General features: G+C 28.6%; 12 protein-coding genes across 26 annotated transcripts; 5 read left to right on the top strand and 7 right to left on the bottom strand.

Moving 5' to 3' along the window:
* Window positions 1-9,645: 9,645 nt before the first annotated feature.
* VAChT (Vesicular acetylcholine transporter) lies at window positions 9,646-13,580 on the bottom strand. The gene is made up of 2 exons (XM_035080942.1): window positions 13,443-13,580; window positions 9,646-12,829 (listed from the first exon to the last, which is right to left on the bottom strand). Exon 2 carries the CDS (start codon window positions 12,648-12,650, stop codon window positions 10,875-10,877), a length of 1,776 nt encoding a protein of 591 aa, XP_034936833.1. The 5' UTR covers window positions 12,651-12,829; window positions 13,443-13,580; the 3' UTR covers window positions 9,646-10,874.
* A 17,620-nt stretch (window positions 13,581-31,200) lies between these two features.
* On the top strand, window positions 31,201-34,858 carry LOC118065599 (pro-resilin-like). Its single transcript, XM_035080984.1, has 5 exons — window positions 31,201-31,450; window positions 32,870-33,019; window positions 33,117-33,635; window positions 33,727-34,339; window positions 34,451-34,858. Exons 1-5 carry the CDS (start codon window positions 31,369-31,371, stop codon window positions 34,602-34,604), a joined length of 1,518 nt encoding a protein of 505 aa, XP_034936875.1. The 5' UTR covers window positions 31,201-31,368; the 3' UTR covers window positions 34,605-34,858.
* A 1,395-nt stretch (window positions 34,859-36,253) lies between these two features.
* On the bottom strand, window positions 36,254-44,916 carry ChT (choline transporter). 3 transcript variants are annotated; one of them, XM_035080970.1, is made up of 7 exons: window positions 44,541-44,916; window positions 43,947-44,284; window positions 42,424-42,794; window positions 42,022-42,326; window positions 41,420-41,699; window positions 39,723-39,940; window positions 36,254-39,662 (listed from the first exon to the last, which is right to left on the bottom strand). In XM_035080970.1, the coding sequence occupies exons 3-7, from the start codon at window positions 42,695-42,697 to the stop codon at window positions 38,940-38,942; spliced, it is 1,800 nt and encodes a 599-aa protein (XP_034936861.1). In that variant the 5' UTR covers window positions 42,698-42,794; window positions 43,947-44,284; window positions 44,541-44,916; the 3' UTR covers window positions 36,254-38,939. The 3 variants fall into 3 exon arrangements, with proteins under 3 accessions (XP_034936861.1, XP_034936860.1, XP_034936863.1); XM_035080969.1 differs by having other exon boundaries at window positions 43,947-44,270; XM_035080972.1 differs by having other exon boundaries at window positions 43,947-44,270; window positions 44,794-44,904.
* Window positions 44,917-50,094: 5,178 nt separating this feature from the next.
* On the bottom strand, window positions 50,095-56,049 carry rin (ras GTPase-activating protein-binding protein 2). 2 transcript variants are annotated; one of them, XM_035080927.1, is made up of 8 exons: window positions 55,775-56,049; window positions 54,850-55,125; window positions 54,595-54,778; window positions 54,067-54,411; window positions 53,409-53,957; window positions 52,610-53,017; window positions 52,363-52,522; window positions 50,095-52,279 (listed from the first exon to the last, which is right to left on the bottom strand). In XM_035080927.1, exons 2-8 carry the CDS (start codon window positions 54,945-54,947, stop codon window positions 52,152-52,154), a joined length of 1,872 nt encoding a protein of 623 aa, XP_034936818.1. In that variant the 5' UTR covers window positions 54,948-55,125; window positions 55,775-56,049; the 3' UTR covers window positions 50,095-52,151. The 2 variants fall into 2 exon arrangements, with proteins under 2 accessions (XP_034936818.1, XP_034936819.1); XM_035080928.1 differs by lacking the exon at window positions 55,775-56,049 and adding an exon at window positions 55,444-55,551.
* Window positions 56,050-56,610: 561 nt separating this feature from the next.
* Window positions 56,611-60,296, bottom strand: LOC118065575 (serine/threonine-protein phosphatase 6 regulatory ankyrin repeat subunit B-like). Its single transcript, XM_035080945.1, has 2 exons — window positions 60,168-60,296; window positions 56,611-60,100 (listed from the first exon to the last, which is right to left on the bottom strand). The coding sequence occupies exons 1-2, from the start codon at window positions 60,172-60,174 to the stop codon at window positions 56,712-56,714; spliced, it is 3,396 nt and encodes a 1,131-aa protein (XP_034936836.1). The 5' UTR covers window positions 60,175-60,296; the 3' UTR covers window positions 56,611-56,711.
* A 1,785-nt stretch (window positions 60,297-62,081) lies between these two features.
* On the bottom strand, window positions 62,082-71,207 carry sqd (RNA-binding protein squid). 8 transcript variants are annotated; one of them, XM_035080885.1, is made up of 10 exons: window positions 70,865-71,002; window positions 68,384-68,478; window positions 66,933-66,971; window positions 66,765-66,805; window positions 66,204-66,331; window positions 65,859-66,005; window positions 65,642-65,773; window positions 65,281-65,548; window positions 64,022-64,093; window positions 62,082-62,311 (listed from the first exon to the last, which is right to left on the bottom strand). In XM_035080885.1, exons 6-10 carry the CDS (start codon window positions 66,000-66,002, stop codon window positions 62,130-62,132), a joined length of 798 nt encoding a protein of 265 aa, XP_034936776.1. In that variant the 5' UTR covers window positions 66,003-66,005; window positions 66,204-66,331; window positions 66,765-66,805; window positions 66,933-66,971; window positions 68,384-68,478; window positions 70,865-71,002; the 3' UTR covers window positions 62,082-62,129. The 8 variants fall into 8 exon arrangements, with proteins under 8 accessions (XP_034936776.1, XP_034936768.1, XP_034936769.1 ...); XM_035080881.1 differs by lacking the exon at window positions 68,384-68,478 and adding an exon at window positions 62,729-62,844 and having other exon boundaries at window positions 62,173-62,311; window positions 70,865-71,207; XM_035080877.1 differs by lacking the exon at window positions 68,384-68,478 and having other exon boundaries at window positions 70,865-71,206.
* Window positions 71,208-74,031: 2,824 nt separating this feature from the next.
* Window positions 74,032-77,292, top strand: SPARC (secreted protein, acidic, cysteine-rich). 4 transcript variants are annotated; one of them, XM_035080912.1, is made up of 6 exons: window positions 74,032-74,189; window positions 75,206-75,311; window positions 76,044-76,217; window positions 76,299-76,517; window positions 76,602-76,952; window positions 77,036-77,292. In XM_035080912.1, the coding sequence occupies exons 2-6, from the start codon at window positions 75,216-75,218 to the stop codon at window positions 77,084-77,086; spliced, it is 891 nt and encodes a 296-aa protein (XP_034936803.1). In that variant the 5' UTR covers window positions 74,032-74,189; window positions 75,206-75,215; the 3' UTR covers window positions 77,087-77,292. The 4 variants fall into 4 exon arrangements, with proteins under 4 accessions (XP_034936803.1, XP_034936804.1, XP_034936806.1 ...); XM_035080913.1 differs by having other exon boundaries at window positions 74,062-74,189; window positions 75,190-75,311; XM_035080915.1 differs by lacking the exon at window positions 74,032-74,189 and adding an exon at window positions 74,866-74,889.
* A 1,383-nt stretch (window positions 77,293-78,675) lies between these two features.
* His2Av (Histone H2A variant) lies at window positions 78,676-82,292 on the top strand. The gene is made up of 5 exons (XM_035080916.1): window positions 78,676-78,796; window positions 78,942-79,019; window positions 80,355-80,468; window positions 80,874-81,003; window positions 81,090-82,292. The coding sequence occupies exons 1-5, from the start codon at window positions 78,794-78,796 to the stop codon at window positions 81,149-81,151; spliced, it is 387 nt and encodes a 128-aa protein (XP_034936807.1). The 5' UTR covers window positions 78,676-78,793; the 3' UTR covers window positions 81,152-82,292.
* Window positions 82,293-83,085: 793 nt separating this feature from the next.
* Cad87A (cadherin-87A) lies at window positions 83,086-108,070 on the top strand. The gene is made up of 17 exons (XM_035080873.1): window positions 83,086-83,501; window positions 92,181-92,233; window positions 92,897-93,114; window positions 96,935-97,192; window positions 98,331-98,465; window positions 98,591-98,783; window positions 99,169-99,479; window positions 99,567-99,722; window positions 99,880-100,230; window positions 100,636-101,080; window positions 101,174-102,192; window positions 102,563-103,180; window positions 103,249-104,217; window positions 104,305-104,616; window positions 104,690-104,916; window positions 105,184-105,403; window positions 105,498-108,070. Exons 1-17 carry the CDS (start codon window positions 83,473-83,475, stop codon window positions 105,612-105,614), a joined length of 5,631 nt encoding a protein of 1,876 aa, XP_034936764.1. The 5' UTR covers window positions 83,086-83,472; the 3' UTR covers window positions 105,615-108,070.
* On the top strand, window positions 89,230-90,036 carry LOC118065531 (uncharacterized). The gene has a single exon (NM_001414604.1). It carries the CDS (start codon window positions 89,290-89,292, stop codon window positions 89,905-89,907), a length of 618 nt encoding a protein of 205 aa, NP_001401533.1. The 5' UTR covers window positions 89,230-89,289; the 3' UTR covers window positions 89,908-90,036.
* Rpp21 (ribonuclease P protein subunit Rpp21) lies at window positions 107,851-110,344 on the bottom strand. 2 transcript variants are annotated; one of them, XM_035080876.1, is made up of 7 exons: window positions 110,052-110,344; window positions 109,818-109,981; window positions 109,199-109,726; window positions 109,032-109,093; window positions 108,864-108,955; window positions 108,518-108,781; window positions 107,851-107,964 (listed from the first exon to the last, which is right to left on the bottom strand). In XM_035080876.1, exons 3-7 carry the CDS (start codon window positions 109,200-109,202, stop codon window positions 107,955-107,957), a joined length of 432 nt encoding a protein of 143 aa, XP_034936767.1. In that variant the 5' UTR covers window positions 109,203-109,726; window positions 109,818-109,981; window positions 110,052-110,344; the 3' UTR covers window positions 107,851-107,954. The 2 variants fall into 2 exon arrangements, with proteins under 2 accessions (XP_034936767.1, XP_034936766.1); XM_035080875.1 differs by lacking the exons at window positions 107,851-107,964; window positions 108,518-108,781; window positions 108,864-108,955; window positions 109,032-109,093 and having other exon boundaries at window positions 109,420-109,726.
* A 10,818-nt stretch (window positions 110,345-121,162) lies between these two features.
* Window positions 121,163-123,587, bottom strand: LOC118065619 (golgin subfamily A member 6-like protein 6). Its single transcript, XM_035081031.1, has 8 exons — window positions 123,454-123,587; window positions 123,001-123,369; window positions 122,748-122,932; window positions 122,559-122,679; window positions 122,251-122,458; window positions 121,844-122,172; window positions 121,578-121,745; window positions 121,163-121,297 (listed from the first exon to the last, which is right to left on the bottom strand). The coding sequence occupies exons 1-8, from the start codon at window positions 123,502-123,504 to the stop codon at window positions 121,163-121,165; spliced, it is 1,566 nt and encodes a 521-aa protein (XP_034936922.1). The 5' UTR covers window positions 123,505-123,587.
* Window positions 123,588-126,741: the final 3,154 nt, after the last annotated feature.

Raw genomic sequence — 126,741 nt, 5'->3', positions numbered from 1 at the left:
TTATGGGTATCCAGTAAAATTAGCAATTCGGCATTGATGATACGCTTTCCGTTATTTCTATTCCTCGAGCATTCCATGCATCCGACTTTTACTACTGCAGGACGTTGTTTAGTTCCTGCTACTACCTGCTCTAGAAACATTGGTCAGACTGTTCCAAAGCACAACTAGCTTGAACCTATTTGAAAACACCTGGGCTTTTGAGGTTTATCAATATTATCGTGCTCCGAGAAAGTTACATACACATATTTATCCCTTCAAGTTCATCAACCATGACATGTTCAATATATTGAACTACTTTCCAAGGCTGGTTTGTTTGTATAGAAATATGGTAGAATTCCAATCAGCAGTTAAGAAAGGTCAGATTTTATTGAACATTATGATGACGTGTAAAAGCTCAATTCATCTTAGAAAAAGTCTGTATTGATAATCTTGAAGATTAGAAAAAAGACCTGAATTAGCTGATAGTTTTGATAAAAAAAAGTAATTTTCAAGTATGTATTATAAGAAAAAAAATTCCACTTCTGATTTTATCAACTTGGAGTTGGACGTTTGATTGCAGAGTAGACTTTCCAGTTTTCAGGGTGACAAATTTTCTACAATTAATTATGCTAATGATCTTAATAACTTTAATAAAGAAGCTAAAAATACAACATATCAGAGATCTTAAAGATGATTCTAAATAATCAGTTACGAATCTATCTCTATCTTCTCCTGAATTTGTTTGTTAATCATTACTACAGATGACCTGAAATTCTTTGACAGTACAAGGCATTCATTACCAACCAATTATTGCGATTGATGGATGTCAGACCCATTAATTAATTATTATATTGTGCTTTACCAGACTTCTATCATCAATAGAATCTAATTATTCCATTAATTTACTCTAGAATACTTCGAAATCGAGATTAAATTACAGAAAATTTTCTTTGATACTCATACTTCAGTTTTATGATAGCAATTAATTTAATTTATCACACTTTGTTATTTTCAATTTATAAAAAAAAAGAAATCAATAAAAGAAAATCATCAAACATATTTTGTATGTTTCAATTGGACCCTGACAAATATTGTGATGGTAGTGATCAAACATTGTCAGAGCTGTTTGCTAAAGGGAAAAAAATAAATATGAGAATATTCAGTCATCAAGTAATTAGAAGAATATACATAGAATTTAGGTTTGTGAAAACAAAGATTCATTGAAAAGTATAGAAAAACCTTCGATCTTTCGTAAAATAAATATAATCAAAGTTAATTAATTAATTAACAGTATTTTATAAATAAAATTTATTTCAAACTTCAATATGACTGCTTATATTATTTAATGGTAAAGTGTTTGTTCAATTTTATAATTAATTTTGTGGTTTACTTCACAATATACATGAACATGAGTAAATAATTAAATAATAAATGGTCAAATAAATGCTCTACTTGTCAATTCTCTTCTGGGAAAAACAATATTACTCAACTGAATAAATAATGAAGTATTTTTTTTATTACTTCCTAGTATTAGCTAATAATTATATCAAGTGGATTATATTCTAATCAAAATTCAAGTTGTCAAAGCTAAAGTATTCTTCGTTGATGAATTTCATAAATGTAGAGTAGACATAAGGGTGAATGATGTATTGTGATCCCATCATATTTTCAGTAAGTCGTAAATACTAAGAATAGATTATTGCTATGTTATAACTATGATTACAATGAAATTAAGTGTACTTCAGGAAACGTTGGTAAGCACTAGTATTGTTAATTATTCATGACAGACCGAGTGGGTTTAATCAGATCTTATCGAACAAAGGCGATTTTGTCATATTTCACTTGTCAGGCATTAAATCATTTATGGTGAACTCGTGTTATAATGAATTATAAAATAAGGTGAAAACTTCATTAAATCAATTATTTGTTATATTGTATGTCGTTTATTCACTGAAACATGTTTGTTCCAGAAAATTTGTCATAGAATTAATTAAATCCATAAATTAACAGCAATCACAAAACAATTTCTTTTCGGAATTGTTTTATTGATCAGCTTTTGTCACATGAATAAAATTATTATATTAAAAACATTAATTACATTCAATCACTCACAACAATTAGTTTATTTCTTTTTTTTTGAATATTTTAAAGGAAGATATTCCAATTTAACATAGCACATAAATTTTTTGTAGATAAAAATGGTTATTGAGAGAATACGTTTTGCTGATGCAAAGTTGGATGATAAATTGGAGATGATGGCTTGTGAAAGAATAATATCGGTGATTAAATAATATTATTCAACCTCAACAAAAAAGTCTCATCACAGAGAAATGGCAAAAAATTGGTTCAAATGTTGGTGGCAGCTTTTGAATTCAAATGTCTAGTTTTTTTGTTGACAAAGAACCATTTCCGTATTTGCATTCAGGCGACCGAAGTCACTAAAGTTTCGGTTTGCGCTTATGTGGAGCATGACGTGCAACTCAAACCAAGTAGTGAACATAAAGGATAAGGATTTCTTGAAAGAAATTAGAGCTTTGTGTCTGATACTTGTTAGAAAGTTTTGTCTATGATTAATAAAAGATTATCCAATATCTACTGAACCTGACAAAACTATTGATTTTAAATCAAATATTTTTTGCAATTCAAATAAAATTACTTCTTTTATTTAATATTCATTATAATTTAAAATGGTTTCTGTTTTATTTTGTCAACAAATGTCGGAATTATAAGGCATTGAAAACAATCTAGTCTCTATTCATTATGTGATATTACATTGTATTTGAAAATTATTATTCAAATTTGAAAATAACTTCTGAATTTAGAAAGTCATTTGTTAAAAATAAACAAATATTTTTTTAATATTTTAGCAAGATGGTGAAAAGTGAAATGATAAATGGATGAAGTAGAAAAATGTTTTCACGTTATCTAGCATTGAATATGTAATTTAATACTCTTACATAATATTAGTACTCTAATGGAAGTGTAAAACTTTTTCATTTAGCCTAAGTATACATGACAGCCATAACAATCCATCATCATTTATTACATACATTCATGTGTATCAGAGTACACGAATTTTTTCCAATTTAAAAGTTTAGTTTATTGAAAAAAAAAAAATAATTCCTATGATATTTGTTCCATGTCATTCGACATTAAAAAGTTGAAAACTCCGAATATTACTTCTAAATCTAATACCATCAATTAATTCAATAAAGCGATATATTATAAACAATTTGATGAAACAAATTAATTAAAATATAAATAATTAATGAAGTCCATTTAATGAAAAAAAATATTTATTTGAAAAACTATTTCGTATCATTTTTTTTGAAGTTGGTGATGAAATTAATGATTTATAACTAAATTGAATCAACCTGACATTTTTAATTACTCTAGATTAAGGGATTAGCAATAAAAATGAATAATACGGTAGATTGGCATTATCATTAAATATCTGTGTCGTCCGGTTAGGTACGATTGGATGTGACGAATTTTCCGGTGGCAAAAGCATGTCCGGAGGGTTGTATTGTATCACACAGGGGGGATAAAAGAAAGCAGTCTAACCCTAAAGGACAGGATCCACTTATAATCCGGTGACACACGTGGCCCCTTCTTCTAACCACTACAATTCGCGTGCTCTATCTCGGTTAAGTCTTGTCGAGGTTGGCTACTACTCCTTCAGGCGATACTGCTGCATAATACTGAACAAGAAACTAAAAGGTACAGTAACGAAGGAGAGAAAATGTACGAGAGGGTGAGAGGTAGAAGATGATGTTGAAGACTGAACATTAGTTGGGGTTGAGGTGAAGCAAACGTGGATCGTGTAAGGGGTCGAGAGATAAACCAAGATCATGTAAAAGAATGGATCCGTGTAAGAGAATAAAAGAGGAAAAAATTGGATGGAAATGCAGGAAATTGACATGTCATCATTGAGGAAAAATAAAAATCATATGACTAAAAAGAATTAAATGAGTTTGAATGAAAAAATCTATCCATTTTTATAGGATTAAATGGGATTTAATATTCTATATTACATTAGATAGTGCACAGGTAATTGAAGTTAAGTTGAAATTGAACAGGAAAATTGAGCTCGATAAGATTGTTTGAATTTCTTTTTTTAATAAAAGATTTTATGTGAATGCAAAATTACTTCTAACATTTTTCCAATTGGATTTTATATTTTATTAGTACATGGAAAAAATTTTCTAGAAATTTTTATTAGTCTATTTAGAGTTAAATTTACTAGCTAAAAAAATTCAAGATTAATAATTTGTGTATAAAAATTTATAAATTCAGAAATTTACTTTCTATTCAATATTCAATGTACTGAAATTGTATAAGTATTTTTAATGGATTTACTTTTCCCTAAGATTGTTAGTTATTTTTACTGAAAAAAAACTAGTAATTTTTAATTTTTTTAGCCAATAAATTTGACTCTAATTTAACTAGTAAAAATTCCTAGACAATCTTTTCCGTGTAATATTGATAATGAAAATAAAAAATCTCTATCTTGTTTTATTTTCCAAAATAATCTAATGATATTTATTGAGTTGAGTTTTTCTACATCATTAGTCACCTCTAGTCTACGTGAGAATAGTTTCATGTGTGACAAGTTTCTGATAAATTATCCTTTAGAAATGATCCACATTATTCATCGTCAATGTAGAACCACCATCTCTGACAAAAAAAAAGAATAAAGGAAACCACAAGTGACGTTGGTTTAGAAAAACTGAAATAATGAAGCTTTAATAAAGAAAAATAATATTTTTAGAATGATCAAAGGTGTGTCCTGTCGATTGCACACCTCGGGTTCTGCGTTTGAAAGCCTTCAAGGTCTCAGCGGGGGTGTTAGAGGGTGCGTATGATCACAACATAGTTAGTTAAAGAGTAAGACAGGAATATAGAGCGCTTCGGGATAAGGTTGTCATGACGACGCGCCCCGAAATAGTTATTTATTCACGTATTCGCCCCTGGTCTATGATCAACCCTCTCGGCCTTATTCAGCCCTCGCTTCACCTCTTCATACCTCGACGGGAAAAACTATAAAATGAAACCGAAATAAAAGATAAAAAAAATGCCGAATTTCCAATTGGAATAATGACTAAAATGAACTTACGAAAACTACCCCCTATTGTTAATCCCCTATTTCCACTCCCTTGAGATTGACCGCGATTAATTGATGGCAGTGCCTTCGAGACTTCTCGAACGTGATTCAAAGTGACAGACCATGCGGATTTCATGTATACAGGGTGCGAAGAAATTCCAGGGGGTGATCTGAGAGGGTAGAATTTATCTCACACAACTACATCCGTATTTGGGGAATTTGTCGAGATTGTCAGTTGCGACTGATATCTGCCACAAGATAAGCTCCATTGGAATATCACCCTCGAGATCTTACCTATCCCTCTTTAACAAAAAAAGTTATCTTTTATCTTAACATTGTTTCAGTCATCATTTTTGATGATGGAGAATATTATTATCGTTATTGTTATTATGGATATCTTTTTTAAATGATCGTATGTATTTTCGAATAGATATTTTTTTTTTTGGGATGAGTAGAAAAGAGAAGAAGGAGAAGCAAGTGTTGAACACGAGTTCATTAAAGGAAAGGAAGGAAAAAAAATTGATAGAGCAGTAAAGGGGCGCTCGTGGATGCTGTCGATGGCCAATGAGGCACATAATTGGATTTGAGGATTATCAAGCTCTTCACACTATCCACAACATTCTCCAAATAATTTCTGCATTGGTTACCATATTGACTGTAGTATCACTGTAGTGCTCCCTAGAAATCACCCAAGCAATTACTAGCCCTGAACTTTTGACAAGTAATTAACTCATTGAGAGTTTGTCTGGTGGATGTGAGAATCGTTGGCCAATTTTAAGCTTTCAGTTCAATTCATTTTAAATCCAAAAAAGTATTGTTTACTTTCAAAACTATCCAATTAAAGTTAAAGAACAAAAAAACTTTTTGTAAAAATTAATAAGAAGACTAATTAACAGCATAAAAAAAATCTGCGACTATTATCCACATACCAATCAAATTTACTTAATTGTACTACCATTTTTTTCTATGTATTAATTAATATACCACACATATTTTTATTTTCTATAGCACAAAAATTGTTAATGACTTGCATTCTATTTCATAAATTTATATGCAATTTTATTTTGTAATTTTAAGAGTTGAGAGAAAAATTAAAAAAAAATACTCTCCAATTTGCTATGCATTGTGATCTTTGCCAGTAAAAATATTTTTATCAATTTTCTGGCCTTGTTTTATAAGAAATCATAATACTTTATTTTCCTTTGTTTTCTTACTTTATAAAATTATTATTAAAAATTATTCAAAAATAAATATTGATGAAAAAAGTTACCACTTAATACTTGAAATATTCCAAGCCTTGAAAATAAATGAGAAAATAAATTAAATTGTATCCATAATATTTTAGTTAACATTATTAATCATAAAATTATCAACTTTCAATAATCATTATGACGTTAATAAAACACCCGGTATGTTAGTTGGCACTGTCCTGTCACCCTAGCCCAACGCTATCACCCTACAAAGTTACCCTCCTTGTACCGTTCCCTAATATAAATATTATTACAGTTTGATGGGGTTAGGTAGACACTAACTGTCCATGCCGGCTTTTGGTGTACTTCTTTTTTTTTCATTACAATCAAATTCTACTCTTGTCCTTTTGAACTCTTGAACAACAATGACTGGAGTTCATGAATTTACGTCCCAAGCTCATCATACTTTTATTATTCAACTGCTAACAGTCACTTCAAAGTTCAAAGTTGATGATCCGAAATTTCCTTTGGTATCTTTGCTTCATCCAATTATATCACAAGTAGGATTATATGCTTTTATTATTTCTATTTTTTTAATCAACATTTTATATCATTGATGCCATTCCAAAATACAAGTTCAAGAGATCTGTCGAGTGTTTTTTAATCTTCATAACGTTAAAGCAACCATCCAGTTGCTCATCCATGAAGTGACATCACTGGGGTAATTTAATTTTCTATTAGATTTGTTTCAGAATTCTCATTAGACTAATTTATTCCTTGACAAAACAAATGTGTAGATAAAGGCATGTTTTTGTAGAAGAAAAAGAATGCACAATTGAGATAAATGAACATTAATGTGATCATGTTTTTGTAAGAAGGTCATACGTTGCTCATGATAAGAACTAAATGTAATTACGTTCTTACCATAGATATTTGAATATTAATTCAATTTACTAAAGTAACTTTACATTCTGAAGCTGTAATTTAATTATCTCTTATTGAAATGATTTTAGCACTAAGATCCTAGTATCTTGAGATATATTTGACGAATCTATTTCAGTCTTGTCACTGATTCTTTTTTTTCATGATTCTTTCAAGAATCTTATCTACTTATTCTTCTATCAAAACCCTGCAAATTCAGTGAAAGATTTATTTATGATAAAATATTTTTTGTTTTTATGATTCTTCATGATTATGAAAAATATAAGTAGATTTTAATTTAATTTTGGTCTATATATTATAAAATCTCTTAAATAAAAAAAAAATGTCTGTTGTTAAAGAAAGAAGATATTTGCAAAGAGGGTAGATGAAAGTTGAATAAATAAAAACTTCGTCCTAAATAGGTAACAATGACATTTTTAATAATCATTTTAACAACATTACAATGTTCATTCAGTTTCCAATTACATTAGTGAATTTGGGTCTTTCTTCTCATTTTCGCAAACAAGACCGCATTTTTATCAAATATACATACATACACGTGATATAGATGACCATAAAGGTGCTTTTCTGCATGATGTCTCATATTGCAAAGGCGATTGACAAGTCATTCAATCATAAATAATTACTCTTAATTATTGATATAATTTTTTATTTTTCATTTTTTCCAATTTTTACTTGCAATACATTACTACTAGCAGAATTAATTTAGACATCATTTATTATATTAGATTATTGCATACACAATTATATTAGCGGATATATATATATATATATACTTTCATTTTTCTCTGATATGGATCAAGCTGAATATTATGTATATGTATGATATTGAAGTCTTTTTTTTTAGTATAATCATTACCATTGTTTTTCTTATTACTTTTTTCAGTTATTATTTGAATTAAATGTAACTCATATTTAATCTTAATTACTTTTCCTAAATAGTAATGTTTTTTTTGTAGTACAACTCTCAAGAATTTACATATTAATTATAAAGCAATGATAATATTAACAAGATTTTTATTTTCAATTTTTTTCATTGAAGCTAATAATAATGGAACTCAAGTATATAAACATGTATATTGTATTTTTAAATATACTATATAATAATTATTATCATTTACTTTGTCTCTTCTATACCACTGATAATAAACATCAATATATATATTTATACTTATTCATATATTTTTATATTTTTTTTCCTCTATTTATTATTTTACATTAAGCGTATAAGGAAACGCCCTTGATAATAAAATTTAAAAAAAATGATCATACTCATACTTAATATAGTCCAAATTTTTTTTATATGCTTATATACAGAAAATTTTTAGAAGTGTCGAGTTTTAGATACATAATTAAATGGAAATCTTATTATTTATTGAAATGTTTTGTTAAAATTGGTAACATAATTTTCTAATAATGGATATATACATAAAAAAATTCATTAACAATGATAGTAGTCGTTTTAATAATACACTGAAAAAAATTTATAATTGTATAATCAATATCGTACCACTTAAATTAACTAACTTTTAAAATTAATAGCATTGCTACTTTAGCAATATTTTAATTGCTAATACAGTTTAGGATAGTTGTGACAGCTATCCGAATAATTAGAGTAGGCATAAGGATTGCTGCAGCAACAATCAATAAATTTTTTTCAGTGTAACAATAACAATAATTGGTATAATTTCTTATGCTGTTATGATTATTGTTATTATTATTATTATTAGAATTTAACTGTCATTTTTAAAAATTTACAGTTCACCAATTGATAAGGATAGCTAATATCAGTTGACAAAAAAATATTTATAATCAAATAATTTAAACTCAATTTATTTCCTACTTACTAGAATATTTAGTAAGATTTATTGATTTGTCTATTTGTTATACAGACATTGGAGGCAAATCATGCAAAAAAATAAATTTTTCTTAGCATGAAAATTAATCAGGATGTTCTATTTTTTTATTAAATATTTTTTCATTAATAAATTAGTTTTTTATATTAATACTTTAAATGATATCTAACTCTTCAGAGTAACAAATTGTTTATTTAATAAATATTTATCATTCTACATTTTGTACAAGGTACGTAAAAAAACTGAAATAATTATTTTTACATGAAAAATAATAGTAAAAATTATTATTAATTAGATAGTAGATGTTTTTTATATCATAAATAAAATCAATTTTAGGTAAAAATTTAGTTTACATTTAAAAATGCAACACAGAAAGAAAATCTGTAGTGAGAACAGTTGATTTTATTATGATTAAATAAATATTTAGGTATTTTAAATACCAAATTAGTTTAATTAATTTAACTTATTCACAAAATTTACTAGAATAATATATTTAAATTTACTAATCAAATTATTTAACATCTGACGATATGTTAATACTATTTTTCAGAAGGCAAAATATTCTCTTCACAAGAAGAATTTATATTTTTATTAATAATTAACTAAAAAAATCTATAAAATAACTGTACTATTTTGCAATTTGATACAAAGCAATTTTGTTGAAGATATGTAATTTTCTCAAAACTATGAATACTGAAACATACGATTTCTAAAGTTCTTAGAAGATGTTTCAAGTTATTATCGAGTTATACAGAGTAAATATCGAAAAATCGTAATTCAAAAGTGTCACTGAAAAATTAAGAATAAGTATAAATAGATTTATAATATTATTTATACACATTGCTATCATCTCTGTTACCATTTGTTCTCATTATTCTCGAGGCACTACAAACTCGAAGTACATAATATACATATACTCTTTATTATTAATTTATTTTTGTATTGTTTAAATTTATTTATATATGACTCGCAACTTTAACGAGTATTGACGAGTAGGTAAGGATTTTTCGCGACGTACAAAACGTCAATATCCTTTCTAATGAATTGAAATAATCAAAACGAAATAAATACATTAATGAATTAAAACTAAATTTGAATTTGCTTTATTACTTGACTATTCTTTTATTTGAAGTCACTTAATAATAAATTAGTTTATTTAATTTGAAAAATGTCATAAAAATACGGATATGTTATTTATTAAACTCTTGAATATAAACTCAAGAGTATTTAATAATATTAATGATATATTTGCACTAACACTCCCGACCTAATGCACTGAGACGTAAAGCTCAGGATCTGTTAATTAAGATATATTTATTTATGTATATATGATGATCCTTAATTAACTTTAGCGAATCTTAGTCTCACCCACTCGGAAAATCTCTAACTAATCTATTATTCTATATGTATATTAACGACTTACTTGCTAACTTGTTTGGGCACCCGATGACCAAATACAACTAATGATCATAGTCTGATTGGCATCGGGTCCCTGATATGTTATCCTGGTTCAGCAGCAAACAACAAAAACAATGATAATTGAATCAACCAAAAATTAACGATTGGGTCTAGATTTCCTTGCTGATTGGTATTCTTAGACCGTCTCTGATATAATAACTAACTGATGAATTATTAGAAAATTTATTTTTAATCTCAATTGACCACAAGTCAAAACATTCTTGATTAACCACCACAAATCACAGCACTTATGCACACGACCTCAATTGATATGTTACTGGAAGCCTGCCACGAAGACTGGGGGGGCCTTACTATCATCCTAAATAGATCTGCATTGCTACCACACTAATACATTCCTTGTCGGAAAGGGTTGCTATCACCTGCAGGTCTTTGTTCTGCTTCCGTAGGCCTTCTGAAAGGATTAGCATCTCCAGGGGCTGGTCCTACAGACCTAGGATCTTGACTCATATTGCTTTGACCATAATTTTGACCATAAGAATTCTGTTGGACATATCCTTGATTGTACTGTTGGTCATAGGCGGGTTGTTCATAATTTGGCTGTTCTCCATAGTTCTGCTGTTGTTCATAGTTTCCAACATCGTTCTGAACATATCCAGATTGATAGTTAGATTCCATGCTTTGATCTATGTTCGTTTCCATCCTTCCTTGCGTCAAATGGTTTCCTACATCACCAGAAACCGGTCGCTGTTCTTGTAACACGTAAGTCTGATACTCTTTATCAGGTGGATCTTGCATGAGAACGTTGGCTTCGTCTTGGAATGGTTTAAAGTCATAAATATGTCGAAGGTAATAAAGAACTGGTGCATAAAGTAAATTCGAGAAAGCAATGCCGATGTTCAATGCAGTGAATCCAATTGCTTCAACAACTCCACCAGCTATAATTGGCCCAACTGCATAGGCAACACTATAGGATATATCAGCTATTGCATAAATACTTCCATAAACAGATACATAACGAACGTCTACCAAATAACCCAAAGTAGGAAGTAGAGCAGTATCGATCAATGCTATTCCAAAGCAAATGCCACAGATAGGTATCATCAAAACTTTGTACGATGATGAGAAAGGAATTATGAAACAACAGAGTCCTTCAAGCGCCAAACCTCCGGCAGCCATAAGCCACTGATGTTGTGGATATTGTTTAGCCATTTTTACTGTAATCATCACACCAAAGACGTGGGGGAAAAATGCAGGTAACCAAATCATTCCCATTTTCCAATTGTCTGTTGTTATATTTTCTTCCATCCATAATGAAATAGTTGGCTCCAAAAAAGCTAATGCTACATTGGACATCATCAAAGCACCAGCACACACTGCAATGTATGGATCCATGAAGAGCCGCCAGATGGGAACAGTGCTTCCATGAGGATGAGCTCTGCTTTCTTTAAGTTGTTCTTTCGCTGGTTTCATGACCAATAATAACATAAATCCATCAGCTAAACTGATAAAAGCCAGGATTAAAAATGGCACTTCTTTACCAGCAAACTGATAGAGTGCACCACCGAATGGTGGAGCTACAAGACATCCGAAACTGATAAATGCCAGAGCAATACCAAGTGCTTTTGATCGTTCAGACTCTTCAGTAAAACGATCTGCAATCATAGCTAATCCTGATGTATCAGCAAACGCTGATCCGACGCCTTGTAAACTTCTAGCAAAGAATAGAACACTGTAGCTACGACCGCAGGCAAACACTGCTGTTGATAGAAACATGATACACAATCCAATCATCATTGGAATGTCATATCCTATTCTGTCAATTAATGCTCCAGAAAATGGATTCACCATCAGTTGAACGATGGCTTTCGATGCAAAGAGAATTCCAGTGGCCGAATCCTGACCATGATGACCTTTTGGAGTGAGAGTTCCATTTGGAGATGGATCTGGATTACTAAAGGCTTCAATATCTTTCAAGTAGTCAGGAATTATAGGCACGATCACCATGTATAACATGTTGTCCAATAATAATGCCACTGATACAATAACTAGAATTAGTTTGCGTTGTGATTTTGGTTCCTGGAGCTTTTCCCATACTATATCTTTGACTTCTCCCACCTCCAAGTTGATGACAGGTATCTTGAATGAACTCACCGAACTCATGATGATTGATAATTAATGAAGTTGGTACAATAATTATCAGTTGTCACAAAAACACCAACACTTTACTTGGCAAAGGATCGTTGAGTCTTTTGTTTAAAATGGACTCAGTGAGTCCGAAATGAGATTTAGTTGAGCTGTGCTTGCAATCACTGTGCGCATCAGGCCGGGCCGGGGATAACCTACAACAAACCACCGTGATACGGTTAAAAGTTATTTAAATAATTTATTTCTTCTCTTTTTATAAAGGAGATATTGATTGATACAAAAAGCTCTTGCTGGGGAGAGCCCTGGCCCGGCCTGCTCGATATAATCGGTTTGTCAATATTTTAATGTATTTTCTACAGCTTATTTTTTTCTTGTAAACTGATCTTAAAACAATTTCGTGTAAACCGAATTTGGTTCATAAAGAGCTGCTAAACTCAAGGTGCTTCAAGCTGCAAATTTATTTTAGCCAACCGACGCAACGCCGAGTGAAGGCTCCCCTCTTGATCAGGCGCCCTCGAGGTCGACCCGGAGGATCGATACTCACGTGTCAAATTACAGGGGTAGGTTTTGTTTTATTTTTATGAACTTTTGAACCTATTCATGGTTCAAGTGGTGACACTTAATTCTCGGTATAGAATATATTTCTAACATGTCATTATATTCGTGATCGATTTTATCAGTATAAGTAGAATAAATTTTTCATTTTAAGTTAGATTTCATTATATAATTTTATAAGAATTATTTTTTTTTTAGAATGATTATATAACACATAGTAATTTTAGAATAACAATAAAATATAAAACTTACCAGAATTGGTGTTAAATTTCTGTCTGAACGTATTAGCGAAACGTTGGGGCCCCGGCAACGCCGGAAGTCCTGCTAGCAAACCACTCAGGGTGGATGTTATATCGCTATTGCCTTCGTTATCCCTTGAGTCGTTTGCCGACTCCGTGGCTTCTTGAGTCCCCGGGCCCTCCACCTTTTCAACGAGTCCTCTACCGAGTCTGCAAAAAAATATCAATCAATCTTAAGAATAAACTTTAATTAATAATAACATAAATTTCTCATCCACACATTAATTATCTCCAAAAATCGATAAGTAATTAATTTTGCTCCTATATCAATCAAAAATTAATTACTTCTGTCTCTCTTATACCTAACGAGCAACTGACAGATAGAAAACACCCAAATACATCACCAATACCAAATAATTTCTAATAAAAATATTTTTTTAATAAAAGCAAAACTTGATAAAGTGAATTTGATCTTGAAGGACCATAAAATGGACTGAATTTTCACACAATTAAATGTTAAAATGCAAACAGTGGAGTGAAATGAGAAAAGAGTGATGTTACTTACATAGATCGATGGGCTCCCGATAGCAGGGACGTCCCGGTATGTCTCTCCGTCGGGTAGCTTTGAGACGTCTGCCAACGAAGTTCTCCCCGCCACCATTACCATCACCACCACCACCGCTACCCCTCGTTCTTGACGTCAGCTAACCCTGTCGAGATACCCCTTACTCGGTTGTCAGAATTTACACAAACGATAATAATTGCGCAAGCTCCGATTTAACTCAGAGGATTGGTCGAGTATCCAGCATACGTCAGCCCCCGCACCAACCCTCGAAATACGCCTCTTAGTTATTCTCACCCTCTTCCACCCACTGATGTATTTTCCAGGGAGCTAACGTACCAGGTATAGTCTGCAGACGGTCGATGCTGCACAGTATTTCTAGCCCCTGGTCGATATCACCTGTAACTCGTCACACACGAACTCTCGTGAGGATGCAGCCCCCAATTGCGCAAGCCTCATACTTGTGTCCTTCAAGCTCTAGTATTACTTGGACAAAAAAGCTAGTAATAATTTTTTTTAATTGTATGAGAACTCTTTGCTGTATCGTTTATTTCTTAAGTAATTGTTAAAAATACCTCAGTATTATTTTAGGGGTGTTTAGTTTATGGTATTTCTGGAAATGCTTTATTTTAATTAACGGATTATCTAATGCAGTCCGTCGGATTGAGAGTGTTGGGATTGAAAAAAATGATGAAATTTTCACGAAAAAGTTAACTGTTTTTGTATATTAAAAATTATTCAGAAGGCGGAAATTAAATTAATTTCATTTAAAATATTTATTATAATTATTTTATAATATCTTGTCTAGTTTTTATCATAAGTAACTGTGTTAAATATCGTTGTGATTATTAATTTTCATTTGTTTAAAAAAATGCATATAAAGAAAAATAAATATAAATCATTCTGCAACCATGAAAAATGTATTGTTTGTTATTATACTAATATTTATATGATGAAATAATTGAAAATAATGCTTTAAAAAATTATTTATTATTTCTAGTTTATGTATCGGTGAATTATAATATTAAAATTTATTCATAATGCAGCAAAAAATGTTATAAAATGTTGATAAAAAGTTGTTGCTAACTCAACAATTTATACATCCATGAAAATGTCAATAAATAATATGAGTAATTAAAATAAAAATGTTTCTTGTAATTCATTACTTTCGATTAGTAATTAGTCAATCAATCACAAATTTATTAACTAGAAAGTAATTTTTCAAACAATTGTTTCTCATTAAGTACTTTTTTCATAATGAAGGTATTTTTTTTTAATTAAATATTTTATAAAATGTTGATTTAATCAATATTCGAAGGATAAAAAACACAAAAACTATATTGATTTTGCTGCTAAGTAAATTTAATTTTGACTTGAGTTAGGTTAATTGCATCAGAATAAAGATAAAACAAAAAGTATACTATTTATTATTAAAGACTCTCAGTGATTTGAGGTCCGAAAGGTACTAGTTGCTGGAAGTGAAAACATAATTACAAGCTGTCCAGAGCACACATTTAAAGATACTTATGAAATTCGAATTGCATTGTGAAATAGGTTTCAATTTTATTAATAAACGAGAATTAAATTTAATAAATCTTAAAAGCCTCAATCTTCTGTAATAATTAACACTATAGAGCAGTCACTTAATAGATAGCATTATTTCATCAAATTAAATATAATTCTCTACTTTACAAAGTTTTTAAAGGTTTGAAAATTCTTTTTTCTCATGTATTTTAGCAGAAACGATTCTTTAAAAATTATAAACTTAGTAAAATTGTACAAAATATCTCAACAATTTATACCATACAATTACCTACTTTATTTATTTTTATTTCAATAAAACTATTGTTATAATTAATTATTTTACTAAAAAAGAATAAAAAAATATATTTATTTTTTCCACTGATGAGAAAAATTTTCGACTTTGCTGTTGAATGACATTTTAAAATTCTACAAAAATGATTTTTATTCAAATCTTAGTATCTTTTGATCAAAAGGTTCTAATTATTCTGAAACTTCTCCATATATTTCACCTAATTTCACTAAAACAGGTCTAATAATTAAACATCAATTTAAAAACAGTTTCTTGTGAAACACTGAAAAATGAATATAAATCTAAAAAATAACCATCCAGAAAAGATATTAGGCAATTCCAGAAAGCATGTTTTTTCAATAATTAGTAAAAACATTTCGAATCAATGTTTTCTATGTTGCGGACACAGCGACGGCTATAATTAAATGAAAATAAACTGAAAAAGTTAAGTATACCTAAATCTTCCGTATTTCCATATAAATGTGTATATGTAAAGCAATTCAACCTGAAGTATTACGTCGATAGATGCAATAAGACGTGACCTGCATTCTTGGTCAATTGTATTGTGTATTTCACACAATGCGTGGAATCGAAAAGTAGAAATAGTAACATTTAGACAGACGGATTGGATCAGTAGTATGTCAATAGTATGTTCGACACTCCTCTTTGAATATATTACTTCTATCAAGCGGAAAAAATTCTTCTGCTTTGATTTCATAATTAATGGAAAATAAAGAAACCATTTATGTCATTAATTCTTCCTAAAATTCCAATTTTTTTCAAGGAAAAAATTTTAAATAAATTTATTACAATTTTGGATTTCTTCTTTGTTTGGTGTATTTATTTATTTATTTGGATATTTATCATGGTAATACAATATACATATATATATATATACACGTAAGTATCACCAAAGTGATTCAAAGTATTGAATAAAAAGTGACTTCTCGAGCGAGTAACTTGAATACCAAACGAGCAGGCGTGTAATTCACTTGCTTCCGATCGAACTCTCTCGTTTCCCCACTCGACAAATTCTCTGTAAAATCGTGTTTTTCACTGAAATGATACTGACACATTTCAGAATAATTTATAAATGAAATTCCGACAATGCTTTTAGTATACAAATCAAAACATTATCGTTATTTATAACTAAATAACCAAATCCACATCAATTTTTCTAGATCTAAGCAATTTTTTATCTTCAAGATTACCTTCACAAATAGCTATCTAGAGTACATAAACAATCATTATATTTTTTTTTTCTTATCTGTTCATTTTTACTTCTAAATAAAGATTTATGAGAATTTCAATAATATTATAACAATTAAATGCGTTGATAGTCTTGATAATAAATTCAGATGAGAATTTTCTCTGCACTTCACACAATATTCTGTGGATTTATAAAAAAAAAATTTATACTTGAGATGGTGATTATAAAGGAAAGATTGTAATAAGCTCTCTACATGTAGAAATACCATGATGACACAAGAGAATACACGTAATAGGCTGTTTTGTTAAAACTCGCCGATCCATCGAGAGTCATGGAAACTTAGATGAAGATATAGCAGAAAATACCTTATTTAAAATTAATGCAATACTTGAAAAAAATATAAATATTTATGTGTAAAATGTATTTATAATAAAACTTAAACTATTCTAAATAAACTATCATTACTAGAAGCTTAGAATGAAATAAACATTATAGTTTGAATATTTTTCTTAGTAACTAATATTAAAGAAAACTAAAAATTGCCACGTGCTCACTTTATAGCATGCAAGGCATTGAATGAGAAGTCATTTGAAGAAAAGTACAGAATAACAAAAAAAAATTTGCACACATTGTGCAGAGAAAATAAAAGATAAAGTAAGAGATTTTAAGCGAAAGACAACTCAAATCACGAATGCACGCGTGAGAACATCATTTCACAACTCTCTTTCACATACATATGTTTTAGTAGTGATATGTGAATATTGCTCTGCGCTTTATTCTCTTTTATTTACTCAGGTAGTTATAAATAGTGTATTTACACGTTTTTTCCTTAGGATAAAATTGTCTAATTCCCTGTTTCCTTCATTATTATCAGAGATAATGAAAACATAGTTCCAGGTGTCAGGCATTTAATTAACACCTTTTTTCTGTACAGTAATTAAATAGCAACAAAACAATCGTTAAATAAATTTTTAATAACAATTTTCATTAATTTAACAAAACAATAATATTTTAAATATCAACCGTTGCATTTTAATCAATGATATTTTGTTTTTTTTTTCTTCAAATCTGACTGCTTAATTGAATTATTTAAAATAAAATAGAAAAAACAAAAATCAATTTATTGATAAGACTATTCCAGGGTTTAAAAATATATATTATTGTAATGATAATTGAATGTATAAAGTATATCAATGTTGAACTTGATAAATAAATAAACAAGTTCTTGAAAAGATTGTTAAAAATATCTTCATTCAACTATGGTCAAGGACACTTAGTTAAATTATTAAATAAACCAACATCATTAAGTCGATCGTCGTCGTTTGATGTTTAATATATACCTCGTCATGTATACAACTCTCTCTCTCTCTCTCTCTCTCTCTCTCTCTCTCTCTCTCTCTCTCTTGTCAATGTATAATATTACGTTTCTAACATCATTTACTTAGTTTCAATCAATCTAGCATTCTCACAATTTTTCATTAATTATGAAACTACATTAACTAAATGAATATTAATAAAAACTTCTTTTAATGATACGAATTTTTCTATCTTTATACGAATCACTCTGCAACATTAAAACTAATCTTTGTTAAAAAGTAGTTTGAAACATTTTCTCGTTGATTATTATTATTCTCTGTAAGTAATATTACTCATTATCATTATTAATTTTTACAATTTCACTGCAAATCCAAGTACACTCTTCTTATTACACATCTAAACATGTTAAATATGACGTCACCCATTTGATTAACATTGTAATCACTTTTTACACACTTAGAAACGCATTAAAAGCGACTACAACGTTAATCAAATGGGTGATGTCATATTTAACACGTTTAAATGTGTAACAATAATGCACTTGGATTGACAGTGTTATAATTGTCTTTAATCCTCTGAGGAAACATACAAATAAATTGTTACCTCTTGATATTGAAATAAATAATAATGAAACAAATTAATCATATTCCAAGGACATGAATCATCAATTTCCAAATGCACTCAAACACTGATCCTAAATAAATCATTCCTTCAAATGCAAATCTTCTGAATGATAAAGTAAACAGAGCGATTAAAAGTTCATATTATTCATGCAACATTTATATTAAAGTGGAGTATAATGGAAGAAATATAAGAAGTTTACCTAGTCCATCATCATACACATACAGTGATGTATGTAACAAATGTATGTACATATGCAAGAGAACCAAAGTTACATTACAAGTTGCTATGGAGTCTACATAACGAACCCTCCACAGTGAGCCAGCAGGGGACAAACATAAAGTGAGCCTGAAGCGCCTACACAGAGGTGCTGGTGATCGACACATGATGTAGACAGCAAGGGGATTACCAAACCAAAAGAAATGAGTCCCTCTGTTTACTTGGCAAACACTGTAATTGCCTAGAATATTATATTAGACCTGTCGCGAACGAACGAAGCCGCTTGTTATATTTCTGATGCCATGAAATAAAGCCAACTGCAAATTATTTTCTTTTAATGAGAAACAAATAATTAACAAAGTGTGCTTGCTATTAATATAAAGTCTGCACAGACTTTTACGTCAACTTCTCTTGAATAATAGTAGATCGATGGGTCTTCAGTTGTCTTGATGTAGAAATAGAATAGAAGTGAATGGAATAAAAATTAAATAGACTTAAAACATTTATTTATTACTAGAAATTTATTATTAAATGTATTTTTAAATTTAACTGAATAATTGTCCAGTTATGTGTTATTATTATGATATTCAATAGCACGAAAATAGGTAGAGTAAATATTATTTTAAATAGCTAGAGTTTGATGGAAAATCATTAGCTAAGTTGACTGTTTTTGATCAATAATTTAAATAAATAGAAACGAATTTATTTTTGTATTTAACTTTACAAAAGAAATCGAAATGAAGTGCCAATAATTAAATAACTACCATGAATTTATTTACTAACTAGAAATACTTCCAACATACTTTACTTTGTGATGATGGAGCTATAGCTACTTTGTACATGTATCAAGAAACCTATCTACCATCATTATCATTAAAAATTAATTCAAACATACTGAGCAGCTTGTCAGAAGTGTAATAAATGATTAATTTTTTCAGTTGATCAAGTATGTTTTCTATTCCAGTAAAATTAATAGAAATGTTCCGTTTATGATTAAACTAAAAATAAGTTTATATGTCATTAAACAAAATTGACCTTTGTCAAAGAAATTACATAGTAAATTGTAATTGATTAGTTATAATTTATTATTTAATTCCTGAGCAACAATGATGGATAAATTTAGTTTCAGGCAACATCAGTCCTTGGTTCAAGACATAAAAGTAAACTGCAAATGATTAAATAAGTACAAGAGCTTGCTTACAATACGTAAATAGTTGAGAAAAACTTTTACTTCAGCATATTCAACGACAATACTCATCTTTCGAGCTGCTAAACATGAATGATAGCTCATAAAAGACATCGCAGTCAACGATAAACGATATAATAACTTATAAAAGGTCACAAATCGAATATAAAGTCTGATCAATGCATTCCGTTACTCCTTATGGTAACTGAGAACTCTCACCTGTAAGAATGATCATATTGTTATTCACGAACAATATTTAGGTTGTCTAAAATGCTGTTAAAATTTTTTTTATCTGAAAATAAAATAATTAGAAAGTTAAGGATATGTATTATTATATATTACTATGAATAATAATTATTTTTTATTAACGAGTGTACGTAGTGTAGACAATTGCTCATAGATAGTTTTTATAAAATTATCGTACTAATAACGTTAATTTAAAAAAAACGTAACAAAGCACTTTCTTCTCACCTATATGGATAATACAATAGAGTTATCTTTATCTCTCGTAAATTTTGCTTCTCACTCATGGGTACATATAATTAATAATGCGTTAATAATTATTTTGTGGTTATAAATTACATAAAAATACATTTTTACTTTTATTTTATTCTCGGTTCTTCCTACTATTTTATTCTTTTATTAAAATGCACAAATTTAATGTAAAATAAATTAAAAAAATATTCAGAGCAAAGTAAAAATACTTGTAAATTTCTTCATTACCATTAAAATACAATTTAAAAAAATTGACAAAAAAAAAAAAATAAAATATAAAATTATAGGAAAAATAATTAAATAAGTCATGTAAATAAACAATTAAATAAATTATATGAAACAGCGGAAAAATTTATTTTAGAAATTTCCTTTACTATTTAGTAAAAAAAAAAAAAAAATGTCGCAACAATATTTAATAGCAGTTGTTATAATTAAATATTCGTTAGTATTATAAAAAATAGAATTATAGTCAGGTGTTATCTAAAATGACTCAAAATGAGATTCTCTCAATTTCGACGTAATTTGAAAGTGCTGATAAATATAATTATAACAGTTGGTTACACTTAATAGATTCTGAATGGTTTATTCATTAATTGATTAAAGAATAAATGATTAAAAGTATAATAATGTGACGTATTCTCGACGTCTTAAGTAATGAAAAATAAATGTGTGTCTGTGTGTATACATATATAAGTTAATTACATCAAATTTATGTCCGTCTAGCAAGTCAGCTTCTCACATTAGCCATTATAATCACGTAACAAGTAAATTTTTCTTTAATACGTGATACGCGTGTTAGACATTATAAGTTAGTATTAAATGTGTTGCACAATTCTCCCGTTCTCCCAAATGACCATATTATGACTAAAAATTCTTGTGTGTTCTAAATAGTTTTATTCTTCGTTTCTACTAAATAATTACTATTATTAACTTATTTAAAAATAAATAAAATATTACTATCAAGGTTTTCAAGAATAATTTAAACTCATAATAATCATCGACTTGGAAAAATAAATATTTAAATTATTTCTAGAATACATCCTTTGTTTAATTAATATTAAAAAATCAGTTTAGAACTATTTTATTAAACAAAATGGTTGAATCTGATAGATAATTAAATTTTTGAAATCGAATATTCCTCTCTAAATCTTCAATTATTACATACCATGTAATTCCACTTTATCGTTGAATTGCAATTCAATCACAAAATTCACCAATGCATTGTATTATTTCATGAAATGAAATTATTAAACCATACAGAGAGGAAACTTATAATTGATATGATATAATTTTATGATTAAATAAAAGGATGTCATCTATATTGCAAAATTAATTTTTTTATTGCTATAATACCATAATAGTCTGCTATTAAAAATTACAAGAGTAGATCAATATCTACTCATCACAATTTTTAAAATATTTTGTAATAAAAAACTGTTACTATTCTTATTATTAATATTAATACTATTTATTGATTAATTTGTTGATAATTCAATACGAAATCAATATTAACTTCATTTCTTCTCATCAACTATTAATATTATTATCACATTATTGTTGTATTTGTATGCTAAATAATTCAATGCTCTCCATTCAAATATATATTTCATCGTACTCAATTAAATAACAAATATCTTCTCTTTGTATAGAATGAAATAATTTGTTTGACTTTACTACTTTATCAGCACTTTTTTAAAATATTCATGAATAGCTTTTCTGCATTGATCAGTATTAATAAAAGTATTCTCGGTAACTATTGACCCACTAAATTTATTTTAAATTGTATTTATTTTATTGACAAAAGCATGTAGACCTTGTCGAGGTGTTTTAGTGTATCTTGAATTTCCTATTTGAACCTTTAAACTTTATTTTTGTCTTTATACATTCATTCTTTTATCGAGGCTTATTTTGTAATACTTTGTAAAAGAATAGTAAGTGACATTACTAAGTGTGGATAAGGTCTAAGGGCATTTATGTAGAATCGATTTAAAAGAGGCCATGGTCACTTTATACTTATGTATGTATAAATATATATATATGTATATACATATCAGATGTATAAGAGTTCTTATTTTTTCTAGTCTTGTTACACCTATGCTCTCTAATTATTCATCATTCGACTTCTATTCATGCTTAAACCTCTCAGAGTACGCATTACTTTCTCTAAATATTGCAAATATCTTCTTATAGACAGACACAAAAAAAAATATTTATCCTTATTTTAAAATTAATCACTAATTTTGATTTTAGAAAAGAAAATTTATTGAATTTTTTATGCATTCTTGACCTTCTTGATCAAAAATAATTGAGAGAAGGGATGAATTATTTATTAAAAAAATTTTATAAAATAGGAATTTCATGAATAACTAGCTCTCTATTGACCCTCGAAGTACTTGAGGAAAAAAAGGTATGGGAAATATTTTTAATTGGGTTCAACTACTTCACTATTTCAGTTTAAACTTGGAAAGAAATTTTTCGATTAAATTATTCATCATTACACCCATAACATGTTCTTTTCCATTTCAAATATTAAATTCAATTCGGATGTGAAAATCTGATGGCACAATCCAATATTACTATTTCAATAAGACATATTGTTTGACAAAAAAAAGTAATATTTTCAAAACTGAAAGTAGATTAACAAAGCTAATATTTTTTTGCAGTTTCATGTTTAGAGTATATTGTTTTAATAACATTTTATTTAGAATTTATTGAATTCAGTTAATCAAAAAATTATTTCTGATCACTATTTTTCTTCATATTTTTTATTACTACCTTTATTTTATTTTTTTTTAGCTATGACAATCATTATTTATCCATGATTATGGTAAATGTCTGAAAATAGTTAGACTGAACTAATCGAACAACTGAAAAGGCCTTTGATCAAAAAATATGAAGAATAATACTGGAATGTTATTAAAAATGGAATTCTTTTCGTTGAATAATTATGGAATATTTTTAAATGTTAAAAAAAAATTTTAATAATTAAATAAATTACTAATGAATAAATGATGTTGACCAATATATATAAAAATAATATAACAAGTAGTATTTATTGGTACTGATATTTCCGTGGCAATCAATTTTGTTTCAATTTCCTATGAAACAGATAAATAGTTGATCTGCTAATTAAGCTATCAATATGTAATTATTGAGCGTAGCAACCTGATGTAATTGATTAAAAGCAAACTGTTATTTTGATTTACATAACTCTTTTAAAGAACTCTCTAGGAATTTACATTTTTTCATTAATTTTTATTTATATTAGATATAAATAAGATAATTCTTACATGTCTTTCACATATTTCCTTATGTTAATAAATTTTTAAGAGGCCTGAAAAATTTCAATACAAAAAGACCATTTAGAATTAATAATGAAACAACTTCAGCTTCTTTTAATTATTGAAATTAATCTGTTTAGATTTTTAATCATTTTTCATTTCAGTTTTTCATATATCGATGACTTCAGACTACTTGAAAAAAATTTGCAAGTAAAATTCCAGTTCAGATCTATTTCAAAAGTTTATCCACATACTTAGAGTGGTTGATAAGAATTCCAATAATAATTATTTTTTAAATAATTATCATTACAGGAACTACTTATTATGACCCAATAATTGACGTACAGCAGTTTAGTGTAGATGAAGATAAAATGAACTTGGGAAAAATAAATATAAATTTTTAAAAAAGGCTACCAAAATGCGAGAAATGTGCAAAAACATCTCTTTTAATCACAAGTGATTTTCTGTGCTCCAAAAAATTTTTGGAGCAGATTCAAGTTCGAGTCCTACTTATAAATAGTCACCAGAAATGATCATTCTCAATTATATAAAATATTTAAATATTCTTGTATTGCTTCATTATAAATAGAGCTAAATAATTTATTTTCAATAAAACAATCCAGAAATATTTTTTTGCAAATAATGATAAATCAAAATTTCTACAAATTTAAAATTTCTAGAAAAGATAAATTGGTCAGTCGAAAAAAATTAAAACTGAAAAATGAGATAGACGATGTTCTGGATGGTGAATCATAACACCTGGTGTAGCATCAGAAACGATCCCCGTAAGGTTTAAACAAGGTGGAGGAAATAAAGAGGGTTGTGGGAGAGATTGATGCAATTTAGCAGAGGCAATACCTCTTTTAGGGCAACAGTCGCTCAACTCTACCTATTCAGTTCTCGTTATATTCGGGGAAACCCCTCTCCTAAATTCACGTCTGTCTTTATTGATCCGACAAACCACGCCCACCACCTACGCTCAAGCAACGCCTATTTTATCTCCCGTGAAACATTTATCCCTTTTATGAGGATTCCCTCTCTTTGGAGACTTGATTTTTTACAGCATGATATGTAACGTGTCGATGATTTTTAGTTTTTTTTTTCTCCACGTATTATTTAATGTTGAAATCGAAATGGACAGCAAGAATTGATATTACGATATAATTGTTGATAATGGACCATTCAATAAATCATCAAATGTGTAAGATTAAATACATATATATAAATGTATGCTACTCGTTAACATACGATGCTTTCTCCTATCAATGTTTAACAATCTTTAGATGCTTCTAACTATGCGCTCTCACAGAGAAAGTATTTTTAGTCAAACACGTGTCAAAATGGAAAAATTTTTATAGTGAAAAGTAAAAACTATTTGGTAATATTGAGAAGGTATTGAAAAATCTATCATATGTCGTTTTGATGACCGCATTAGTATTAAGAGAAAATACCTTTAGGAATCTATAAAAAATTCTCAAATTACCATTTATTATAATTTTTTATTATCAGTCTTTTTTTCTCTAATATTCATACTATCTTTTCTCATGTTATTTTTTTGAAATTGCTTTAGTGAGATAAATCTTTCAATGTTGATCTCCTTTCACGAAGATTTTTAGAAACCCAAGGCCTTCGAGGTAACATCTTCAAGGACGAATTCGTGTGATCTCATAATTTTCCCCGTTACATATCACTTTCGCTCTCATTACATTCATTGCATTAATTATATTTATCCCCTTCACATAAATATTTCAATGTGGTTTTTTTTTTTCTACGTTTTTGAGTCATCGAAATAAAATTTATCGCTATGGCATCATTACATTAGTGTACAGGATATTATAATATGTAAGTTGACATGTGACAATAAAATAATAAGGCAGAAAGAACGAGAAAAAAAAATGGATACTGAATTCAAAAGATTTTAAAAACAGTGAAAGGAAAGGATACAAGGAAATCTTTTGAGCAATTTGCAGATAAAAAAAGAATAAAAAAAGACAAAAGACAGAGATCTTGGCGGCAACACTAAGATTATATGAAAAAGATTTCATTTTATTAATTGAGACCTGGGCTACTATTACTCATGTTGAGAATAACAAACAGTTGATGCAATAACTCTGGTGAATTGTCTTTTGTTTTATACTCATAAATCATAAGTTAGAAATACACTTTTATTTTGTCTATTTATTTTTTAACTGCATAACATTTCCTTTTTTTTGTATTAAGATGTCTTGCAATTATTTCATTATATTTTGCAGCAACTGATCAATATCAGTCTTCGACCAAAAAAAAGTCACCAAACTCCAGATGATTTAATAATCTAAAACATTTTAATATTCAATAGATTTGAGATTGAGTCGAAAATAATTTAAATGATTCTTTATAATCCAAAAAGTTAAACAAAATTTTACTTTCATTCTGAATAGAAATGAATTAATGCACTCCACGGAAAACGAAGAATGTGACTTCAGTCGAAAAATTTAACTTCTTTGGTATCTAATAAATCTCTCTGTCAACAACCAAAAGTTGAATTTGAATTAAAAAATAAGAAAGAATATCTTTCAAACATTATTTTTCATTTTTTATTGAAGAGAAAGAAGTCTTCGTTTTGATGAAGAAAAATGAAATAACATTAGCCTGCAACTATTTTATAATTAGAAAAAATGGATCTATGTATTTATTTTAATTCTTCATCATTATTTACCGACCTAGTAATTTCTCTAAATAAATTAAATTTTACAAACAAAGTTACAACCATAACCACGGTCACTCCTTATTTATATAAATAATAATCATCATTTTTAAAAACTAATGCAACAAAATTACATATTTTCCTTAGACTTAAATTGTTCAATTAATCCTCTGATATGTTTTAAAAACCAATTTACACTCATAAAAAATTGAATACCCATTACTACCTACCTAACTAACATTTTTTAAAAATCAGTACATCATTTCTATAATTAACATGGTTACATATATTTAACAAGCAGCTAAAAACATTCCTAGTCAATTATTTTGATATTTCCATGGTCATGGAAAGTTTGGGATACTTGTTCTATTTCCAATAAAAAAAATTATTTAAAAAATTTCTAAAACATTATATAAACCTCCAATAGCACTAATGATAAAATTAATCACATTCACCATAAAAATGCAAATTAATTTTTTCTAAGAACATATTTAGCCTTTTTTTCTAATTTACTTAATTACAATTACCATCCCAAGACAATAAAAGATAAAATAACTTGGTTTTAGTGTTGAGAGGTATAATAAAAATATCATTCGTTTAATTAACAGAAACTCAATATCGAATGTAACAAGTATTCTCGATGATAAAGTTTATGAAACAATTAGTATGCCAAATTGTTATAAGTATTATCAATTAGTAATTTATTACCCCTGTACTTTATTCAATAATATCAAGTCTTGAGAATAATAAGATAAATTTTCCAACTTTAATATCAACAATAAAATTGCACAACAAATATTTTTCTTCTTCAATAATTGTAATTTCTGGTTGAGTGAATTTGTATATGTAGTGTATACCAAGTGAGAGAAACAATTTCTTTCCTTTCGTCACTCGAGTAACTTGTGCATATTAACTTGCAGCATCTGCAAGAATTATTTCCTAATGAATAGGAAAGGATACCTTGGCTATTATTCATCTCTTTTATCTACTGGCTATAATGTTGTAAACCTGAAATGATCATCAATTAACTTAATTCTTCATAGTGATGTGCAGCACTTAAATAACTTGGTTGACTAGTATGAAATAAAACAGAATAAATGGTAGAATAAATACCACGTAAATTTATATACATTTATATATGTGCTAGAGTACCAAATCGCCTTCACCTATATTTATTTTTTCATATTTTTATTCTACTGTTACTTTCATTCCTGCTTTTTCTATCTTTTCAACCAAATGTTATATTCATTCATTAAAATTTCGTCAAGAAATTTCTCTTTATTCATTAAAACATTTTACAAATAAAATGTGGCTTTGGTAAAACCAAGTGCTATAATAGAAAAAGATGAAGATAAAACTTACTGTGTGGTCATTTACATATATCTCTAATCTGCATAGGATTCTTTTAATGTTTCTTTGCTTTATATGATGCGCCGAAAATTCCTCACTGAGAGAAAGATTTTTTTTTAATGTAGAGATCTTCAAATATTGATTTTATTATTTAAGATAAATATTCTTCAATTTCTAATAAAAAAATTTTCTTTTATTACAAATATTAATGATCTGAATTTTAATAAAAGATGATTTTTGTAGTAAAGAAAATTTTTTATACAAAAAAAACTAATAATTCCAAATTTACTGATTTATTATTTACTAAAAAAATATAATCTCCAATCAAATTGAATTTAATATTTCATTTAAATAAGAATTACTTCAAAGATGATAGTATGTAATTTTAAGAAATTATAAATATCTTTATTAAAAGCATTTTTTGAACAACAAATTTAGTATATTAATTTGTTTGATTGTTTTATTTTATAAGAATTAAATACTAAAATATTCATTGAATTCAAGGTTTATTAATGATAGTCTAGTCATCTTTTTTGGGATCATGTTCTAATTTTTCTGATTCTTTTTCTGTTATCATAGCTATTATAATAATTAATATCAGTTGCCTTCATTTCAAAATTTGTAGTTTATAACATTATTATTTTGTAACATCATTTAATTAAATAACTTTGATAACTCATTTTTAAGTTTTGGTTAATGAAACTAACTTCCATTAAAATAGAATTTACTCTAAAATTTTACTATATTATATCGATTTTCCTGGCTTTATTTCAAGATGTAGTTGAAATAAATTCAACATTACATTGTAAACTGATATTTGCTCATACCTGTTCAGTGATTACAGGAAAAAAAATTATTTCAAGGACTAGAAAAGGTAAATTATTTCAGCAAACTTTCATCCATTTTATTTTGTTATTTTAATAATAAAAAAATTTACTTCGTAAACAATAGGTGGTTTTCATTGAGATGTAATGGAAGAACAAAGTGTATAAATCACACAAAAATTCAATCCATTTTTTAATTAAAATCATGGAGAAGTTATTTTGTATCTGAAGCAATTGAAAAATTAGTTTATATAAAAAAGCATTTTTTTTTATATCTAATAACTTTACGAGAACACTTTTTATTTATGTAAATTTATTATCTGGATAGATGAATCAGTAGTATTCATTTATATTGATATTAATCAGATAATATTAATCATTAAATAATAAATTTATTATTTTTGAATAAATAAAAAAAAAGTTAATAATGATCTGACTGAGCCAATGCACATAATTGTTCATAAAAATGGTTTAATAATAACAATAATTTGATTACTTATTTCACAATGATTTTTTTATAATGACGTGTGATGATAAATAAAACCGATACTGATTGAAGGGATAAAAAAACAATGAAGCATCAGAATGAAAAATGAGACATCACGGGGCGATTTACGTAATGCCACCCACACATTTCGATAATCGATGTTGATGTAGTTGCAATAATAAAACCCTTAAATCAATTAGCTCAGCAAAGTGAGGTAAGCATCCGTAACGGCAGTCAGCAATAGAGGCACGACATCTCAGAATCTGCGGTCACGGATATTAATTATCTGGGGCAAAGATGGGGCCTCACAATGGGGGTCTCGACGTAACAAACATTCAACATCAACCATCAGACGCATTGACTTTCGCTTTTCATTTGCTTCTACCAACTATCACTCGCAATTAAACCTGTCGAGACAATAAACCATTTAAATGCGTCATTAAAAACACACGTAAAGATTTTTCTGCTCAACATTTTTTACTCATCTTTGACTTTTAATAAAATTATTTGTTATTTAATGGCACTCTTTGTGACAGCTCCTGAAGCCATTTGAAATCATATGCCAATAAAGAATAAATTATTACAGATAAATCTAGATAATTTTTTTTATTAATAAAATCGAATGTAATTAAAAGCAATTTATTAAAATTCATTTTCACAATAATTTTTAATGTAATATTATTTAATTTATTTTTTAAACAATTTTTTATTTATTTTTACTGAAAGTTTTACTTGATTAAATCACTTAATTAAAAAAAACATTCTAGTCAAAAAAAATAGAAAAAAAAATAATTTTTTTTTTTGAATGCATAATATTCTGAATCTTAACTAATCTGTCATTTCCCTTTCAAGCTAAAAAAAATGATCATTGCCTAGTGAATGGACATCAGTTTCAAATTCTCATTAGACAATGATCTAAACGTCGGAATTCTTATGATGATGTACATACAGATAAATATAGGTATACGTAAGTCGAAAGACTATCTTATAGGATTTGTATTTCAGCATCAACATCACGTCTAAACGCTTCGTGAGTCGCGTGACAGAATTGTTATGAGTTTTTATGACCAATCAATCGCCTAACCCGAGGAATATAATGGTAAATACAAATCTGGGCCAAGTCTTTTATTATCGTTTGTAAGGCACTTTACAAATATCACCGCCAACTTCATCTTGACGTTATAAAAGAATAAGTTATTTAAATAAGACACATTTTTTTAAAAATATTCCCACATCATTATTATCATGATACTTATTATTATCATTACCATCATCAGCATCAACTATCATTCAATTGCTCATCTAATTGATTCAGCACGATCAAGTCATATCTTTTAATATTATCAATCAATATTAAATTAAACAAGTAAAAAAAGAGCCTTTGTTTATTTAGATAATAAAAATTAGCATTTAATTGTTTAGTGGTATTGAAGTCATTTATAAAAGAGAAGACAACTGAGATTGGTTAATGTCTACATGAGGAACTGCAGAATCAGTAGATGATGGAGAACAAATCTGGGGCCAGGGTCAAACGCATATTCCTCCCCTACTTTTTTAATATGAGGTCGAATGTATAGACTATAGATTCCATCGTTCCTCTTCTTTAATCCCCCTACCTCTACTAGGTTTGGTAGCACTTTACAGCACATCCTCCTTGTACCTTCCGATGACTTTCTCCAAAACGACAGTCAACTATATAAGTCGCTACCACGTTGTTTGAATCATGTTAGAGCTAATCGTGACTTTGGTCCGTGAATAACTAAATTAGTATCGCGGACTCATACCTATTTCGTTGGACAGTATTTTATTGATACTGATAGTTCATTTTTTTAAGTATTATTAATATCGATTATTCATAGTATTGTGAATTATCACAACGGTGGTGAAAATGATATTTTTTAAAAAATGGGCCCACTTGGCACTTGCTGTTATTGCTACAAGTCTTACTTTACCATTGACTTTAGCTGAAGGTAAATAAACTGCTTTTTAATCAGGTGATTTTTGAGGGTGTTTCTCTGTGATTTTTGGATTGTTTCAAATTAGAACTAAACCCTGAAATTGTTCTTTTAAAGATGAAGATAAAATATTCCTAATTTATTTTTTATTATTTTTTTTCGACTAGAAAACTAGATCAGTTTATCAGAAAACTTTTATTTTAAAATTCAATAAAATTGATACTAAATTATTGCCAACTCATTTTTAGACTGACCTACAAACATTGTTTGAATAAATAATTTTTTGATTCCAAGTCGTTGAACTAAAAGATTCATTTTATTCACGAGCATTATTTAATCCTATACATAAATTTTACCATCAAGTGATGATTTGGCTGATTTAAGAAACTTTCATTTCAATAATTCACACATTATTAGTGATTTGTTTAAAATTTTCTCTAAATTTAACCGTTAACTTAAGTAACTTAAGAAAGTTGCAATTCAAAATAAATTAAAGTCAACAATAATTTTTTTTTTTTAATATTTTTCAAGAAATAAAATTAATCAACTATTCATCATTTTTATGAATTCATTATATTAACTTGAAGATAAACCTGAAGTTCAACATTTCATTCATAAGAAAATTTTCTCTTATTCAATATTTACTACAACTTTTATTAATAAAATGACACTTTTCTATTCTGAGAGATTGATAATTTAATTCAAAATTTTTTTACCATTGATAGAAATATTAAAAAAGGTTTTCACAAATCAATAAAGAGAAAATAGTTACAATATTTATAACTTATTAAGTTAATTCATCAATTCTAGTGGTGTCAAAAAAATATTGCAGTTATAAAACAGATTATAAACATCTTATAATGATTAAGATTCCCTACTTAGATTTGCTCCCTTTCAAGGTTTGATTACTTAAAGCCTTACGCTCAATAACATGAATAAACTGTGATAATCTTGATCTGTCAATTAATAGAGTGGTAAAACATTTGTTACATCTCCCGTCAATCACTGAAACAACTAATGGTTATTTAGGAAACAATGACGAGAGGAAAATATTAATGCCGAAGTGTAAGGTCGTTGAATGCCATCTCGTATTCATCTAAGTATAAAGAAACACGCGAGCATGATCCCACGGACTTTCACCTGCTGAGAGTGACAATAAACACAACTAGCGAAGAAGAGGGAATAGGGGAAAGGAAATAAGAAAGTGATGGCATCAACTCACAGCACGTTTTAGTTATTTTCCCCCTTAAGTTACCAGATTTCATTATTTACCAATTATTTCAATGGAATAAATCTCTTAACAATAATCATTTTATTACATGATTATCAATTGGTGTTATAAAAAAAGAGAAACGATCAAAAATCCGTAGAAATAAGCAATAATGAGTGAAAGTTGTATTTGAATAATTGTGTTAAATTAAAACAACTTTTTAGCACCTCTGACGGGTAGTTATTTACCGCCATCCACCAGTTATGGTACACCAAATCTTGGCACTAACTTCAGGCCCGGTGGTGGTAATGCAGCACCAACTGGTGGACGACCAGCTACTAAATATGGTCCACCATCCGGAGGCAATTTTGGAGGTAATTGGACTTCTTTAGCATAAGAAAATTTCTAAAATACTATTAATATCATAGAAATGTAAATTAAATATAACGATATTTTAAATTAATTCTTCAGGTGGATTCAGTGGAAATGCACCATCACCTAACTATGGAGCTCCAACTTCAGGTGGTCCACCTCCCTCAAGCTATGGACCTCCATCAACTGGAGTAAGTAACTTCAGCCCAAGTGTTCCTTCACCTTCCTACGGAGCACCAAGCAGTGGAGGAAGCAGCTTTGGATCAAGTGCACCATCATCTTCTTATGGAGCACCAAGCAGTGGAGGAAGTAGTTTTGGTTCTAGTGCACCTTCTTCATCTTATGGAGCACCAAGCAGTGGAGGAAGTAGCTTTGGATCAAGTGCACCATCATCTTCCTATGGAGCCCCAAGCAGTGGAGGAAGCAGCTTTGGATCTAGTGCACCATCATCTTCTTATGGAGCACCAAGCAGTGGAGGAAGTAGTTTTGGTTCTAGCGCACCTTCTTCATCTTATGGAGCACCTACTGGTGGTAGTGGTGGAGCTTATGCATTGCCATCTGCTGGAGGAAGTAGCTTCAATACTCCCTCATCATCTTACGGTGCCCCAACCAGCAACGGTAATTGATTAATTATCTAAACAATTGCTTCAAAATCTTTTTAATAAAAAAAATATTTAATGGTTATTTAATTTTATCGAAAAATCTGTAGTTCCTTCATCAAACTACGGAGCCCCAACATCTGGTGGTGGATACCAAAGCGGAGGTGGATCCGGATATCAAAGTGGTGGTGGATCTGGATACCAAAGTGGAGGTGGATCTAACTTCGGAAACGGAGGTGGTTACAGTTCAGGCAGACCTGCATCTACTTATGGAGCACCAAACCAAGGTGGATCTGGTGGTGGATACAGAGGTGGAGCTAGCGGTGGAACTCCTTCTGGAACTTATGGAGCTCCTCAAAGACCCTCTTCCAACTACGGAGCCCCCACTGGTGGAAACACCAATTTTGGAACCCCATCTGGCACGTACGGAGCTCCTCAAAGACCATCTTCCTCTTATGGAACTCCATCATTCGGAGGAAATAGTGGTGGTGGATTTAACCGACCATCTTCAAACTATGGTGCTCCATCAAGACCCACTCCTAGCTTCCAACCATCTAGACCATCTTCCACTTACGGTGCTCCATCAGGAAATGTCGGAGGTGGATCAAGTGGTGGTTTCGGTGGTAGCTTTGGCGGTGCTCCTTCTAGCTCTTATGGAGCCCCATCTAGACCTTCTTCCCAATATGGTGCACCATCTCAAGGTGGATCTGGTGGATACAGCGGGTGAGTGTTGAATTTTTTATTTCATTGAAGTATTCTTTAAGATAGATGGAAAGAAAAAAATAAATAAGAATAAATGGAGAGAAATTAATGATATAATTGAATGATTTATAGACAAGGCAGTGGATTCGGTGGTTCATCAGCCGGCGGTTATTCCGCTCCTTCCAGACCTTCCAGTCAATATGGTCCACCCGCTAGTGGTGGCAACCAAGGTTATTCCAGCGGTGGTGGCCAAAGCTATGCTAGCAACGGCGGTTATCAATACTAACTTTAAGTATTAATTGATAATTAAAAAGAGATCAATGCGATTTATTTCACATCATGCTTCGATACATGAAAGAACGATTTTTATACAATTTCCTACATATTCCATAAAATCAATATAAATAAATATTCATTGATAAGTATTTAATCATTAAAAAAAAAACAAGAAAAATGTGAAACCACACTGATGTTCAATTACGTATATCATTATGGTATACGAATTAATCAAAACCATTCGTTTTTGTATTCATCTCAAAGTTAAGAACTTATTTATTTTGTAAAAATGCTTTTTATACTAATAAAATTGCTGTAATAAAATTTTCATTTGTTTGATATTTTTTTAAAACTAATTGTTTAACAGTACCCATAAGTCATTTCTAAAAAATTACTTCATAAATATTTATCCATGTAAATAGTAAAATATTCCATTTTTCTCGATTCTGAAAACAACTTTTCACTTGAATTTCAATTAAATAAATAAACATGTCTGTTATTTTTTCTGCCTGACAGCATGTTCAAAAGCATAAATATTGATCCACAATGTTTTCCATACAATTACTTCCGATGTAAGTATTATCTGAATCTCATTTCTATTTCTTGAATATTCAAATAACGAAAAAAGTAACTAGATACCTGGAGAAGACATTCCAGCATTTTTATATCACTTCTCTCTTAGATCTAAATTAGAAAATAAATATTTCAGAAAATACCACCCATAAAAATTGATTTAAAATTTATTTTTCAATTTTTTTCCTTCCACCAATCTTCTAAAAATAACCCAGAGATTCTATCAGCGGTAAAATAAAAGTTTTCATCGAGGAAGCATTGTCAAGGATATTTTTTTTTTCAAACAATTCAAATTCACTATGTTTCACTAATTAGAAGCGACTATTTAACTTCTAAGTTATGCAGAAACCGGTTGTTCAACTTTGCTTGAAGTAGAAAAAAACCTCCCAGGAATCTCTGAGACTTACTGACGTGGTCATCAAAATTATGAATGGATTAAAAAATACTCTAAATCAAAATAATAATAAATTATTGTATAATTTTTACCATTATAAAAAATCTAAAAGAATCATTATAAAAAAATAATTCATAATTTTTTATTTATTTTATTAATTTAAATTCAAAGGATTATAAAATAAAAAACAGCCAATAGAAGTAGAGATAAAAAACTATTTAAAAATGAATAATAATGAATTATCATGAAAGCAATTTTTTAATAGTAAAATTTAGTAAACTACAGAAACAACTACTAGATAAGGTTACTCGAGCGACGTTGACGGTCTGGTCGATTTATCGATTAGCCTGGCGCAAATACCAGGGACGCATGAATAAGTAAAAGATCTTTCTATTTCTGATATAATTTAACGAAAAACAATACTAAAACTGCACACATTTACTCAGCACTCAACCCAAGTTCTTCCAGGTGAACACGAAAGCAAAATAATATAAATAAATCCATTAATACAAATAAATTGAATAATAAAACGAAATATAAAATAGTCATTACATTCCCTTTATTTTTAACATTTACCATCAACATTGTTATTATTATTATAATTATAATTATTATTATCATTCGTTCAATTATACTACATAATTATCTAAATACACACATAAAATCATATTTATTTTATGTTTATCCCAGTATTTGTTATATTACAGCGTATTTATAATTAATAATTAATTAACTATAGAATATATATTTGTTATTTTTTTGTTTTAATATATTTCGATTCTTATTAACATCATTTATTTGAATTACATATGTACTTTGTGTGATATGTAAGTTTATACAGCTACATAATACATGGTTTTTTTGTTCAACTTTCTTATATTTCACACGAGGAGCTCTCAGTACTATAAGGTAATATAAGTAACTACTTTCAAGCAGATTTCATTACCTTACGCTTATTTTTTTTTCGTCTTCCTAATTGTTTTTATTATTTCTTTTTTTCAATACTTTTATTTACCTAAATTCGTTAACGATTCACTACTTTTCATTTTACTCCACTGCTTATTCCAACAGCTTTTCTTTTTTTAATTAACTTTTATTAATAATTATTATCTAATTAACAACATAAAAAAATTATATCGGCACATTTATGATATGTATAAGTTTCAGTATGACATCGAGACATTACAAGGACTTAGATTATTAACTGCTTACTAATTACAATATTTATTGAGCTATTAACTTTGAGTTCTCCAGCACCAAGATTGTTTGAGTTTATTCTTTCCTTTAGGTAATTAACTATTTTTAGTAATTATAATAATTAAATTATCGTGGTAAGTAATTTAATAATTGAGTAATGCATAATTTTTTAAAAAATTGCATCAATAATAGCGTGTTTTTATAAATTACTTTTGATAGGAAAAAATGTTAATTGATTCTCAACAAATATCATATAATTGTATAAGTCATTTTCTTTTTTATTAATTGTTAAAAAAAATAACAAATATGTGTTGCTTATTGCAACAAGCTACAAATATTATTAGATTCAACAATTTGTTGCAAGGGAATTTTTGATTTAAAATACTTTTAAAAAAAATTAAATAAAAAAATAGAGTCGACGCAACTTTAAAAAAAATTAAGCTCTAAAATACTCAATAATAACATGATATAAAATTTTCTTACCAAATCAAATAACTCTTTGTGCAAAAACGTAATTTTACCTATAAAATAAAGTGTATTATTAAATATAATTTTTTTATTCAATAAAATATACTGAAAAATATTTAATAATCTGTACGTGTGAATATAAAAGTCTTATTTCTTTCTTATGTACTCTAAGCCTTCCATTCAGATCACCAACAACTTGACGCCATGATAACAATTTAATAGTTACAATAGTTGTTTAAAAATAGGACCTTTTAAATTAGTAACATTGATTCATACAATTTTTTGTTTTCCATCTGAAATTACATAATAGATAACTAAACATAAATATTGACATTTGAGAATTATTTGTTAGATTGATTGACACAATGATCCAACTAAAAGTAACAATATACGAATGGATGTATAACAACAATATATATATATATATATATATAATATATTTATATTTATATATACTCTATTTTACAATTATAGTTATTTATTTGTTCATATATTTTACCTTTGTATATATTTGCACATTTTTAATCATATAATATACTATATTGTAAACACAACTGCAACACTAGTCGATCCGATGACAAAATGATAGTGATTTTGGATTTTGACAAACGATATTTGTCATTAACTAGTCATAATAAATTAACATGTGCACATTTAAACAATACCTCAAAAGTGCAAAGCATTTATTGGACAAAGGGAAGAACATTCAGTCTGCAAATACAAAAGCTCTCGTATCTTACGATTCAATATATTTTTAATTCTAAATTTTGTAATTCGTTTGTCATGGAATATTACCCTCAAATTACAAGAAATAGTTATTGGGGTCGTCAGATGATATGTAATTTTTCAGGTAAACATATTATATGGCAAACAGATCGACTGCATATATATTTTTTATATTCGGATTCTATTTAAATTTACATTATATATGACTAGTTTATTTATTTGTAATATATACATTTATTAATAAATATCTGTGCAATATAAAAACAAACCAAATCACTAGGCCTAAATAGCAACGCGGTACGTTTTAGAGTTTAACGAAGCCATTCAAAAATGTGCATCTTCCATAATAGTGACGTTGATGAGGACCATCGTGTCACGAGAACCGGAAAAAGCCACGATCCTACGACTCGAGTACTAAATAGGTATATTCAACACTTGAGTACGTTGGATTTTGACTTTAATTGCATCATTTTGAACTACCTTCGAATAGGTATATATAAAAATTTAACATGCTTAAAAAATTATCTATTGTGAGAAGTTCAAGGACCACTTACATTTTCGAACATTTGCTCTTCAAATTTATTATTTTTAGATAAATTTCAAATCAATTTTTCAACTTTTTAGAAAGCTTTTTTATTCTAAAAATACTTGATAAAAAAACTACTTCAAAGTTAAATATATGAAAAAATTTACGGGCTTGAATATTTGTCATTTTATTTTAGTAATAAAAAAGTAGAAATAAATTTTATTAAATATTGTGCTTTACTTACTTTTGTATGAGTGGAAGGAAAAGAGATCAAAATATATTTAGAAATGAAAGGTACTGAAGTAGTTGAATAAATAAAATATTTCTTTAAAAAAATATTATGTAAGTGGTACTTCTGAAAATAAAAAGATTTGTTGAAACAAATCTAAAATAGACATAAAAAACGACCGCGTTACTGTACTTATTGTTGGTCACAGCTTGTGATCATGGAACCAGGTAACTTAAAAGGCAGTACTGGACTGCGGCTGACGAAGGGAATTAGTTGTATGAGGTGCAGGATGAGCAGCAGTCCCACCTCCACCACCTATCACAGCTCCACCAACGTTAGCCGTGGGCCCAACTGCCCCATAGTCCGGTTCCATGTCATAGTCCGGCTCGAGCGCTGGATTGACTCGTCCGTTCGATTCATCTTTACTACCATAAAGCCTGCCAGCTCCAGCAGCAAGAACTGCCATTTGTTCGCCTTCCACTGGATCAGGACCCACCCTCTCAACGTCATCTGGTATATTAACTACACATCTGAAGACGTCATAACCTGGAGCTAATCTTCCAGTCAAGAAAACCACCTGAGTCGCATAAGACACACCGATAAGGGTAATAAGAGACAGCAACATGGCTACTGTTCTGAATGGGAATAATTGTACTTGATTGACTTCATCGAATCCTGGATAATGTATCAATGCTGGAAGACCTATCATAGACTCGCCACCTGATAATCTAACCATAAGTGCTATTATGTATGCTGATAAGCTGCCATAAGTATTGCAATAATCCTTGAAATGTACGACCATCAGGAGCTGAGGGAACAGGATCACGTAGACCAAGTCTGAGCACATGGCCCATAAACCATAGATGGATGGAATAGTTAAAGCCATTATTGTACTTAAAACACCAACTATGGCTATACCTACTCTCATCACCCAGATTATCTCCATCTCTGAAGCCTAAATTTGTCACAGCCATTAATTAGGCTGCTGAAAGATCAACAATTGATAAAAACTTACCCTTTGACGGAAAATCAGCTTGTAGATGTTCCTGGCAAACATTGAACTGGCTGATAAGATGCTGCTATCAGCAGATGACATGACTGCAGCAGACACAGCACCAAGACCAAAGAATGACACAAAATCAGGTGTTAGGTACTGCAGCACCATTGGTAGAATCATACTGGTTTGAGCTTCCCCAAGTGGATATGGACCTGAATATGCAGTTTCATTCCAAGCTGCAACAGAGATGAATGTTTTCATAGTGTTAATGATGATAACAGCTAAAACTTTTATCGAAAATATTTTCACTTGATGTAGATGTTTATACAAGATCTGAAATTAGTTCCGGATGTGTTGTATATTTACGTTTGCTATCGAGTAGCATTACCAACGCCTCCCTCACTCGAGACAAGCCACATGTTGGGATCTCACGGTATTGTATTCCGCGGTAAGCTACAACCCCACTCTATTGGAGCCCTTTGCAAGTTCAACCCTCGTTGCATCCTTTTCTTTTCGCTTCACATTGTAAATACCACCAGCGGCTCCACCAAATGTCAAGTAGCTGCCTACGATGCGAAGTTCAATACTCACCCTCAGCGTTGTAAGGGTCGGAGGTGAACCAGGACTAATTTAATCTCTCTCTAGGCTATACGGGATACTCATCGCTCAACAAACTCAGAGAATAATAACTTATAAATACTTCATTTTTGTTGGTAAATGAATTATTTATGTAAAATGTGCCTTAACGAATGGAAAAAAATTGAGATGGAAGTGAAGTAGAAATTTAGGGGAAACTGGAGTTAAATACAAGATTTTTTAATTCCAAGATTCAATGTCGTTATTTTCAAGGATAAATTCTACTTTACAAAAGCTTTGAAAGAAGAAATGTTTAAAATGTGTTTTATGGAATGAATATACTTCAGTAGACATACATCTAATGAAATCTGTCAGCAAAAAGAATCTTATCAAAATAGATTAATGCCTTTAATCTCATCAAATATGTGCTGATTAATTTTAATTTGATGTAAGTAAATTTTGATTGACAGTAAAAATATGTTGAATTTATTCAAACTGTAAAAGAATTTTTTTAACTCAAAGCAATTTTGTTATTGCAATCATTTTTGCCATGAATTTTTTTTTAATTCAATTTTTCAATAATTCACTTTTATAATCCAGTGATTCAAACATCAAAAAATATATTGATAAAAGCAGATAAAAAAATTTTATACTACAATGGCATTTTTTTAATTCAACTAATAGTCAGTTCGACCTGATAAATTATTGATTTCAAATTTTAGAAATGGAATTTTTTTCGAAGTGATTGATAATATCATCAATCTCCAGCAACATTTATGTAATTAATAAAAAAATTATTATTTTATTTTTTTTTACAACAAATATGCACAGTAAGTATTACTAAACCACCATGACACGAAATTCCTAAAATAATTAACTTTCTATTATCTACTTCTCATCGCCATAAAACTAGGAAACAATTCAATCTTTCAAGCAATTGTTCAGAAAACTATTGAAACTGTGACCTGTATACCATTTAAAATAGTAATGATTACAATGCACTTTTCTCTATGTAAAAAGGGAAAGCATTTTCTCTATTCTCTTCTACTGAACAACATTATTATTTTTAAATCATCAACTAATATTATATTTGACCCTAGTTTGCCCTTAACATTCATACAAAAGAAATAAACACTTACGAGTAGCTTTGGCAATAGCACCAATCAGGACTGGGGGAATGGCCATCAAGATGCATCCTGCAGCGGCGACGTAGCTGAGCAGTTGTGCTCTGCCGGCAGTCTTTGATGACAGAACTCGTTGGAAGTACACTTGCCACGGTATTCCACCAAAAACTAATAAGAGACCATAGTCTATATAAGACCAATATTCTTCAGATGGAATTTGGCCAATCCAGTCGACATTCATTGAACTTAACGGCTCGACTATAGGGTTCATCCAGGCGAAGGGAATACACATCCACTGTGAAAAGGAGAAAGACATGTAAGAACTCATAACAAAAAGGGGACTTGAATGGCAGTCGAAAAAAAGGTATGAAAATTGAAAAGGGCGCGAGCTACATGTAATGTAGTGAATGACTTTGTAAGGTTTTCGTCGCTCTAAGGGGAACAAATCGGAACATATTGTCACGACTTTTCGGATCATTTAATTACTACTATTTTGGCCTTAAAGAATTCCTAAGGATTCCTATGATATTTTTTTTAGAACAGATCTTTCAATCCGGATTATCTAAAATTGATTTATGGATAAAAATTGAATAAATGTCAGGTCTGTCAATAGTTACCAATCCAATAAAGATGCAGAACAACTGAATGACGTCTGTGTAAGCAACGGCATAAAGTCCTCCAAATAAAGTATAGAATACTGCGATGCAGGCGCTGAATATAATCGAATGGGTGTGGTCCATGTCAATAATTACTGCAATTGTAGCACCAAGTGCTGCAAGAATTCCAGCTGCCCAGAATACTTCACCACATAGTGCTGGTAAAAATAGTAATCCACCCATTCGCTCTCCAAATGCATCCTGGAGAGGATCCAACATCGTGATGTACCCCTGCTGACGCATCTTGTTTGCAAAGAATATTCCACCTGGTGTACCAAAAAAGACATGTTGTGAAAATACTAGAGTTGAGTTTGCCAGAGGTATTGTTTGATTATCAAATGCTGATGGGAAGAAATCATTTACCAAAAACTAGACTGAGAGCATAACCAAATGGTGCTTGGCACCAGACTAGACCCTTGGTGTAAATTATTTCAGCAGTGCCGTTGATGTAACCACCACCGACCCAAGTGGCTGTCATAGTGAAGATCCCCACGAATAAACCAATGGAACGCCCTGCCAGCATAACTTCTTCTTCTGAATCATTTCCCGCTTCTTTTTTTCTTGCTGCCCATATTCCTACGCCTAAAATTAGGACGTAGAACAGACCAATTGATACTACACCCGCGATATTTATCATTTTTGGTGTTGTATGATCAATAGGTGTCAATGCCAAATCGTGAAGACGAAGATCCGGAAGGTTTTGTACACGATCTGATTGCAGAACGTTTGAAAATCTGAACGAAAAGAAAAAAAAATTTTGTTCAGTTATCTGTTTTATTATTCATGTTATTAAAGAATTATTGTTAATTCTATAGTTGGAACATAGTATGTTTCGAAATAACTATAGTCACAGTTTTAAAATAAAACGTTTGAAACAACTTCCCGATCAATATTTATAATTCAACCAACATGGCGTGTAACGAAGCATGAGAACTTGAAAGACTCTCAACTTTCATACATGGTAGTTTTTATGCAGTTTTTTTTTTTAATTTTATATTTTAATGACCATCAATTTATTTATGTCTTTGAATTAAAAAAGTTTTTTTGATCAATAAAAAAAAAAGAAAATAGTCATTGATGATCAGCTTACAAATTCTAGTGATGTAAGCTAAAGTACAGTCGAACTTCAACAACCCAATCTAGAAATGAATCCAGAAATTTATTACTTTTCTAGACTTTGAAGGATTTCAAACTTTATTTTGATGGAATAAAATAATTTTCTAAGTTTGAGATAGAAAAGTTACAACTTTCTATGAAAAAAAAAAAAAAATTAGATATGATAATAAAGATGTTTTAAAATGACTTTAAGTATAAGTATGTGTTGGAGAAACATAATAGCAGTGGTATTTATTGACCAAGGAGTTCATTCATTGAAGAAAAAACTTAATGTTCCAAGTGAATACTTTATTAATGCAACCCCAAGTGAACGTTTATTGAAATTTAATACCTAGTTTACTTGATTGAGGTCAATTTCGATCAGTTCATCTTAAATTCAGATACTTCTAACATAATTCACGTCTCTCTATTTACGAAATAGCTACCATTATATGAATAGTCCCAAGTGTCAAGAATAAATTTAAATTCAAATTTTGTACAAAATATTTTGCCATATTATTATTCCTCAATGATACAATGTAATCATTTTAAGCTTTTCTTATAAACTGAAAAAAAAAAATTACAACTTAATAATTTTAATTCAAATATTTGAAGTTTAATAAAAATATTTTTATCATTCATTGATTCTAGGGTTTATCCCCTTATGATAATGAATGCGAGTTCTAGGCCAACTATGAGGACACAATTAACACTAATAATAAAATTTCCACCAAAGAGAGAGCTTTGTTATAAAATAGGGAGGTATAGGATTGATAAAGGAAGAAAATTACCTTTGTAAACTGCGCGGGGTACAATCACGCAACAGTGGGGGACAACCTCACACAGGCAGCGGCGGCATATCTTGAAGACGGCCCTTAAGGACAGCTGATGACACCGATGGACTCAAATTTGGGGGGCAGCAATCACCCCACCGTAGCGAGGTCTTCTGGGAGGGGCTATTCCTTGTCCTAAACGCGAGGCCGCCCATGGGCGCTGATGGCCATTGATTTCCACCCAACTCTTTGGATCCGCTGAACCCGCGAACCCCCTTCTTGGTGAATCAGACACCAATCTATTTTAATAATTTTTTAAGCTTGACCTGCTTCTGATGCTTCCTGCAAGCAATCGACTGAAAATTTACCTGCTATCGCTTCACGTTAATACTCTTATCAACTCTAGCATCATCAGAATATGATATTAATCTTTATATCGCTAATCTATCTCATAAAGGTCGCGTCAGAACCCAAGATTGATAGGATCGGCAGTAATTAAGAGTTAATTAAGCAAAGCAGTCTATATATATACATATATCGTTAATTGATACATATATCTTATTTATAACTAATTATTCAAGTAAAAAGGGATGGAGATTAAAAATGACTTACAGATCAGCAGGTTACAACTAGCGATTTTATCACGAAGCCACGACGACCGTGGGATCACTGAGCAATCACAAGTTTGTTGAAAAATTTTATCATCATCATACCAAGTATTTAAACAAACTTCAAATTTGACAGTGTTTCAACACACGTTTTATAAAATGCTATTTAATGATTTGAATTTTAATTATAAACTATTATTTCACGTAATAATTCTGTGGTCGTCGCCGGTCGTCGGAGCGACGTGATCACGACGTACCTTACGTCGCGGTGACCTCCCCGCACTGAAGGCACTTAGTGGGTCGTCTGGTGGCAAAGAGAATCCTTCACGAGAGGGGAAACTACTACACGGTAGTTATCGATTTCCACCCCGTGACGTCACTGCCAAAGGGGTGCGTCCTCGGAGTCAATCTCCCACTCAAGAGCACCACCGGGTCCTCGTTGAACAGCTCGACTATCTGGAGGCGTGGACTTGCAATATTTGTATTTTGAGCTTGCGCTGTTTTAGCACGATCGTCGCGACGTCTTGTGGTTAGATAGATAGATAACATCACAAAAAAAGCTTCCCACTCTTCCGTACAAATAATTCATCATTTGGAATTTGATGCTGGGTCCAAAAAGGGTCAATGACCTCTCGTTTGCAAAAAGAACATGTTCATTTTATTTTTTATCTCTGTATCTTTATTGAGACTGTTCATCCCCATTTTACAGAAAATTAGGTTCATTCTGGATGAACTTCCATTCTGAGAATGAGAATTAACGATTTTCGTAGTATCTAAATATAAATATAGGAAGGTAAGTACTTCAATAAAAGAGTTTATTAAAAAATCAAATAGAAATGAATTGTTGATAAGATGTTAGATAGGATAAGACATAATTTAGAAGCAAATAGACATGAAATTTAGGTGTTTTTTTTTTATTGATTACAGTTAATATTATAAATAAGTATTGATAATCAATATTTTATAATTAAATATCGATATTTAGACAGGGTCACTAACAAAGTCATTTTTATTTGGTTACCCTAGTAAGGACAGCGTCACTTGGTACATTTACCTTACCTATTTTATTTCCAAGTGGTTTTATCAATGTAATAGATTGTATATAGCTTGTAGTATTTTATTTATATCAACAATTGTGCTTTGAGGGAAATCATATTCCATGTCGCGATAAATAGAAATAAATAGCTCATGACATTTTCATGCTACAGAGTTTAATAACACCACTTGAAACAATTGTAAAATTTTTTTTTTATTAAAAACTATGAAATTCTCGTGAATTATTATTGAATTGAATTTAGAAACAAATATATCAGCTACCTAGAATTTTTGAGAGATAAATATTTTTTTCTAAAAATAAATAATAAAACACGAATCCAATTAAAATAAATCAGAGTAAGCCGATTCGAAAATTGTACTAACGATTACATGATAATTTTCAGTGTCAAAGAGTCAAGTCCACTCACATATCGACTAAAAAATTGCCACGTGTCAGGTGAAGTACCCATGATATAATGGGCACGTGCGTGGGATATCAAGATACCGTCTGAAATGCGTGTTGGATTGCTGGCGTGATATACATATACACAAAAGGATATAAAAGGTCGAGTCCTTCATTGAAGTTCAATTGTTGTATCGTGTTTTTAGGTGTACATACAAATAATAGTTGAACAAAAAAACAGCTTTCGAACTTCATAATTATAATTATATGGTAACACTCTTTATTTTAAAACAATCCATCATACAATATCAATATTATGGTTTTAATTAAGTAGTATTACAATGACAAGTATGGATTATTTTTAATAATTATAATCTTCTGTAAATAATTGCATCGTTTTAACTGTAGATATCAAGTTACATGTATGACTGAATTCTTGCAATTTGTTGATTTTATTCGCAGGGTATACACTGGCCTGCTCCACCAAATGAAAGGACGCATTGAGATTCACCCTTTGGAAACAGAAAAAAATATATTGGACCCGTTTTTATTGCATTAATAACAATAACAGTAGTCTGTGATAAAAAAGATTTTTTAACTAAAATTATCATTTAAATTAAATCTTCAATCACATGTAAATCTTTAAAGTATTATTTTAAACTATCATAATATTGGTTTCAATTTGCAAAAAAAAAATATCTTTTATTTCAGAAAAGCTTGGTTTTAAATATAACAAAGGATAGGATATAATATTCTATCTATGTTTCATCACTGCCTAGTCTATTATTTACAACAAACTTGTTAACAATGCAGCAACTTGTAAAGATTAATTAAGAAGCATAAAAAGACTCACAGCATTGAATAATTGTCCACTTGGGCAATCTTTAACAGTGCCAACTCCATTTGAACAAGCGAGATATTGTGCACAGTTTGGAGGATAAGTAAAATTCCTCACTTCACCTTCTAGGCAATTCTTATATTCACAATTAGGATGTCTTCTAATACTTTTTCTTGGTATGGCATACGTTATTACAACTAAGGCACACAATAATATCAGTAAGTACTTCATTTTTATCTGAAACAATGAAGAAGAAAAAAATAATGATTAATAAATTATATTTTTAAATGTTTATTAGTTATTATTTTCAATGAATTCATGATTACAATTTAAATATAACTATTTTTCTTATTTAGAATTAATTTACAAAAATAAGAAGCAATGATATTAAATCATTAAGCCTACTTGAATATCAATCAACTAGTAAAATTACGATGTACGAATATCTTTTATATCTATTCAACAACCATAAAATTATAATACTGTTTATTTAAGTTGTCAGAAATTGAACATTTGTAAAATATATTTAATCTTCATGGCATTATAATTATGGCCTTAAGTATTTGTATTAAGATTCTTCAATAAGATCTTAATTAACGTAGAATTAAAAGGTATTTTCTATTATGTGATTCTTAATGATTATGCAGCATATATTTATTTACATAAGATATTGATAGTCATTAAAAAGAATTTTTTAAGTTCTACTTAAAAATAAAAATTATTTAGTTCTATTGAGGAAAGATAAATAAGATCATAGAATACAATCACAGCGAGTGTATTCGTAATTAAATTAATGTTATCTATTTTGGTAAAAAGGAAGAATTATCATGATAAGAAAACTTGCGCAGGAATAAACTAATTGCTTAATAAATCTGGAGATTTTTTGGTGAATTCATTGGATTGATTTTTACTGTCATGAAACTCTTCTTACATCCTCGAAATACATCTTAAGGATCGAACTGGGTCAAGATTCTTAGAATACTTGACCTTTTTCACTTTAGCTCAGCCTGCAGCTCTTTCATTTTTCTAAAGCTTTTATATTTTCTTATTAAGTGAATTCAGTGCATATATGGTTGGTATCAAAAAATTTCAATTAATAATATTTGATTAACAATAGAATTACATTTTTATTCAGGTTTTTAATTTATTTATTTGGGGAACGAATTTGCATTTTGTAAAAATATTTGCATCAAGTTATTGAATGTTATATCAGTTCTATAATTATTTATTTAAAACGAATTTAAAGTATATCTGATAAGAAAAAATTGTAATATTTTATCAACACAATATTATTTTAGCAAAAATTTACAACAATTTGTTTCAAAAATGTTATTGATTTTATTAGTAAATACCTTTTTTCAATTCATTTACTTTTTCAGTGATATTTTTTTTATAATTTAATCAATCTAATAATCGAAATGAGTTTGATACATTTGATATGAAGTTACAAGTCAATAAAATCACTTTATCTTTGAATATACTCGAAAGTATATATCATAAGGGTTTATTTCCTGCAGTAATCTAAATTATCAATTATTGTCAAATAAAATCTCTTTAAACTAGTTTCATATTAGCATCAGAACATTTAATATATTTATTATAAATTTTGATGTAAATTTTTTTGGAGTTAAACTGACTCCAAAATGAATTACTACTATTTTTGTAAGAATTTAATTCTCATAACTGATTGCACTTAAATAATTGATTTATTCTTATTATGAGTATGAAGAATTGTTAAGAAATAAAATATTTTATAAAAAAGTTTAATAACATGAATCTGATTTAGAAAAATAACATAAAGAGATCAATTTTATCACATGCATAAATTATTGAACTAAGCTTAAATTATAAGTAATTAAACTTTTACTCACATTTCAAAACTTTCTTTTTTCTAAAACGTATGTAAAAGATAAAATTAAATGCTGTCTTCAACAGGCACAAGTGTAATACTCTTATCTAGAAGCAACATTCGTCTTTTTATAGACAAAATCTACACGAGAGGACCTAGAAAAATTAATTCGACGTCAATAGTAGTTTGTCGAGATAAAATAAATGAATACTAAATTAAAAATCATGTTTTTTTTATACTTGACTTAAAAACAGCATAGCTATTTAATTGACAAATAGATGCTACAAAAAAATTTCAAAAATACTTCATCAATAATTCATTAAAAAGGTCGTTGTTTTTTTTATTACCTTGCAAAACTTCTAAATATTGATTGATTTTTGATTACCAATATATCTTTTCAATGATTCGGGCCTTCGTCGTTTATATTGTTTTTTTTTACTATTTCTATTCATGTAACAGTCACCAGATGTTTATTATTATGATAAGAATATATTTCGATACCAAAAAATAGACATCTTACTTCTTTTTCAACTAATTCGATGATAGTCAAATTATTATAGCATCTTATAAATTAATTTCTGTAAAATCTGGTAAATTTTAATTAATTTGTTACTATATTCATTGAAATAAATGTGTGCTATTTATATTTAAATTATTTATTGTTAAATTTATTTATGTCAAATTTAATCCATATGTTACATTATTGTTCTTTGTTTTTAAGTTGTAAACATTTATTCAGAAAAAAATGATTATATCCTGAAATAACATCACATACTGTAATACACATAAAGTGTTTGCATCTTTTTATTTGCTTGTTCATTAATTCTAAAATTGACACATAAGTGGTAATGTTTCAGAATTCACAACTAACACTGTAAATTATGTTATATAAAATAATACATAGCATGTAAACGGAACATACACTAAAAATTGTAAACTGAACAAAACGTTCAACCATTTTAGAATTATCATTATTTTGAAACACATCAAAACTTTTTTTATCCAATCGAATATCTGGTTGGTCAACTACTTTGTGCTTTTTATATCATTTGGAAGGAATTTATTTTATTATCATAAAAGTCATTTACGATGATACTCAATTAAAAAATATGTTCAAAAATTAATTGCAAATATGATTTACTCTCATATTTAATATTAATAGTCTTGTAAGTAATGAAAAATTATTGTTAAGCAAGCAACTATTAGAATTAAGGAATAAGTGTGCATTTGAAACATAAAACAAAAATCATTAAATTAATCTCAAAACTGCTTTTTCGTACGTGAATTACAGCGACTAGATCTGGAAGATAAGAACTTAAAGACTATATAAATTAAAAATAAAAAGTGCCGTAATGTAAAAAAAATTCATTGTTTAATTTTTAATTTTATTTGTTTCATACCTCATTATTATTATCCAGTTGACGTTAATAAGTTTTTTTCAGTTATTCAATTATTAAATAATTATTTCATCATTAATGTAATCAACCCATTTCGACTAATGAACATAAAAATAAAGTTGAGCAGTTGTAAACTTATTTACTTAATCATATTAATCATTTCTTAAATAAAATTCTTAAAATATTAATTTGAATAAATTCCAAATCATATCCGCCATATTACACAAAATAACATGTCTTATAAAAATTTATATATTAAACTTGTTTTTAATCAAAACCGTAAGTGTTGGAAATACTGATTTTAATACTTTAATATTGACTTTGAGATTTCACAATTAATTCATTGCTTTTCATCATATTAATGGCATTGCTAATGTTTATTTTATAGAATTATTAATAGTTGTAATATTTCTAATAATATTTTTTTTTAAATATACTTCAAATTCTAGTCTTGCATTCGTATATAACGTGTAATAAAATTAGCACATGATCAAAGTCTTTATCTCAAAATGCTTATATACATGCGATGTTTATTTATGTACATAGATAATTTAATCGAAGTGTAAAACGTTTCAATACTTCCAACGTATTTGAAAATCATTGTTTAAACATTTGAAGTATTCGATATATTTATATATTTATGTATATATTAGTCGAAATGGATTAAATAACAAATTCACATTCAATAATTACTTGGAAAAACAGGCAACTTTTATTTGTCGGTTTTCTTTTTTTTTTCTCCTTTTGAATATTAACATCCAAAAAAAAAAAGAGAAAAAGAAAAAAAAAACGTACCGCAGCACGTTTTAAGTTAATTATAATTTATTACAATATAAGTCAAAGAGATTTAAAACTTGCTCTTATGGTTTGTATATGAAGAATTGATAGTTCATATTTCACAGTTATTTATATTACATAGAACATTTTTCTCAAGTACGAAACAATATAAAATCGAAGAATGAAATAAGAAGAGATGATAAGTTCAACCAGCTAACAGTAATTTACTTCTTTTTTTAAATGATCAATCGATGTTTTTTGGGATTGACCATACATGGCAGTACAAAGCAGGACATTTGATATTCGTGAAATTTTATTTTCAAGTCTGCTTTTATTTATTTGCACTCTTTAGTGTTTATGCGGTTATGCGAATAAAAAAGGCCGTAGAATATTATCATTGTTTTTCTCTTTAATTATATTAAACTAACACTCTGAATCGTTTAGTCATTATTCACTAGAAAAAAGTCATTATTAGATGCAACGAATTCCTACGTGTTATTCAACCATAATTAGTTCTATTCGTTTAATTAATCGAATTTTATCAATTAATTTATTGACTCTTTCAGAGAAAAAACATAAAACAAATTATTTAAATAATAACCTATGTCCATAAAATACATTACAGCAGGAAAAAAAACGAAAAAAATTCATTTATGATTTTTTTTTAGGAATTAGAGAAAAAACTTAATTCACAAGAATTTGAAAAATTCATGATAACTATTTTATTCGGGAAATGTTCAAATAAATCCCGATTTTCTTTTAACTTTGTAAACATTTGAAGATTTATTTTTGCGACCTGTCGCGTAATTTAATCTAAAGAAAAAAAAAAATAAAATTCAATAATATAAATCAGACTCCAGGAAATTTTACGACAAAAAGAATAGAAAATGAAAACAACCAAGAGTAAGAAAGAGAGAGAGAGTGGAAAAATAGACAAAGGACATTATTCAAAATTTGTCGCATTTTAAATGAATAAATAACAATTCGTATGAAATTCTTTATGAAAGATTCAATTGTAGATAAAAAATTTCCTGAAGCCTTAGGTTTAATAATGAACATAATTATCGACGATTATCTACTAATCATTCGTCCGGACGTTATCATAAGTTTGGGCGTGATGTTTCGACGATGATGACGTTCATATTAATGATGATTATGAAGATGATGATGATATAAAGATCCATTTCGCGGATTAATGGGAGATTTAAATGTCATTAAATCACCACGAATATCTAAAAAAAATGATGTTTGAATAGTTATCGTAGGTTTGCTGACATATAAAATCTGTACGAGGCAGAAGTTGTCACTAGTAACAATTAGCGACGGTTTTGATAACCAGGATTGCCCATATTGCCTGGTTGTCTCATTGTGCCTCTTCCACCATCACGAGAAAACCCTCGTCCACCTCGAGAATGTTGTCCACCTCGCATTACACCTGGACCACCTGAAATAAACATTTAAATTAATCAATTCAATAATAAAAATTTTCCACAATTTTATAATCAAGTATTTTGTTATTAAAATTACCTGGGCCACGCTGTTGCTGTTGTTGTTGCTGTACTCCTCCGATAGATGAACGCATATTATCTTGGTTGGATCGCATATTATTGTCACCAGGAACTCGTAATTTATTTTTTTTCTCTTCAATGTTCAACTTTTGTCCAGATTCACCAGGGTAGCAAATTGGCTACAATCATAATTTATATTTATTGCATAAATTCCAATTTATATATTATAAATAAATTAAATAGAGCTATAAAAGTATGATACTCACACAAGCCGCTAGGACTTTAGTGACGACACTTGCATCTTCAAATGTCACAAATCCGTAATGAGGCACTCGCATCATATTATTCTGTCCTTGCATACCTTTTGAACGTTCATTGCCTTTTGAGAAAATCCTCAAGTCTACAACTTTTCCAAATCTTTCGAAGATTACTCTTAATTCACTTTCAGTCGCTTGATGTGGAACATTTCCAACAAACAACTGATGATTGTCAGGCCAATCACGACGTCCACGATTGTCTTTTTGTACGGGTCCAACTCGAGAACGCTGCTGAGGCGTTTGGTTACTTCCAACACGATGCTGTCCAGATGATAGGGTATTAGAGTTGATGTTCGTGTTGGATGGATTCCAAATGTCCATTGGACGATCTTCGTTTCGAATGTTCGATACGGGTGGCTAAACAAATAATATTTTTATATTTATGTGTCTAAAATAGATTATGAATAAATTTTATATTATGTATCAATACATGATTTAACTTATTAAAATTCAAGTACTTCTAAGTTTTGATGTTATTATATAGTTGAGCTTTTTTGAATATCTATCTCATTAAAAACAATAATTATCGAATATACGCAATAATAGTGAGTCAAATAATGTAGAAAAAACGTTGACAATGAAAAATAAACGATAATAAATTTTCAATATTTTCTTTTCAAAAATGATTCAACATTACATCATACTTGTATTCTTTCAAAAATAACTTGTTATACCGTATGATTAATAATTTTATCTATAATACTATCTCAAAAGAGGAAAATTCATAAGCATCCGATTATCTACTTACTGGAGACATAGATGTTTTGGGCATTAGATTGCAACTTCCACCCATTGTACTGGACCGGACAGTCTTGGCGTATGATTTTTGTCTGTTATGTGAACCCGGAGTAGTATTTTGTTCTGATTCTGTCTCTGTTGTCGGTTGTGGTAAGCTTTCAGATGTCTGTTGTTCATTAGATTCTTCCGGTAGACGGTTTTCGTCTTCTGATTGTTGTGGCTGTTGTGTTGGTTGCTGTTGAGGTATAGGAGGTTGTGGGGGTTGTGTCTGTTGTGGTAGTTGTACGGGGGGTTGGGGCGGTGTTGTTTGTGAGGGCTGTGGTGAAGATTGTTGCATAATTGGTGGTTGCGGAGTTTGTTGCTGTTGCTGCAACGGCGTCTGAGGTTGTTCCACTTTAACTGCCACTTCTGGTTCCTGAGTAAACTGTTCGGGTTGAGTAGGTTCAATGTACTGTTGTGATGGTTGAGTTGGTTGAGGTAATATTGGCTGTCGTTGTTGGTTTATTAAAGGAGTTTCTTCATGAATGTTTCCATTTATTACTGGTGGCATTGGGTTAATCTAGAATAATAAAATTCTGTCTTAAAATCCCTGACTAAACCATCAACTTAAAAGTTTTATTATTGATATGATGATAACATTTTGTTATAATTTAAAATGAATACGATACCTGTTGATTAGTTGGTGGGTAATAAATTGGTTGTTGGGTTGGTTGGAGAGGTGATGGTTGTCCAGGAAGATGTGTAGAATGTCCTTGATCCTGGACGCTCTGATTTTGATGAGCTTGATCATCTTCCTCGGTCTCAGAACGTCCTTCTTCATTTTCAGTACGTTCAGTCGATTCACCCAACGTATTATCTGTTTCTAGCTCTTCTTCTTCATCTGGAAATCCTAAATCTTGGTATCGGAAGATATCATTAAGCACATAGTACATTTTCGGTGCTCTTGACGCCAAAACGAACGTCTGAGTAAAACGACGCATTGGTTCGCCTGCGTTGGAAAACTCTCCTGTTACCTAAAAATTATATTTATGAAATACTTATTAATTATTTATTAGTTAATTAGTTAAATGTCTAAAGTTATATACTCGAACATTTTTAAAATAATTTTATCATTATCTACTAGTTGTGTTATAATAAATAGATTACACTAAGATAAAAATACTATGATAAAATGAAAATATAGATGTAGTTATTACCTGAATAACAACACCATCGTCTAAAGTTGCCTGAGAATCCACTTGACTGATACGGGTGTGACAATCTCGGAAGTTTAATTGTTGTATTTTCTGATGAATTTCTTTTTGGCCAATTGCAGGAAGAATATCACGATCTGCATTGTTGAGACCGCCGTGAATGAAAGATGAATTATGATTGTAAAATCTGAAAAAATTTTGTATATTATTTATACTATCAAAGATTATTTATTGCATCATGCTGGAAAAATGAATTACCTGTGAAGGTGAGCTGGAGCTTGATTCAACAAAGTGTAATATTGTCGAACAAACTCACGGCCTACAGATTGTGCCGAATGGGTTGCCTCCATGACCATTTCCTAATTGACTACGTTATATATTCCCCTTTCAAAAAACTAATAGCTTCAATTTGTAAGTGTAAATTCTTATTTTTTTCGTTTTTCAAAAGTTTTTAAAAAAGCTTTCTCATTTACTTCCTTAGGTGAAAATAAAATTATATCTTATAGGACGTTGTAAATTTAGAAAATAAAGTTCCTGCAATAAAAAAAAAAATTATTAATTGTAAGCCTGGAAGAACATAAGGTTATTTTCATAGATTAGGTAAATAAGGTTATCGATTCCACAAATAGTTAAAAAAAACTCTAAAAATTAAAACATAATGAATACACTAAAGTAAAAATGAAAATTAGTTAGTGAAGATTAACAAGATACACATGGCGAATTTTTGTTCTACAACGCGGTGTCCTCGTGTTCAACCTTCGGCGCCGACTCAACCACCACGGTACATACTTTTACGTATCAAATAATGAAAATGAAATACATACAAAGTAATATAAATATTATTGTACATACACAAAACGTTTAATATTGGAAAATAATTTAAGAAGCACAATATTAATTGGACAATAGAATAAAGGACTCAAAGATCCGGCGCAAGCATGGCGATTTTTAGACGCGCCAGCGTGAAAAATCCCCAGAGGTTACATAGACTTTTTGATCAAATGAAGCATTGAAAGACTTTATATTATGCTAATTCAAATATATTAAAAAAAATGAAATTAAATTTAAAAATATATATATTTATAAACAACAAGATATTTACTAGTTATTGATATCGATTGATATAAACCGGGAAAGAGAAAAATACATGGAATAATCTTGTGAAATATAAAGAATAACTTACTTATTTTATTTCCTTCAGTGGTTTTGTATGTTTTTACACCAAATCGTTAAATTCCCCTTAGACAAAATCGTTTTTAGATTTACACGTGAGGAATAACAACGTTCACAATAATAGTTAATTATAAAAACAGTTTGAAGTCTGTTGAAAAGGGAAACGATATCTTTATCACTCTCTCTCTCTCCCTCTTTGTCTTTTTCTTCAAGCACGAGCACCGTGATCACAGCACAAAGCACAAAATTCAACAAATGCTTCTGAAAATTCACCTTGATGTCTTTGAACAGACTGCTGAAGCCCTTTTTCGCTCTGCTTTCTGTTGAAATCGTGACGTAATTGGTGCGTATTCCGTTCCTTATGGCTTGTCCGAATGAATGAACGCTAGCGACACATGAAATGGCGGAATGTAGAACTTCGAGAAGAAGCATAATGGTGGACTTGTATTACAATCGCATAGAAACATGACTGTACATACATATATATATATTGTACATAATGCATATAATGTATCATACAACAGTAAATTACAGTAAATGTAACATAAGTATGTATCATAGGTATGTATACATGTTATGTACATGAATGTACCTAATATGTATAAGAATTGTTGCAAATATCTGTTTTAAAAACTTACTAACTATTGTAAATTGCTCCATTAAATGATATGACACAGTAATTTCCACTAAACAGTAATTCTCTCATCACACTGATTTTTCATTACAACAAATGCCTCTTACCATTTTAAAAAATATTATCTTTTAATTGGGAATACAATAATCTAAAATAATCGACCAATCTTCTTCAAAAGGACAGGTTTTGCTAATAAACATTTATAACGGAAACATTTTTTTATTTATTAGTAAAACAGTTTCTTTAGATATAATAAACATCAGCAAAGAATTGTGTTAAGATACAGATTTCTCAGGATTAAATATAAAAATTCTTAATTGTTATTTAATAAACAATAATCATTCATAAAACTAGAATCCGCCCCATACTTCAGAAGAATTCGTATGCACGCTTTGCTTACAAACAAAGGATCTGTAGCAATTGAAAGTGGAGTTTGGCCATTATTATCTATGGAATTAACATTTGCATTATTTTCTAATAAAATTTTAGCAGCTTGTGGCTTATTGGCTCCAATGGCATAATGTAATGGAGTTTTCCCAAAGTAATCAGCAGATTCAATATCAGCATTATATTCTAACATCAGTTTTACACATTCATCATTTTTCTTTGGGATGAACGTGGCAATATGTAATGGAGTTTGACCATAAATGTCTTTAGCATTGACATTAGCATTATTTTTTAATAAAACTCTAGCAGCTGAAATATTCTGTGCTGCTATTGTACAATGTAAAGGTGTTCTACCAAAATTATCTACAGAATTTATATCAGGATTGAAGCGCATTAAAATTTTAATCAATTCATCACATTTATCATGTAAATAACATCCAATATGGAATGATGTTCGACCATCATTATCTCTAACATTGACCTCTGCTTTGTTTTCTAATAATAATTGAACAACACGTAAATGTTTAGCTGCTACTGCATAATGAAGTGGTGTTTTACCAAGATTATCAACACATCCAACATCAGCATTGTAACTGATCAACATTTGAATACACTCTATATCTGTATCACACGGATGACATCCAAAATGTAGAGGCGTTTTACCATCATCATCCTTGCAATTGACATCTGCATTATATTCTAATAAAAGTTTCACTGCCTGTAATTTATTAGCTTTGACAGCATAATGTAATGGTGTTTTGCCATTATTATCAACCGATTTTATATCAGCACCATGATCTATTAAAGCTTGTATACATTCAATATCTGTATTTGACGTTGAACATCCAATGTGAAGTGGTGTCCGACTCTTGTTATCTTTAGCATTAACATGTGCATTATTTTCTAATAGAATTCTATAAATATCTAATCTATTAGCCTCCACTGCATAATGAAGTGCTGTTTTACCAGAATTATCAGTAAATATTACACTAGCATTATGATTCATCAGTATCTTAATACATTCAATGTCAGTATCACGTAAATGACATCCAATATGAAGTGGAGTTCTACCATCGTTATCCTTAGGATCTACATTTGCTCCTTTTTGCAATAATATTTCAATAGCAAATAATTTATTTGCTTCTATAGCTAGATGGAGAGGAGTTTTTCCAGAATCATCAATAGCTTTGATAACAGAATTAAATGTTGATAAAAGTAAAATACACTCTTTATCTATTTTAGGTAATAAACATGCAATATGTAGTGGAGTTCGACCATCGTTATCCTTGACATTAGCATTGACAGCTTTTCTTAGCAACTTTTTTACAATATTCGGTTTATTTCCTTCCACTGCTAAATGCAGAGATGTTTTACCGAAATTATCAATAGATTTGATGTTAGCTTTATATTTTATCAACATTTTCATGCACTTCAACTCAGTTTGATCAGAAAAACATCCAATATGGAACGCGGTTCGGCCATTATTATCTCTATAATTAACTGTGTCTTTCTTCTTCAATAGGATTTTAATCAGTTTTAATTTATTTTGCTCAACAGCGTAATGAAGAGGTATTTTTCCAAGATTATCAGCAACTTTTATGTCAGCATTATATTTCAACAATATACGTACACATTCAATACTTATTTCACGTGATTGACATGCAATATGTAAAGGAGTTTGACCATCATTATCTTTTGCATTAACATTCGCATTATTCTTTAATAATATCTCAACAGCAGATAATTTATTTGCACTTACTGCTAAATGAAGAGGTGTTTTATTTAGATGATCAATAGATTCAATATGAGCATTGTATCGAAGTAGAACTTCAATATATTTTACATCTATCGATGGTAAAGAACTTACAATGTGAAGTGGAGTCTGACCATTATTATCTTTAGCATTAATATTGACATTGTTTCCGCATAATATTTCTACTACATTCAGCTTATTAGCTGCGATTGCATAGTGAAGGGAAACTTTACCAAGATTATCAACAGATGTGATATCCGCTTTGTATTTTATCAATACCTCTACACTTTTAATGCCCGTAACAAGAGAATTACAACCAACGTGAAGTGGAGTCCGACCATTATTATCTTTGAAATCAACGTTAACGTTATTTTCCAGTAAAATTTCTGCAGCAGGTAGATTATCTGATTCTAATGCTAAATGAAGTGGTGTCTGACCATTATTATCAGTAGATTTGATGTCAGTAGAGTATTCTATTAAAATAGAAATACATTCTATGCTAGCTTTACGTAAACATCCAATATGTAATGGAGTTCTACCATTATTATCCTTTAAATTAGCGTTTGCTTTATTTTGCAATAGACATTCAACAATCCTCAAGTTATTTAATGCTGTTGCTAAATGTAGAGGTGTTTCACCATAATTATTAGTAGAATTGACCTTGGCTTTGTTGTCGATTAAGATTTGAATACACTCAATTTCTGAATTCATTGAATAATTTTGAAAACTGTCACCATTTTCTAACGAAATCTCTCCTTTTGTTGGATTAGTTGATTCAATTATTAGATGAAGTGGTGTTTGGCCTTGATCATTTTTGGTGTTGACATCTATATTTTTTTCGAGTAAGGCTTTAATCATTTCTAGATTAATTGCTTCAGCAGCAAGATGAAGAGCAGTTTGCCTATGGTCGTCAATAGCATTCAGATCCACAGGAAGATCAAGATCCAAAATTTTTTTTATTCCTTTTAAATTTTGATATTTACATCCAATATGAAGGGGAGTTTGTCCATTGATAGTTTTGACATTAATGTTTGTTTGATAATCCAATAAAGCTTCAATAACTCTTGAATCGCCGTTTTTTAAAGCAAAGTGAAGTGGTGTCATTTTTTTTCTATCACTGAGGTAATATCCATAGTGTTGTAGAACTATTTCATTATCATCAATAAATTTTATAAGTATCGTTAAGATGTCTGTACATTTATTTTTAACAACATTGTGAAGTAAATTATTTGTTTCTTCATTCAAATTAGAATGATCTACATTTATTTCTTTGATTTCTGTGTAATTGTCACAGTTAGATTTTTTGCAAAGTAATTTAACTAATTTACATCGAATACCACGAGATTGATAGTCTAAAAACATTATATTTGAAGTTTTTTCGATTGTTATATTACTACCAGATACCTTAAATATTTCTTCATTCTGATTTGTTTCTTCAATTATTTTAATTACCAAATGATTATTATTCGTTTGATTTAATTCTAATTTAAGCTCGCTTGCTGCTATTTCAACCTTTTCGGCGAGGTCTTCTTCAATTTGAGAGATTTTCTCAGCACTGCTTTCTGTTAAAAATTACACGATTATTGAATCTTGTTCTACTGTTTTTAATCATACAATAAAAAATCTTACCTTCCATAGTGTCTAAATAATATATAAGGCGTGATTAGTTATGAAATAAACTGTAATCGTTTGCGTAGGTACCTAAGTACAAGGAAGTTGTCACACTAAAGTACTTCTGTACATTGAAGTTAATCATTACTGCATGTATGTAACAAATATCATTATTGGTAAAAAAAAATCTTTATCTCATCTAATGTAAAAAAAACTCATATCTCTTTATATCAAGAAAAAAATCACAATACATAATTTATCTATTATTCTATTGTGTTCAATGACTAATCTTGGAGATGCCTAGAACTATATCAAAGCACCAAAAAAAATTTTCAATTACTAAAACACTGTAGTAAACATAAAAAAATATTTTAGTAAAATCAGTTTGAATAACTTATTCAAATAAAATGAGTCGTGATTGATAGTTCAATATTAAATCCTTTAAGAAGCCTCAAGCAGAAAAATATAGATATCTAAAAATAAATGCACTTTTGCTAATTTAAGACAAATAAATAGATAAAAATGGGAAATACAGGAGAAAATTTGTGCAACAATCTTTGGAATAAAATGAGATGAGGACAATTGGTTGAAAAATAAAGAAAATATTCGCGATTAAAAATCTACAGATTGTTTTTTATATTCTAATTCTCTCACTCGTTCAACATGTGGTCGACCGAAATCTATCAAACCGCTTTAGATTTGTTAATATCAAATATTTTCCTTATACTTTAACTAATCATCCACATCTCGTTTCATTCCATAGATCGGAATTTTTTCCTGTAAGTATTTTCCATTTCTATCTATTTATTTGTCTAAAATTGGTGTGCAAAAGTTCATATACTTTCATAAATCTATATTTTTCCACTTGAGACACTTTAAACAAACCCTAAGTGATTAAGAAACGTTTATGCTCGATATGTTTAAATCTGATTAGATTAATGTTTTTTCGTTAGCTTATCTATCGATATCTTTATTATATCATATTATGTTTTCTATTAATATCTATATAAATCCAAAAGGAATATGAAAAAATTAAATTTTAAAATACTCAATTTTATATACACAAAATGAATTTTTATTTTATATTATAGGTCTTACAATTAAGAAAGTAACTATTTACCATACATATTGTACTTTCCATATAAGTAAACTTAAATAATCCTTAAAATGAATAGAATTGCTAAACAAGAAGTTAGATAAAAATCCATTCGTATTTATATCTTCCATCAAATCCACCCATGCTTACTTTTTACGTTCTTGGGTGTAAGTATATTACACATAAAAAGTATAAGAGGCTACTTTACGACATAATTACTTTAAAAAACAATTATTCTCCTCTTCTACATACCTAAATTAAAGTTACAGACAAAAACAGTTAAATTAATTTCATAAATTAAAAAAATTAGTAATTTTTTTTATTCAAAATGATTTATTCTATTTCTTTCGTACTGTAATGTTTTATGTATTTATCTAGACAATCGAAACTTTACACATTTTAAGTTTGTATTACTATTTTATTAGTATTTTTTTGTTTTTTTTTGTCTTTTGTACAAAATGTTAACAATAGTGTGATGAGCTATAGTATTTTCAATGATAAATAATGAGGATGAGATTAATATATACGAATGAAAGAATGAAAATAATGTATAAAATAATAGTGAAATACAAAGAATACGAATGATAAAATTCATTTTGTACAAAAGATAGAGAGAAGCAAACTACGAAATGATGGAAAATATTTCATTTCCAATAAACTTGAATATGTATAAATTAATACATAAATTATTAATATTTTGTGTAGACGTAATTGCATCTTTTTATATTTTCCTAAATCATTCTGATTTTATGGTATTATTTGAACAAATTCTGTCATTGCAAAATTACTTTAAGGAAAATTTCGATCAAAAATGACGATATTAATTAAATAAGAAAAAAAATTAATAAAAAAAACTTTTTGAACAAAATGATCAATGAGAATAATTAACGCATGTATGATAAATTATTATATTGTGATTGTGAATGTGGTTGCTTTTGCTGAATCGATTCTTGATTATAATTATTTTGCGGCAGTTGTCTGCGTTGTTGCATTTCTGGTTGATAATGACGTGATTTCATGGAATGATGAGTCGACGAATTGTGAGATTTATTGTGAGACTGAGAACCTGTAAGATAATGCACCAAAATATTACTTAAAAATAAAGTTAAAACATATGATAAAAAATATATACAATGAAGCCTCCACAATCTAAATTTTTTTGAAAAATGCATCACAAGTTTTCAACAAAATTAAAGGCAAAAAAACATTTAAGAATTTCAAATAATGGAGACTGCACTATATTAAATGGAATATTGAAGATTATTGAAATAAATAATATCGAATGTATGAACAAAAATTAATATAAGTACAAAGTAATGAACTATAATAAATAATAATGATTGGGAAAAAAGAAGAAATCATAGAAACGTATGTATGACGATGTAAAAAAAAAATAAAATAAAAGTAAAAAGCGATGAAAGGACGAAAATTGACTAGAAAGAACGAAGAGAAAAGACGGAAGGAAAAAGTAAGGGACACTCACCAGCGGTTACAATGCAAATAACATTGTGGTCGCGATTAAGGATTTCCATTAATAGGGTTGGTGCCTTTGGTTCTGGCGACCACCACCCCTCTGCTTGCCGCCGTAGCCTGAGCCTCCTGAAACACACCCATGTCGCACTGTTAGTCCAAGTTATTGGACACCCCCCTGCACCTTCCACCGATTTATTGACTTATTTATTGATTATTAATTAACTCAATATTAATATGTAAAAATAATTCAATAAAAAAGAAAATAATAAAAAAACATTGTCAAAAATAATAATGACACAAATCATAAAAAATGTACACTAAGTAAAGTAATAATTAATTCATAAAAACTAAATAGTAAACATTGATAATGATTTAATATTAAATTACCAATCGATTTATTGACTTGTAAAAAAAATTTACTGCACGCAAATTAATAAACTACTTGTTAAAAAGAAACTATTTCAAGTCTCAAGATATGAATATATTTATATGTTTTAATATTAAATTAATTCTATTCATCTACTTATTAACAAGGAATAGATTGATTAATTAATAACTGACTACAAAGAGGCTACAGGCTAAGGTAGTAAGCTGTAGGCTGCGTCCCGATTAGTGAGTTTGTGTTTTGTTTTCATTTTATTCATTTATTTCTTCTGTTACAAGTACCTATAAATAATAATGTCTTTTTGTTGATTTCATAGGCCAATCAACAAAAAATCTGGCATTATTAATTATTTTTTTTCGAAGCCTAGAATGTAAAAATTTTGAATAATATTCTGTCTCACCAATTAGGTAGAATCTATTCAAATAAAATACAAATAACAAAAACAATTTTGTTAAAAAAAACAATATATATATAATTTATAACAAATAATATAAACCCAAAATAAATGAAGGATTAATTGTTGATCGATTTAAAACAAAATTTGTATTCATTGAGGTAATTTTTTAATTAATAATTATTGATAATTAAGACGATTTGTCAAAAATAAATGAATAAAATAAATTAAAAAAATGTTTTGTTCAAATTTGTTATTATTGAAGCATGCAATAACGGAGAGTCTGGCATAATATTAATGGAAAAAAATTTTCAATAGATAAAAAGATAAAGATGTGATATAAATAATAGGAGGACAATGGGAAAGTGATTGCCAAAAAAAAAGTATTAAAAAATTTTTCTCAGGATTTTTTGGATGTTTATTATCTGCGTTTCATATTGATTTTAATATAAATTCGAAAGGAGAAACTTAATGCTGATTTTAACGGAAAATTACTAAATAATAGAAGGAACGCTAATGCGTACCTTTACCGCGTGCACCACCGCGCCCACCATTGTAGCCACCATCGTAACTACCGCCATAGCCATAGCCGTCTCCTTTACATGGAACACACGATACAAGAGTTGTTGAAGTCAGTATTGTTGTACAACATAATTATCAAATTAATTATCACTCATCATTTAAAATAAAACTATAAATTAAATTATATTAATTATGAATGAGAAATAATTGTTATTGAAAATTATTATTAGGAAGATTCTAAAACCAATGTACATGTTGAATTCTCTTCTCTTGTATTATTGTAATTTATTCTGGAAATTGATATCAATTGGTAACTTTATAACTAATTCAAGTGTTTTAAAAGTTTATAAAAGTATTGGTGAAAAAGTAGACGTAAGCCCGAAGAATAATAGTAAGTTTGAACTCAATTTTTAATCATTTTAAATCATGAATACATATTATAAGTAGTTTGTTATTGATCAATAGTCCATAACATCGTAAAAAATGGAATGCAATCATAGGAAACTATGACAATAGGAAAAACTTTAAAAATAAGGAAACTAAAATCGTTAAAACCTCTAATTGGAGTGGCTGAAAATTACCGATAACCCAATATTTCGTCGTTAATAGAATAAAATTAATTCATTAATTAATCTTCATTACAGAAAAAAATTCTGGAGGTTCAAAATCATTCATTGCATACGATAATTATTTTTTCAATAAATGTGATTAACCAATTCATTTAAGTTAATTAATTTTATCTTTTTTTAATTGAAAAACTTGGTTTTTTATCCAATCTTATTTTTATCTTTAAAACTTACCTGAAAATAATTCAAAGATGAAAGAACATTGACTTTAATTTTTTTTGTAACTTAATTATCTTCTTTGAAATTATACATGGCTATTTTTTTTACAAATTCAGTAGTTTTTCTTCATTAGCAAAATAAAAATTATAAATATTTTTAAATTTAACTTTAAGCTATTTATATTTTGTACCGACGCCTTGGAAGGGATTTATGACTCGCAAAAACTTCAATGAGATGAATAGCATAAAAATTATATGAAATTTAGAAAAATTGATAAACACAGTTAAAATAAAGATTAGCATGTTTAAATTAAAAAAAGAAAAGTTAATAACAATGAATGATATCACTTGGTCAATTTGTGATGAAATAATTATGTTGGAGAAATTGTATGTTATTAATTTAAAAGAAAAAAATTAATAATTATATTGTTATATATTGATTTGTATTTTATTATAGATTTGAGATGGAATATTTACCGTATCCACTATAATCGTAACCACCGTAGCCTCCGTAGCCACCGCCATAATAATCATAACTACTATATCCATCATATCCACCAGCATAGCCTCCTTGGCCGTAACCACCTCCATAACCACCGGCGCCGTATCCACCCTGGCCCCATCCTCCTTGACTTCCAAATCCTCGACCTCGTCCACCACGGCCTCCTCGTACTCCACGACCACCAGCTCCACCTCTCATTCCTGCCATTCCGTCAGGTTTTGGCGTCGCTTTTTTTACATCAACCTAATGATTAAATTCCCATACATTCATTTTAACTTTTTGCTTGCATTGATATTATATTACATTAACATCATTGATATTGTCAATTTTTCATACCTCTTTGCCATTAATCGTCTGTTTTGGTGTTTTAAGGAGTTCATTTACAACTTGTTCTGATTCAAATGTGATAAAACAGAATCCTTTTCGTTGACTCTTTGTTTTATCAAATGGCATTTCAACATCAACAATCTATAGAAATTATAATCGACATTAGTTGATATTGTTTCCAGTAATACAATAATTATACACTGGTTATCATTGCAGTTGAACTTACACTGCCGAATTTAGAGAAGAAATTTTTAATATCGTCATCTGAAAGTTCTGTCGAAAGTCCACCAACAAAAATTTTACCATGACGCGCTTTAGCTTTCTTCGGATCAACTTTTTTGCCGTTAATTACGTGTTCACCCGCTGCCATGATCTATAACAAATTATCAAAAATTTCATTAATACATTATCAATTTTGGAGTCAATAAGATAAATTGATTTTAAAAAATAAATATCAGGAGTGGTAAGTTTCTTCAATTATACTCAGTAGCAGAACTGAACTGTTGTTCATCATTGACGTAAATTATAAATTTAATTAAATAGTTGTTAAATGTATAATTAAGTAAAGTACCTTATCCAATGACTCAGCTTTAGAAAATACGATGAAGGCAAAACCTCTCGATCTTCCTGTGTTGGGATCTGTTTTGACATTGATACTTTCGATATCTCCATAGGCACCGAAATGATCTCGTAATTCCTCTGTAAAGAGAAATATTTAATATTTTAAAATATGCTCTAGTTATATTTTTTTCTTTACTCTTCTCGACTAAAATTATAAATAGATAAATATATGAATTGCTCAGGTTTTTCGCAAATTAGTCTCATTCAACAGACATCACCCTGTTGTCTGAAGGTGTCCTAAGAAAACCTCATCATTGCTGATTTCCAGTATTATTGAATCGTGATAAATTACTTACAGATTTCATAAAATTAAAATTTTAGTTTGTTCATTGATTTTTTTGATTAATTTAGATAGTGAATACTAGTTATTTTAAAAATTTCGTTTGACGTATGTAAATTCAAATATTTCATTATAAAATTAATTTTATTGGATGGGTATTGTTACTTTGTGTATTTAAGTGTTTCTAAAAACTTTAATAAAAATATATAATAAAAAAAAAAATAAACTCACTATCAGTAGTTTCCCAACTGAGTCCACCAACGAATAATTTTCTGCAATAAAAGAGAAAAAACAAAACGTTAAAAATCTCAATAATTAACAATTGAAAGTAGACTTTTCCAACTTTAGTTTTTGTTAAACTTAAAAAGTAAAAATGAGACATAAGAGCAATCAATATACCTATCATTGAGTGATTCCTGATTACTGTCACTGGCCGACCTGCAAATTAATCGAAAAAAAAAATGATTGCAAGATACAAATCATAGCCTCTGCAGTAAAAATGTGTATGTAAATTGAAAGCACTAAATTTTTTTTCACACTCGAGCTATCTATAAACTTTGAACCAATAAATTGACAATTAATTTACAACTAAATTGACGCTGCGCGAACAATTGAATTTTAAGGCTATTATTATTACGTTACTAAATAATTAATTAATCCATTTGCAAAAGGAACTTTAGACTCGACCGCCTGGAAACATCTAGAATTGCTGTCAAAAATTGCACAAAAATAATAAGAAAAAAAAAGGTAGAGAATATCTTTTAAAATTAAATTAAAAAAAGGGATGTATTAATGAAAAAAAAAAATTATCTTTTGCTCAAGATATCAACAATAATTATCAATTGTAAGAATAATAATTAATTGTTGTCATACCATTCCTATAACAAGATGATGTCTCTGTTAAGGAAAAAAGAGTTTTCTGTAATTGTCAAAAAATAAAGCATGTTAAAAGAAAAATGACTACAAAAATAAAATTAAATCAAAACAAATTGCATTTATGATTCAAAACCTTGAATTTTAAAGTAGAAATAATATTTATGTGTATAAATTTAATAACTAAAAGTGATTAATATTAAAAAAATTTTGAATATAATAAAGATAATCACAGCAATGAAAATTTTGTTTTTGTAAAATTTTTAAATTATTTATGCTGCTCAATTAAGTTTAAAATCCAGTTGCCAGAGAACTGCGCCTAAAGGAAACAATTATATTGATTTTATGTAATTTCTTAAAGCTTGTTTTCTTTTACTTTACTTTAAAAATACAACAATTCAATAATGAAGTTAATCCCATTCAGTTAATATTTTCAACTCAGCTGATTGACCTAAGAATTGACAATTACCAATACACAAGTTTAAAAAAAAAAATATTAAATCTTAAAGTTAATGTTTATTAAAAAGTATACTAATATGAAAGAAGTAATTATTCGCACTAGAAAAATATTTAGTAAGAGAAAAAGGATGATTGATCTCTGAATGTGCAAAAAATCAGCAACTTTTTATCAAACTACTTTGCAGTGATTTATGTATACGTAAAATCCACAATAAAAATTTTTTATCGAAATATTGTCTCATTGATATGATTGTTTTTTCTTTTTGTTTACGTTAAAACACAATTGTGAAAGAGCTGCGATATTTTCACTATTTAATTAGTTATTTGACAATTGGTGTGATGATATTATTGGCAAAATTCATTAGATATTTTCTTTGTAGAATATTCATAAAGTTAATTTGCTCAACATTTTTTTGTTTGATATTGAAATTTTTTAAGAATATATTGTATATATATATTTATATATATTAATCTTTTTTTAATTCTGCATTAAATCGTCTAGGGCTGGTGATAAATACCGTGGGCACCAGTCACTCGCCGGTACTCAGTTGACGGTTGGATTCAGCCGGTTGCGAGTCCGCCTGCCCATATTCGCACTGGGTCGTTTGTTCACCTGCAGACCAAGCCACATAAACTGGGTTAATCGCACTCCCGATGGTTGTCTTTAATGAATTTTGGCCCTAGTGACTCTGTGCTTTGGTCACGCCCAACATATATATGTACATATATATAAATATCAACACACTTGCTTTTTTCTTTATCTTTACTTTGTAAATTTATTTAATTAGACTCTACTGCGTGACCCAGCAGAAAACATTTCTCATATTTTGTGCGACAGATGATTTTTTTTTTATTTAGTTATTGATTTCTTTAGATTTTAGATTGGATTTTTGACTCGATTTTTCCAGTGCTTGAGTTGTGATGAGAACATTATGAAGATACTTGGTACGTTGAACACTTCTCACTTGCAAACCCTGAGATATATTTCAATAATTACTATTATTCATTATTTTATTGATCTTTTTTTATCATAATTTAATCACAACATCAAATCAGTTATTAATAAAACTCCAAATTTTAATTTTACTGATAGTAATTGATGAATCTTGATTGAAAAAAGCAATCCATTTAAATTTATAATATTTTTTGTAAAAATTATTATACATCAATGAATTAATTACATAAACAAGTAACTGTAATTTTAAGCTGTAATAAAAAAGAATATTTCATAAAATTTAATCACAATTAATTGGAAAAGTAAATTACAATGAAAGGACATTAGAAATTGGTATTATAGCAGATATTACAAATTTTTCTTATTTTTAAACCCTTTAAATAAAAAAATTTTTACAGTTATCACAAAACAAATTAGAATTCGCGCTTTTTACGACACAAAAGTTAATGTATTTATTGAATTACTTTGAATTTTTTTTAATTTTATTTTGATCAAAGTATAGCTGAAACGGTAAAATATTCATTAATTATTATCAATTAATTATAATAATTTCTAATTTTCAATATGGCACATCTGTATCATCAGGTTTTAATTTATATTCAATTATATAATTAAATAAGAACTTCTAAAATTATTTAAATTACTTTTTAAAATTTTAATTTTGAAACAAAGCATGCATTTTAATTTGTTCAGAACATTTACTTTATACTAATTATTTATATTTACTAATTAATAAGGAGTAGCAGTCATTAGAATAAGATTTAAAAAGTTTTTAAACATCCTTATAATTATTTACAATAATTCTTCACGATATTGACCATAAATATTAGTGAATGTCTAATTAAATCAACTTTTAAATTTTATACATCTAACATTTACTTCAAACAATTCAATAGCTATTGGAGGTATCTGCATTGTTAGAATTGCCGCCATTATTTGGAGATGACGTCCATCCTTAATTTTGTGAACAGATAAATTGACGCGAGAACAATTTCTACAAGCATTTTATAGAAAGATAAACGTCAATTAACTTACCAGGTAGAATTTTATGTACTAATTTCTCTTTAAATCAAATTTATTCAAAACTCCATTATGTCCAGAGCATCACTTTTCAAGTAACAAACTACGTTTTATTGTACATTACAATATTAACAATCGAAAGCGTACATAGGCAATTCTCCACTAATAAATTGGAAAATTTTACTGTAAATGAATTAGAAAAATTTTTTACTCCAATTTTGGTTGAATTATAGAATGTTGATTAACTGGGTCAAGAGAACATAATAAATATAAATGCATGTGTTTTCATGATATTAAAGTATTTAAAAACTTAATATATGATAATAAATACAACTATAAAAAAGTTTCCATCATTGTAAAAAGTTTACTGAACATTTTAATTGTTTAACTTCAAAAATATTAAGTTCTTGTGCTTTTGATTAGATGTTAATTGAATATTGGATCTAATGAATGATCAATTAAATGTTATCCTGTCATAGTACGTTAATTTTCCATAAGTGGAGAAAACTCTATGCATAAACAAAAACTGCCGCTTTAATGCTGTATATGTTGAGACACAATAATTACAAGGATGTTTATCAACAAAAAATGCTCAAATAAAAAAGCTTTAAATGCTATAATTATACAATGAAAAAAAAACTAATGCATACAAACATCCTGAATAATTTCTAAATGTCGTCATAGGCGTTAGGTAGACGCGTCCTTGTAATTCTTCTGACCGGCTACTCCACTTTCAAACTTTAAGCTTTTCAATAGTAAAAGATGAAAAAAAATTGAGAAATATTTTCATTCAAATCAATTGCAAAGTTTAAACTATAAAAATCAATGAAAAAATGTTTGAAAAGAAATTAATTGCTATACGATTCCAGTGGATGAAAATAGTAAAAATTTCCATCATGATTCCATGCGCCATTTTGCTATGTTATGAAATTTCGACAAAGTAGCTAAGATTTTTATATAGGTTACAAATAAACAATTATATTTATTAAATAATACTAAATAAAATAAGAAATAAATAATTTACTTGTCATCCTGTGATTCTTGGCCGTTTTCTGTGGCGTCACCGGCAGCAACATTGCCGTCGCCGCCATTTCCACTCTCGTTTGCGGTAGCATCGCCGTTCTGTTCAAAGTTTTGATCGGCGATGTCTTCAGTATAATCTTTATTCTCTTGATCAGCCATTTTATGTATATATTTTAATTAAATAACTACTAATTACACAATAACTAAGTTATTGACTGTATATTACACTATTTATATCGCGAATAAGTTGGCTGTTTAAATAGATTCACTTAAATGCAACAACAAATAAAATACGTCCGAATAGTTAGGCTGCCAAGCGGAGAAGGGAGACCAAGGGAGACTCACTAACAAGCGATTGCGCTTGAGGGATTGCAAGGGATTGTGGGTCTCTCTCCCCCACAATTTCAACCAATCGTAACATCTGCTCCAGGGCCGTATCAATTATTTTAGTATTTTTTCTTCAATATTTCAACTAATACTTAATTATTATAAATTATAAAAATAAAAACCACGATTTAATTTATTTAACTATTTTTTTAAGATATTTTTTTTTTTAATTTGAATGTTTGATTAAATTTTCAATGAAGAGTATGGGCTGTTTACAAACTCTATGGACGATGTGATATATAGTTTCTGTGACAGATGCTATTGTTGTGAACAGTTGTGCCGCTGTTAACCAGCAGCTGCTTCTTAACCGAGATAAAATGAGAGATAAAAGAGGATAGAGATTTAGACCGACGTGTTGTTTATTACTCCAAAAATGACTAATATTGTTAAATTTTTACTATAAACTGTTTTAAACAATTGTGGTAAAATTTATGAGGAAAATACAAATCACACTTAATTTGATGTTATGAATATCTGTACAATTTCTGTCAACTATAAATTCACCAAGCGTTAGTCCAAGCAATGAAATTTGGAGTTCCTAAACCATAATTGATTTTATCTGTTTGGTTTAGTTAATTAATTTATAGATTAAGTACAGACTGAATAAGTAACTAACAGTATTTATAATCTTATTGTTATTACATATGAGTCTAATCAATAAATTTACTAATTAACAAGTAGTCAAAATAAACGAAAAATTTATGATAAATTCATAACTTGATTATTCTTTATTTATAAATAATTGTACTATTAATAAACAATATTGAGAGACTTGATTGTTTAAACAGTTTAATGTTGATTCAAAAATACTTAAATTCTAATGAGTTGTAAGTTGGTTTATAGACTACATATTATTTCAATTCCACTATTTACAATTATTATTATTGTATAAAATGTTAGTTTAACGAATTTTTCTATTTTCTCTTAAAATTTTATTCAATTTTATTTCAGTTATATTTTTAATGTTTATCTTCAAACAAGGATTATAAAAGAAAATGCCATAAATAACAAATGAGCAATAAAAAAAATCTTGTCATTGGATTCCTGCAAAGATTCACTGGTAATTTAGAAATATTTTTATAAAAGCAGCTAAAGTTGAGTAATATGAGTGAATGTTTGAACTACAACCGATTTCAAGACTAATATTGATTTTTTATGCTACAAGTTGGATACAGTATCGATTGATTTTCTGTTTACTTTTCAGAATATTTAAAGAATTTTTAAATTATTAAAAGATTATTCAGTTTTTTCTTCTGTCAGGTATGAAAAATTTAAACCAATTATCATGTGATAAAATATTGTCTGTTATTATACATGGAGTCTATATGTTGTATCATAAAATACACATACATCATAAATGGATCTAAGTCTACCAATACAATATTTTACTCGTACAGCACAGCATGACAAACTAAATAATATAGAAAGATGAAATAATGTTTAAATCACAGTGAATTTGCAATAAGATATCACAAGTAATTTTATAAAAAGTACTTGCGATGACTAATGAGGTATCAACGATCATTTGATCACCATTCTAAGATTCACATGTATCAAGTTTCTTTACTGACTATTCTCTTCAAATTTCTTCTCATAATACTTTCTTGAGATCTACATTTATATGACAAAGGATTCTCATATATTGTTATGTACATAAATTTTTTTGAAATTTATTGCAGATTGATATGCTCCTGCAATTTGAACATAAACTCAACGGCTGTAAGATAAAATTTACTCTCTTCGAAAGGCAAAATAACCCCCCACTTTCTTCTAATCTACAGATCGATAAAATTTTCTAGATAGAGCATGTCATATATTCTCTAACTATATTTTTCCAAATGAAGTTGTTTATGGTGGTATTTCTTTCACTTAGTTATTAAATAATATAGAAAGAATAAATTAATTCGTTACATCAGAATCTTTTATCATTCTGAAATTAATATTTTTGAAAAAACCATTTCTGATCCACTTGTACTCTAAATGTTTAAATTTACTTAATTATTTTCAATGATAAATATGAGAAAATATATTGAATAAAATAAGTACAAAATGGTTCAATATTTGAAAAATTTAATATTATTTATAAAAAATTGTTGGAAATATTTTAGTCATGCTCTTACACAATAAAATCCTTCAATTTACAGCGAGTTATATTCTTGAACATAGAAGTAACGAAGTTTTATGACATTCATAACTGGAATATGTGCTTGTTGAACCAAAAGGTATATTGTTAGAATGATTGAAGAAAGTTATTAGTAGCATATTGCTATTTCAATATAAAGGGATACAAATATTTGAAAAGAACTAGAATTTATTATAAAAAAAAAAGTATTTTCAAACTAGAAAGCATTCAAAAATAAAAAATTCATGTTGGCAATTTTAGATAATTACATTTTTCAAAAAGTATATTAATGTACACTCTAAAAATACATCACAACTAAAAACTGAATTTATGGAAAAAAAGCTTTTTATACTGGAATAAAATATTTACGTGGTCATAAAAAAATACTGGATGTTGAAAACTTGAGTTTTCTTAACTTCAGAAAATATTTTCTCTACTTCCAAAGATTTTTTTTAAAGAAAACATGATCTATACACAAAATATTTTATTTTTATTTTCAATCCAAATTTTTCTATAAAATCATCTGTAAAACTGGCTATGAACAAAAAATGGAGCATAAAAGAAACAAAAAAGTTGGAGACGACTGATACAAAATATCAACATTACATGTGGTAGAAAGATTTAACAGTGTTGAGGGTATGAAGGCGTTGAGGTCATTTGAATTGAGTCAGATACGGACGGAAACTTGAAATAAAGTCAAAGAAAGTGAGCGCAGTATTCGTTGTTCCAGCATCCAATCCAGACATCGTTGCATATTCTATCTTATTCGTATTTATTATTTTATTCCAACTATTTTCAACATCAGTATTCATTTCAAGTAAGTAATTTTATTGATCACGAAATAGATAAAATAAATTTGCTCATGTTATCACATATTTCGTATGAATACATTTATTTTTATTTTTATAAGCATCAGAAGTGAGAACAGGAAAGGTGAAATTTTTAATTAAAAATTCATGTTAGGATTTATTTTCCAAGCTTTTAATTCAATGATATTAAATTTTTTATTCTCTATCTCATAATTTTTTACAATTTTATTGAAATAAATTTTTATTTTTTTACAAAAAAAATATGCAAAAATTTTATTATAATCTGAATAATAGTTTGAAATAAATAATATGATTTATGGCAAAAAATTTCAATGTATAGAAAAATATTTCAATAAAATATAGTTTAAAGCATTTTTTATAAAACTGTTCCTGAATAGAGTGAATTTTTTAAATAAAAAATTAAAATTAATATAAAATTGTTTGAATTGGAGAAAATTTTTGAAAATTAAAACAAGTAGCTTATGAGAAAAGTAGTTCTATACAATTTCTGTACTAAATATAGATATACATATATACATATAATCGCTTAAATATTATGAATTCTTTGAAGAATGTGTTAATGTCAATGCGCGCTACGTTTTGTGGGTGGATACGCGTAATGCGTATTCAGAGAGAAGACGCACAGCAACTGTTGAACGTTTGCTGTTTCTAATTTATCTCAATTTCCGAGCATTTCATAACTACTCGGTATAACTAAGAAAGATATTCCTCCGCCAGATCAATATTCGTAATACAAAGATTTCATCAATTATACTGATGAAACAATTTGAAATATTTAAATTTAAAAATATTAGAAGAATAGAACTTAATAATATTTTAATAAATAATTTTATGCCTGTAATTTTTGAGCTTTATTAATATTAATGGATGCAAAATGCATTATTGAAATGAAAGAAATTATAATCCAGAATATGCATACCTATTATTAAGCTGTTTTTAAATAATCTATAAATATATTATTAGCATTTTAATTAGAGTTAATTTCAGCTTTTGATTCTTTCAGAGCAATCGCAATGCGGGCCAAACTGCAGTTGCTATGGATAGCATTTTTGTGGAGCTTACTTATCACTGATGTTATATCGAGTTCAGAAGATAGACTCAAAAGATTAGTAAGTATAGTCCTGAATGCTTTTCAGGTTTTAAGAGACACACTACAAAACGAATTTGTTAATGATAAAAAATTTCATTCATGAATAAGTCTAATTATTTGATTTTGGTTTTCCCTACTAAAAAAATTCTTCAAAATTCTCAAGAAATAAAATCTAAACTTGACAGAATATTTATCCAATCATATACTTAAAACTTTATTTTTCTAAATAGTATTATTATATTAAAAATATATTATTGTGATATTTGATGTACTTGCAGTAGATGATGCTAATTTCAGCACCCTTTTAATAATCAACACTTGAAGCACACTATAATTGTTGAAGTAATTATAAAAAGATGTTTTTAATGAATTTTTTTCAATTCATACAAAATTAAATACATTTGTGAAATCATTTATTCCAAAGAGATGTACCAAACCCATAGACACTGAACACTATTACAATTGATCCAGCAGTTATTATGGAGTTACACACACACAAATATACGTGCATTACGCTTGAACATTGCCCTTTATTTGCACAGTTAAGTAAATATTGAAGAGATTACACCCTAAAAACTGTTTTCTATAATGATGATAATTCTGATTTACTTTTTCAATGGCTTATTTTTCGAATGAATTTGTTTTATCGAGTTTTTTTATGCTTCAATCATGGAATAAATTTAATAGTATAATGAAATTACAATAAGAATGAATAGTCTTTATATTGATTGCAATCCCTATGTTTGTTTAGAGACAAGCTCGTCGACATCGTACTAGAGAATCTCCACTATTTCCTCAAGAGGTGATGAATCTATTAGGAAATGATGCTTCAAATGAAATGGATAAAAACTCAGATGATGATAGCCCTGATCTTCGAATGGATCCATGCATGGATAAACATTGTGGAGCTGGTCGAGTTTGCAAGGTTTGAAACAGCTTCTCTAAGTTGAAAAATTAGTAATGATTTTTTATGAGAAAATTGAATAAAGATTAATTTAATTGTTAGGTAACAGAGGAAGGTGGTGCTGAGTGTGTTTGCATAGAAACTTGTGATGAAGAAAGAGATCCTCGTCGCAAGGTTTGTACCAACTACAACGAAACATTTGGGAGCGATTGTGAAGTCTATCAAGCTCGTTGTTTCTGTGATTCTGGGGATGATAGATGCAGAGGTCCTGATTATCAACACGTTCATATTGAATATTATGGACATTGTCGACAAATGCCTGTAAGTTGTAGAGATAAAAAAGTATATTATTTTAATAGCTTTGAACAATAAAATTAGTTATTCAATACTTTAATATGTTTCTAGATGTGTAAAGAACAAGACATGTTAGACTTTCCCAGAAGGATGCGAGATTGGCTTTTCAACATCATGCGTGATCTTGCAGACCGTCAAGAATTACCATCTCATTTCTTGAAAATGCAGAGAGAAGCAGAAACTAATATGACATTACGTTGGACTAATGCTGCTATTTGGAAATGGTGTGATTTGGATGGCCATCCTCATGATCGATCAGTATCACGTCACGAGCTTTTCCCCATTCGAGCTCCATTGATGGCTTTGGAGCACTGTATTGCACCATTCCTTGATGGTTGCGATGTAGATAACGATCATAAAATTACCTTGAAAGAGTGGGGAAAATGTTTACAGCTTGACGAGGTTAAAATGATAATATTAATATAAGTAAAATTTTTATTACTCCGTACAAAAGTTATTTAATAATTTCATTTGTTCTTTTTTAGGATGATTTGGAAGATAAATGTGGCGAATTGACAGAAGCGATTCACGATTAAGAATAATTAAATTTACAAGAGAAATACAAAAAAAATATAGTCTTTAAACACTTATTTACACTTATCTATTTAAATTAAAAACGATCACATTTATTGCAAGAGAAGAAATTTTCGATCAATAACTACTGCTTAATATCTTTAAAAATAGTTATAGATAATTTAATTTTTGGAATTTTAATAATACGGAGTGATTTCCGTTTATAATATACTATATAATTCATTTAACCCAAAGGAATTCTTCTCTCATGCTAAAATTGTTTATTTTACCAAAAATATATATTCTAATGGTTATGATTTTTTAAATATTTTTTATCATTTGATAATATATATTACACATAATTTAGGATTTGTTATTTTTCTACATAATCAGTGAAATTCTCTTCATTATATCTAACATAACAAAGTCAATTATAGTCAAAGCTTTAAATAACTTCCATAAGCTTATATTAAGTTAAATATACATCATGATGCAGGCATTAAATATTTAGAGAACTAGTGAAGATAATACTTGATATCAAATCAGATATAACACTTATAATACAATTTATAGCATTTTGTATTTATTTTAATAAAAAATTATAGTAATCTTTTCATAGAAAATCAATAATTGAATATATTAAACCTCTTGAACAATATTTGGTACTTTTTAAGACAAATAATTAATTAAAGGTAAAATGATATTCTATCCTTGACTACCAATGATGCTACTGATTCAATAATTGCATTTGCTTTGAAAATTTAAATCCATTATATACACAAACAATACAAATAAATCAATAATTCTATGTCAAATATTTTTTTTTGATAAATAGTAAATATAAATGTTTTCAGTTCACTTGGAAATGAAAAAAAACTTAATTTAGATATTTTTTTTGATAGATGCCAAATTATTATTTAAAGATCATTTTTTCAAATTTTATATTTAACTTGGAAGACATCACTGTCAAAATTTTAAGAAAGGAATGCTGTTGTTTCGAAAATTATTTAAAATATCTCAAAATTATTGTATGAATTTATTCAATGAATTTTATAGTTTTATTTAAGTAACTTAGTAACTGTTTAATTACTCATTCATTTTATACAACGTAGATTAAACGTTGATGTCACATTAATTTATTGAATAAAACATGATTGTTGAAAAAACTAGACATTAACTCAACAAACATTCATTTCTCTTCAATTATTTTGATTCTAGAGTTATTTATAGATAGCATTAAAAAAATTGACTCTTGAAACAAAGTAATAAAAAAAAAAAATACAAGAATCTTTTTACATGAAACTTTAAAATGGCAGTTGATTCATTATTGTTCATGTCAATTCATTATTGTAGGTGTATTCATGAAATCCAAAAAATTCCGACTATTTTAAAAATAAAAAAATCGTCTCATTTCATTCCTCTATTGTACTTACTTTCGTCAAACATCTTAATCCCCCACTACACCAATGCGCAGTCTCCTCATCACTAGAATATGTATAATAATGTTCCAAGTTCACTCATACCATGCGTCTAAAATATTACTCAGTAGATGGCATCGTAGTAGATTAATGTCACGCTCATGATTGGTTAAAAATAGTCACGTGGCACACTGGCAAGACACGCCGATAGCGCCAAGCGTATTTGGCGGGATCACAGTCTACAACGGCGTCGTCTCTGTATTCTGCGTCAATCTGTCGTATAGTTGAAACGTAAACGGTTCTAGAAGCGTAATGGTGAGTATCCATAAGTTCATAATAAGTACCGTCGGCATCCAATAATGAAAAATACGTTAAGTCGCCATATTATCATTAAAAGACATACTAATAAAGTTCGATTAATCTAGTGTGTATACTAATTAGTGATTTTTTGTGACTATAGGCTGGCGGAAAAACTGGCAAGGATTCCGGTAAGGCTAAAGCAAAGGCGGTCTCTCGTTCGGCGAGGGCAGGCTTGCAGGTCAGTTTACACCATTTTCTGTTTCATTTGTTTTATTAATCTATCATTTATCAATTTCTCAGTTATTTTTTCTATCATAAAATTCACATTTAAGACAGTAAACTCATCTTGTTTAATCATTCTTAGTTTATTTTTGATCTCAAATGAAGTTGGCGCCGAAAATCTTGTTTATTCGTTAATCGATTTCATTTAATTTTCTATTTTGTATGATATTTTTGTCGTCAGAAGTGACAAAAACCTTCAGTTTTTAATTCAAAGTAATATGCATAAGACATTTCATGAAAAATTGATATATAATCGTCTAATAAAAAATATTTAACATATTTATAACGTATTTTCTTGTTTTAAGTTTTACCTTTTCAAACAAGGAATCGGACCGGAGCGTTTTCATGTTTTCTTTCCTTTACAAACACTTGATACACTCTCTGTTTATCTGTTTAATCCTTTCGAAAAGCTTTTCAAATTCAGATTTGTGAAGAAATTAATATCAACTGGATATTACTTTTATTTTAATTAGAAATGAATATTAATATTTAATAACAAATTGATTTTCTTTATTGTTTAAAAATTACTGATAATGAAAATATCTTTAAGTTTGAAATGAATAATGAATCATATGAATTGTTCTGATCATCTGATTATCAAAATTTTTAAATTAATGGTATTTTTTAGAAAATGTAGAACGAAAAAAAGGTCATTTAAAAGCAATTAATAAATGATATTATATTTAATTTATATATTTTTGAATAAATAAGTTTGCTTTAATGTTTATGATTCGAATATTTAACATCAAATCATATAGTTTGATCAAAAAAACACCAGAACTTTAAAGAAAATATATTTAATAAGCTTAACTAAGGCAGATAAATTGAAACGTAATTCTATTGAATGATGAAACTCTTCCGTTGAAAGTTACAAAGCTCACGAAAACCTATTACATGTAATGGAATCGTTCGATACTCAATGCTAAAGTTGTTTCATGCACCAAGCATTTGGGTGTGCTGCCAAAATAATACATTTAGGCTGTTCAAAAAACTAACATATGCATCGTTGATTGTTAATTACTGATAAAATCCAGAAAGAAATGATAAAATATAATTTCTGATATGTAATAGTTAGTGGCAAATACTGATTAACAGTTGCTCGATAATTCTAAATGAAAAAGTTGTTGACGCGTTGGTCTGATGTTTTTGGAATGAATCTTACATTTTACATTATATTTCACTTGTATTAACTTTATCTATACTTAATCCATTTAAATAATGATCTTATAAATTTTGACATCAATTAATAGCTATTTATACTTGTATCTTAATTATCAATTTTTAATTACAGTTCCCAGTTGGTAGAATTCATAGGCATTTAAAAAATCGAACAACAAGCCATGGAAGAGTGGGTGCTACAGCAGCAGTTTACAGTGCTGCAATTTTGGAATATCTTACCGCAGAGGTATGTTATGGATTTATATTTTATTAATGAATGTTTTTCCTATTAAAACACCACAATAGTAATCTTAATTTTTATGAAATAGATCAGTAAATTATTCACCAACAATTTAATATTTGAAATAAATTATATATGGATGACGCACTTTACGTAGTGATCTATACTTTCGTCATGGTAATAAAGCTAAAAGCAATATGGCGCCTTCCCGCGCTTTTTTCCTTTTACTGAGAATTTTATTTAGAAAAATTGTAAAAATTATTTTTTCTTACGATCACAATTTTTATTACATAAATAATTAAATTCGAATTTTTTATTTTAAATAATTACACTTTTTTTTTGTTATATTTTTGCATTAATAATAATATAATTTATTAAATTCGATATGTAATTAAATTTTCTATTTTTTAGGTCTTGGAATTGGCGGGTAATGCATCGAAAGACTTGAAAGTAAAACGTATCACTCCAAGGCATTTACAACTTGCAATTCGAGGAGATGAGGAACTTGACAGTCTCATAAAAGCTACCATTGCAGGCGGAGGTAATTTTAATTTGTTTTTGAATGTTGAATGTATTGATAACATTTCAATAATTACAATGATCATAACTGTTATAACTCTATTTTAGGTGTTATTCCACACATCCACAAGTCTCTAATTGGCAAGAAAGGTTCACAAAAGCCTGCATAATTTAATCTTGCTTAGTTAACTGTTTTCTTTTTTTTCTCTTTTTTGGTGACGTAGTTTTGAAAATAAATTAAATATGAGCAATTATAAAAATTAGAAAAAAAAGAAAACTGAGTGATTGTTGATAAAGTGCGTACCTACGTTAATTAATCAGAGATAAATATGGGTGAGAAATAAATAATGCGAGATTATTATTAACAAGCATAATGTATATATACATATAAATTTTATGTGTGTATATATAAATATATAATCTAATAATATGACCATCGACACAGTTAAAACAATTACGGAGGTTTAATTCAAATTCAAGAAAAATAGAAACTTGATCGATTAATATTTCAGTATATGACTTTATAGTCATAGAAATTTTTGTTTGTTACACTTGTTTCGACTATCTTTTTTATCAAAATGTACTAAAATTTTAATTTGTTGAATATTTTTGTAAAAAAATCAGAACGAGCTACAAGAAAAGATATCGTAGGAATTCTGAAAAGAACTATTTTTTTAATCAAATATCAGTGAGGGAAGAATCAATTAATCTTTAATTTAAGAATCTTTAAGTTTAATCAATTGATATTAGAATTTCCAAATGTTGAAGAAAATTTAACGACAAAGCAATCACATTTCTTATTATACATATGATGAGACTTCCATTTGACTAATTTTTGGGCTACAAGTCTGTTTCATTTTTCATTAGAAAATAAAAAATGAACATCTAGACACAGAATACTTAACGAAACATTCAACTAATATGTAAGAGTAATTTAGATAAAGAACATTTATAGTCAGAGCAAAAAACTAATTGCATCTTATTCCGCTCAAAGTCTTCACGGAATATAGCCCATTAAATATTTTGTTCACTTATATTTCCAAGATTATATAGAATTTTCATTTTTTATATAGTTATTTGATCAAAAAGAGTTTAAACTCAAGAAAAGACGATTTACTTTTCGAATCCTATATCTATTTAAAACCTCCAGTGGCTTAATTAGACTTTATTATGTACAATTATATTATTATAGATAACAGTAAATTAATTAGAATTTAATATTTTCACATGTACCAATGGTCAATTGTCCTTGGAAATTGAATTTAAAACAATCATACCTAATACATACTTTCATAAATGTAAAACATTCATTTTCACAATAAAGTTAAATTTTACATTTGAAATCCGAATTGAAATAATTTATTTTTATTAAAGTTAATAATTCATAATCATTTTTTGAGAATTTTATTCTATTTGAAATATGAAGAAATCTTTGAAAACAAGTTATTTGAGTAATAATAATTTCGTTTTTCAATTGTAATTCTTAGCATTAAAAATATTTCATTTGTGATTCATATTTTAATTAAATTTTTGGAGCATAGCATTAATCTTGATATTTGATATAACAAATACAATATAATATTTTCATCAACAGAATTCCATTTAACAACTTCTTTTTCAATAGGATCAGAATTGTATTTCTCATTATGGTTGTAATTGAAAATTTTTTAATATATAAATACAGGCTAAGTTTTATGTGAATATTAGTATGTACATAATATGTACATATTATATATGTACCAAACAAAATGTAATGTCTACATAAAATAAAATTGTATAGTTAATAATTATTTTTATTTAATAATCTTGTTAGAAAGTGCTAAGACATTGATAATTACCTTATTTCCATTTTCTGAGAGCTACATATAAATTTATGCATAGGTCAATTACTTTACTACTCATTATTATTATGAAATGGTCAATCATTTATATAATATAAAGAGCCAACGACTACATAAGTAATTTATGTGTATGTATGTGATATACATACAATACATGTGTGAATTCTTGCTATATGAAATGGAGGGGATATTGTAGTTACACCAGCTAACACCAGATGGCGATACCACTTTAACTTGTCGTTTCAAGTAAAAGCTATTCCAGTTTTTCTACAGGTGAACATGGCCTGTAAAATCTTTCCTCCGAGAATGTTGACGGTATTTTATTAATTCCGTCACCAATTCGGCAAATTTTAACGTGAAAAAATTTATTAACGTGATCAAAACTTTTCGAGTGAAAGTCAATCGCATTTTTACATCATTTATAATTAGAAAGTAAAATTTTCAGACTCCGAAAGGACCGAAGACGCTAAGAATCAGTCTCGTGGTGCAATAAACAAATTGTTACGTTTAATTTTAATATTCATTCAAGATTGTTTGTTATTTTTATACATTCTAATAAACAAAAGTTGATTAAAGTAAACTCTAAAATTAAGTGATAATGAAATGAACAAATTAATTTAGTCTCGTGAGAAAATAGAGAAAGAGAAAAAATGTCTGGGATATCATCTGGATTTGTTTTGTAAGTATTTACTTACTGAATATATTAAATAATTAATACAGTTATCGGTTTACAGAAAGTCTTTAAAGTTATTTTAACCTATAACAATTTTATTTTGATAATTAATCAAAAAGAAAGAGGAAGTGTTTGATTATTCTTAAACTTGTCTAGTTGTTATTGGTAATGGAATGTACTCAAGCATGTCTTTCCCTAATAGGTAGACAAATGCAATTCCCGTTATTCAGATATGACTGAATTACTAACTGGATATTGTCTCTGATCCACGAACATGTTACACAAGTTAAGGTCGTCGACAATCTCCAGTAAAAGTAATCTTCGTTATGTAGAATATTAATTATTTACTGTCTGAGTCATCTATTCATTCAGCATACAAGTGGTTTGAAAAAAGTTATGGAAGGTTTTTTTTTCAAAGTTCAAAAATGTGTGAGGACACTAATATAATTAATGAATGAATCTTCTTAATATTTTAACTAAATTAAAAAAAAAAGTTTCGACACATCGTAATGAGAATATTTTTCATTGTTACGCTCTTTTTCTCATTGTGTGTAATTACTCAACCAAGTTTCTACTCTAAGATTATATGATTGCTGGACTAGTATTTCGTGTTGTGGGAAAATTTTCTCAAGCGGATGAAAATGAGAAAGATTTTTTTTTTTGATCTTGTTAAGTCCGAAAAATGAACAAATGCATCATTAAAATGTCTTTTAGACTTCCGTACAATAATAAATGACAATAAAAACTAAAAATAAACTAAAGTTATCATTTATTCTCATAATAATATTCTGGTATATTAAATAATAATTGAAATAAATTAACAAATAGCATCACTATTATGAGTAATTTTTTACTCATTAACTACCTAATAAGCTCAAAATTGATGAAGCTAATTTAAATGTCCCAGAGCTAATAATAAATAACATAAATATTTGCAATTATCCAGACTAACTGATGAAGAACATAAATTTCATTTTTGCCTCTAGACTATATACCTATTGTGATTAAAATATATGGATATACAATAAACACTTGAATGAATATGAACATATTTGTGAAAATATGCTGTACCACTTGATGCGGTGCACTGCTAAATTCCATAGTTGCTATTCCATTACATAATCACATACTAGATTATTTTGACAAGGGTATCAATAGATAGGAATCTAATTCCAAAGCGGCTCTATTCAATACCTATAAAACTTTGACAATCACTGAATTGTCCAAGTTAAATGACAAAAAATGATAGAATCTTTCTATGCGAATGAATAAGCAATTAAAAATATAACGTTATCACCATTTATCATGTTGTTCATGTATGCATAATACACTATCTGATGCTTTCATCCATTAGTTTGTATTGTTCCTTGATTTCGACAGGAAATATCTGTTGCTTGATTGTCACTATGAATAATTATAATCTTCGCTTCATTTATATACATGAGTGAAAATGTATTTTTTTTCTAATCAAATGCAGTCATGTTGGATGTGATGATAAATTTTAGATTATTATTTCAAGAGGCATTTGATAGCTCACGTATTTTAAATTTAGTCCTTTTTATTGTGGTCCTCTTTAATTAATTGGTGGAAATATTGATGGAAGAAATTGATTACCAGAAATGTTGGTAGAAGTGATTGCTTTTATCAGTTATTGAATTAATGAATCACGAGAAATGGTTAAACCTTTTGAACGATTCTTGTTTTTATGAATCTAATCGAAGATATATCAGTGCATAACCGATTCATATTTGATATTGGTTTGGATATCTATCATTTTTTGGTGACTATTGGAATTATGAATGTGGTCGAGAAAAGTAACTTTTTATTCAATTTATTGCAAAAACTTGATGAAATGTAGCTTTTTGAAGTAAAAAATTGTTTTAATTTCGATTTTTTATTATTAACATTCATTGTAAAATCACTGTTTACAAAATATTATTATTGATTGTTGAAAATTATTAGAAATTGAACTAAATAAAAGAATTCAGGTTTGAGTGCTTTTTTTATCCATTAATATGATAACTCAATTTTTCAATATATTGAATCGATTAACTAAACTTAATCAGTTTAAAAAAAAAAAAATAAAAATTGACTGAACAAAAGCACTTATTCATTTTTACATGGTTTTTAGTATTTATTCCTATTTTGCAAAGCCTCTTACAACCTTTTAGCTTTAAAAATATGAAATAAATATGAAACTAATACTATCTATAGACTTGGATCAAAAAATTTAGTCCTTTTTTTGTTGGTCAAGTACTGTTTTTGGTCTGATCGTTCACTATTTCTACTAAAAGCAGATTTTTCATATTAGACAAAAAACAGACTTTATTTTTTGACCCGAGATATGTTCAATGTCTAATTTTTTTTATTGTATTTCAAGATAAAAACTATGCAAAATGAGCTTTCAACTCAACATTGTGAGGACACTTTTTCAAGCAATTTTAACTCAAATAACTACATTTTACTACATCATTACACTTGTAAAAAAATCTAAATTAAATATTCTTCTTTCATGAAATATTCTGTTCTTCCTTTCTCTTCTATTTAATCAATTTTTCTCTCAACATTTCATCATATGTATCAATTGTCTCTCAAATAGTATCAATTCTTCACGCCATATTTTCTCTGATATAAATATATACAGCTTGTGCAAAAGTCGAGTTCTTTATAGTCTATTCATGTCGAATTCTCGAAAACATATCTGTACACACATTCTTTGCAGATGGTGCATTGTATATTATCTTCTTGCAACACAGCATGCGTCATTCATTTTGCATTTGCTACACTTTTTCCCACAATTCATACGCATTATATTATCATCCGGGTTTTTGTATATTTCAGTGCACTTTAAAATATGAATTAAAGTCCTAACTTGGTCTTTACTTGCACACTTGGCTACGTATGCAGTCACGAAATCCTTTCTCTCCTCATCCCTACTATCCAAGTTATCGCATCTTGAGTGTACAAACTTTATTCTTTTTTACCACAAATTTGCATGACTTAGCATTTTTATTTTTTCTGAGCTTTTAATCTTTTCATCGTTGTTATTTTAAATCCTTTCGTGTTATTTTTTATTCCATATTTCATGTATTTTTTGTTCCTAGAAAAAATCCATTTTAAGTTAGAAAAAAGTGCTTTCTCAGAAATTTTTTGATTGGAACAAGGGGTAATTTTAAATTTAATTAAAGGGTCGGCTTTTTTTTTTAGAATGAAGGAATCGATAAATGCGTATTTACGGATTAATAGAAAACAGCGTGATTTGTTTGCGACGGTATATTCACTTCATGGTAGAAAGGAAATGAGTTTACATCAAAATCCAAAGATGAATTCCATTTCCGATGTTTCGACTGAATCAGTGATCGTATTTCAATCAACTTTGATTTCGATTTATGTATGTCACATAATTTTGTATTTTTTTATTCAATAAATCTTATTTCCGTTGTGTAAAAGGGATTTATATTATGACGAAAATATATGAGTTTTAGATTAAAAATATCAATAACTTATAGATTTGCAAAAAAATAAATTGAATGATAAATAAATTCATAGAGGGTTTTCATATTTTTGTTTTAGATTTTTTTTTATAACTTTAATTCATTTTTCTTTCAATATCTCTATTTAATCTTTAGAAAAAATAAAATTATTTTCTAGAAGAAAAAGCATTTTTAATTATTTACTGTATAAAAACAATATTAATCCAAAGAAAATTGTATTAGCTTAAGCTCATACGGATTTATACACACCAAGGACCGTATTATCTACATACTAAGAATGATTTTACTGTTTGCATATGCTTCTTCTCAGAGAAAAAAATTTTTTTTTTCATGAAAAAAATGAAAAATAAAACAATTTTCTGCCCGTTAGTTAACAGAAGTAAAAAGCTGTTTCATAAAAAGACACGAATCCTTTTCAATTAAAAAATATATCAATTTTTTTTTTATTGTATTTATTTTATATTTATTTATATTGTATATTTCTATTCAAGTATATGAAACAATCGTTTGACTTTTGTTCAATAAGACCATTCATACACGACAAATAAAAGCTTTCAGCTTGTAAAAAGCTTTTTATCCGTATAAATATCTAGAAACACATGGCAATTGAAAAGTTTCACTAAAGCAAAAATACTGTAATGTAAAAGTCAAAAACTTAAATCACAATTTAAAAATATGTTAAATATTTTTCTATGATTTTTTATCATCTTAGTGATATTTTCTTTTAATTACAATTATTTGAAACGATATCACTGCATGTAAAAATACTATTAAATTTTGTAGTCACTTTTTACACAATTCAAGATGTGTTAAATTCTAGAATTTATTTATGGAAATTTCATACTGAACACACTTTATGTGAGTTATTTTAACACAGTTTAACAATCGAAATTTACATTGATCTATCATATATATATGTAAGCTTTGTATTAAGCTATCATATTTTTCAACTCAAATTAGTTTTAAAAAACCGATTATTTCAATAATTAATTTAATTAAACAGTTACTAATTTTTCGGATGACAAAAATAATTCTCGAAACTTTTAGAAAAGCTACAAAATTCATTGAAGTAATGAAACAAAGAGGAAAAAGGGAGTTCAAAAGTAAAAAGTATTGATATTGCAGCTGAAAGTGATATTCTCGAACAATAACTCTACTTATCGTTTAAGTCCGTATATACTATGTAGTAGACTTAACTAGTAATAGAGCCTTCTGACTTAATCGAGAACGTGACTAGATATTCAAAAGAGCGGTGAGTTGTGTCTGTAGACAGCAGTCCTAAGATAAATGAATAACTGAGTAGTACTTTGGCAGACTTTTTACCTCTATGCATAAAAAATTTACTATTCACATTTATTTCATTAATTAACTTTTCATTACTTAAGACAAGAATTAATTGATAATTACCATATGTTCTAGAAAAAAAAATATATGTCAAGTAAAATAAGTTACATTTTATCAAATTTCTATTCTATTTGAAACCATGACGTCAAAAGAATTAAATTAAATTTTCACAAATTATTAGCTACATTTTTTATTAAGTGACATCTGCAATTCTAATGCCTTTTTTTTTTTTAAAACTAAAATTGACATTTAAATTATAAGACATGATGGTTAGAGGAAGTTTTTTTTAATTTAATCTATTTTAATTATAATGATAAAAATAATGTATTTAATGATTATTACATTAAATCTATTTTATTTATAATCAAAAGAATTTATTTACTTTTAAATATTGATAAAAGAATTCTTATTATCTCTGAATTAAACTTGATAAAATATCTAAGTCTAATACCAAGAGAAATCAATAATACTTGGGATTTGGAATTCAGCTTGGTGATGCTGTGAAACCGATCAACCATACCCACCCTACCTACCTTTGCTCTTGGTACTCGATCAATTAAGCTGACTACAAAAGGGTTAATTTTGTAAAGAGTTTGTTTCGAACTTAATGAAAAAATACCCGAGTATTGTAGAAATTTTTCAGGTATTTTCTAGCTTAATTGAGAGCTTGGTGAACGAAAATTCTGACTAGAATAAATTATAGTGATTACTTACCCGAAAACAATCAAAATGAAATAATTTTAACAAAAAATTATTACTAATTGTTGAAAAAGCTTTCGAGATGAGAAAAATGTTATTCTATATTCTATCCAAGCTAAAAGTTTTTTTACCATACAATTTTATTTTGTTATGTATTAGTACTTTGTTGTTCATTGTTTTTAGCATTATAGTATTTTTGAAATTGTTTATCTTATTAATAGTAACGATAACGATTATTTTTTATCTTTATCAAAACAATGATGAAACTTAATCTAAATATATCAGAATCCACTATTTCATTAATTTATTGGGTCCTAATCTTCCTATTTCTCTCCATCAAAGCAACAACAATAATAAGCTCCTATCCAAGTATAGGTACAATGTATAGTCGTGTCTCAAGTCAGTACAATTTCCATCCGACGTATTTTGAAATTTATGACAGATCTACAGAACATAACTGTGACCGATTAATTATTGTTCATCCCTTCGACTGGTACATCTGGGCTTGTAATGGTTATGTTTACGTGTTAAACACATTATTGGAGTACGATTGTCCTGGTAATTCATACCCAGCAGTGATTATTGATGCCAATGTTGTAAAAAGCAATCATCTTCAAGTTTCTTGTATCATAACAGATTGTCAGACTATATTGAATGAATATAAATTTAGTAAACAAAAAAGAATCAATTTTAATATTGAAGATATTGTTGATAAAAATAAAAAATTAACATTGATAGAGGTATTAAATTATTTGTTTGAGAAATATATTACTATTAAAGATGATGACAAGATATTAGATTCTGATATTAAAGTTGTTCATCCTTTTTCAAGGAGGGATTTAGAATCATTGAAAGCTATTCTTGCACAAGGGTAAAAAAACATAACAATCAGAGTGAAATTGTACTACAAAAATTCCAAAAATTTCCATAATAAATTGAGAAAGCCGTTTATTGTAAAAGTTTATAATCAATTTTTGCTAAAAAATTTTTAGATTAAAAAACACTGTTGATTTTACGACATGTTATTTCTCAATCAATAACTAGATAAATATTTTACTCAAACATTGATTGGAAAAAATTTCGACGAAAATTGATTTCGATAAAAATGATTGCAACTTTATGTTTGCTGTTAATAAAATATGGTTGAATAAATATAAATATAACGAAAAATATTTTTCTACTTTTAAAAAATAACAAGAAAAAAAAATTAAATCCTTTACTATCTATTTAATTTACAATGGATTTAATCTTCTCATAATATTTATGTAGCTGCATTTAATAAATAATTGTCTATTAAAAAAAATTGATAACACTAAACACATTCCCATTTTTATTATGATCCATTATAATTCTTTATTTTTATAGCTCATAAGTTTATTTTGACCTATAAGATCCTTGAAACGATCATTAAAATGTTTTCTTCATACGAAAACATTTTTCAAACTATGTTGCAATGATTAAATACTTCTTCAAGCACGTTGGAAAAGTTATGAAAATTCTCTAGTACATATATTACACGAGATTTACACATCGATAAAGCATGTATTTCAGTAACTTATCAAATGGTAGCTATTCAAGAAGTATTCCCAGGCAAAGTTGTGATCAAAATAAAAGAAACTTAAATTTGTGTGGTGCTTAAATATCGCTGCCAGCAAAATATACTGAGTAAGTTTTCAAGGATTTTCCAGGATTTTGCGAGCAGTGATTTGTACTTCTTTTCTGGGTTAAAAGAACATTTAAAAGGCGTAGATTTGACAGTGATAACGATGTTGGAGAAACTATAGATGAGGTTTAAATTATCGCGTTTAAAATCTATGGAAGGAAGAAAAAAAATTATCAGTAGAAAAAAAACCAACCCAGATAAACCAAATAATGAACCTTTTCAAGCTCATTTTAGATAACAGCTTTCTTGTTGTTGAATATCTTTGAAACAAAATGAAGTAATAAATGAAAAAAATTATTGATTAATTATGTAATTATTAGCAATTCACTTTATAAAGCTTCATTAAGTTTAACTTGAAGAACTATGTTACAAATTTTAATTGAATATAGCCCCATGTCACAAAGGAAATCATGCATAACATGTTAGCAGAAGTTTCATTTCCGTCATCTAAGTGGTTTTGACATGAAAATTACAAATGCAAACAATTCTTTTTATAATACACTGCAGTTACGTTATTTAATTTATCATTTAATAATATTATCACAGCAAATACTCCAAACAATGAATAAATATTAAGTAATAAACATCTCGTTTTCAAGCTATTATTCAAGCATAAAATTAACTAAAATATGACTGGAGTGTGCTCTAGTTAGATAATGGCATTCACATTGTAACCTGAGAAATAACTACGGTTGAATAATACATAAATGAAACTTCGGTATAAATGATTTCGCTTAAGTTTGCTACTGAGAAAAGCAATTATCATTAGGGAAAGTGTCTGAAGAAAATAATCTTACACTACAATTCCGGTTTTTAAAAAGTATTTATCTCAAGTTTCAGAATAAAGTGTTTTATTAATAAAAGCAGAAAAAATTGTTGATAAAAATTTCATAAAAGTTTCTTCATTTTTCTTCTGTTTTTATAAGTTAATAAAGTTTATTTTTATCTATTTATTTTAATTCTAAAAAATTTTTTACTCATTATTGTTGTTAATAAGTTGAGATGTCAGAAAGAATAGTAGAAAGGATAATAATTATCATAGTCTTGAAAAGTAAAATAGTAAATTTAACAGTGCAAATATAAAAACGTTTATCTAATCTTTTCTCGAGTGTCTTTTCACAAGACTTTATGTGAATGAAAGATACACAAATAAAAAAAAAGTGAAGTAGGAATCAACTCAGTGAATGTAGGATATCCTCGATAAGGGTTTCACAGATTTTATATCGCTTACACTTTTTAGATTTATTTTCAAATAATACTTGATCATATTCTATTCAATTGCGTTTGAAACTATCCACCTATAAATTCCATATACAAGTAATATGTAAGAAAATATCAACATTGACTCATTTTATTTTTTTTTTTGCTGCTAAATTGAAGCAAAAAAATATGTAAAGTAAAAAATAAAATAAAACGTTAAAATAATTTTTAAGAAACTATTAGCATAGAAAATTTATTAATTTTAATTTTTTTTTTCAATTTCAGATATATCGTAAAAGGATTTTTAATTTCGACATTTTTCACTGGCGTTAGTACAGGTAAGCATTAAATAATTCTCTCTTGAAGAAGATTCTCATTGAAAATTCTTTCCTAAGTTACTTTCATTCAAGATGTGGTTATTACCGTAAATTCTACAATCATTAATTTTTTATTTGAAGTTTTAATTAAAATCTATATATTTTTTTCAACTTTTATAGAGTATGAAATTGTACAATTTGTCACTTTAATATGACGTGACCTAGAAATTATTGTTTTAGAGAAAAAATTTTCTTAATTAATCCATCATTCGAATTTTTATATGCAAACTTTCATTCAATTTTAAATAATAAAATAAATTAAAAAATCAAATAATTTAATTAACGTCAATATAAAATAATAAAAAAAACTGCATTTTTCTGCATCCATTACGAAAATTATTTCAATTATCGAATTAATATAAAAAAATTCGACTTTATCGTAGGGAATTATCAATTTTTTTAATTAAATAATTTAATTTTTTTTTCTGTAAAAAAAATTATTCAAATATTTTTATTCATTGTTCGAACTATCAAATTAAGAGATAATATACTATATATCGATTAAATGGTCGTTCAAATTAAAAATATCGATAAAAATGATAAAACTGAATGACGATTAATCATTAAATGAATTAAACTATGTAAACTTTCGTAATTTTTTAATCAAATAATTTTCTGTTTCAGCGAATAACAATGTAAACGTGCCACCTGAATTTGTTGCTGGTGGTATCATAGAAGTGTTAACCTTGCCTGAATCAACTCCGGTGGGCAAAGAGGTGTTTACGTTAAAAGGTCATGATCCTGAAAATTCTGAGGTTAAATATGGAATCCAGTTGACCGATAAATTTACTGTAGATCCAAAGACTGGAGTTATAACCTTGGCAAAACCGTTAGACCGCGAGGTAAATTAAAACACTCACCTCTTTGAAATATTGTTTTAATTCACAACTCATTCACATTAGTTGAAGCTTTCTACAATTCTACATACACGGGTGTGGTAATTCCACCACTCTGTATCAAATTAAACGTCTGTCTGCTTGGGCTTATACTAGTGATAAATCTCAAATACTCTGGCATATTTGAATACGTTTTTCACTTGTATCTATCCAATTTATCATCAAGTGCAATAGGTTACATATCATTTACTTTACGTCTTCGTGAAGCTCCCAAGTAATAAGCAAAAAGCCAAGCAAAGTCAATGCACTTAAAGTAATTTGTTCCGGTAGGAGCAAAAACTTTTAGAAAGCTTTTGAAAGTAGAAAAAAAAAAGAAGCTTTCTGACTGATTGATCAACTCTGTAAAGCTGACGTGAGCTATCTGTCACATGTATATTATTCTTTGGTAGCTAGTAGCTTATCATGGAGCTAAATAACAAGAAAAAAATCTCTATCCACCAGACAACCACTTAAAATCAATAATTTACTTTGTGGTTGTTTTGGACTCTACGTTGGAAGCTGTACACTATTCTCTACTTATTTTCTCGTATATTTTCTCCTGAAAGAGTGGAAATACCAGCTCCTATAACTTTCAGCAATTTTACTTTTATTTACGATTATGGATATTACAAAAGAAGTCGTTTAAGATACAATAATAATATTTTTGATAGACTTGACTCTTTGAACAGGGAAAAAAGGTCTCAAGGTGGAAATTAAGTACGCAAAAGTCATTTTGTAAGACTCTGGGGTAATTAAATTAATGAATATTTGTCTGATGTCTTTATAATTTTAAAAATAACGGAATCCATTTTACAAAAGTTGGGTGTTGGAGTTAAATAAATTGTTTGAATAATCAGAAAAAACGTTCTAGTAAATTGATATATACATATTTTTTCAAGTTCAACTTTTTTACTTTTCGTTAAATACAAAGTAATATAGAATATTTTTAATCATTTAATTAATATCCTGTTTCAGAAATAAATGTTTTAATTAATATCAATATTGAATCATACAATACATGAAAAGATTAAGCATTTGATTCAAATACAACAAAATCAATATGATCAAATCAATACAACATAATCAAAGAAAATGAATAAAAAGTTAATTGCTCAACGAATCTCTGAATATTATTAAGTTGATCACTCAGTTGTTAAAAATCTATTGTTTGATTATTCATTGTCAAATGTAAAATGTTTTTTCGACAAAAATTGCAATCGAAATTTTGAATTATAAATCAATGAAAAGTGAAACGTGATTTTAATTTGATGCATGAAACAATTGTGGTTTTATTATATACAATAAAAATGATATTTTCCTCAAGTTTTTATAATTAATCCGTGTTCAGAATAATTCGTAGCTAAAACCACATTTATTTGTGGTTAACTTTAGTTCTTTTTATTATTTCATTTTTATATTATTTGGTGTTAGAAATGAAAACGTGTCGTGTAACAAATAATAAATTGTCACAATGCCAAAACCACAACACAGAAATCGTCCGAGCGATATTGAACAATAGTTTGAAGAACATATTCATGTAATATGATACAAAATAATAAAAATTTTTATGAATAATACATACTCGACCTCTTGCATTTTATATAAAAAATAAAAAACATTTTATTCGAAATTATTTTATGCATTACATTTTCAAAGTTAAAATTTTATATTAGTTTTTTGTCTTTTAAAATGATAAAAGAACAAAAAGCTTTTCATTACTTTAAAAAATGCTCATTTAATTAAATGTCGAAAAAATCGTTTAAATTCAGTTACTTTTCTTTTTTTCAATTGATTTGATAAAACTATTCGTTTAACAATATATAATTAACATGATAAATGAAAGAAGTTCTGAAAAATCTCTGAAACAATGAATTTAAATTAAATTGTATTACAGACAGATAAAACGAGTTCATTACATATTCTCATTGCAACCAACACTCACCAAAATGTTGTAATTCTTTTCACTGTAAAGTATAATAGACAAGAAGAATAAATTTTTCACATAGATGTAAAAATATACACAACTGTGCAGAATCACAATAAAAGTTATCTCAAAAAAAAAATAAAAAATCGCATATTGTTCAAAATTCGTTTGATAAATTTAATAATTATTTTTTTCATTTAATTAAATCGAATTTAACATCTCTCATGCTTTGTGACCTCGCTATTCAATTAAACTTTAGTTGTTACTTTTTTATTGATAAAAATAGTATTTCTGAAACAAATAAAAATTACCAGAGCAAATAAATTTGTTATATAAACTTATCCAATAAGTTTTTAAAAAGTTCTAAATCAAAAAGAATTCTCTAAAAGCCTCTATTTATAACAAGAATTTTTTTCATTGTACTCGAATATAATCAGTCTAATTTACAATTTCCGTTTATTTATCTTCTTGTTTGTCTCTAATCTCAAATTCTCTTGACTCGGTACCAATGAAACTAAACTTTTATCATGAAAAAGGTGGATACATGAACGTAATAGGATATAATATCATTAGAACTCGATATCTGGAAACGAAGCAATAAGCAAAAAAAAGAAAAACGGCAAAGTTAACGTGGGTGAAGCCCGGAAAATCAGCTAGTATTCAGACGTTGTTGGAATATAAATCAATATTATAAATGAATAATACCTGCAGTACTATTATGATAAAATAACCATTCATCATTGAATAAAATAATAACAAAAAAAAAGTTTCCAGAAAATATAATTGTAATTATATATACATGAGATTCGATATAAAATTAAAGCAAATTGATTTTCATATAAATGAAGTGAATGATCATCCTAGAATCAATAGAATACTTTGGATTTTTCCATCTTTGACTATGCGTTTAATGAAGAAATCATCAGAAACTCGTGAAAAGTCAAGTACTTAATTATTCATCGTGAAAGTTAAAAGACCGACTCAATTTTATATAAATTGAAGAATAATTTTTGAACTGAATAAAATTTATCTTTTCTGATATAAAAGTCTAGAAAATTTATAATAATTTTGTTGAATTATATTAATTTATTCGATCAATAAAACTTAAAAGTTCTAGACATTAAAGAATTCATCAATACTAAAGTAGTAAATTATTTTCATAATTTAGTTAAAATGAGAATAATCTACTTACAAATTAATTTAATTATACTCAATTTACATTATTCAGGGTAAAAAATTATATTAATTTCATTTCAATTCATTGTTGATTTATTGATAAATTTTAAATTCCATACATTATTATTTATGTTCATTCGAATAAAACATTCGTTGAAGCTCGAACCAAAGTTAAATTGAAAGGCTAAAGTAATCCAAGTTAACTGTACCTGATGTAATCAGATTATCATTGAATTTTTTCAGCATAGGGATATCACCAAAATCTGACTAAACTTTTATTCATATTGTATTTAATTAAATCTTTTTTTCTATCTCATGGTTTTTTAATTCAACTGAAAAAAAGGTTCGCCAATTTAGTGTTTCATAGTTGTAAGAGTGGGCAAGTATTTACCCAAATTAAGTGAATAGTTTGTTTCATTAAGTCAACAAACGTGGTTCAAATCACAGTAAATTGATAAACATAAATAATGTTAGCTAAGCTAATAAACGTACTCCTGAACAATAAAATTTATTCAAATATATTAAAATTTAGCTTTTCAACAAGTTTATTCTTGTAAATAATATTTTTTTTAAATTAAATGTAAAATAATAATTCCTAAAATTTGTATTTCCTAAGAGAAATATTATTTATATCAATTGTGGCATTTTGTCGTTCACTAACTAATTAAAATGATGATTTAATTTCAGGAAAACGACTCATTTAAATTTCGCGTAACTCTAGAAGATCGTGTTCTGGAAGGTCAACAACCTAATACAGTTGGAATAGATGTCAACGTTGTTGTGCTGGATGTCAACGACAATCCACCAAAATTCCAAGGCACTCCTTATGAAGCTACAGCTAGTGAAGATACTCCAATTGGTACGACCATTTTATCTGAGATTAAAGTTACTGATCCTGATTCAATTAGTGAAAACATCGAGGTATCTTGCGTACCTAAGCTCCAGGTAAATGAAATCTACCTTCACTTAAATACTATTTTCAATTTAATTTTTTTGTCCTTTTTTTTTTTATCATGAGCAATTTGAACAAGTGGATTTTAAAGCACGCACATTGAATGGAATATAATAAAGGCTAATTAGCAGGAAAATTCACTTAGAGAAATTCACAAAGCTGACCTTTTTTTCATTATTATTATATCAGAGAATCTGAGGATGATAGAGTTAAATTTAGTGAAGTAATTCAATTAATTGTTGCATAATTTGAATTGTTTCTGTAGCTAACAAAGACGATATTGCTTTCCTTTAAAAAATAAACGAACAAGATAATGTTATTGATTAGAACTTTAACAAAAGGAAGATCACATTGTCACGTTGATTAATGTTTATCAGCATATTCTTTTTATTCCTTCTCTGATACCGAACATGAATCTTATTCATGTTGCCTATTATTATACTGTCATCATATATCTCTGTAAAAATATATAGTAGGTAAAAAATTTCAAACATCAATAATAAGAATAAAATTTTTTTAAGTATAACATATTGCTTTACAAATGAACAAAAGTATAATTTAGATACAGAGAAAAAATAGAGAAACTTTCCCTCAATATAAATTTTAGAAAAAACGTGTTCAAATTTTAGAGCAACTTTTTATAAAGTATGGGCTCTTGATTTAAAGCCTTCATAACTTTTTCATTCTTTAACATCTCTGATAATTTCTTAAACTCACAGGTTTTGAGAATGTAAATAAAATGGAGTAAAATGCAATAAAAAAAAAAATATTTACTCTTTTCATCCGAAACAAAGTAATCCATCTTAAAGACTTTAACTAGACAAACGAACAGTTTATTGATTTTTCTGGAGCTATTTGTTCTTGGAATTTTCATTATCGGTTTATGTACAATTAAAAGTAAATAAAAACAATTAAAAAATTCTCATACTCCATTGAAACAATTTAATTGATGGGAAATATTATTTTGTAATGTTAAATTATCAGCAAATTGAGATTTTTAAAAGTTAAATCCATCGTCAATAAATAGAGCAATAATTATCTGGATTAAAAGACTATAAAATACTAAAAGAATAATATCCTTTTATGCTTTTCTTTTATCGATGAGAATTTCAAACCAAAATTTCATTATAGTTTCCCGACGCTTGCACTAAATTTGGTATTGTCGACATAGAGAAGAGCGTTAATACGTACATTGGTGGCTTAGTGGTACGGGAGCAACTTGATTATAAGCAAAGACCCTTCTATCAATTACTATTACGAGCCAGCGTGAGTAAATATTTGAATTAAATAAGTGGCTTTAATCAAAATATAATTATAGTGTGTAGAAATTTACAGCCAATAATATCCATTGATTTATTATTACTTATTATTGCTTGTTATTTTTTATATAGGATGGGACAAATAATGAAACTACTGGGGTGGAGATTAAAATAACGGATGTACAGAATAGTCCTCCTGAATTTTTAAACTCTCTCACGGGAATAGTTAATGAAAATGCTACTGTTGGAACGCTTGTAATGACTGTCAAAGCACGTGATGGTGATCGTGGTATTCCCAGGAAAGTTATCTACGAATTGGTGACAAGTAAATGTTTTTTTTTATTTCATAAATTTTTTTTACATCTAGATCTCATTCAAAAGTTTTTTTTCATTACATCATAGTTCAATTTTAATCTGTCATAAAAAAAAATAACTCAAGATTTTATAAATTAATCTCATAAAAGTTTGTAAATTTTTCATAGTATAATTCTTCTAATTGATTTATTTATTCAAAAATATTCATAAATGTAGTAAATCTGTTTATTAATTTTCCTTTTAATCGTTATTGGAAACTCGACAATATTGCAATTAAAACAATCCATAGGATCTCAGAAAACATTCCGATTTAAAATTTTTTATTGATAGAAAAACCTCTTTAGTGAGCAATAAAATTTTAATTAGGGTTTTTAACTTCCTCATTCATTTCACAGATCCTTTTGAGTATTTTTTGCTGGATCCAAAGTCTGGCGAATTGAGAACAGCCAAACCTTTGGACAGAGAAGCTCTTGAAAATTCTACAGGCGTATTAAATCTGAAGATAAAAGCTCGTGAGTTGGTTGATGGTGTACCAGGCAATGATGAAACTACAGTTTCAATAGCTGAAGCCACTATTACCATCAAAGACGTCAACGATGAGGCTCCAATGTTTAATAAGCGAGAATACAGCGTAGAAATACCCGAAAATGTTCCTGATGGTATGCCATTACCTCATCTAGATATGACTGTCAAGGATCCTGATCTGGTATAAATCTTTTAGTATTTATTTTAAAATTAAATTTAAACAAAATATTACTTTCTTATACATTTGCTATTCAATTTGACCTTTCAGGATCTTGGATCGGAGTTCAATTTAAAATTATCTGACATTTCGGGAGCTTTTATGATAGAACCAGAGCATGCAAGTGGTAGTACATCCGTAACGATCCGTGTGTCAAACGTGTCACTGGATTATGAAAATCCTAACCAGAGGAAATTTATTCTATTGGTAAGGTGGATTAAAATTAATCGATATTCCAATTTACCTCTACTTATATTTGAAGAGATATTGAAGCTGGTATTAGAGAGGCGTCTGCAAGATAATGAAAGAATAATATTTGATTTAAAATTGCGAAAAAGTATTTAATATTTACTTTCCTAACTAGGTAATTGCTGAAGAAGATAAAACTGTTGACAAGTTTAAGTCCACTGCTACTGTAACTGTCGCAATAAAAGACATGAATGATAACGCTCCTTCATTTAGTAGCGCAACTTACACCGCTCTAGTGTCAGAAACAGCCGCACCTGGAACTAATGTTGCCACTATTAAAGCTAGTGATAGAGATAGTGGGTCGTTTGGAACAGCGGGAATCGTCTATCAATTATTAGGTCAAGGTGATGAGCAATTTCTGGTGGATAAGAAAAATGGCACGATCACTGTTGCACCTTGTTCAACACCTGGTACATTCCCATGTCTGGATTTCGAAGAGCAAGCGGATTATTTTTTGAACTATAAAGTAAAGAAAATATTTTATCTTTTATACAAGTAAACGTTTCAAGAGACTCTTTTAAAAATTCTTTTAAATTAAAAAAAAGAATTTACCTCATCTATAATACAATAATTTGACTGAAAAAACATTCCATATTTTATGAAATTTTTATTGCTAGCATATATTTTTTTTTATTTAACATTTAAAATTTTCAACGGTTTAAAAGAGAGAGAATTAACAGTCCACTTAAATTAACATGAATATTTTGTTTAATACGATGATTTAAAATATTAAAATAAAAATTTGCAATTTAAATTATTTAACGTAAAAAAGAATTTTAATTTGGAATAAATTATTTTGCCGATATTGGTATCCTTTACTCTAATTTGAAAATATTTTTAATAATTTATAAATAATTCATAAATTCAATAGGCAACTGATGATAACGGGAATGGCCAAACTACTACAGTTTCACTACGAATTTCGCTAGCAGATGCTAACGATAATCCACCACAATTTCTCCAAGATGAATATCGAGCAGTGGTCGATGAGGGGGCTGATAAATTTGACCCGGAATTGAAAGTTCATGCTCGAGATCGTGATAAAATTTCGAAAATTACGTATTCAATAATAGACGGAAATGAGATGAATTTCTTTAATATTGACTCAAATACCGGCGAAATTCAAATATCCTCACATGGACCGGTTGATTTGACAAATTTTACGCAAAACTGGATTGCTCTGACAGTTGAAGCGAATGATGGATTATTTTCTGATACAGCTATTGTGAATATAACGATTAGAGATGTCAATAATAATGCACCGGCGTTTCCTCAAGATGTTTATACTGCAAGTGTTCCGGAAATTGCATCGCCAGGTAAATCGATTTATTTTCTAAAATAAAGTTGTCTCAATCTATTTCATTAAACAATAAACATATATTTTTATTACTTTTATTTCTACTCTACAGGAACGGTCGTTGAAGAAATGGTAGCTACTGATAGTGATAGTGGAATAAATGCGAAACTGAAATATCGAATTCAAAAAGGTGCTTTCGATGATTTTGTAATCGATGAAACTACCGGGGTAGTGACAATATCGGGTAAACTCGACTATGATACTAGAAATTCTTATCATATTGAAGTTATTGCACTCGACAGTGGTACTCCCAGTTTAACAGGAACGGCGACATTGATGATTAAAGTAGAAAATAATAATAACAAATCGCCGTACTTTGAACAAACAAATCAGCGTGCAGAAGTAACGGAAGACTCACCAGTTGGAACGGTATTCACAACCTTGAAGGCCAAAGATCCTGACAGTACAACTCAAGATGCATTAAGATACTCTATCACAGAACCAATTACGGCTATTGATAAAGATGGTCAGTTAGTTACGGGTAATGAAACTTCTTTTAAAGAATACTTCGCTGTCGATCCGAAGACTGGTCAAGTATCAGTGGTCAGACCACTGAACCGCGACGTTGCTGCAACTGTCAGTCTTAACGTTGTTGTAACAGATACATCAGCTAAATTACTGCAGCAAGGTATGGGCACACTTGTGGTAACTATTATTGATGTGAATCGAATGGCTCCAAAGTTTACCAAACCCTGGACTCTTGAAAACCCAAAATACGTGATCGAAATGCAAGAAGAACAGCCAACTGGTGCAATTGTTGGTGCATTCACAGCAACTGATGCTGATAGTAATATTGCTGCATATGCAATAGAACCTCCTAGCTCTTATTTCAATATTGACAATACTACAGGGATCGTCAGAACTAGTCAAATTATCGATTATGAAGAAACTAAACAATTAGAATTTACTGTGGTTGTTTATGACTCAGGTTTTCCTCAACTTTCTGCCTCTGCCAAAGTAACTGTTAATATCATCAACGTAAATGATCAGGATCCAAAGTTCGAAAAAAAATCTTATAAAGTATCCATTAAAGAAAACTCTCCACCTGGGACTCATGTCACTGTTGTCAAGGTAAGTGATCATTAACCTGTATTAGGTACTGTTATCTTGGATGTATGTAAGAATGTCCACGTGGATTATGTATCTCTTTAATTTTCATACAATAAGAAAATTTATCATTTTTTGAAAGTCTGCACAAATTTAAATGCATTAGAAAAAAATTCATTTAATATTTTAAAAGTTATTTCGATTTTTTATTTGTTTGAAAATTAATGGATATTTGACATATGCTAATGTCTCTTGGACATTGATTATAATTTTAAAATTGAAAGAAATTAATTAATAACCTGTTAAATACTCTATAAATAAATTAACTGATAATTTATTCATGTATTTATTAAATAAAAGGACAGTAATGAACTTGTTTCTTTAATCATTCTAGGCAATCGATGGCGATGAGGGGGTTTTTGGAGAAGTCACTTACAGCTTGATTGGCGAACACGCTTCTGACTTTAATATAGGACATGATACTGGTGAGATAACAGTAGGAAGCGCCACTGTTTTAGACAGGGAAATGACACCTGACATAGTGATAACTGTTATGGCAAGTGATCGTGCTCCAGTAAATTCTCGAAGATCCACGACTGTTAAAGTTAACATTAATCTTGAAGACGTTAATGACAATAAGCCCATATTTACTCAGCACAGTTACCGAGCATCAGTTGCGGAGAATTTATCTGTTAATCCGCCGGCTACGATCCTTCAAGTTCATGCGGAAGATGATGATGAAGGCTTAAATGGCGATGTTTGGTATTCAATAATTAGTGGAAATGATGATGGATCTTTTACATTAAATTCAGAAACAGGATTTTTGTATCCGGCAATGGCATTGAGTGGGCGTGCTGGAAGTTATCGAATTGAAATTGAAGCTCGTGATGGTGCTGGTCAGGGTCCACATTTTGATCGTGCTTACGTGGATATTCGAGTTATTCCAGTTAATCAACATAAACCGGAATTTGTTATGCCAGAATTACCGAATGCAACGGTTGAAGTACCAGAGGTAATTGATTCAAAAATTCATTCATCCATTTAATTTCATGTAATTTCTTACTTTATTTAAACTTGCAGAATGCAGGAGTTCCAAATTATCTTGTTATGACAGTAAGAGCAGCCGATAACGATCCAGGTGAAAATGGCCGTATTAGTTATCACCTAAAAGTCGGTAATAAAAACGTCCAAGAGAATGAAGAGTTTTCGATAAATTCAGAAACAGGAGAACTACGCTCGAAAATTATTCTTGATCGCGAAATTAAGAATAAATTCGAGCTAGTTCTTGTTGCATCTGATCATGGTAATCCAACATCTTACGAAACTCTCCGACTTTTAACAATTCTCTTGGTCGATACGAATGATAATATTCCGCAATTTACGGATGATTATATTTTTAATATCCCTGAAAATCGTCAAAAAGATTACGTAGTTGGACAGGTGATAGCTGAAGATAAAGACGAAGGAAACCATGCAAAAGTTTATTACTATATAGAGTCAGGAAATGAAGATCTATCTTTCTACATTGATAAATCAGATGGAACTATTTATACTAATAAATCATTTGATCGTGAAACAAGAGATAAATATCTCGTATCCATCCTTGCTGCTAATGATCCAGATTTGTATATTAGCCCTCTACCAGATACTGCAAAAGCATTTGCAAATAATCCAGATTATGGTCATGTGAATGTAACCATAAATATTCTAGATGAGAATGATAGTCCGCCAGAATTCGAACGAACTGATTATTATGCTGGTATTAATTCTATGGCAAATATAAATGATTTTGTTGTCAAGGTTACAGCATCAGATCAAGACTTTGGTGATAATGGTACACTTTATTACTACGTTGCTAGTGCAAATCTTTATAAATATGGCTCAGAAAAGCTGTCAGGCTCCATTGTTCCTAGTCCTTTTAATGTTAGTCAAGATGGGAAAGTAGTAACAAGTGGATATATGGCAGAATATAATCAAGACAGATTTGTTGTGGAAGTAATTGCTAAAGAGAAAGCTAGTCCTGAACGATATGCTACCGCTCGAGTTCATGTAAGATATTTGATTCTGTTAACTAATTTATATACACATATGAAAATTGGGTCTGTAATTCATCGTACAAATTTCTTACTTTTTTAGGTTTGGGTATTTGAACCAGCGCAATTAATTCGTGTAATTTTATCTCGACCTCCCGAGGAGGTAAATCATCAACGTGATGAAATTATTGCTGAATTATCCAATGCTACACACAGTCGTGTTGTAGTTGATGATATTAGATATCATGTAGACTCTGCAGGTCATATTCGTCGAGAGTGGTGTGATATGTATCTACACGTAGTGGATCCTGCAACTCAAATTATTTCTCCAGTACCTCAAGTTTTGAAAGCAATCGATGAAAAGTACGATGTTTTAAAAGATTATTATGTTGGATTTGCCATTGAAAATGTCGTAGTAAGTGTATAAATTTTCTACTTAGTTCTCTTGAAATAGCAAAATATTTTATTTACTTTTCTTACTCAAATAGCCGGCTTATGTTGGAGTTCAAGAGGAATCTTTTGATCCAGCTTTAGCTGCTTTAATTGCAATGCTAGTGGTTTTACTTGTTGGAGCTGTAACGGTGACTGTTGTTTGTTGTTGTTTACGACATTGGGTTATAACAGTACCAAATGATATTAGAAAGAAGGACGGTTTGATAAAAAAACAAATTTTGGATGAGCTCAATACTACAGAAAATCCTCTTTGGATAGAACAGTAAGTTTTTATTTTGTTGAATAAATTGAATCACATACTATATAAAAAATAGTAATCATTGATGAAGAAATCCAAGAACAGACATTCAAACATTTTTTTAGATTATGAAAATTTAAACGGTGAGATGAAAAAAATGTTCAATAATATCTCTAAAATTTTGAATTAAAATCCTTTTTTGTTTTTTAATGACCAAAAAAATACCATCCTCTTTAAGGATTTAAAATATCTCTGGCAATCGAGTTAATATTCAAATAATGATCATTTCAGAAAACTGAAACTGTACGAAGAACAAGAATTAACAATGCAGGTCTTCAGCGAACCGGAAGGAGGTTTAATGACCGAGAGACGTGGGAGTGTCAGTGGAATGAGTGTGGGTATGGGTGATACGTCTCAGGATAATACTTATGCTACTATTCAACATCCGGCCCAAAACAATAGGCATCGTTCCACTACTCCAGACTATACAACACTGCCAGGAAATCATAGTGTACATACATTTTCATATTTTATTTCTTTACAAACAATCCCTTATTTTTAACATTGATTCATGAAGCTCTAATTTAAATCATTTGATTTTTTAGTTCTATGAATCCGCAATGGGCTTTCAAGGCTCAACATTCCAACCGTCAACGACAGTTGTACCTCAGCTGACTCTGGATCGTGATGGTCAACCACAGTTCATTTCAGGGCTCATTTAAACATCAACATTACCATCATAGAGATCATTCATTTTCTTCATTTCATACATTTAATTTTTCTCTGAAATATTTTGTGTGCTGCACAAATCTCTTTTTTATTACATGTGTATAAACTGAAACGATTGAAGAATGAAAATATAAAACTGACAATATTCTTAGTAAAAAGTATTACGGACGACCTAAAAGATAAAGGTAGCACTTAATTTAACATTTAATTATATATTTTTATATAGTAATTTTTTACTGATTTTACATATTCATATCAAAATTTTTTACTAATACAACAAAGCCATTCTTAGAGTCTTCAAATTACTCACTAAGTTACTGTGCGTATTATTTCAATAATAAATATATTCATGTAATTACCAACATACTTATAATTTATTATTTAAATAATACAAGCTAAAAATATTATTTTAGAGTTACTATAAATATTAATTAAGTTACAATATCATTACACAGCACTTAAACTTCTTGATAAAGTCGCCAAACGAAACTTGAAGGCCTAATTTTAAATATTAATTAGTGAATGGCAATTAAGTAACTTTTTTGTCTAGAGTTCATTTGAATGTAGAATCAAATTTAATTATAGCAACGAATTGTTTAAATAGTTTGTCATATTATAGGATTATGTTGATATTAGATATTTTCGATTAATACTCTATTATAAATTTTATTCAATTCAATATTTAATAGGACATAATTTAATCAGAGATCAAATCATCAATGTCATCAGAAATTAACAGAAATCTTATATGAAAATGTCCATGACAATAACTGGATTATATAATTGAGTGTGATGTAATTTTTTTAATTGCTGCCAAGTAATCTTCATGATATACGAATATTGAAGATATAATTTTTGTTGGCTAACCATCCTGTTTATATCTTCCTCTGTATTCATACAAAATCAACTAGAATCATCATCGTCATGTAATCCATTACTTCATGAATAATCATAAGACTTGAAGTTCATAATAGACATAAATAATTTTTAAACAAACGGTAATAATAACAATAATAATATTAATGAGTAAAAGTAATATTAATATTGTATCTGCTGTATCTACGTAATATGTTGCCAATCTAATATTTAATATGAAACTCTAATTACTTTATATACTAAAGATTATATATAATTAATTACGTTAACTGTAGCAGAAAATGTGGTATGTGCATTTAGACATGATGAGAATAATTTTCGTCTTAGTAAAATTATAGCAAATATGTAGATAGATCCGTCCAGCCCAAAATTTGATTTCTTAGGACATACTTATTTTACTGAATTTTAGTAAAATTTTTATAATAATATTTTATGATTAAGTACTTTTTAATAATTTCTTAAATGTATATAATTTATTTATCGTAAAAGATAATCAAAATAAGAATTCTACTATTTTAAATTCTATTGAATGGTAATAGTAGTATGTAAAAATACAACTGAATATGTATTTTAAAGTAAATTGGCTGATTATAAATATTTCTACTATTAACCACAACGTTTTTAAGCTGTGTCTGGTTGAATTTTTGTACACTGAAATTTTGTATTGCTGGTTGAGAGAATGTTGCGTAAATTAACCAGTGAATGAATATATACTCCAGTAAATGAACATTTTCATGAAGAACTTAACAGTACATAGATGAATTTTATGCAAATTTAATATTAATTTGCTATGATGTATTATAATAATTTTACTCGTATTCTGAATATTTATTTTATTGTTTATTATTTCTATCATTGACAGACAGTTATTTAATGGTACGAACGATTTAATTGTGTTCAATTAATTTTTCTCTACCACGAGTCTTCATGTGTTAACAAAAAGAAAAATAATATAAACATGTCAATTAATGAAACTCCAAATACTCTAGAAAAATTATTTCTAGGGTAATCACGTAAATACTATGCCAGTCAAAAAAAAACATTATCAAATTTTGACATTTTAAACAGTTAACATGATCTCTGTATTTTCATTTTTATATATTATTTATCATGTGTATATAAAATTCAAATTTTGAGAAAAATATTTCTTAGATTTAAAATTTTGAAGAAATTTCTAGTGATGAAATATTAAATAACTCAAATTTTATCTAGGCAAAATTTTATTTATTATTTAATATCTAAGAAAACTCTAAAATATTCGTTGTTAATCTAGTGTGATTAGATTGCTTTCAAGTAGTAAATTAGTGACAATTTTAAAAGATTTTATTAACAATTGTGATTGATTGTTACTTGTTCTATTTGAAAATTTAACTAGAAAAATGACAAAAATTGTATAAAACTTATTTGTTAAAGGATTTCGTTGAATGGCTGGAGAATCTCGTGGGCATTGGGCGGACTTAATCATATCTAAAAAAAAAATCAAATTAATTGATAACTATTTGCCAAAATCTGTTAAACGTGAAATAATTTATAGAAATACATATAGTAGAAATAAATTTATTTCCTCTGACAATAATATTTATTTAACTAGCTTATTATTAGATATTTGAGATATTTTATAATTAAACATAAAAATTAGGTTTAAATATTAAGCATTTTAATTTTTAATTGTTATGTTAGTTGTTTCTATTTACTTAGACATTTTCTTCTATACAACATATAAAATTTAGGTATTTGATGAAAAAGTTAAGCCAACGATAAAGGCAATTAACTAAAATTGGATGTTTATTAATGTATATGTTACTTGTGTAAAAGATGTAAAACCGTGATAATTATTTATTATTTGTTTAAAAAATTTATTGTAATATTGTAACATATTTTATGTATACAATTATTATAAAAGTAACCATACTAATAATTAGTATCTTTGTTATAATTTTCCACACAAAAATGGAAAAACAAAAAAATTATATATCTAAGCAACATAATAAAATACATTTAATCAAATAAATAATCTTAACTTTTGGACACTTGTGTAGAATTTGTGTTTTTGGCTTTTTTTTCTGATGGATCTGGATCTTTTAAAATCTTAACCACAGACTCTGGGCATTCCAGCCATAATTTATATTCTTTTTTATTTACAATTCGCTTTGATGTTTTGCAGAGAAGACAAGTTATTTTTATAGATTTTATTGGCTTTGTCATTAATCGTACTCTTGCTGTTTCTCCAGCTACTAATGGAGATTGGCAGCTTTTACACATAGTTCGCTTTATATCAGGTTCTCTAAAAAATAAATATATTGAATTTTTTATATGATACATTTTAATAGATTGAAACAAATTGTAAATACGATAAGCAATATTACATTTTTGAAACTGTTTTTTTAGCGCAATTTATCATCGCATTTCCATAGAAAGAAGATGCTACTGGATCAATTTTAGCCATAATTTGACTCGCCTTTAAATCATTTGAAAAATAATTAATAATTAAACATTAAATTATTATTTATTTATAATAAACATTAATATTTTACCTGATATAAGAAGTTCATTCGTTCGAAAACTGGCTTTCCACGAAAATTACAAGATTTTTGGCCTGTAAAAAGATATTACAAATATTATTATTATTAATTTACTTCAATAATCTTTTCAAATCGTATTTTTAATTATTATAAATTTAAATTGTTATAAAACAACTCACTCATCTTGAAAATTATTTTAAAGAAAAATAATTCTTTATGTAAAATGTAAGGTTATGTTATAGTTTTCAAAACATTGATCATGTGTTTCGGAGCAGATATGTATATGCATAAACTAAGGTTCATTTTTCTTTAACGCTGAAAGCTAAATATACATATTTTATTTATGTAGAAAACTTTTTTTTACATTAATCTATGAATAATTGATCAACACACATTTATGTTCATATGAAAAATTGGATGTATTGGCACTTAACGAAATTCATACAAAAAACATTTAGTAATTAGAGTAATAATAAGGAGAAAAAATAGGTTCTTGAGGAATTACACGTGCAGGAGTTTGAAGTGTTTCGTCTGTATGAGTTCCATCGTTAGTAGGATTCCCTGGACTAGTTATAGATTGATTACAAATAGAAGAATTATTTTCTTCGTCCTCATCTTCATACTGGTCAATACTATTCGATTGTAAAGTGATATTAAAATTCTCAATTTCTTGTGGTAAATCGTCATCTACTGGATGTATTTCAGATCTGAATAAGTTAAAAGTATAGTCTTTAATTTTATCATTTCTTTAAGGAATGTATTTATGAGTAAAACAGATATTCTTCTCGAATAACTTACTCAAGTCCACTCGGCGGGCGAGTAAATCCATATTCAGAATATAATAATTTAATATCATCTATTCCTTGTTCTAAATTCTCAGAAATCATTCTGCAATCTTGCAAAAATTTATCCATATCATCAAGATATTTAGGTATATTTTTACTATCTTCATTCAATTCATTCTACTTGAATAAGGAGTAATAAGGATTAAAATAGATTACTTTGATCAACAAAAATATAACTAATCATTACCTGAACTAAGGCGATTCGAGATTTGATGTATTTCAAACAAATTTTAGTTTCTTCACTGTTTTTTTCAGATCCATTTAACAACACGTGAGGAGACTCCCATATTTTTAATAATTTTTTAAGTTTATTATCAATTTTTTGTGCTGTGTGTTTATGATGACTGAAGAAATTTTCCATAATTATTGACGAGCTACTTGAAATTGAAAAAAATAGCAGAGACTTTTGTTGACACTTGCAAGGCCGTTATTTTTGAGGGTGGGCCGAAATCAAAAAGTTTTCTGAAGTTGACTTTACGCGCTCACGTGGTGCGGTGAAGGGTCGAAGCTCGATGTCAACTAAAATTGAGTAGGTAACAGAGAAATCGTTCATAAATAATAATCGTATTTATTAAATCGTATTTATTAAATCGGATTTATGCTCGGATTATGAAATTGAGGATGTCACTAGAAAGAGGGGGACGAGACGGTCTCAAAACACTGGCTATCGACTGTATTTGGTTGGTAAAATCAAGAGATATACCCGAAAATCTGCAAAACATAAAAATATGCATAACTTCTATGCTAATGATGCTACGACCTTGATCGAGGGCTCATATGAAAGATCTGGACCTAAGTGAGAAATTGGATCCCCCCTATAGGATATCCCCGTCAAAAATGCCGTATCTCGCTTAGTTTTCGAGTTATGAGCGTTTAAAGGTTTTTCTATGCTCCGCTGCAGCATAGCTTTGTTTTTCGCCTATAACTCACGATCTATAAGAGGTACATGGACCGCAAGCATATCGATAGATTCCTGAGAGCAAGAGCTTTCCAATGCAATGGTCAAAAGAAGGATCCAACCATAATTAATGCAATAATTATAGCCATTTCCGGTTTCACCTCCATTTCTAGTTCTAAGGTCGTTGAAAGAAGTTGTTATTAAAGGTTGAATTTCAGAGCACCGGAACGTACAGAATAACCTTTAATTATGAAAATCCGGAAATTTCTTTTTCTAACCTCAAAAATAGCAAAAAACCGTATTTCCGCTTGGATTATGAAATTGAGGATGTCACTAGAAAGAGGGGGACGAGACGGTCTCAAAACACTGGCTATCGACTGTATTTGGCTGGTAAAATCAAGAGATATACCCGAAAATCTGCGAAACATAAAAATATGCATAACTTCTATGCTAATGATGCTACGACCTTGATCGAGGGCTCATATGAAAGATCTGGACCTAAGTGAAAAATTGGATCCCCCCTATAGGATATCCCCGTCAAAAATGCCGTATCTCGCTTAGTTTTCGAGTTATGAGCGTTTAAAGGTTTTTCTATGCTCCGCTGCAGCATAGCTTTGTTTTTCGATCATAACTGACGATCTATAAGAGGTACATGGACCGCAAGCATATCGATAGATTCCTGAGAGCAAGAGCTTTCCAATGCAATGGTCAAAATTATGATTCAAGCATAATTAATGCAATAATTATAGCCATTTCCGGTTTCACCTCCATTTCTAGTTCTAAGGTCGTTGAAAGAAGTTGTTATTAAAGGTTGAATTTCAGAGCACCGGAACGTACAGAATAACCTTTAATTATGAAAATCCGGAAATTTCTTTTTCTAACCTCAAAAATAGCAAAAAACCGTATTTCCGCTTGGATTATGAAATTGAGGATGTCACTAGAAAGAGGGGGACGAGACGGTCTCAAAACACTGGCTATCGACTGTATTTGGCTGGTAAAATCAAGAGATATACCCGAAAATCTGCGAAACATAAAAATATGCATAACTTCTATGCTAATGATGCTACGACCTTGATCGAGGGCTCATATGAAAGATCTGGACCTAAGTGAAAAATTGGATCCCCCCTATAGGATATCCCCGTCAAAAATGCCGTATCTCGCTTAGTTTTCGAGTTATGAGCGTTTAAAGGTTTTTCTATGCTCCGCTGCAGCATAGCTTTGTTTTTCGCCTATAACTGACGATCTATAAGAGGTACATGGACCGCAAGCATATCGATAGATTCCTGAGAGCAAGAGCTTTCCAATGCAATGGTCAAAAGAAGGATCCAACCATAATTAATGCAATAATTATAGCCATTTCCGGTTTCACCTCCATTTCTAGTTCTAAGGTCGTTGAAAGAAGTTGTTATTAAAGGTTGAATTTCAGAGCACCGGAACGTACAGAATAACCTTTAATTATGAAAATCCGGAAATTTCTTTTTCTAACCTCAAAAATAGCAAAAAACCGTATTTCCGCTTGGATTATGAAATTGAGGATGTCACTAGAATGAGGGGGACGAGACGGTCTCAAAACACTGGCTATCGACTGTATTTGGTTGGTAAAATCAAGAGATATACCCGAAAATCTGCAAAACATAAAAATATGCATAACTTCTATGCTAATGATGCTACGACCTTGATCGAGGGCTCATATGAAAGATCTGGACCTAAGTGAAAAATTGGATCCCCCCTATAGGATATCCCCGTCAAAAATGCCGTATCTCGCTTAGTTTTCGAGTTATGAGCGTTTAAAGGTTTTTCTATGCTCCGCTGCAGCATAGCTTTGTTTTTCGCCTATAACTCACGATCTATAAGTGGTACATGGACCGCAAGCATATCGATAGATTCCTGAGAGCAAGAGCTTTCCAATGCAATGGTCAAAATTATGATTCAAGCATAATTAATGCAATAATTATAGCCATTTCCGGTTTCACCTCCATTTCTAGTTCTAAGGTCGTTGAAAGAAGTTGTTATTAAAGGTTGAATTTCAGAGCACCGGAACGTACAGAATAACCTTTAATTATGAAAATCCGGAAATTTCTTTTTCTAACCTCAAAAATAGCAAAAAACCGTATTTCCGCTTGGATTATGAAATTGAGGATGTCACTAGAAAGAGGGGGACGAGACGGTCTCAAAACACTGGCTATCGACTGTATTTGGTTGGTAAAATCAAGAGATATACCCGAAAATCTGCAAAACATAAAAATATGCATAACTTCTATGCTAATGATGCTACGACCTTGATCGAGGGCTCATATGAAAGATCTGGACCTAAGTGAAAAATTGGATCCCCCCTATAGGATATCCCCGTCAAAAATGCCGTATCTCGCTTAGTTTTCGAGTTATGAGCGTTTAAAGGTTTTTCTATGCTCCGCTGCAGCATAGCTTTGTTTTTCGATCATAACTGACGATCTATAAGAGGTACATGGACCGCAAGCATATCGATAGATTCCTGAGAGCAAGAGCTTTCCAATGCAATGGTCAAAATTATGATTCAAGCATAATTAATGCAATAATTATAGCCATTTCCGGTTTCACCTCCATTTCTAGTTCTAAGGTCGTTGAAAGAAGTTGTTATTAAAGGTTGAATTTCAGAGCACCGGAACGTACAGAATAACCTTTAATTATGAAAATCCGGAAATTTCTTTTTCTAACCTCAAAAATAGCAAAAAACCGTATTTCCGCTTGGATTATGAAATTGAGGATGTCACTAGAAAGAGGGGGACGAGACGGTCTCAAAACACTGGCTATCGACTGTATTTGGTTGGTAAAATCAAGAGATATACCCGAAAATCTGCTAAACATAAAAATATGCATAACTTCTATGCTAATGATGCTACGACCTTGATCGAGGGCTCATATGAAAGATCTGGACCTAAGTGAAAAATTGGATCCCCCCTATAGGATATCCCCGTCAAAAATGCCGTATCTCGCTTAGTTTTCGAGTTATGAGCGTTTAAAGATATTTCTATGCTCCACTGCAGCATAGCTTTGTTTTTCGCCTATAACTCACGATCTATAAGAGGTACATGGACCGCAAGCATATCGATAGATTCCTGAGAGCAAGAGCTTTCCAATGCAATAGTCAAAATTATGATTCAAGCATAATTCATGCAATAATTATAGCCATTCCTAAACTTATCTCATTTCAAAATTCTCTACGAAATTTTATTCCAACACCCTTTAATCTTTGAGCCTCAATTACTTTGAACACGCTGGCTTTAAAGCATCATTCAGGAATGTTTTAGAAACCTTAGAATCTAGACTAAACATGTAATATCATAACAAACATTTACAAAATATTCTTCACCCCTAAAATCACAAAATTAGTAGAAAAGTCTCATTTTTTGAGGGATCTTGCAACGTTTTTGAGCAATTTTAAGGGCAGAAGAAATTTTTCATACAGTTTTTATGAATATGTATCTTCGGCTGAAATTTTAACGATTCTAAATACTTCTTTAAAAAACGATTGTAGGATAATTTTTTCACGAGTTATAAAGGCTAGAGATTCGAGGGTGGATAGATCTTTGACCCTCCCGCGGACTTTGGGACTTTATAACCCTTATGCATATTATGTAACGATGATTGCAAAGCGGTATTAAGAAACTTTAGAATCTAAACTAGAGATGCATGTGCACAGAAAATGTATAAAAAATTTTTTCCATCTTCAAAAATATTAAAGCCAATTAACAAATAACAGTCACGCCAAGTCATTGGTTGTTATGTTAAATGTGTCATAAAACGTATATCCTTTTTTTAAAAAAAACTTAAGAAAACAGTTCATTCCAGATATTGTTGATTCTCAGCCTGTTTGTAGTTCCATTATTATCATTATTTATGCTTGGTGCACATTTTTATCTAGCCTAGAAGGAGGGGTCGTGTTTGATAAGATTTTTCTGTGACAGTCTTTAAAAACTTATAACAACTTGGTTTTGAGAAACTTTTTTGGACAACACGCAGTCTGCGAATACATTTATGAGTGTGATAAACACATATTACGTATAAATTGAATCGATCGAATAAAAAAATGTAAATAAAACAATTACAGTAATTGCATCAGTAAGACTTGGAATTGATTTAATAACAATAGGAAACATACACGTGTATGTATTTTTCGATTTATGTGGAAACTATTATTCTGCAGAAAATCTATCACGGAATGGTAATTTCTGTGATTGTCTATTGAATTTTCATATTTAAATGAATCAGTAGAAATACTGACATGGACACATACCTGTGTTTTATAATTTCGCTTTTTGCTCTAAGTTATCAAGTGAAAGTTGTACATCATTTAATCATCTCAGATCATCCGAAACTCGATTATTTTCATAAATATGGTGAAGTATTGGTGAGAATAGAAGTTAAAATTATAGTGTTCATTGATAAAACATTTTTTTTGTTAAATCATAGTTTAATTATAAGCTGACCGATGAAATTTCAGTCATAGTTTGGTCTTTTTATTAATCGAAGTAACGCTGACTTTCATGTAAATGTTAACATTCTTTTTTTATTACAGAAAAAATCTGATTTACTTCCTTCTTTTAAGACATCTTCCTTTAATAATAATATTTTTTTTTATTACTTAGATTATTTACATTGACGATCAGCTTCGGTTTTCACAAATTTACTTTCAACGAGGATATAAATACCATTAATATGATTTTGATTTTTAAAAAAGTCTTAATTACTGCTGACAATTTAATATATGAGTAAATTTAAAACAATGAAAAAATTAAAGTGAATATTTTTTACCGGATTCAGTTTTATCCGATTTTTGGAAAGTTTTCGACAAAAGTCAATTAGAAAATTGTGAGCTTAATTGAAATAATCCTTAAGATGTTACATAGAGAAAAAATTATGGTACGAATTGCTGTGCTTAGTAATGAAAACAGGGTTCAATCTGCAGTGTGTTGAAGAAAATATACTAATGACGTAGAACAATTACAAGCTACTTCAAATTTTTCAAGGAAATTTCAATACAAATTCTTATGCAGCACAGTAAAATAATGGAAATTTACAATTTTCAATTACCGGAATTTTTTCTCAGTACATCTTTATGAAGATTGAATAAAAGACATCTGCTAGTGTACTAGCATTTCTGTTTGGGTTATTTATAAAAAATTTTATTGACTGTTATTGTCGTTCTAAATTTTTGTTTATTTAACTATCAATCTAATGAAAATAGATCTCCGCAGATGACTGTTTAGATTTTAAGCTGAAGATTTTTTCTGCTTTTAGGTTACGCTATTAAATGATAAAGAATTTCATCTTCGGAATGTCATCATTTTTGACAATAGTAGCAGCTCTTCAACTGTGCAGGCCTCATTTAATCTATCGAGATCAATTGGAATCTTACTAAAATCGAAATTGGAGCTCGATCAAGAATATATTTTAAAACGCAAAGATCCTATTGAAATTGAAGGAGTCGTATTAATTATGAATGATGGAAAAGAGTGGGCTATTTTATATGAGAATTTATCCTATTTTTGGAATCTTAATAATGACTGTGTAATATTTATTATTGCTAAAATTCATTATGCATGCCTCAGTTCCGTCGCTGTAATGCAAGATATGGCCAAATCAAATTTTGCTAAATCTTTTTTTATTTGTATGGAACCAGAATTATCTGAACCAGTTATTTATTCTCATGACCTTTATGGAGACACTAAACCATTAAATTGGTTAAAAATTCAACAAAGTCCAGTAATGTTATACAATTGGACATTATATGAACGGATTATTGATAAAAGTAATTGAAGACAATCCTATAATATGACGGGAATATTTTTACAAACGCATACGGAAAAAAAATTACGTAAAAATTACCTTGCAATTCAGAGAGATCCGGGTAATAGGTTGAATTCTGCCTTACACAAGAGGAACTTTTACAAAACAGAAGAATAAATTTTACCATCTAGTAGGGTAAATTTTACTGTTTGTGCAGGGTACCCAGATTACCCTGAATTACAGGATAATTTTTATTCAATTTTTCTTCCCATGTAGAAAGAGAAATTTATTTTTAGGCTTTCGATACAGAGTGGATTAATTAATAATTTTTTTTTATTAGCCAGATTGTAATTAATTAATTGGAAGGATAAAGTAGAACATTTCGTCAAAATGGATAGTTCAAAAAAACTCACTAGTTTATCAAAATAAGCTCGAGAACGAATCTTGTGCTTTCATTGCGTCAATTTGTTAATTTATTAATGTGCTAAAAATAATCAAAACTTGTTAATATATTGATTACTTTGTTAATATACATTTTTTCTTCACGTTCCACTTTACCTGCGCGCCTCTCCCCCCTTCGATAGTAATAATAAATTATATTCAATTATTTAAATTATTATTGATTTCAGATGAAGCATACAATGGATTTCATTTCAATCGCACTGACATACTTAAAAATCCTCGCATCATGATGTATGTATTTAAAGAAAGTGAAGCAAAAGAAGAACGGAGATTTTTATATGAAGGCGATCCTCGTAATTTACATGGGATTGCTCATATCGATGAAATGATTTCATTTAAGCGAATATTAAACATGAGCTTTGTTTACGACGTACATTTTTTTCAAATTGGAACTTATAATCGTAACCGACCAATGGTAATATTTAGGAGAACTAATGTTAGTGTGATAATTAATGATATCGTAGGTTCCAGCCTGCTCCGTTCTCGAATACTATCTTATCCAACATATTATGACTATTTTATAATATTATCAAGAGCTCAAAATCCTGCGACGCCATTGGAAAAAATAGCAGATTTTTACGGAATTTGGACTCTAATTTCATTGCTATTTATTTTGATACTTACCATCATTGTTATATGGCTTAAAGCTAAAAAACAATTGACATCAGCTCTTTTTGATAGTCTAAGATTATTAATTAATTCAGGGATTGTAACACCTATTAATACTTTACCGCTTAAAATTTTTTTTTCTATGATTTTCCTGTATTTTATTGTTATTCATTCAACATTCAGTGGACAACTTTCAAAATTTCTTACAATCCCAGCATATTTGGGAAATATAGACTCATTAGATGATTTGGTTCAACCACGAGTAAAAACTGTTCACAGTTTTTTTTTTACTTTAAATGATGAGCTTAGTAATTATGAAGCTATTGCGAAAAAATATGTTCCTCAAGAAATTGCAAGCGTGTGTTTTCAATTAGTTATAAAAAATCCAAATGACGTTTGTATTGGAGTGTACTGGTCATTTTTAAGAACAATTTTCTATAAGAATTTGACAGGTTATTACATAAGTAAAAAGAAAATTTCTCCATTAGTAGGACGTATGCAATATCTTCGGCGTTTTCCGTTGGTAGAAAAGTTTGATTGGGCTTTGATGGCTCTTTCAGAAACTTGTATTTATCATCGTAACAGTAAAATAGAAAATGAAATGATATTAGAAAAATTAGAACGTATAAACGCAAGAAAACAGTTCGATTTTCGTTCAATATCTTTCAGTGACCTGAAATTTGCTTTCATTTTATTGATTATAGGAAATAGTATATCGTTAATTCTTTTTTTTCTTGAATTATTGACATTCCACTATGAGAAGATTATGAAAAAAATACAAAGTTCATGGCAAATGGTTAAAAATAGAAAAAGATTTGGACGCAGACGATTTCGAACTATTCAAGTTCAACCAATAATATAATCATTCTTTCTACAAATAGTGTTTTAACATTTTATTGAGTGAAAAGTCTGCTATTTTGTTGTGCATAATAGATTAAGTATTAAACACGATTTACGCTATATCTTGATGGTGCCGTCACAATAATATTACAGAGCCCTTAGAAGGATACATTAATGAAATCTCAAAGACCTGCAATATGATATTAATATCAAATAATTTTGCTTGATTCTTATTACTCATTTTTTTCAATACCACTTGAAGATTTTCAGTAAATCAGTCTTATTAACAGACTTGTGTAAAAGAAAAAAAAGTGAAATTTTCGAGAAAATTTTTATATTTATAAGAACTAAAAATTGTCAACAGTTGTTAATGTATTAATAATTTTGGTGTACTTTTTCTTTGTGTTCCACTTCCCCTCTTCTGCCCCTGTATTTAAAATTGAATGATAATTAAATGTAATCGTCACTTTACGCGATCACTGCAAATCCAGGAAAATTCAAATGTTCAGTGATGAGTTACTGAAAGTGTTTAATAATTAAATACTTAAGTGTTTACAATGTGGAACGTCATAAACAAACTATAACACTTCGGTAAACGTCGAGAAGCGTTTAAAAGTCGTCTACAAAATTGCCATAGTTCGTTTATAATGTTTAACATTGTCAACACTTTAAGTGTTTAGTTGCTAAATACTGGGATTTTTAGTGATCTCATATTATTAAACTAAGTTTGTTTGTTACAATTATTCCTGTTTATCTGTTATAATGAGTTTCTGTAATGTCAACATCGGTGACAAAATACATTTTTCTCTGTTTCTGTCAATTTTAAGTAAAATAAAATAAGTATGTATAAATGATTGATATATATTAAGAATAAGCCCAAGTCAAAAAGTTTCTCCAAGTTGATTCGACACCTTCGCGATGTGCAGTGGAACGTCAAAGCTCGATGTCAACTAAAATTGAGTAGGTAACAGGGAAGTCGTTCGAAAGATGATAATCTTCCAGGATGCACTGAAAAAAAGAGCGTTGGGGCACCGAGAAATAGACAAATTTCCAAATCGTCAGTTCCAAGTAAGACAGAGCAAAGAATATACCTATCCGTCTCCGTCCAAGTTATGAAACCATGGTCGGAAAATTTCTCAACGAGTTATCAAGGTCAAAACTCAAAGAAAAGATAAAAAATCAACCACCCTTCGGCTTTCGACTTCTATAACTCGTAAAAACATTGCCCTGCAGCACTTGTTGAGGAGTATTTAGAAATTTTAGAATCTGAGCTAAAGATACATATCCATAAAAAACCTCGAAAAAATTTATTTCATCCCGAACATTGCAAAAATATTCAGTGAACTTTCTGAAAAAGTACGTCTTCTTCTGTATTTTTGCGATTTCAGGGGTGAAATAAATTCTTTCAAGGTTATTTATGGATATGTACGGTTAGCAAAGATTCTAATGTTTCTAAAACGTTCCCAGAGTGTTTTTGGACTTACCGTTTAAGAGTTATTGAGGATCAAACTCTTTTCTGTTTTTAAGAGTCATCTTGTCGTTGAAGGACGGCAAATCAATACATAATTATTCAATTTTCTTTTTAATTTTTCTATTAAAAAATTAATTCGATAATCAAAATTGCTATCTAGCACACTGCATCATAAAACAAGCTCCAATTTGGGACCAAAATGTTCGAATAAAAACATAAGTTCGCGGAGAAATTACAAACCTACGATTCAATGTATTGAGATAGGGGGAATCAGTCGCCTCCGTGATTTCAGCCCAGCCTTAATTCAGATGAATAAGTTATTGATGGTATATGCGAAAATGCATGCCCTTTATTATCGATGCATGATGTAAATATGAGAAAACCTTCTTACTGATTGTAGTTATTATTTTTGTATAACGCGATTTATCAGCTGCAGTCAGTAAATTAATTTTATTGCACTCTATCGATAAATAAATGAATTCAAAAATTTACGAATCTATCATATAAAAATAAATAATATTCTGAATTCGTTTTACTTCTACTATTTTATTTCTTTTAAAAAACTTTATATTAAATTCCAATGAAAGTATAATTTTTTTGAATGGTTTCTATTGAATGAAATTGTTGTATAAATTTATCATTTCTCATAAATTTATTACCCTATACATTTTCATTTGCTCAATCTCTTCGACTCTAGATGCAAGTTCATGCGTTCCTGTTATTTTAGCTTTTCGTAGAATGTTACAGTAATAAATAGTAAAAAATATGCTATAATAATGTTGTAAAAACAACTTTTATTATGTAAATAATTAGGAAATATCGTTGGAAATGTACAAGTATCCGAATTTCATGTATATGAAGAGTTAATACACCGAGTATTGTCATACGAGTAAGCAAACTTGAATATTTTTACAATTGAAATCATTCATGATTTTAATAGTTATCACAATATTAAGCTGAAAAATGTGACATTTGACGATAAACTTTAGAGTTTATCAATTTTCATATATTGAATAATAAAGTTGATCTCTTGACATAAACTATTAAACAATATGAATTAAAAATACTATTACATCAACGGTTTAATGTACTTGTTTTTTTTTACATAATTATATATTTATTCATAAAATTTTTTAAACTAATTGATAATATTAAACTATGAAGAATAATTTACTAATATATATTCATGTTGAAAATTAAAAAAAAATACAATTCTTCCACAATGATTCAAATGCATTTTATTCATTTCAAATTATCCTAAATAAAAAATTTGCTCATTGGGTAGTTTTGGACAAATAATTTTTTTCTTCATTCTGACTTCTTTTTTCGGAGGAATTGGTTCAGGAATTTTCGCAGGCGGAAGCAATCGATTTTCTTTTTTGAAATTCTGGAATTTAAGACAAAAAAGATGACAAGAGATAAATTAGGAAAAGAGAGGGTAAAGTGTAACGTAGGAGAAAAGTGAAACGCTCGAAAAAATTTACTAATTTATTTAAAAAATTTTAAAACACTTCTTGCGTTTTTTTGTTTATCAATTAATCAATTTATTAATGCATTAGAAACTCAACATCTTTTACTATATTGGTTAATTTGTTAATTTCCTTTTTTTCTTGTGTTTCACTTTTCCCACACCTTCCCTTGCATAAACCAAAAAAAATTTTTATTACTTGAATAGTCTTTATAATGGGAAATAAGGGTCTAACTCCTTTCGACTCATTGAAAACTTCTTGACCATAAGCAAGAATCTGTTCATTCATTTTTTGCAACAGAACTTGATTATAAATTGAATCGTCATTTCGTGTTCGCTCTTCTTCACGTTCTTTCCTACGTTCATCCTGCAATCAGTTTATTCTCAAATCTATGTTCATTAAATCTACTTACAGACTTAGCTTTAGAGAAATTGATCATTTTTGTCATCTTAATATTAATTTACCACTTGTTTCTTTAGTTCATTAGCCATATCCATTTTTTTCTTCCATTCTCGTTCTGTTTCTTCCAATTTCATCTGTATATTAAATTCATCTCTTTTAATCCTTTGAAATGTTTCCCAAGCAAGTCTATTTTTTTCTTCTCGTTTATTCTTTTCTTTCTGTTTCTCATATTCTGCTTGATACCTCAAAAGTTCTGCTCGCATTTTCTCTTCATGATCTTTCTTTGCTTTTGCTTTCTCTAATTCTTTCTTTTCGTTCTCATTGATAGCTTTTTCTAGACGATTTTTTTCATCAGTTTCATCATATTTGCAAATGGCAGCACATCTTTGAGCTAAAATTAAAAAAATTTTTATTAATATTACATGCCACTCATCGTCCAATTTTTCGTAATATTATTGCAATATTTTACCCATTAATTCTGATCGTTTTAGTTTTTGATCTTGCATTTCCTTCCACTTTTTTTGAGTGAGTTCAGTTAGATGTTCCTTAGCTTTTCTATAAGCCTCTATGGAATAATTTTCGTGTTCTTCTTCTTTCTTTATTTCTTCTTGATGACGTTTCTTACTTTCTAATGATTCTACAAACATTGCTTGTAATTCTTTTCTTTTCTTTATGAGCTGGAAATTTTTTTTTTTTAAAAACAGTGAATATCTTACTGAGCAACAGGAAAACATGAATCAGAATATAAACGACGATTCCTATTGAAATGAGTATTACCTCTTCAGTATTACGTTTTTCGAGAAGATTCAGTTCTTCGATTAAATTGTGTAAATTTTCTTTATCTACTGCTCGTTCTTGTAATTCTATTTGTTTACTGTAAGATCCACATTGGCTAATCCTAGAAAATTTTTGATAGATTTATAATTGATAATAAGAGTTACTTTAAATGAATTAAAAATAATATACTGTTTAGTTAAGTCATCACGATATTTTATCATTTTTTTCCATCGATCTTGAATTTCTTTCTGCTCTTTTTGACGATTATGTTCTGCTTCTTCTTTAATTTTTTCTATCCATTTATTTTTCTCTTCTTTTTCCATTTCTTTTAGCATTTTATTGAACTCCAATTGAGCATTCAGTTCTCTGAAACACTATAATCATTTGATTAAATTTACATGAGGTATACATTATTGAAAATATTTTGTATAATATAGTTTACTTCCGAAGCAAAAAGAGCAGAATTAATTAGTCTGCATTGTGGTTTTCTATACATTAAAAGCTTACGAGCTTCTTTAACAATTACAGCACGTTCCGCTGCATTTTCTTCTGTTAATTTTTTTATCAATTTTATTTTTTCTTCTTCAGCTTTTTTTCTTCTTAATAATAATTCATTTCTTCTTCTCTTTTTTATATTCACCACAGTATTATCCCAATCTTTTATTAATTCATAAGAAATTTTTTTCAAATCTTGTAACTTTTTAGCTTTATTTTCTGCTTCGATTGCTAATCTTTCTGTTTCAGTTGCATACTCAATAAAACGATTATAAGTATTTTTAGGAAGATATAATGCTAATTGTTTTTTTGTATTCTAGAAAAGAAAAATAAATAATTATTAAAACATTTTTACTGGACTTGTTAAATAATTTTTTCCTTTAAAAGATGACGATAAAACCTTGGTATTTTGACATAACTGATCAGTTTTTATTAATGAACAAGAATTCATATCTTCTGTTGAAATTTATCACTTCTTAATACACTCAATGAAATCCAATGTCATAATAAATTTATCATAAAATTAATATCATCAAATCTAGCCAAATAATTAAAAAAAAAACTCTCTTCTATTACAAAATTGTTAACTTGTTACAAGAGTGCAGGCGGTGTTTCTATAGCAATGAGTAACAGTTCTGTTTTATCATTTGTTGCTGCATCCACAATCCAAAACAATAACATTCATAAGTTAAGTAGATTTCTATTTGATGTCTTAAAGATATATTATTTCATATATTTTAGAAGAGATGGCAGATATTTGTAAATCTGTTGGATTTCAATGATACAAATGAACATCATTTAATCGGATCATATAAATATTCATCTCATACATATATACACACAATTAAAAACATTGTTATTGAAATACGAGTTATATATATTTCTAAATAGCCTTGAAGGATCGTTGCACCATCGTGTTACTTATTATTACAGACCATTGAACTCTGTGGTAAATCCGTGTTATCTATCATTTGATACCTTTTGAACTGTAACATGAAAAAATATTATTTCAGCTAATTTCAATATAGGAATTACTGGAAAAATACTTACAAACTAATAGAAATTTAAATTTCATAAATTTAAAGAGAGTAAAAAAAAAAGGAATTATATGTAATTGAACAGCTTAATGTAGATGTTAGGTTTAGTTCTAAACGCAAGGTTACAGCGGTCGTTAGGTCAGCAACACTACGACCTCCCTTCATATGTCAAGGCACTTTTGCCACTCTTCATTCCTATATCATCCCTCCAATCTAATTTTTTACGCTTTTTTATCATTTTTTTCCTCAAAAACTTACAGATTACTCCATATAAGTATTTTAAACTGATGATCATCTGAAGATAAATGATTGAAATATCATGAGTTTCATTTTTCAAATTCGTTTATGCCAAATAAACTAATTTCTATATGTGAGATATTTTCGACAGTTTAACAGCATAATAAAATATTAATCAATTTATTTGTTTCGAAAAAACATTTCAACTGATATAATAAATCTGAAATCACTCAATCACATTTATCTTGAAGATAAAAACTTCAATGAAAGGTTGTAAATTAAATTTTGCGAATAAATTAATTACATTTTTTAACTAATAGTTTTTTTTTTTAATAATATTTATCAGTAAATAGAATTCTACATTACGCAGTTGAAGTTGTTTCGTATCGCAATAAATTTAATTTTAATTTATTTTAAATAAAAATTTCATGTTATTACACAAACCTGTCATACTGTCATTGAAAACTGATAAATATAAATCTCAATTAAAATTTTTATTTTGTTTTTTCGAGATCTGAAATTCATGTTTATATTGAAACATTCTGATATTTATATGCTAGAAATAGTAAAAGTTTAACTTAATAATATTTTTTTGTCGTCATTTATTATTTTTAAAAAATATTCAACTTATTTCATGTATTTTATCATTGTACTTGCTTTATTTCTTAATTCTTGATTAGAATCTTACAAAATAACTTGTTTTCCTTCAGTTTTATGCGATATAAAAAAACGTGTAACTCGTTAGATTTGTACACATTTTTTTTAACAAAACTAAACTATTTCGAATAAGATAATTTGAAATTTTATTCCATAAAATATAACAATAGAAAAGGAAAAGCATACTGCTCTTGTTAAATTTAAAAGTGTTTTATTTCAATACACTTAAAGAGTTTTAAAACTGATTAAAATGTTAATCAAATGAATGACGTGATATTAAAACACATTAAGTGTGTTAAAATGAAATACTTCACTATTTTCAGTGTAATTTCTTTTATTGCATGATAGTATTTTTTTCTCTAATAATTGCTAAATATAGAATGTTAAAAGTGCAATGGAGGGGGTGTCTGGGCAACCCTTTTACATGTAAGTCTGCTCAACTGGTTCTGAGCTAGCAAGCTGAATAGCGTTGGTTGGTTTTGCAACCCTGATCCTTTGTGAATGTAACCCATGTTGTGTACGGCTTATTAACTTAGAATTTAAATCAGCAAAGACATATTCCATATGACCACACTTATAATATGCTTTTCCAACATAAACTCATTCAGGCTCTAAAAAGAATAAACAAACATGATTTTGAAAAAAATGTATTCAGAATATGAATTGGGTATGAAGAAGAGACAAAATATAACATTGAATACAGTCAAATTACTTAAGACGAATTTTTAAAATGAGTATATAACGTGACATTATCTAGAAGTATTCTAGTGTAGGTGGTTCAGCAGTGCTTTATCTCCACAAGCAAACGGGGTTTGCACCCCATGGCACGTCGAAGTAGGGTTCTAGAAGCAAAGGAAATATGATGGAGGGAGAATTGTCTGCTGGAGGGGGTGTCTGGGTCAATCCCCTCCATGGTCTAGAGGTTCCCAATTGCAAACGCATTTCCTGGGGTTCGCAAATGTTGCTTTTTATTTCCTGAACTTTTCCAGAGTTTCTCGGTATTTTTCACCAACTCAATCTCAACATTTTTCATTATGAACATTCAACTAGATAATGAAAAGTTAATGAAAGCATAAAAATCCATTGAGAAAAATGTTTATTTTCTAGATTAACACAAGACTGAAAGTAAATACATGTTTTACAGTAACGACTTTATTTATTTGAAATAGTAAATGTTAATGACCGTTACATGAATGATGCAAATGATGTGTTTTATGACTAATAAAATCCAAGAAAAATGAAGGGAGTAGCATAAAAGTGGCACAATTGGTTCAGTGGGGCGGTGGCCCCACGTCCTTGGAAGGGGACAGTGATCTTTATGGCTGACTCAAATGCACATGGTGTCCCATACTGTAGCCTATATACATTTATGCGAATGTTATTTTGCGCTTCTGTATGAGTTGTGATGACTACCCACTACACAACTCGCTTCGGTATTTTACTCTAAGCAAAATTCACTTGTACTGAATAACCACATTGGTACCTATGTGATATATATTTATGCATACAAGTAAACGAGTCAAGCATGTAATCGCTCTCACTCGTCAACATATATACTTATGTTTCTTGTTCTCCTTCCTACACCGCAGTGTCACTTTGTATGCGTGTAATCATACTGTTTGTGTTGCGTTGCAAAACGACGCCAAGTGCGTTCACCCTGCAGCTCAGTGCGTCGGCCCTTCAGCGGAGCTCAAACTGCTTCCCATACTCATGTGCATCAAGTTCAAGCCCTTTGTTGCGTTATACAATTATCTAGT

This window comes from Chelonus insularis, unplaced genomic scaffold (assembly GCF_013357705.1).
Source record: "Chelonus insularis isolate UGA/USDA-ARS -01 unplaced genomic scaffold, ASM1335770v1 contig_317_pilon, whole genome shotgun sequence".
In the NCBI taxonomy this organism is placed as follows: Eukaryota; Metazoa; Arthropoda; class Insecta; order Hymenoptera; family Braconidae; genus Chelonus; species Chelonus insularis.
This window is presented reverse-complemented; position numbering and strand designations above follow the sequence as displayed.

Excerpts from the sequence above, each read along its gene's own strand:
- Cad87A (XM_035080873.1), top strand. The coding sequence starts at position 83,473 with ATGTCTGGGATATCATCTGGATTTGTTTT. Across the intron at positions 98,784-99,168 it reads TATCTACGAATTGGTGACAA|ATCCTTTTGAGTATTTTTTG; the intron begins GTAAATGTTTTT and ends TTCATTTCACAG. Across the intron at positions 100,231-100,635 it reads ATTATTTTTTGAACTATAAA|GCAACTGATGATAACGGGAA; the intron begins GTAAAGAAAATA and ends TAAATTCAATAG.
- rin (XM_035080927.1), bottom strand. The coding sequence starts at position 54,947 with ATGGTCATGGAGGCAACCCATTCGGCACAATCTGTAGGCCGTGAGTTT. Across the intron at positions 54,779-54,849 it reads GCTCCAGCTCACCTTCACAG|ATTTTACAATCATAATTCAT; the intron begins GTAATTCATTTT and ends AAATTTTTTCAG. Across the intron at positions 52,280-52,362 it reads ACAGCAACAGCGTGGCCCAG|GTGGTCCAGGTGTAATGCGA; the intron begins GTAATTTTAATA and ends TGTTTATTTCAG.
- LOC118065531 (NM_001414604.1), top strand. The coding sequence starts at position 89,290 with ATGATGAAACTTAATCTAAATATATCAGAATCCACTATTTCATTAATT.
- His2Av (XM_035080916.1), top strand. Across the intron at positions 80,469-80,873 it reads TGGAATATCTTACCGCAGAG|GTCTTGGAATTGGCGGGTAA; the intron begins GTATGTTATGGA and ends TCTATTTTTTAG. Across the intron at positions 81,004-81,089 it reads AGCTACCATTGCAGGCGGAG|GTGTTATTCCACACATCCAC; the intron begins GTAATTTTAATT and ends ACTCTATTTTAG.
- LOC118065599 (XM_035080984.1), top strand. The coding sequence starts at position 31,369 with ATGATATTTTTTAAAAAATGGGCCCACTTGGCACTTGCTGTTATTGCT. Across the intron at positions 33,636-33,726 it reads CGGTGCCCCAACCAGCAACG|TTCCTTCATCAAACTACGGA; the intron begins GTAATTGATTAA and ends AAAAATCTGTAG. Across the intron at positions 34,340-34,450 it reads GGATCTGGTGGATACAGCGG|ACAAGGCAGTGGATTCGGTG; the intron begins GTGAGTGTTGAA and ends AATGATTTATAG.
- sqd (XM_035080877.1), bottom strand. The coding sequence starts at position 71,022 with ATGGCTGATCAAGAGAATAAAGATTATACTGAAGACATCGCCGATCAA. Across the intron at positions 66,972-70,864 it reads CAAGAATCACAGGATGACAA|GTCGGCCAGTGACAGTAATC; the intron begins GTAAATTATTTA and ends ATTAATTTGCAG. Across the intron at positions 66,806-66,932 it reads CAGGAATCACTCAATGATAG|AAAATTATTCGTTGGTGGAC; the intron begins GTATATTGATTG and ends CTTTTATTGCAG.
- SPARC (XM_035080912.1), top strand. The coding sequence starts at position 75,216 with ATGCGGGCCAAACTGCAGTTGCTATGGATAGCATTTTTGTGGAGCTTA. Across the intron at positions 76,218-76,298 it reads GAGCTGGTCGAGTTTGCAAG|GTAACAGAGGAAGGTGGTGC; the intron begins GTTTGAAACAGC and ends TTTAATTGTTAG. Across the intron at positions 76,518-76,601 it reads GACATTGTCGACAAATGCCT|ATGTGTAAAGAACAAGACAT; the intron begins GTAAGTTGTAGA and ends ATATGTTTCTAG.
- ChT (XM_035080970.1), bottom strand. The coding sequence starts at position 42,697 with ATGATAAATATCGCGGGTGTAGTATCAATTGGTCTGTTCTACGTCCTA. Across the intron at positions 42,327-42,423 it reads TGCTCTCAGTCTAGTTTTTG|GTGGAATATTCTTTGCAAAC; the intron begins GTAAATGATTTC and ends TTGGTACACCAG. Across the intron at positions 39,663-39,722 it reads AGCTGATTTTCCGTCAAAGG|GCTTCAGAGATGGAGATAAT; the intron begins GTAAGTTTTTAT and ends TGACAAATTTAG.
- LOC118065619 (XM_035081031.1), bottom strand. The coding sequence starts at position 123,504 with ATGAATTCTTGTTCATTAATAAAAACTGATCAGTTATGTCAAAATACC. Across the intron at positions 123,370-123,453 it reads AGTTATGTCAAAATACCAAG|AATACAAAAAAACAATTAGC; the intron begins GTTTTATCGTCA and ends TTTCTTTTCTAG. Across the intron at positions 122,173-122,250 it reads AAAACGATCAGAATTAATGG|CTCAAAGATGTGCTGCCATT; the intron begins GTAAAATATTGC and ends TTTTAATTTTAG.
- Rpp21 (XM_035080875.1), bottom strand. The coding sequence starts at position 110,225 with ATGGAAAATTTCTTCAGTCATCATAAACACACAGCACAAAAAATTGAT. Across the intron at positions 109,982-110,051 it reads CTCGAATCGCCTTAGTTCAG|AATGAATTGAATGAAGATAG; the intron begins GTAATGATTAGT and ends TTATTCAAGTAG. Across the intron at positions 109,727-109,817 it reads CGCCCGCCGAGTGGACTTGA|ATCTGAAATACATCCAGTAG; the intron begins GTAAGTTATTCG and ends TAACTTATTCAG.
- VAChT (XM_035080942.1), bottom strand. The coding sequence starts at position 12,650 with ATGAGTTCGGTGAGTTCATTCAAGATACCTGTCATCAACTTGGAGGTG.